At 47.1% G+C, this 144179-nt stretch overlaps 1 protein-coding gene and 1 pseudogene across 1 annotated transcript; one reads left to right on the plus strand and one right to left on the minus strand.

The window, feature by feature from the left end:
* The first annotated feature begins 10654 nt into the window (after positions 1-10654).
* LOC144128691 (uncharacterized) lies at positions 10655-15332 on the plus strand. The gene is made up of 4 exons (XM_077662298.1): positions 10655-10894; positions 11276-11339; positions 12610-12772; positions 15215-15332. Exons 1-4 carry the CDS (start codon positions 10655-10657, stop codon positions 15330-15332), a joined length of 585 nt encoding a protein of 194 aa, XP_077518424.1.
* A 9500-nt stretch (positions 15333-24832) lies between these two features.
* LOC144128693 (uncharacterized) lies at positions 24833-113239 on the minus strand (annotated as a pseudogene).
* Between the last annotated feature and the right edge of the window lie 30940 nt (positions 113240-144179).

A 144179-nucleotide genomic window follows, 5' to 3' on the forward strand; every position in this document is an offset into this window, starting at 1 on the left:
AATTTGAAATAGCGAATCCACTGGGCTCAGCAAAAGGAAAATTCAAGCTTCTAGGTGTATACATGACATTAGGCAATTTGCCTTTGCATTGCAGGTCACGGGTGGAAAGCATGCAACTAGTGATGCTTTGTCGCCAGAAAGACGTGAAAGAGTTTGGATTGTTTGCAGTGTTGCAGCCATTGATAAATGACTTGGTCCATCTAGAGAGACATGGAACGCTGATCAGTGGAGTAAATTACACAGTACGCTTGAAATTCATTATAGGCGACAATCCTGGAAGCCATACAATTGGTGGCTTCACCCAAAATTTCAGTTCATCAGCTTACTTCTGCCGGTTCTGCCTGGTCACACGCACGGAATTTGACAAACAACCTTATGTAGTCGGGGAAAGAAGGACTCCAGAAAACTACAGTAAATCCATTGAATGCCTTGCAGAGGATAGTGCAGGAACAAGTGATCATGGTGTGGTCACTGATTCACCATTCCACTCTCTACAGCACTTTCACGTGTGCAGCTGTGGCTTGCCACCTTGCATAGGCCATGACCTTTTCGAAGGGGTAGTTCGCCATGATCTGGCTTTGTACATAAGGTACTTTGTCAAGAAAAAAGCATGGTTCACATACGAACACTTGAACACAAGGATTCTGACTCTGAAATATGCTACTCATGATTTGCGCAATAAGCCAGCAAAGGTGCCTATACAGGGTGACAAGCTCGCAGGTCATGCAGTCCAGAATTGGACATTGTTGAGGCTGCTACCTGTATACTTGGGCACTAAAGTCTTTGACTCAGAGGACCCAGTCTGGCAGCTTGCACTCTTGTTGATGCAAATTGTTGACCTTCTAATGGCGCCCAGGATAACGCCTGCCCAAGTATCGTACCTGAAGGTCTTAATTGAGGAGTATATTGAATGTCGAAGTTCACTGTTCCCGGCCCACAAACTGAGACCAAAGCATCATTTCATGCTTCACTACAGCGAGCTCATACAAGAGTTCGGGCCACTTTGCCATGTGTGGACACTGCGATTTGAATGCAAACATCAGTACTTCAAGAGGTGCATTTGCTCTATTGGAAACTACAAAAATGTCACCAAGACATTGGCCGAGAAGCACCAGCTTTGCCAGGCCTTTCTTGACGCACGAGGCCTGTTCTACACACCCAGGGAGCTCGTAGATATGAGCCAACATGAGCAGTCAGAATTGCAGAATAAGCTACCGGAACAAGTTTTTGAGGGTGTTGTGTTGTTAAAGAAAGCCTCTCTGGAAGGTTTCACTTACACAGTTCATGATTATGTCCTTGTGTCAGGAACGCGATTTGATGTTGTGTTTGGTTTTGTGGTTGCCATTCTGAAAAAGAACTGTGGTCAAATGCAGTTAATGATGCACTGCACTCCTGCAGAGCTTGTGCCGGGCCATTTGTTTTATATTTTGCAAAATTCGACTGAAGAAACAGTATGCCTCAGCCCGAGCAACCTGGTTGACAGAATGCCATACCAGCCATACTGCTTTAATGGCGATTCTGTGATACGGTTGAATTATTCATTTCCTGAAAAGCTATGAGTGGCAGTAGTTGTACTTTCCAGCGGTGCTTTTCTTACTCTGGACAAAGAGATAGGCTGTGTTTCTTTTCATTTTGTTTTTAGGCTGTCTACTCTCATGAACCTTTGTGCTTTGTTGATATGTTAGAGATATTTTAGCAATTGAGTTCTAGAAACTGAAAATGAGTCACATTATGTGTTCATAATTTTGTCTGCTGTATGTTCATCTGCGCTAGAAAGGGCAGCTTCAAATGTAAGACTAAAATGTGTAAAATCACTCTGTATATTGCCATTGTACCTTTCATTGTTGATAACATTTCATACTACCTTTCTGTACAATAAACTAAGTTCACTTGTTTAGCATTAAGCTGCAGTGGTTTGGTACTTGTTGCCTATTTTTCATCATACTGTTGCTTCCACAGTTTCACGTGTGATGGCGATAGGACAGAAAATGGGCTCGTGTGTTGTTAACCTTCATAAAACAAATTGGCTGACTGCATTCCCAGCAGACATTTCATAAAAGCCATTGCAGTGGCTCCATGGTTATGGTGTTCAGCTGTTACCCGAAAGACACGGGTTCGATCCCGGCCGCGCCATTCGAATTTAGATGGAGGCGAAATTCTAGAGGCCCGTGTACCGTGCGATATCAATGTGCATGCTAAAGAACCCCACGTGGTCAAAATTTCTGGAGCCCTCCACTACAGCGTCCCTCATAGCCGGAGCCGCTTTGGGATGTTAAATGCCACAAAACCAAACCAAACCATTTTATAAAAGTTCGACCTCAGCCAAGCCAGTTCATTTGTATGATATGAGACATGGGCCTCAAGATTGTGTTTTGAGATTCTCTAATTTAAAGGTGGCTATACTGCACAAGAGTTTAATCTTAAAAGCAATCTTTTGTCCATGGTTTTAAATGCAATCTTGTGTTCATGGTTATGCTAATCGTAGGCTCTCTAATGCTGCTGTTATCAGGTAACGAGTTATATTGACAATGAACTGTGGTGAGTGTGAGGTTAAACACTTATTTTCTGCAGCGCAGAAGTTTCATCATCAGCGGCCTAACTACATCCACTACAGTACAAAGGCGTCTCCCATATCCCTGCAATTTACCCTGCCATGAGCCAGTTGTGGCCACATTACACCTGCAAACTTCCTAATTTCATCCACCTATCTGATACTCTCCCACCCCCTACTATACTTGCCCTCTCTTAGATCTACTTTTAAAGGACCAGTGGTTGGCTTGCCTTCGCATCACGTCCCGGGCCATGCCGATTTCTTAATCTTGATTTCGACTAGGATGTCATTAACCCGCGTTTGTTCCCTCACCCACTCTGCTCTCTTCCTTTACCTCAACGCTAGACCTATCATTTTCCTTTCAATGGCCCACTGCGTTGTGCTCAATTTAAGTTGAACCCTTTTTGATAGCCTCGAAGTTTCTGCCCAGTAGGTTCGTACAGCTGTTGTCTACTTTCCTCTTGGAGGATACTGATGAACTACCATTCATGACCTGAGAGTACATGCCAAATCAGTGATGTTCCTTTGTGGGAAATGTCACATTTTTCGGGAGTTCGAGGAGTAAAATATGGTGAAAAGGGAATTTTCACAGAGATTCAAGGAATTTTAAGAACCAAAATTGTCTCGCTTTTTCCAATTTGACGGGGCTTTCAAGTTGCTGCAGGGAAAAATGGCCTGAAAGGAGGAATTTTGAGTCTGAGGGAAATTTCGATTATGGCATGCAGTATCACTATGCCAGATTCACCCTACCCCATTCTTATTCTCCTAGTTAATTCACCCTAGTGGTCCGGATCTGCAGTCACTACCTGTCCTTAGTAGACGCAACCCCTTGCCACTTCCAATGCTTTGCTGCCTACCGTAAACTGTAGTTTCTTCCTGAGACAGTGGAACATTATTTTAGATTTCTTCATGTTAATTTTTAAACCCACCGTTCTACTTTGCCTGTCTGGGTTGCTGACCGTGATTTGCAATTTGTGTCCTGCTTATAATGGCATGAGGTGAGCTTTTTCACAGGATGTGCTGTTGGCCCATTTAGGGTACTGAAAGTTTGGTAGATAACTGGTAATCATACTGTGACAGCAAATGCATAATCTTGCTTAGACTTCAGCCCCCTGTCATTTCACATGCATTTAAAAGCATTCACACCAGTATGTTCAATAATGTGCTTGCAACAGTTCTGCCTAGAAGCTGATTACTACTGCACATACTGAGACGCCAGCAGGTGTAAATTAGATTTAATATGATATAGGAAGCCAGTGGTCAGTAATGTGATCATGGCAACTGGTTACTGCCTGAGTGGGCTATATTTCTTTCAGTGTCATCCATCTGTTTTTTTGTGATTCTAGGAACATAACAACAATGCCACCATTAAAAACTTGGGAGTGGTGACCACACCGTGAAAAAAATTGATAATGCAAGCACACTTTCTGAAGTTGTGAAACAGGCTCAAGAAAAAGGCGTCTGTACCTCGGAAAATGCAAAGGCAAGTTTTCACTGTTAAGTAGTACTTTGCATAGAAGAAGTGCTAGTAATGAAGAAATAAGTAATTGCCGCTTGCTGAAGTGCAGTACGTGAGCTATGCTGCCATTTTGTACCTGAATTTTAAAGTTTAGTTGTTCAGTTTTTTTTTTGAACGGGGCTATATGTCTGCATCTGTTGGGAATCTTAAATACAGCACTGAAGACCCATGGAAGACAATATAGGCACCAGGGTTGGACATCAATTAGTAATTTAATAATCCTCACCATTTGAGTGGTTATAAAATTTCAGTTAAGCAGTTGCATTGCTATACTGGTTTAGCATCTGAAAGGGGGCAAAACTACACAATTTGCATTTCAAATTTTTTTTTTCAGTATGAGTTCAGTGTAACGCACATTTGCCTATTCCAGCTGTAGGCACAAAGAATAAGTTTTCCATTGAAGCACCAACTAGCCGAGGCAGCATGCTCCCCTTAGCAGTGACATTGCTTGTGATAAGTGTGCTTAGGGTAACAAGAAACATCTTCCATCACCACTTAAGAGCCAAGCTGCCAACCTTCTAGTGTGGAATGAGAGGAAGGTGCTGTCAAGCATGAGCTAATTATTGTCATTACTGATAGATCTGCACTGAAACGTAAAAGGGATTACAAAGTGAACAAGGGAGGGGAAAGCTTCGGGGTGCTTGTCAATGTTTCGACAAGAGGATTTGTCTTCATCTAGGCAAAGCGTTCTCATTCGTGGGGTTTAAATAGGACCTTCACTCCAATGAGGAAGGCCCAGTGAGGGGGACGAGGGTGGTGAGGCTTGTCCTGGCTTTATGGCTGCTAAAGAGGATTGGCCGAAACTGTGGAAAGAGAAGGGCCAGCTCAGGAGAAAGTCATCTGGGGGTGTGGAGCATGAAGAGATAGCAAGCCTGGGCTTGAAAGTCTGTGTATCCGGCTGTGACAGGTGGCTTGGTATGAATGGCTGTGTTGACCTGACAAACTCAAATAAAAGAAATACACAGCCTGATGGAAGAGAAGACCGAAGGGCTAAAAAAACGGAATTGAAGAACGAAGAAAATGCTGGAGAGTTCAGAGAATGCACGAAATACAGGGGAGGGGTAAAGGAATATGGAAGCCAAGGGTTCCTGAGAAATGACAGAAGGAGGTGCAGGGCATAAGTTTAAAAGTAGGATAATAAATTGAACAAAGAGAGAAAAAAGGGGTGAAGAAAAACAGGTGACTGGGGTGAAAAAGAGAAGTCTGGGCAGAGGAGTAGGATGAAAGATACGATAAAGCGGCGTTATATATGAAGTACTGAGAAATGCTCTGACCATGTGCAAGACCTGTTTAAAGAATTATGCCAGTGCCGGAATGTACCTGAGAAATTTTAAGTTTTCTCTGGATATGTTGGTCCCTGCTGGTTGTCAAGTTTTAAATTCGTTGATTAGGAATGCCACTGTATTTTATATTCCTTGCATATTTGAAGCCTGACTGAAGAATGAACAGTTATGTTCATCGAAGTTGTGACCATGTTGATCAAAATGTTCCGACACTGCCTTCTATACATTCCTTGCTGTGTAAGCTCAGTAACTTGGGCATAACTTCGATGAACTGTTCAATCTTCAGTCCAGCTTCAAATCTTCAAGGGATATAAAATACAGAGAAGCATTCCTGATCCATAAATTGCAAACCCTACAACTAGCAGGTATCAACAAATCCAGAGGAAACTTAGAATCTCTCAGGTACATTCCGGCACTGGCATAATTCTTAAAGCAGGTCTTGCACATGGTCAGAGCGTTTCCCAGTACTTCATAATGCCACTTCATCGTTTCTTTCACCCTACCCCTCTGTCCCTCCTTGTCCTTTCCCACATCAGTCACCTTTCTATCCCCCTCCTTTTCTCTTTGTTCAATTTATCCATCAACTTTTAACTTATGCCCTGCACCTCCTGCTATCATTTCTCAGGAACCTTTGGATTTTGCATTCCTTCTCCCCACCCCCCCATCCTTTAGAGCATTCTCTGAACTCACCCCCATTTTCTTTTTTCCTTCAATTCCCCCTTTTTTTGCCCTTCAGTATTTCGTTCCGCCATGCTGACTAATTTCTTATCTGAGTTATTCAGGTCAACACAGCCAGTCATACCAAGCCACCTGTCGCAGCTCGACACACAGCCTTTCAAGCCCAGCCCATGTTCGCTATCTCTCCACGCTCCAGGCTCCTGGATTCATTTCTACTGAGCTGGCCTTTCTTTTTGCTTTCTACAGTTTTGCAGGTCAACCGGTTAATCCTCTTTAGAAGCCATCATATCTGGACAAATTCATCCTCCCCATCCTAACACCCTTCCCACTTCACACCATCCTCCGCCTCATCAGGCCTTCCTCCTCGGAGTAAAAACCCAGACGAAAACAAGTCCTCTAGTCAAAATGTTGCCAAGCATCCTGAGGCTTTCCCCTCCCTTGTTTACATTGTAATTCCCTAAGAGTCATCTGCCCACCCTCTCTCTACCATGTAAAACGGATTAGGCAGCTGTCCAATGAGATTGGTTGTTTTCAGAATACGAAGTTTTTATTCCGTCAGGTTTTCTTTCGAGACTGGACGGAAGTTGAAGAAGACTTTTTTCAAGAAGTCATTGAACATCTTCTTTTGAAAGAAAGGATTTTTATTGTCACCGACACTGCACCCACAACTGAACCTACACTGCAAGGTGCAACAATTTTTGTGTTCTTAATTTCTGTGCATTAATATGCAGCTCTCTTTCATCTGCATAATCTTAATATTATTCGCATGCTTTCAGGTGTATGAGGTATACAGGGTGTTTCACCTAAGGCTTTAAACAATTTTAAAAAATAGGCTTTTTGAGTTAAGAGAACCACTGTTTTCAGCATAATATTGTCAGCTATATAGCACATCAGAATACAGGTAAGATGTGCTCTAGCAGACTTGTTATTTACTACTGAATAGTTGACTTTTAAACTCTTACCATTAGGCTTGTTAATTACTGTGGGGTGTGTAGCCCACCATAATATCCATTAAGATTTTACAATTTTCAAAATGCGGTTACCCTCGGCGCTGTGGCCCAACAAATTTTGGCTATTTCGACAAGTTACGTGCACTGGAGAGGTTGCTTTGCCTGCAAGCTTCTCGAAAGCGCAGGTATTTTGGTGCGATACAGGCAAAATTCCTTTAGCAACAGCGCTGAGGGTAACCGTGTTTTCGAAATTTAAAAAAATGACATGGATGTTAATTACGGTGGGTTACATGGTTATAAATAATTAAGGAATCTGGCAGTAATAGTTAAAAAGTTAACTATTCAATATTAGTTGAGACCGCAGCGGTGGCCAAGTGGTTGAGCATCCGCCTCGCATGTGGGAAATGCAGGGTTCGATCCCCAGTGCTACCGGGTACCCACTGGTGATACAATGGGTACAAGCTTTTTGTCCTGGTGCTTGGCTTATCTGGGGTGAAATGCTTGGGAAATGGGCCTTTGACCCCACCTTGAGTAGAAGACAAAATACCTTGTGCCATGGAGCTCTTTGGCCAGAGATGCCCTTGCGCCATAAAAATCCATAATTATCATCAATATTGGTTAATCAGCCTGCTAGTTAACACGCCTTAGCTGCATTCAGATGTACTACACCACTGACAATGCTACACCGGAAAAAGCGGTCCTCTAACTCAAAAAGCCTATTTTTAAATATTGTGTACATTCTTGGGTGAAACACCCTTTATCTGTATATACTACAAGGCTATGTTATAGCCAACATTCATTGTTGAAACATATGTGCCTGATTTGATGTTGAGTGTCCTTGAATGGAGCTAAAGCATCTGAATCTGATAAGAAAATTGAACCGGCACTGAGGCATCTGTTGATCGAGCGATTATGAGCCGCAGCTGCTGCAGGAGTAGCGGGAATGTCAGTTTTATTCTAAGCCAGTGGACCTTCATGTTACTGCTCAGCTTGTGCATATTTGAAGAGGTACAGCTATCAAGTTTCAGAGTTTAAGTACACAAATGATGGTTTCCTGTTCATGCAGTGTTGTCTTCCAGCAAGTTTCAGTAGCCACTGTTGGCCACAATATTTTTCCAGGCAACACCGGCTCCAACTATGCATGATGGCTGTTACAATGCAAAGTACATTTGTAGCATTGCCAAAAATTGCTTAGATGACAATTGGTAACTGTAGTGGTACCTAAATTCTAGTGTATTTAGCTACTAGTATAGCAGAGCAGCTTTCGTGTTGCTTGCTTCCAAGTTTCTAGTGTCACTATAGTGAGCCGACAAAAGTAATCTTGGTGTTCCATGTGCTGAGAATGACCTTATGCTGAAGTTTGCACTCCCATTTGCCAGATAGATACATGAAAAGAATTAACTTCATTCTTTTTTGTGATACTGAAGTATTTTAGTTATGTGATTCATGAGTTAAGAAGTAATAGAGTAAAAATAAACCCTGAGCATGGATATTTTGTGGTACTTGCACAATTACTTGATAAACAATGGACACGAAACATTCATCATGATGTGCCACTGCTATCATGTTGGCTCTTTAGAGCGCAGGGAAGTGAGATTGTGGTATCAAGTCATTAAATTTGGTTATTTCTGTGCGTGAATATATTCGCTACAGAAGTAGACCAGGCATGTTATTGGAAATTGTTTGAGTCATTCTAATAGTTTCGGTGCCCATAGCTATCCACATGCAAGTCACATCATATGAATGACTGCACTCCAATGCATTGTCAAGGGCACCAGACAGGCTCTTTATATATGACAGTAAATTGCTGACAAGTACGAAAGTGCCCGACTGCTGCTGAAAACCCAACGAGACAGGAGTGCAAGTCTTGCATAGTAACCAGAACAAATACTTTTTGAGATATAAGTACCTTACTTTACATGCAGGACACAGTGGTCAACCAGTAAATATAGTGTTTGAATTTTACGATAAATGTGTTATACTATTTCAGAATTATAAGTTTGTGTATTTATGTGTCTACTCCTAGCCAGCAATTCTAGCATCTTCATTTTGCTGGATTGTTTAGTTACTTATAGCCAGTGTACTATGCCATGCTTGAGTTATCCTCCAAATTTAATGTGCTGCCAAATACTTGTTTCACTTGCAGGTCACTCAGGCACACACAATATGAGTAGTTCAAATCCTGAAGGGGAGACTGCTGCACTTCAGGTTGACTTCACCTTTAAGGTTGACACCGGCAGCTTTCCAGAAACTGTGCTAGCCTGCCTGAGGCCAGGCGGTCCCCTTCTTCGCCCAAAAGACAGACGGGACCTTGTGCAATGTATTGTTGGGCAAATGGTTGCAAAATGCTCACGACCCAGGAGAGAATTCATACGAAGCGTGGCTGAGAAGGTTGTAGAAGAATTCCCCATACTAAAGGACAGGGGTGTGGATGGGCACCTGCTAGGCCGTGGTTATGATTCGCTGTTCCAGCAAATGGAAAACAGAGTTGAGAATATGACCCGGGGCAAAAGGCAACCATCCCAAGTACCGGACCGAAAATCAAAGAAGCGTGCCAATGTTTCCTATGGGTGCCTAAATTGGCAGCCAACCTTGAATTCAGGTGGCGATGCCGCTGAAGAGAAAGTAAGATTTTTGAGGCAGGAGGGACTCAAGAGTGCCAGAGAAATCAACTTGCCATTGGCACTGCAATATATGCAAGAAACGTATGGTGACCAAAGAGACTACATTAATTCGGATAATCCGGTGCCCCAGACCAGTGAAATCAAAGCACAGTGGCCTCTGCTTTTCCATGCCCGCTTTTTTTATGGACATGCAGACCAGCTGCTCGGAAAAGATGTAAAGGTGAATGTTGCTAATACTGTATTATTCAGCAATGTTTTTCGTTATTCTGATGATGAATTTTTATGGCACAAGGGCAGCTTTAGCCGAAGAGCGCTATGGCACAAGGTAGTTTTTCATTGCACAAGGTGGGGTCATAGACCAATTTCCCAAGCATTTCACCCTAAAGAAGCTGAGTGCCAGGCAGGGGAAAGCTTTATTGTACCCATTGTATCACCTGTGAGTACCCGGCGGCACTGGGGATCGAACCCTGCTCCTCCCGCATGCGAGGCATTTTCATTATTGTGATGCTTATAACGTGACAGGATTATTGAAACATATTATAATTTAGTAAGGGTAGAGTGCTTTTTCACATCATGGTACAGTCATTGCTCTAAATCGCTTTGGCAGCAATGCTTCAGAGAACAGTAATTTCATTTGACGCGAAATTCTGTGAGCTCTTCATTGTGGGCAGGCACGTGTTGCAGAATGAGAGAATAGCTGTGACTTAGTCTCTTGCAGTAATCAATACTACACATTTGCTTCAGCTGTCTCCTGCTAAAATGGCAGCAGCCTGTGTAAAAACAGACTTAAATTTTCATGGAAGCCAAGAAAACTTGTGCTGAACTCTTGCAAACTCTTCAGATGGGCTGCATTTATGCTGTACTTCTATACATATAAATCAAAGCACCGTGGTAAAGCTATCCGACAATCATGCCAGCCATTTATGAAGCTTTTGAGTCATTTGCAATGCTAGCGCCCATCACCGTCAAGAGAGTTGAAGAGTTCTCTTTTTGTACAATTTTTCACCACTTGAGAAAGATGTTGCTGGGACCTTTCATATTGAATGTGAATGCAGTTTTACTCATCTGCTGAGTTTTTCCAGGCCATATCTGAAGAAAAACCAGCACTCTGTGCTTCTGCACTGGCCAACTTTCTCAGAGACAGTAACAAAAAGGAGGTGCTGTACTACTATGTACAAATGGAGCTTGAGGAAAGTAGGGGCAACAGAGGAGCAAAAGAAGCCGCTTTTTTGCCACTTCTCGCAGCCCTTTTCATGGACGATGTCGGCCAACTCTTTCGAGTTTTTGAAGTGAGTTCTTTGCTCTTTCTGACCTCAGAACTGTATTAGGATGCGAATTAAATTAAGAGAAGCTGGCTGCAGTTACCCATGTATAGCATACTGCTATGTTAGTCTTCCAACCAGTCGGTATAGTGAAAGAAGTTGACGTCATATGATTTTCAAACTGATGCCACATGCTTCTCTTAATATTTCAATTAATCAGTGCCATAAAATGTGATTTTGTATTGATTGAAACTGTCTAGAAGGCAGCAATTTAATTATGTCAATAGGACACGCTAATATGTTACGTGCTGCTGTCATCCCGTGGATGGATAGGACACGGAGCAGTACTAATGCCTATTATCTTGTGTTTCAGTTAGAATGCATTGTGTTGTCTTTGTTGGTTTTCAGGAAGGAACAAGCATCACGGAGAGGCTGCATGAGTTGCCATGCACTCCAACTGTTGTGGCACTTGGTAAGCTTCTCTATACATCGTAATTATTTCTTCAGTGCTACACTAAATCCAAGGGATGTCATTGTTGTATTCACTTTTGGAGATGTCGTTATGTAACAATTTCTTTATGTCAAACGTGACACAATGAGCTCCATTACCTAGAAGTCAGACTACATGCTTTATGCTGAAAAAAGTTGGATTGATTTCGTATGGGAACATTGAAAAGTGGTCCTATGAGCATTATACAGGGGGAAATGAACGGCTACGCAAATCAGGACACAGACAAGAAAGAGACACCACATGCGAGTGCGCATGTGGTGTCTCTTTCTTGTCTGTGTCCTGATTTGCGCAGCCGTTCATTTCATCATGCACCAACTCGCCCCTCAGGCCGTTATTCTGATTATACAAGGTGTTTCACCTAAGACTTTACAAAGTTTTTAAAAATAGGATTTATTTAGTTAGAAGAGCACTGTTTTCGACATAGCATTGCCAGTGGTATAGCGCATCACAATACAGCTAATATGTGCTAACTAGCACACTTGTTAATATTGAATGGTTACCTTTTTAACTATTATGGTCAGGCTCCCTAATTACTGAGAGGCGTGTAGCGCACTGTGAGTAATGTCCATATCAGTTTTTAGAACTTCAAAAAAGCGGCTACCCTCGGCTCTGTGCCCCAATTTTTTGCTATTTCAACGGTTGATGTGCACTGGAGAGGTAGCTTTTCCTGCAAGCTCCTCGAAAACGCATGTATTTCGGCACAATGCAGCCAAAAATTGTTAGGCCACACTGCTGAGGGTAACCACATTTTTGAAATTTTAAAAACTGATATGGATATTTATTATGGTGAGCTACATGCCTCTTAATAATCAGGGAGCCTAACATTAATAGATAAAAAGTTAATTATTCAATATTGATTGATAAGCTTGCTAGTTAGCATATATGTCTTAGTTGTATTCTGATGTACTACAGTATTGACAGTGCTATGCCGAAAAAAGCGCTCTTCTAACTGAATCATCCCATTTTTAAAAATTGTGTGAAGTCATAGGGGAACAGAAGAACACTGTACGTTGCGTGCAAAGTAAAAAGCCTACTCTAAGCTAGTTGTGCTGACATTGAGTATATTTTTTTAGAGCTCGTACAGGAAAATATCTGCAGGAGAAAAATTTCTTGCATAAAAAACTTCGAATTGCCACTCATTCGATCACTGAAAGCATAATTTGCACAAGTGACTTTACCTGGGTTGCAATTTAATTGTAGTACTCCTAATTGTCATACTACATTCTTACAGGCAGCTTTTTTCAGAACCAATGCTATATTATATGTGAGCAACAAGTGCTCTTTTCTGAGCCAACTGGCTTTGGCGAGGCGACACGGCTTGCTTTCCTTGCCTACTATGTCTTCAACATGTCCTACCCTGTGAAAGCTGCAACAACTCTTGAATTTCTCCAGAGGTGAGTTTCCCGTTTATACTTTCGAAACATGCCAGATTTACTCAGCACTTGAAGCTGATACATTGTACTGGTACAATAACTCTTTAGGCACTGACATTAAGGAGTGCATAATGCTCATGTCTTAGCACTGCTTCACAGCTTCAAACTACCAACGTGCCACTGCTTATGCTAGTGAATAAAAGTGTCTAATTCACATCTTGCCATTTGGCGCTTGCATTAAGCTGTTAGTGCCCAACATTTCGAATTCACGAGATGCTGTCTGTATGCTGTGTGCTCATTACTACATAAAGCGTGCATTCAAAGTATGATGTTAATGTTCTCAGCAGCCAGCACTATATGATCAATATGTTTGGCGTTACTGTGAGCAAGCTAGATGATGAGGAGGGCATGCATGTGCAGACTCCAGCCAACATCGAACAATTCTTCATCTCTCATTCAACAAAAATTGCAGGGGAAAAAAAGGAACCGATTTGTCAGATAAAAAAACATATTTTTACTGTGCGTGAGCCTTCGAGTTGGCTCGAGTTCTTTGGTTTGATCCTTCACACTACTCAGTCCAGATGCACAAAATGGACCAAATTCTAATTGTTACCATTCGGTGACATGCTAATTTCTCAACTTTTGGAGGCAGTGCAAAAGTTTTAACTTTGGCTTTCAAATCTAGGTATGTTATGGCGAATTCCACTTCTAGATCCGGTCGACTGATGCAAATGTCCCCAGAATTATGCATGTAATATGCTTCCATTATTTTTCTAGCCAATTGGTCGTTGTACCTAAAAATAATGGCTGTAGCACAAAATACCTGGATGCAGCCACACAAACGACGGTGCAGAGTGAGGTCAATGTATGACTTTGCTGAGTTATCGCAGGAATTTTAGTGTTCCTGAAGCCTGTTATTAACACATCGTCCGGTCTGTCCAATGTACGGCACAGCAAGAAAGCGGAAACCTTAAACAACTCCAAAACTGCACGAAATGAAGTTTGGGCGATGCTTCACCTGACACCCATCTGTTTTACCATGCACTTCAGAATGTCATTCGCACTAGATTCGGAAGCAAGGCATGAATACAGCGTGAATTCTTTTTTTTTCCCCCGAGGTTTACTACGTAGTTAAAGTAACCTTCACCGCACGGCTTCACAGCCGTAGGAAGAAGCCAGCTTTACTGTGTTCAGAGCAAAGCGTGCAAGTGCAAAGCAGAAGTTGGCTGTGGATATGGAAAGGTGACGGTGCAGGTCGCTGAGAAATAGAAGGCACTGAAAGAGTAGACTGGAGTAGAGAAAGCAAAAAAGGGCAGAGTTGAGCAGGCCTAGGCAGCTGGAAACGCCAAGTAGCGGCAGCAGGGCAGTGACGGCGGCCGCTGCTGCTTGTAAGGCTGCGCTCCTTAATTGCGCCATTGGAGGTGTGGCTTCACCCGATCGCGGCGCACATCTGAAGGTTTGCCTCTTAAATAACATGGATTTATCCGCTACTTTCGCATTTTAACCAGCCATCTGCCTTTTTATGGGGCCCTCAGCTATGGTTGGCCTAAACGCCTTGGGATTGCATTATAATTATATTTCTTTTAATATTCTCCCGAGTTCTCAAACTGCCCCTTGCATATTTATGCAAATAAGATAAAACTCATTTTTTCATCGTATTGTAGGCCATACTGTTGTCTGTATAGCTAAAAAGCATTAAAAAAGGATAATGTTGCCGGTAACACAGTTCGGTGAAAAATGCTTAAGTCCTCGGTCTTTGGCGGATTTTTCGCAGGCCACAAACCAGAAAAAGCTAGTCAGCAGATTCTTCAGGTCCCATCAATGGTCCTCTCAGTACATCTTGTGACATTTTATTCCATATGCTTTCATATCTGGGGAATGCAAAATGCAGTACTTGTTCCAGCAAACCCTGAAGTAATGTCTCAGTCTGAGACCATTCAGGATATAAACAAATAAATAAAGCATTGTGCTTTCCTCACTTGTCATTGGGCCAAAAAGGTATTCTAGGCACCATATCCTTAAAAGCACATTTAGAAAGACAGTCTTTAGCTTGCAGGCAATGACATATGGTGTAACTAAAAGTTTGTGATCACCTGCCAAGCTAGTGCACATGGATATGCAGTTAAACGTGATTAAAGATGTGATGTGAGTAAAGTGAAGTACTATTACTTGCTAGAAATAACTGGTAATTATGGCAACTTGTCTTTGCGTATGACTGTGTCTGCATGTTTCAGCAGTTGTAGCATGCGGAGTATCCTCTGCAATTGCTCATACTACAGAATGAGTTTCTGGAAAGAAAATGGCTGTTTCTTTAAAAACATTTATTCAATAGAAGTTGCCTGTACCTTTTTTCTACATCTTCTTTGTTTTAGAAAAAATGATGCATGCTGATGTGCTAAGCATTACGCATCTGGTCTCTAAAGCTGACAGGAGAATTTGAAAATGCTTCTGTTCTTCTTACAGAGAAATCTTTGACATCAACCCCACCAAAGGGACCAAATGGAATGGGAAGCAGAAGTGCCGGACAATCGTTCATGCCAGAATTATGAAACTGGCGGCAAATCTTCGACTCAACACCTGAAAGTCTAAGTAGGCAAGTCATGCATTTTTTTTCAAGGCTTTAAGGCATTTAGATTGTAAGCTTCAGTTTCTGAGCTCTCTCGTGGAGCACAGACTCCATGTTGCGCCTTGCTTTCTTTTTTGACTAGCAGAAGTTCCATGCATCTTGTTCTTCCATGCAACACACAAAACAGAAAGGTGTTTCATTCTTTCAGATTGTGAAATAATGCTAGGTTCTTGCAAATTTCAGAGTCGAACTAATGTTTTCGAAATTCTGATGTGCCACGAGCAGGTTTTTGCCTCTTTTTCTATGAAACGCTAAGAACAAAGCTGCTGCTTTAACAAAAACGCAGGTATTTGAAGCTCGAAATTTTTATCCTGTTATAAATATTATGCAATGTCGATATTTGATGTCAAACCATGCTCAACCAAGTACCTGAAGGTTTTAATTAAAGTTGCATGTAAACATGACTTAATGCTGAGAACCCCTTTATGTCTGGCTAGTGCATAATATGTGTTAGCTACTTAGTGCGGCTGCACATAAATGATTACACTATTTTATTACAATGCATTTATTAAACGGTCCAACTAATCCTGCACCTGACTTTTTTCCTCCTTTTCAGCCAGGCCACACGGAACCACATTATTTTCACATAAAAATATCTGCAGCTCATTAATGTACAGCATTTTTCAAGAATAAATACATTTGCTATTTCATCATGTTATTCTCTGTTATTGCATGTAAGCCAATATGTGCATGCTCTCTAGAATGCTACATGACACTTTCCTCAGACAAACAGACATGAAAAAGCTACAAGTAAACAAACTGCGTATCTGCAGCAGAAGCTATATGAAAAAAGTACATTAAAACAATACAGATTATTTCGTTTAAGGTCAAATGACTTCCGTGTGAACGGAGGAAGTATGCATGCACATGACGAAACCTTCGTTAAGAGTGAACAGAGGAAGTATGCATGCACATTATGAAACCTTCGTTAAGAGTGAACGGAGAAAGTATACATGCATGTTACGAAATAATTGTTAAGAGCGAACGTAGGAAGTATGCATGCACATTATGAGACCTCTGTTAAAAGTCAACGGAGGAACTATGAATGCATGTTACGGAACCTTCCTTACGAACACAGCAGAGGAATCTGTTGCCAAAAAACGATTTCATTTCTGTGCAAGCATGACGGAACTTTTCATCACCAAGAATATGACAACCGTCATACGGAACCTCTGTCTCTGGCATTTAGGCCGTAGCTCATGTTGCGGAAAACCCTCCGGCAACGCATTACCAGCGGGTTTCTCTGTATAGCGGAGCATATTTTTTTACAGTGTAGTCGCTTTATTCCAGGACAAATTTAGCGAAACAATTTATTTTTTCTTTTCGAAATATGAACAGATATCATTAAAAGCAACTGATTCACAAAGAGACCTCACAAAATCAACCTCTGCTGACTACTTATTTTTGATTCCCCTGTCCCCGCATGGCTGAATTAACAAAGAGCATCCGGAGCAGCACAGGCTGCCTTAGACGCTTCCGCGCAACCGTCTGCTCCAGTTTCTAAGAGACGCTGGCTTTCTATATCACTCGATAGTCGTCGGGCAGGGCAATAGATCTCTGAATACTAAATGGGTCTGGGCTATGAGGAAAACCACGTTTGAGGTAAAGCGCGCAGGAAGACGTAGGCTAGTGAACATGACCGACAAGCTCTCATCCCTGCTGCTGTCATCAAAAGAGGCAAAAAAAGCTATCTATAAGACATGGTTGCTCAGAAACACGCGTGACGCATTTTCTTAATGTGGCTGAGTGACGGTAAAGAAAAGAGCTATTTTTCCCCAGTTGTGTTTTCTTTAAAAAAGATGCGAAAAGGAAGGAAAATGAACGAATACTGGAGAAAAAGGCACCTTTCGTTGGCGTCACGCAGCCACGAATTCCTTGCTTGCTGACGCACAAAAGATTGGCGCCGGGATATTCGTACTGATCTGACGCAAAAAGAAGTAGAGAGAGGGGAGGTATTATAATGCCTTCGTGGCATTAAGGTAAAACAAATAATGAACTGAAAAAACGCTGCGACGGGAGTTTCACATACTCGCTTCACCACAAGAGCGCCTAAATAATGCGACTGCCTTATTGAGAAACGTCTTTGTGGTCAGATTCTGAAGAAGCCACTCTGAAAATTTTGATGCTGCCTGGCAGGTTTAACACTCCACCTTCAACTTGCCTTGCCTACGTCATCGGCGCCAGTGCTTTTGGTCTGGTGGACGAAACATGCACTTCTGACCACGTGGTGCAGAAGGCGCGATGTGTACTGAGACAGCCGTAATCGGAAGAAGGAAGGTCGCGACGGGCAGCGACAACGGAGCGCCTCTAATCGGGAGAAGAAAGGCGGCGGATTACGCACGAAACTTGCAAAATGGAGGATAAAACAGGCAATTTCCCCTATCGGACCAGGCCCTTTTGTTTGAAGTGCGCTCGTGCTGTGTGGGTGATGCAGCAGTATGAAATCAAGCTAAAAGGGGATGTTGTGTACACGGGTGTTCTGGCCATATTATTAAACGGTACCGGCTATATCGTCTTCCTGGTGATAGCTCGCGCCGAAAAAATTGGCAATCGCAGGCAAAAGAGACGACTGGGCCATTTCATTAAACTCCAAAATATGCGAAGTAAGGCATGCGAAACGATTGTTTTGCAGAGCAGCTTCTGCTGTGGTACACTCGTCGCCTCGTTTAATTCACCACTTAACTTTTCACCCTGATAACTATTGAAATTAGGAGGCGTAACAGGCGCCCTCTGGCTTTGATTTCATAGAAAACGACAAGCTTTTTTTTTTTGGTGTGGGGGGGGGGGGGGCTTTGGCGAATATGCAACTGCAGCTGCAAGTTAGTTATCCTGATTGTTGCAAAAGCAATTAAAATGTAGACTATCCAGGTCAAGAGATTGCAATGGAATATGCTACGCACGTTGTAATATTGCATTATGAAAAAACACAGCGCAAAATGAACGGGACAGAACAGAACCAAGACAAATGATTGTATAATGATTGTATAGACTATTGATAAGGCACCGACTTTCTCGGCAGAATGCCTGCAAAATGTGGTATACTATACAGTAACTAACTCAGATTCACTGTTTAAACAATCTCTGGTACCACCCTGTCTCGAAAAAATAAAAAAACATTTCTGAGTTCCACGCAGCAGCTGCAGTTTTTTCATCAAAACGGAGCGCCGCCACAATGCGCTGCATGCAGCCGAATGGGAGTGTGGGACACAACATGCCCCCTTTGAGATAGCGGTGTCTTCACCCTGAAACTGGCGCTGGCCATCGAGCCACCCTACTGGGCTTTCCTCCAGCTCCTCCTCTAGCGTCCACGCGTGGTTCGCTTTCTCGACCCTTGGGGTAGCGGCGATATCTGCCCGAAAGAAAACGGGATTATATAAACGCTGTCGGGTCGGGATGGGCCATACCAACATCTGGCGCGCCCCGATTCGACCCGCAACGTCGGGCAAATGTAAACAAGGGTATTGTTTGGGTGGAGATGTTGAGATAAGTGTTGGTGCTTTCTCGACCCGCTGTGCGTAAAGGCTTTTCTTTTGTTTCTGCGCGGGCTTTCAAAGAGGATTTTAAAACCCGGCTCCTTTTCCCAGTCGTGCGTGGGGTTCCCGGAAGCGTTCGTATAGGGCGGCTTCCACCACTTTCTCGGCCTCCTCCTTGCCTCCAAAATCACTCTCGATAGCTGGCTTCCAGTACTGTAAGTTGCCTAACGCACGTGGCACGAATGAAGAAAAGACGCCGATTGTCAATTACTCTTCTCTGTTTTCCACTGTTCACGGAGCGAAAGCTTGAGCGAGTTGGTGTTACACTCTTTACATGACTACAACCGGGCAAATTTAGGATAAGTTAAAAGGGAAAGCGGATGCCAAAAAAGGGGAAGCTGCGATATCATGCCAATTATTTATCTTTATGTCCCATGTCTATCTATAGTTGTGGCTGTTTCCTCAGTGAACCTTAGTTCAAGTCGGCACCTGGCTTGTGTCCTTCCTTTTATTCTGGTCTTTTGCGTTGTGCAGTGACGACCTCACGGTTGCATCTATAGTAATTGCAATAGGAATACGAGCTTTCCTGCACTCTAGTGTAAACTGCCATCTCTGGCGCTCAACAAAAAATTAGTTCTTTTATGAAACTTATTACATATATGACCATACAACTATAATAAACATCACTTCAGTCAACATCTTTCCTTGAAACTGAAGTTGGTAGGTTACAAAGTGAGAACTGAATGATTGCCAAGTTCTTTTTACCTTTGAGAAGAATGGACAGATCGAAAGAGACGTGCAATCGCTGTGAACAGGGTAAGCACCGCGCAGGACACTCGAATGCATTCATATACACTTCAAAAAAAGATATTCGCCATACATGCGGCGGCATTCTGTTCACGCTTACCTCCATTGCAAAGATAGAGGGGGGGGGGGGGGGGGGGGTAGGAGGCGACTGTGTATAAATGTTGCAAGAACAAGGGTCAGAAGAAGGAGGTGGGTAGATTTTTAGGGCGTCTCCTTCCCCTCACTCATTTGAATCCTCCACTGCGTCCTCTTAATATGTTAGACGTAGGATTTTCTTGCATCCAGGTTGCATTTCTAGGCTGCTTATTGCTTCTAGAATTTTTCATTACGTGTTAGTGGACGTATATATTCTCGCCCTGCTTTCAGTTGGAATGATTTTCGCATACTGACCAACATGATGAGTTCTGTTAGTCTGATCAAAAATGAAGAAAGTGCGTGCGTGTGACTGCAATTAAAGGAACAGCCCTTGTTACTTTTACAACGTGCGTTTCCAGGCAACTAAATAACTTTTATTAAACTAATCATTTTCCTAGAAACAATGTTCTCCGGCGGTATTTCATTCGACACTGAAGCCGGTGTGAACAGAAGCACTGTGTGTTGTAAGGTTTCGTTTTTTTTTTGTCTATTTACTTTTTTGAGCGGGGGTTAGGGGTGTGCCTGCAAACGCCGATTCTTCCTCACCGTTTGGTGCGCGAGCTGTTTCAAATGGCGTTTCGCATTTACCCGTTCATCGAAAGCGCCCTCGAGAGACACTGCGGCAAATTAGCTTTAGTATCGGCAATGAAACACAGAACTTGAAATGAAAAAAAAACGATTGAAACGCACTACACTAGCGCTGACCATCATCTAAAACCTCTTGTTCTTTTTTTAAGTGTTGACTGTTTGTGCTATATAAAACTTTAGTTGGAGAAAATAGAAAACAAACGCACCAGCGCTGCCAGTCCAAGTAAACTAATTTTTTTCTGATGAAATAATGGTGATAGTAAGATACTAAACACGGTTAGCTCTAGTTGAACTTCAGTGCTCGTCACTGTAGCATTCGTTTTAGCTCGCTTGATGTCAGCCACAAAAACTTTAGTTGGAGGATACGTTGAGAAACCAGACTGCTACTAACAGCACCCGAGATCGGATCGTAGCAGGGTATACCGATTTGCCGAGATTTAGGCTGTTAGCAACCAGGAAAATGACAGACGCCACAATCATTTATCAGTTTCTGCTATTAGGGTGCTATTTGTAAACATATTTCTTGATAATGATTCCACGAATTCAATATATCTAGCCCTGAAATGCTCTTTACACGTGCGGGAATCGTACAACAGGAGATCCGGCTTGGTTCATTGGGGTTCGAAGGAAGATGGGCAAAGGTGTGAGGCCCACCGTCTAACCCAAGCACTTTTTCAACTACCACTGCCAAGCCAACCGCACCTGCAAATACTGCACCCCACTAAGGTTGAAATTGGTTTATACTGATAAAAAAGAAAAGAAACAGGTCACAGAAGCTGGACAAAGTAGAAGAGCTGACAAACAGGGGTGCTCCCTCCACGCACTCTCTTCTTCTGACTATGCCGTAACTAAGTCGTCTCCACCCACTTCCATCCAACGGGGTATCTCGAAATACCAGGTGACGCACATGTCTTGTTCGAGGTAGTGGCACCTTCCCTTTCGCGACGCACCCTGACTGACGGCTTTGTTGTTTTGTCGGTGCTGGCACTTTCAGAGGATTAGAACCGAACTATGGCATAGCGAATGGCTTCTAACCTTCTTGTGTTCGAAAGGAAAATTCATTCTCAAGCCACCATTAAATACCGAAGTTTGTTTGGTTTCAGAATAAGCACCTTGATGCCCGCCTCAACGACTGCAAACCAGACAAAACGAGCTGTGCCCACCTTTCGCTCCCAGGTGGCCAGCTTCGAAACTCCCCAACTGAGGTATCTTCGCAGACACACGGCCGGGGTTAATCACTAATAAACACTAAAGACACTGTCCAAAGCGAGGTTGAGGGAGGGGGCAGTGCACCCCATTGCTTCAATAGGCGCGTAGAAGGGCGCTGACAAAAGCTCTTTCTAACACGCCTCGCCTCATGGTGGGGGTCACTATGGGATTGGCTGGACAATAGTATTGTCTAGCTCGTGTGGGCCCGAGGCGACTGTCATCTGGTTGTTCACCTCGGTTCCCAGCATAGGCGCGCCGCACTGGTGACGCCACGTAGACGGCAAATTGTAAACGTCTTAGAAACACATACCCTGTCGTAAATATCTCTTGATTTTGGGTTGTTTGTAGCGCTGTTCTGGTAAATTTTCTGAAGTGTGGCCTTTTTATTGCATTGTATTATGTAGATGGCGCTCCCTACTACAATTATCGCACATTGCTCTGTTATTGGGATTTTTGTTTGGAAATTGTATTTGATAGTCGTTACACATTGACGAAAAGAATCAAAGCCCGAGATTTCAAGGTACATTCAAGAGAAAGAAACAACCGGTGAAACACTCCAACCGTGCTTAAAATATTTCAAGGAGAGCTTAGGTCCTTCAGAAGCACTACAAAAAATAGCTTAAATCACCATGAGCGTGCTCATTCTCCGAAAGTCGTAGAGTAAAGGCGATACTTAGCCATATATAGACAAGTGTTAGGCTTTTGAACGCGAAACCCGCGCATTGCTAAGAGCATTTTATTGTCAGCTGTTTTAGAAGAAACACTAACTTTGATCAGGATCAACTTTAAAAATAATTGAGGCAGAGCACTAATATTTCTTGGAAAAAAGAAAGATTGTGCCATCTCCAAGTGTGCAAAAATCGCCGCAGGACAGTGAATATCGTAAACATTATTGCTGAATATAATTTCCTGTTTTCACAGACTTTTCACAGACGCGTGGCTAGTAAATCAAGCTATATAAACACTTCTAAATGCTTAACCGCACTCATTAGCGCCTCAACTCGAAGCGACTTGAAGGTTTTCGCTCTAGATTCAAGAGATTTTTCATAACTTTCCATTTCCTGAGACAAGTTGAGCTTGAAATGCGTATTTTACCTTTGCGATTTCTTTTGCAGTTTAAAAACATTTTCAGCTATTGATAAGAGAAATGCATCTTTTAAAAGCAGGAAAAATAGGCTTTCTGAATATGATTCAAGCATATTACAAACCAAACGAACAAAGTAGAGTTTATGTACAAATATTACGAATAATGTCGTCTGTTCTCCCCCGGAGACATAATTACGCTAGGCTCCTTTGTTTCCTTCCCGCCATGAACACCCCCCCCCCCCCCGCACTGCCTTCCTCTGTGTGGATGAAAAAACAGGAGAAAAAGTCCTGGCTCTCCGCTTGCCCTCGACCAGCGCCAGTCGTGGGGCTCCGAGTGAGGGCATAGGGCTACAACGGCCCTTCGCCGACGTCATGGTCGCCGACCACAGGTGACTCCGGCCACTGCTGCCATTCTGTTAACAGAAATACATGAGTGTAGACAGAAAGTGCGCGCACTCCCTCCTATAAGACATAGTGCGTTAGAGAACAGCATACTTCCCTTTCTGTTCACTCTTCCTCGACCGTATGGCAACCAACCAGGAGTGAGCGAGGGTCGACCTCGGAGTACCTGGCATGCCCCGTGATTCACGAGATGCCATTGAGGCGAAACATTCCCGCCAATACCAGGGTCGCAGAACAGACCGGCGGTTCTTGCTCCTGACGCGGGAATCCCATTGGCGGCGCTATCTGTACCTACTGCGATGGTGGCGTGGAAATACTTCTTCCCACAGCAGAACTTCCGGTTGAAGAGTCTAATAGTGTCGCGGCAGTCGTTGCTGTTTTGACAGAAGTTCTACTCGAGGCATCAGCGGTTCCTGTTGTGCGAGCCGCTGTCGCCACTGCGCCTATGGTACTTACTCGAGTAGTTGCAAATAACTGCGCCGCAGCCCATGTTCTTGCTGCGACAGTAGTGACTGCTACGGTAGAGGCAATGTCTCCTGCTGAGTTCACAGTTCTTGGTGTAGAGGTTGTCTTTCCGGTCGTGAAAGCAGTTCCCGCAGAAGCAATTGAGGATCCTGTTTTGGCAGCAGCTCCTCTCGTGAAGCTGGCTTTTGTGGTCGTGATTGCAGTTCCTCTCATTACAGCGGTTCCTGCTGTGGTGGCAGTGGTTCTTAGTTCCCGCCCGTCTGTGCTTCTTGCGTCTTTTTGCCTCATCCGCACGGAGCGACCAGTGGGCGGCGGGGTCAGCGGCCCTTGCGTGCTGTATCGAAGGACTGAATTGAAAGTTCTCCTCGAATAATACGCGCCGCGTTTCTAATTCCCGAGTCGGGCGACATCTCAGGTTGTAGGAGGTGGCAGGCCCTGTAGTGCGGCACTACAGAAGTGGAGGAAACATTTTATGGCAACTTAAATGGTATATAACTTTACAGAGCGATTTAAAGAAAACAACAATAAAATTGCGCGCCTTGATACATAGGTAATTTAGAACGATATGAAAAAAATCGTCGAAGGAGAAAATCCACAGCGATTTCGAAAGCTGGTGCACAAACTCATTTCTCGGCATAAATTTAGTGCTATAATGAACGAGAACGAATATTAACCCCATTTGGCAGAGATTCACATGTCCTGCATATTTACGTTGAATAATTTAATATATCACGCAACAAGAGCACAGCAGCACTTTTGAAGCAAGCGAATTCTCCTTGCCCCCCCCCCCCCCCCCGCTTCCCTCAACTATATGCACTAAAGAAGCAACCTTATTTTTTAGTAATGACGTTGCGACTGGAAGCTTGCTGCTATCCTCACAGACACGCCAACATTACGCTTCTCGTCATTTATTGCAACGAATCTTTGTGATGTCTACAGTCAAAGTAGCCGGCACGCGGCTATATCATTTGCTTATGACGCAACGAAACCTATCTGTAATGATCGCAGCAACAAGCAACGGCTGCCACTTTCCTCGATTGCAGCAGTTTTTTTGTATCTCTATGGTTCCTTGCCACCTTGAAACTGAGCGTAGCAGAGAGCATCAGTCATTCTGTTCGGCGGCCGCCGAGTGCGCAACTTATCGGCACCAATTCTGCGTTGGCGCCAGTCAGCCCAATAAAGCGTTTCTTTTGGAAGCCTTTTCCCTGTTTTCTGAAGTTCTGTCACTAAGTCATACTTGCAGAAAGCGGGCGTTGCAAGTACACGCCATGTTTCCTGCACCTACATGTACTACGCGAGGACATGTTCCACTTCCGTGTGCGGCCGCCCCGAAAACTGCAGCTGCAGCATGTGCGTCTCCGTCTCCACGTGAGGCGGTTCTTCCTGAACACCAAGCATCGATGGCAGTGCCTTGTGCGGCGGCGAAAGACCAGTGTCGTTTTTGGACCTCGCGCCGGTTCCTGCACGCAGCGAACGGCAGACGACACCCGGTGAGGTGCTTACTAAACGTGGCTGGTACAGCGGGCGGGTTTGGCGCCGCCAACAGCGACCTGAGACAAGTGAAGTCGAGGGGCTTCAAACCCATTACTAAACGTAGTCATGGCGTTGGGAATCGCGTGTAAATATAGAGTTGTTAGGGGAGGACAGCCATATAGAAAAGGTGATGTGAGAGAAAAAGGCCTGGAGATATAACACTTTTCCTTGAACGGTACGGCGTCTTATTTGTAAAATAACATCATAAGGCAAATAAGTACGTCAATGATCTTTATTTATTTATATATCAATTTAATGAATACTGCTTGCCTTGCGGTCCAAGCAGGAGGGACATAAGAGTATTGCAAATAGAATTTAGAAATACAAATGGCAATTATACATGACAAATAGAGTTGTTCCAGGGACAGAATAAAGCGACAGCAGTAACACAACTCTGGTCGTATTAGAGAAAAGGACGTGGAAATGCTTAAAAGAAGAATTGAAAACGTACGCAACAGTTACATGTAGAATATTGCCAGACACAAAAAGTGCAGCAAATGAGATGTAATAAAATGCAGATGTGATGTTATCAATTTAAAGCATCAATGAAATCAATGCTGCTTAGTTGCGATTGTGGTAGGCTGTTATATTCGTTTATTGTTCGCGAGAAAAGGAATATTGAAAAACGTTTGGTCTGGTGCTATGTGAAGTGAGATAGTCATGGTGTCGAAGACGTGTTCTGCGTGATGTAAATGGTGTTATACACGGGCATGGAGATAGAACGAGAAGGTTATTTTAACGCGACAGCGTTAAGGAGCTGGTGTCGCAGAAAAGCCGGTTTCGTCGGTGGCGTTGGCCGTGACGGAAAAATGGCGCATCTCGGTGGACAACTGAGCCGCGCCGTAAGGGAAGCGATTTTCCTTCCCTTACGGCGCACTACGGGTATCCAGCGAGAATTTTGAGGCAGGCGTCATTTATTTTCCTTAAAACCAATTTTATTTCACTTTCCTTCCCTGAAGGCCCAGTTCGGGTGTCCACCGAGATATATGAGACAGGCATCCTCTCCTTAAATTGTTAATCGGGCCACGCGCCGCGCTGAACGGGCGATGGCGTTCCGTGCACTCCTTGGCAACGCTGCAACCCGGTGTCGCGTCTCACTCTTAAAGACGAAGCTTAAGCGTCCTCCAAATTTTTTTACAAGGAAGATATATTTTGTACGCAGAATGGTTCCCTTTTCAAGTGCGTGGATTCCATGCTACCTCATTAGAGCTGTTGGAAGTCAGTTGCACGGTACTTCTAAAAATAAACCTAACTGCCCTACGCTGTATTTTTTCTAGGGCGTTGACGTTAGCTTCAATATAGGGTTCCCATACAATGTATGCACATTCGAGCTTTGGCCTAATTATTGATTTATAAACGAAAAGCTTAGTTTTAGCAGGAGCATCCTTTAGTTTATGGCGTAGAAAGGAAAGCTGCTTGAAGGCATCGTCGCATACATTAGTTATGTGAGTATTCCACATGAGACTACTCGTTAACGTGACACCAAGGTACTTACACTCATTCACTTCGGTCTGCGGTTCTGTGCCTAGGGTGTTCGGAAAGGAAGGTTATTTATAAAGGAAGGTGGTTGTTACCATCCAAAGAATTTGGTTAACGTTCAATTTCATGTCCCGAAGGTTGCACCAGGGAAGAATATTTTGAAGATTATTGCTTAGATCCACCTGATCATCCTAGCTGGACACTTCCCTGAAGAGGACACAGTCATCTGCGAACAATCTAATTTATAAGAGTTCTATAATTACACCTACAATATCATTAATCTAACTCAAAACTACCTAAGGTCCTAAGATGCTGCCCTGAAGTACACCGGAAGTTACTTGAAACTCACGGCAGCAATAAGTTCCGATATAAACACACTGTCTACAATCAGTAAGGTAAGCAGCGAAACAGTTAATGATGAAGGAGGAAAGATTAATCATTTTAAGCTTATCAATAAGCTTAGAGTGAGAGACAATATCAATGGCTTTCCTGAAGTCTATAAAAATAACGTTCATTTTGCTAGATTTGCCTATAGATTGAGCAAAAGAATGAATTATAGTTGCTAACTGTGTGACCGTAGAGAAACCTTCCTGAAAACCGTGATTGAAAACTAGACATTTTGACAAATTTGCAATACTTATAATAAACTGCACAACTCCAACCAAAATTTTTAACTTTAACCCAAAGTTTAGAAGCCGGCTCGGCTCCTTCATCAGGGGTGACTGAGGGCAGTAGCTAAGCGTCTTTAAGTATGGAGGGGAAGAGGGGGGTCAAAGAAACGACAGCTGTGACGCGAAAGGCTCGGGGGAGGGAGGTTTAGGCTGTTAGTCACGCTGGCGCACTGCAGGGAGGAGGTGAATGGCGACTTTCTTTCGTTGAGTTGAAGAGCGCAGTCGCTGGGCATATAATAATAATAATAATAATACTGGGGGCAGGTTTCCTTTTGTGCGGCTGATATTGTTCGGGGTGGTTTGGATAAGCCAGGATCCCAGAAGGAGCCTTTTGTGGTAATTTGTTTCGGTTGCGAGCATGCGGGTTTCTTCGAAGCTGATTCTATGGTAGGAGTCCTCGGAATGTTCGGCTACTGGATTGCGTTCTCTTTGCGAATTTGCGGGCGTCGTTGTTACGTTGCCGTATTCTTTCTTCGAAATTTTTGGTTTCGCCAATGTAGCTTGCGTCGCAGTCGGCGCATGGAATTTTGTAGACAATGTCTTGGACTCTTTCTCTCGGCAGCCGGTCTTTGGGAAAAGGTAGGCAAAGCGCAACAGTGTTTGTGGGCGTGTGCGCAACCTGGAGACCAGATTTTGTCAGGATTCGGGCTATGGTCTCGCTGACAGCTCCGACATAAGTTAAAGTGAGGTATTTTGGTGACGGCGTTGGTCTTTGTGCGTTGAATATGTGACGAATGTTGTGTTTTTGACGTCGAATTGTTTTTTGAATAAAGTCTTTTGGGTAGCCATTCATGATGAGTTCTTTGAATATCATGCGCTGTTCTCTTCTTCTGTCAAGTTCTGTGCTACAGCACACACTGCAGCACAGAACTTGATAGAAGAAAAGAGTGCGTCTCGCAAGCCATGGGTGACCAAGGGACTGAGAAGATCTCAGGCGACCCTTCTACATCGAATTCGCACGACCTCAGCTCTCACTCCTGCATTGATGCATAAGACCGGCATAGCACCGTCTCCGCTCTGCTCTTTATGTGGTGTGTGCGGGGATATCGAGCATTATATTATGTACTGCCCAGAGTACAATGCGGAAAGGCATGCGATGTTCGCTTGCTTCAAGAAGACAGTAATTAATCTGTCACAGCACAGTTCAGGACATTGTCTACCCGAGTGGAAACTAGACATGCACAAGGGAGGCTGCACGCCTTCTTTTAACATTTCTGCAGGACACGGATCTTGTTTCTAAATGGAGACAGCAGGAACGGACTATTGCCTACTGTGATTGAATGTGTGCGTAGATGGTGTCTTCCGGAGTGGACTACGTTATACTGTGAGTGAATGTGTGTATGGATTGGGGCACTACAATGGCCTATGTTCAACTGTGACTGAATATGTGCATAGATTGTGACCTCTGGAGTGGACTGTGATGTGGACTGTGTGGATTGATTGTGTGCATTGATGGTGACTGCGGGAGAGAATGTGTGCTATTATAAGAGACTGTGCGCATAGCGGGGTAGATGCGACATTGTTAATATAGAAGGGACGCTGCGGTGGAGCAATTGCCGGAGGATAAAGCAAGGCTAACCCCACTTGTAGCATTCAACACCTCAACTCAACTCAACTCTTCTCCAAATCTCAATACACTGTGAAAAGAAATGAATTGAATTGCTCTGCAATACTTTGCGCTTCAACAACAAGAATACCTTCATTGATTGCCGATTTCACTGCATTCTTTTTTTTCCTCAGAAACTTCCAAAACATTTATGGTGCCGTGGGAATAAATTGCTGTAGGGTGTTCGTAGGGTAATGTTGTTTGGCGTGTCCAATAGACGCGCTCAACGTAGTTTGCAAATACTGTACTGCATCTTTGGAGCCATTCTGTCGTCTTAAGCGCTTTATTTTACTTTTCAAGTGGATGACTTCACGAGTTACCCAAGGGTTTTATTTCAGATTTTTTTTGTTTTGGTTGGAACAAATTTTTGAATGCAATAATTGCAAAATTTATTTAATGTGTCCCAAAAATTCCACCGTGTTATTTCCGGCGAAGTTGCTGACGTTTAAATCCAGATAATCTAAAACACTTTCATCTCTGTCATGCGAGAAGTCCTTCACTTGTGCAGTTTCTTTTTGTATTAAGAGTGCTATTTGTAAGACAGAACATGAAGTGCAATAGCTCATGATCTGATACTCCATTTTCAATTGGCGCTGTAATAGTATTTTAATACTATTATATAAAAGTACTTTACTAATAGTAATTTAATAGTATTTTATTAGTATTCTAATAGTATTTTACTTTATATATAACACTAGTTTTGTCATTTATATAATTCGATGATTTGTGTTTTGAATTGTTCTGTATGCTATTAGGTGTGCAATCATTTTTCATTCAAATAAGGGTTTGCATTATTTCTCGCATTCACTCACTGCTCATTTATGATGCCAACAACTGTATTTTTTTGCATCTGCTGTCCGTAATTCTTTTTTACAATTGTTCTTACAGGAGGTCCCGTCCACAGTCTCTGACTTTGAAACCTCCTTCGGTATTCCAGTGTTTTTTTCCTTTGTTCACGAAAATAAGATCAAGCATTGCTGGTGAATAACTATGTACTCTCATTGATAAAGTTAGAGCTTGTTTTAAATTATGGCACAGCATTATGTCTCGCATATAGTTAACGAGTGAGGTAAGTGCGTGACAATAACAACTATTGCCGTGCTGCGACTTCAACTACGCTTGACAGAAAGCCACAATGCAAATAAGTGCCATAAAAATAGGCAGCGGCAAGTACTACTGCGCTCAGTATAGATTATAACGCGTCAAAGGGGAACAAACTGAGGGTTCCGCGTTATGGTAAAATAACGCCCGATTTTACAAACCACGCGACTTACACAAACATTAATTGTACCTTGTTGTTTGTATCGACAGCTAACTCCAACGATTTCTATCTGGCATTGCTTCAGGAACTGAGCTCCATTCACGTCTTGTGCAATGTACTTCATACTGAGCATGATAGTATGTGTTCTGCAGTGAAGACTCAGTACGGCAGTATCTAGCATGGAGGCGGGTTGTAGACTTCAAAAATTTTCTGGCCTAAAAAAAAATTTGCTCGGGTTAAAATTTTTAAATTACAAGCAACAAAGTTCGTCTTTATTATGAGCCATCTCACATATTCTTAATTGGACCGCCTTGTTCCTTAATTTACATTTTAATATTACGAAAAACATCAAATTTTACAAACTTTGGAATAAATTTTCAAAAAGTACCCTGTTAACAATTTAACTTTATTTTTAGCATAAGCTTCAGCAATGGGTGAAAGCAGGAAAATATTATTTTGGTCGAAATGTGTTAAGAAACGTTTAAAAATTCCTTAAGCGCAACATTTCTTGCTTTTCTTTTACTGAAGCAAGAAAACGTTGAAAATTCCTGCAGGGCTTCATTAATAAAGTGAGATTAAAGAACAATGAAAGTGAAATATTCTAAACTCAGATGTCTTTTTGAACTCCGTTTAACATTTGTTTTAAAAATTTCACTTAGAAACGTCTGAGAGTGCTAACAAAAACAAAATATTTTTCTAGAAAAATACTTGATTGAAACTGTATTCACCTAAACGCCGCTAGCCCAATTTTTTTTCAAGAGAATCAGCGGTGGTCGTATTTGCACTCTGGGATGTTACGCGTGCATTCACCCTTTATGGTCGGGCTAGCGCTTATGTCACACGTAGAACAGGGCACGTTTTATAAATGCGAGGCATCATTATGCTCATCAGGCAGTTAGCCTTACGTGACAGTGCGATTTCTCTACTTAGCAAGGCTGTCGGGAGAGTAGGCCGCTCCAGTTCACGCCTGTGGATAACCACTTGCGCGCCACGAGGAAGCCGAGCTGGTAGGGGTGCTATGCTGACTGGGGTACGTTTGTGAAGTCACCGTCGGTTTACCTGGCGAGCGGCAGCCTTCTGTGCGATAGGTGCGGGATCCGGTGACGCTAGAGGAACTGAGACATCCGGTTCCGAGTGGATATCTTCCTGCTCGCTCGCCCACGAGTGGGTACGATCGCCCTCGCAGCCTCCCATCCCGACTATGAATTCATCCCCACAGACTCTTGCGGAGCCTGTCGTAACTTTGAGTTCGGTTGGATCACTCCACTTGCTCACCAAATTCTTCGCCCCAGTACTCGCGACTGCAATACAACTCATCGCTCAATCATATGATCCCCGGCCACTAGGCAAGCCAGGTAACGAAGCCGCCCATAAGGCAGCCCGCGCACTCACTCACCGTGCACCAAGCGTTCCTTGGGAGGACTTTAGCCCAGATCACAGCCCCCTTTCTTTTAAAGTTATTGTTATGGCTGTAGGCTTGGACAAAGATAATGACGAAGCATGGTGCTTGTGTGTGTGGTGGACGACGAGGACAAGGTGTATTCGAGCGCTGGCCCTTATTCTATACATGACCGTCTGCTGTCTCTTTCTCTATATATTAATCGCCTTCTGTAAATATATCGGGTGTGCATAAGCGAACGCTTTCAAACATTTTCAGAAATAGGCACTTTTCGGTAAAAATACGGCTTTTGTGTCATATTATTACCAGTGAATCAGGTGAATCGTCTGAGGTAGTAAGGTGGTCAACTAAATTTTAATAATAAATTTTTGTAGGGGTTTCAAGCGCACTTTAGGCCCTACATTCAGGACCAACACCACATCGCTAGCTCGAACCACAGCTGTGGCCTCGAAGAGTAACACCACCGAGAATTAGGCCGCAGGCAAAGCTGTTTATTAGAATCTTCCAGTTCGGTTGTCCTCTCGGTTGCACGCAAGGAGCAGCGCCGCAGTAGCAGGCAGGCAGCGGCAGGCAGCAGGCACGGCAAACAGTTACCTGATCCGCGCAAGTGTCGTCGACTCAGTCCGCTCAATCCAGCTTCTCGCTCTCGACTCCCTGCTGCCCGTCGCGTGCCCGCCCGCGCGGCCGCCGCCAACCGATGGAGAGGAGGGTAAAGGAGGCCTGCTCACGTGACAATAAGGGGCCCCCATCTCCACCCCCGTCGTAGCTGCGGTGTAGTCGAGTAGGGAAGGCCACTTGCGAGCACCTAAAGAGAGAAGAGGAGCAGTAGCTTACGGCGGGTGAGGGAAATGCGGTTTCCCAAACCCTCCCTCCCTCAATCGGGACCCCACCTTGGGCACGCTTTCGTGCTGGCTGGCCGCTCCATCCTATAAATCGATCAGCAGGTCCAGGTCGCCTAACTGCAGGCAGTTTGGGGGCCGGGTCAGCCGGCTTAGGCTCGGGTGTGGCAGCCACGGTAAGGACGGCGGCCGTGTAGGCAGGGGGGACCCGCCCAGGGCACGCATCAGCCACCGTTCTAGACTCGAAGGTCGCGCTGTGCGCTGGAGGACCGCCTACCTGGAGTAGAGTAGAAGCCCGGTGACGTTTCTCTTTGCTAACCAGCCCTCCGCAGTGGGTGCAGTACTTTGCGCCGGGGTCCGGAACCATTACCCCGGATGGGAACGCAGCATTGCAGTCACGGGGGGTACGGCCGCGGAAGAGACGGGGCACGTAGAAAAGTGGTAGTTCCGCCTCCACCTGCAGGTGGGTCTTCCACGGTGCATCGCTGTGGTAACAACGCTGGGAGGATCCGCCTTCCTCGGAAGTCCAAGTATCCACCGTGCGGTGCTTACGCCCTTTTCCACTGCTCCCTCCTGAAGCCTCCGGGCACATTCCTTTATCACGCCGAAACCGACAAAGCTTGCCTGATTTGGCTCAGCTCTTTTCCTGCGGCCTACGTGGTCCTCCGCCAGTCTTCCCGGCACAGCGAGATTGCTGGGACTACCGTGGCTTGCGCCGGCCCTCGGCTCGTTCCTTCGCCTTAATGCTCCCCCGATGGCCGCCGATGCCCGTGGCGCCGCCCCTTCCGCGACGAGACGGATGCATTCTCGGTCGCCGGTGCTTCTCAAACTAACTGGCCCTCCATGGTCCAGGCGCCTCCGGAGTTCACCACCAAATTCGCTTCTGCGCGCTCTCGCACTACCGGGAAAAATTCTTAGAACGCAGCCCAACCAGCGTGGGCGCTTCGTGACGTAAGTCAGCAGCCATCACAAACAGAGCAGTTAGGTTGCGTGCACGCGTTCAAGTGCCGTACGTCCAGTATTCCATTCCGCTCGATCGTGGCCTCAGCGCGCCGAATTCGTTTACTGCGAAGCCGGCGGCAAGAAACTTCGCGCATTGGGGCTTACCAGTGCGTGAATTCGCGCGCGGCGGCGCGGCCTTTCCACTGCTCTCGGTGACTTCCACCGGGCCTGCATAGTGTGACACCTGTAGCGTTCGGGCCCTCGTCCGTCGTCAGCTCGGCCGCGCGCAGCTTCAGGAACCGCCGTCGTGTGCGATAGTGCGGGAGCGAAGTTCGATGGTTCGCTCCCTCGGACGCGGGCCGCTGGTAAGATCCGCCGCGCGCCACTCTCCGTTGCCATCGCTGAAGCCGGGGCCGTAAATCAGGGCAGCCAGCGGGGACTCGACTCCTCCGAGCGGGCGTCTTGATGTGCTCCGGGTAGAGGAACTATGCCGGCTTGTGTATCTACACAGGCGTGGTGGGAACGAGACCTCTCGCACCAGGTGTCTCAGTGGTGTTCATGGGTCACATTCGGCGATCTCACCGAGTTCGGATATTGTGACTCGGGGCAAGGAGCTCCTTGCATTAGCTCCGCCGTGCGAGAACTCATGCGTCTGGCGTTACTTCGTCGCTTGCTCGATCTCGAGCTGTTTAGGCAACCTACGCCGCCGTGCACGTGATCTCACGCGTTCGTTCTGCATTCTTCCTTTCCCCCGACAACCTCGCTGGTTTTGGGTATTATAGCGATGCCTGTAGAGATCTCACTGCGCATTGCTCGCCTCAGCTCAATCCTGCGCGGGTGGCGCTTCCGCTTCTACATCAGCTTTGCTCTGGAAGTACTGTTTCAGCTCTCTCACGTGAATGGGTCCGCTGGTTTGGCCCAACCTCGGGTCTTTCAGCCGGTAGTTCAGCCGCGAAAACTTCTCAGCAAGCTGAGAAAGGGTCCCACGCATTTGGGCGCTAGACTGGCCGCGAAATCCGCGGTGGCGTCGCTGAGTGCGTGATTGCGCTTGTGAACGAGGTCTCCCCCTTGAAAGTCTACGTCTCTGTGCGCGCGATCATATGAGGCCTTTTTACTTGCCCTGGCCTTCTCGCGGCTGCGGTTCGCCTCCTTAATGGTGTGCGTAATTCTGAACTGTACCACCCGTCATGGGGGCGCCGCCTGACGATGCGCTCCAGGTGTCGAGAAGAGGCGTCGTATTGTTCGCAATTTACGTAATCAGTGCCTGCTCTATGCAACTGCTGATGACAGTGTCAGAGATTAGGACCATGTTTCAGAGAGCCGACAGCGCTGCATAGCGTGGTTATGCATAAGACGCCTGTCACTTAACACCCACTGAGGTCGGTGCTTTCCTGTTTAGCTCTACAAAGCACTCCACCATTACCGCCTTTTTTCAACATTTACGAAATTCTGTACATCTTCAGCATATTCTGCATATTCCACACAGTAGTGAGACTAATGTGCTTTGCTAATAGGTTTAACTTTTCTTCGCACGCAGTTTCCATTCGAAAAAAAAGTTTCTTTTTGTCGCTTTGTTGAAACTAATATGTTTCGAACTCAGGTTTTTAGTTTTAGTTGTTTGCATGCTTGCGTTTTTAATGAATAATGGAAAAGAATATCAAGGTATCTCTGATGAGCATGATGAGCTGAGCATTGGAAATAATTTTTTATTGTTTGTTTACGCACCAATATTCTTGTCGCCTCTTGCACTCAGGCTTTGTTCGTCTATTGTAATCAGCGCAATCAAGAAGCGTTTTGTAAAAAAACGTTGCTTTCTTCCACAGTCTTTCCTCCGCACCAACTTTTCTTCCACTAGGTTGCTACTAACAGCGTGTCGCGGCATGCAAAGTCGGTAGAGCCAGAAGAAAAAAAAGTGCGATCTCCTGAAACCTAGACATTCCTATAAGAAAAAAAAAAGGAATTAAGACACCACCTTCTGATGTGCGGGCGCGTGAGCAACAACCTGGTCTTGTCGTTGAATATTTCCTGCTGTGAACGTTCGCGCAGTGCTTGCATTCTGCTGCTCTGCAGACAGTTGGATCTTTGCATAGTCCGCGCTTTTCATTTTGCACACTAATCTGCTTCGGTTACCTGTGTCCACCACAGAAAGCACGCAGCAATACGCGAAGCAGTTTTGTTGTTTTCGCAAACTTGATGAACACAACTATCTCGGCACGTCTCGACGGCTTTGTTCTGAATAGCCGGGAACCTGCAATTTTTGGGGGTCTCGATGTAACCCTGTGGTGATGTTCTCCAACTGCATCTTAGTTCTATCCATAGTTCCGCCAGTGGCACTACAATTAGTCTGGATTCATAATGGCAGTCACTACAGGACGATTTCTGTTTCGGTATTATTACAGAGGTGAGCGATGAATTTTACAGCGAGCGCAAGCAGTCTTGAAAATAATAGCCGTTTAGGGCTGTAAAATATGAATGATATTGAGTAGAAATCAAACTCAAGTGACTCTGTTGGTGATCGCCTGTAGCGAGACAAAATATTTTACTTCATTTCGTGCTAAATTATTGTAGTAGAAATAAAGCTCAAGTGATTCAGTTGGTGATCGCCTCTAGCAAGACCAAATATTTCACTTCACTTCAAGACAATAGAGCTAGAAGAAAGCATTTTTTTGCCTCTAAAAGCTCGTACAGTGCAAGAAAAATAATGCAAAGTGTGCTCGGTACTATTAACGCGAATTGCATTGACAGCGAAGAGCGGTGTGTTAAGATATTGGGAAGAGAAGACACGACTGATAATGCTGTAAACTGCTTTATGTATCTGAGGCTCGCTTTGTTGCCACTGAACAGCGTTTCAAGGTGCCAGCTCTCATGAATGCCAGCTCTCACAGAATGCGGTGCTAGGTCTCTCAGTTTCTGATATTTCACCTTAGTAGACCTGGCACGCTCTGCTGGATGTTGTGGAGTCGACGCTACAGTTTGAGAAATCATTCCAGTTCGAAACGTGCGCTCGTGAAGCCCTGGTATCGACATGACCTCTGCAACAATGACTTAAGGGTTTTATTAGGCAAGAAATGATTGTTGTCCCGATTCCCGAAAACTTAAGGTGAATATCGTTCGCGAATGAAGTCCGAGATGAGGGTAAACCTTAACACAAACATTATTGCGAACTTATCCAAACTATTCTGAAACTCTTAGTCCGAATTATCACCAGCGGAAATGAACGTCGTCCCCTTGCACGTGATTCGAACAGGTGGTGGCGTAACCAGATAAGCTGTGGTTGCCGCTGACTAAGACCCAACAGGGATCGCTGAAGTAACTCGCGCCACACTTTTATATGTTTGCCTGCCGAGTTGGCGTTTGCAATTTGTTGCTTTTATTTTCTTCGGACCCTCCCTTCTGCTATGAAAATGTTTTCCAAGGTTTGAAATTCACAGAGCACAGGCATCCTTAATTTCTGCACCATTTAAATGCAGTCTGAGCGATCGGGATTGAGACCGCGTCCTTGGCTTCATCAGTCTGAATTCAGGGGCGCACAGCAATAATTATAAAGCTGTGTGCCGACCTAAAAAAAAATTTAGCATAGTGGCACCACAATACCTCTCCCGTAGACACCTCGTCAGAGGCTACAGAGGAAGACGCCATTGCGGTTGCCATCAACCACACAGAAGACTGGGGCATTTCAACAAACTAAAATACGGCGATTGTGCATTCTGGACGAGGTCGAGTCATGCCCCTCCTATTGGCATACTGGGCTCGCCCGTTGTACCCCAACACCATGATGAGTAACCGATATGGGTCCTTGCGCACTCAGGAAATCCCAGAAGCAATGCTACGAAACTTTTAGACCAAGGTTTTTAAACTCAGCTCAGGCGACCTCTGATTCGGGATTCATGAAGAAGCGCACGCCATGGTCCTCCATAAAGTGAGCAACAAAATTCCAATAAGAAAGGGTGTCGGGCAGAGAGACACGATCCGGCGAATCCTATTCAACGCCTGTTAACAGGAAGTATTCCGAGGCCTGAATTGGGAACAGTCCGGGGTTGGAGTTATTGGAGAATACCTAAACAGTCTGCGATTCGCTGATGAGATTGCCTTGATGAGACACTCTTGAGGTGAGCTGCAAATAATGATCAATAAGTGAGACAGGCAGAGGAGAAAGGTGTGCCTAAAAATTAACATGCAGAAATCCACAATAACGCGCAGAAAAAATTGGGCGGGACATTCACGATCTAAACTGCTTGAGGTGAAAGCCTTTTCGACCGATTTTGGCTGCTACTGTTGCTGCCTCGGTGAATTATCATTAATCTCCAATTACTAAATCCGGCGTTTCTTTCGTCCATTCTGTGTTTTTTACTGTGCTGAAATGACTCCGGTGGATGTGACGGACACAGTTTTTCGACGCAATGTTTTGACATTTTTTACTATAAATAAATGACTAACTAATCTACAGTAATCAAACGTAGCTTCTAGGTTTATTTTTTCCTGCACTATTATATGAAACCATTCCTTCTTAGCCGCCGCGGTGGCTGAGTTGTTATGCCGCTCGGCTGCTGACCCGAAAGACGCGGGTTCGATCCCGGCCGCGGCGGTTGAATTTCGATGGAGGCTAAATTATAGAGTCCCGTGTAGTGTGCGATGTCAGTGCACGTTAAAGAACCCCAGGTGGTCGAAATTTCCGGAGCCCTTCACTACGGCGTCCCTCATAGCCTGAGTCGCTTTGGGACGTTAAACCCCTCTAAACCGAACTATACTGTGATGACTTCCGGTGGATGTGAGATCCCACCGTTCCCTTGGCGATATCGACGACGGCGCTATTTCAACGCCATTTTTACATTCATAAACTAATTACTCTGCAGTCGTCAAACTGTTTTCAGGGTAATTTTTCTTCTTCTATCTGAAGCAACAATATTTTTAACCTATCCTTAATATTTCCCACTGAACGAAGCGTCACAGACGGACAAGATTGGTTGCCTCGAGCATGAACCATTAAAGGCTTTCGACTTAACAGTCCAGCAAGGGAAGAGCAATTCAGAATTGGCAGCGAGGTTCTGGAAGTGGTAAAGGAATACGTCTACTTAGGGCAGGTAGGAACAGCTGATCCAAATATTGAGAGGGGAACAACTAGAATGGTAAGAATGAGGTGGAGCGCATATTGCGGCTTCACTCAAGTAATGAATGGCAGTTTGCCAATATCCCCCAAGAGAAACGTGTACAACAGCTGTATCTTAACTGTGCTAGCCAATGGGGGTAGAAACGTGGAGGCTAACGGAAAGCGTTCTTCTTAAGTCAAGAACAACGCAGCGAGCCATGGAAATTTAAATGATAGGTGTAACGTTAAGAGACCGGAAGCGGACAGAGTGGGTGCGGGAACACACGCGGGTTAATGAAACCTTGTCGAAACCAAGAGGAAAGAATAGGCTTGGGCAGGGCATGTGATGCGCAGGCAAGATAACCGCTGGTCCTTAAGTGAATTCCATGAGAAGGCAGGCGTAGCAAGGGGTGGCAGATCGTTAGGTGGGAGGATAAGGTTAAGAAGTTTGTAGGCATAGGGTGGGCGCAGCTGGCAAATGAGGGAGTTAATTGGAGAGACACGGCAGAGGATTTCGCCCTTCAGTAGGTGCAGTCAGGCTAATGATGATGATGATCATGATGATATGCACTCATTCAGCAAGCTGACGCAGGCCTATAGAGCCTAGCGCCAGCTCTACCTCCAGTCCACCGCACCTTAGACAACGAAGACGATACAGAGTTGCGGAGACTAGAAAAACACTGTCCTCCAGCATTATACTATTCCACTGTCACTCCTCCCTCCCCACACCTGCCTGCATTATATGCCCTGTGCCCTTTGCCTCTTCCCAGCACATCCTCTGCTCGGCGGAATCTCCCCCCGTTGCCTGAAGTACTGCATGACTTGGGAGGACTGGAAGACGCTGCTACACCCGGAGGACCCCGCCGTGCAAGCAATCGAAACCGGCTGGGCTGCCAGTCTTATGCACCATGGGAACATATACACTTGAGTGCACAGGGGGCGTGCGGCCACCCATGGACATGCGTGCCCCGAATTCCTTCGTTACAATAGAGTTCGTCTTTGTGGAAGGAACGAGATAATTTGGAGTAATGAATATCGCTGTGGTTGACTCATACAAGTATTTGACGACGTACCTCCCTCTACTAATAAATTCTACGAAGCTGACACGTCACCTTGCGTGCTCGCTTCAATTTAAGTCGGCGGCAATTGTTTGGGCACGCTTCTGGTTTTTTGTTCAGCACTTTCAGTAGCCTTAGCAACATTCCAAAGGGGTGACGAAAGAAATAAGGTACCACTACTAAAAAGGTTATCGCGAGACACTTCTGCTGCGTTTACTGTATACTCTCGAAGGATCGGCTTAATGGTCCCATTAGGAGCGCGTCAGTTGTAGACACTATACTCTAATTCACTGATAAATCTGCTAACGAGCCACATATTGCGCGTAAGGTTTCCACTTTGTGCAAGCCTGTTGAACTAGATGTAAGAAATTATTTACCAGAAGACAGAAAAAGAAAAAAATATTATTCTTGTATTTCTACATTGTGTATATTGCATCCTACCCCTGTCCTTTCATACATCTCCCCCTTCCACTCCTTCTCCCCATCCTCTTTCTCTCTCTTTATTCCCGCTAGCTCCAGCGGAGGTACTTCAGGTTTCGACAGCAGATTTTAAATGTCAGTGGCCACTAACAAATATGCTGTCTGCGGCAGTGCAGGGCAATAATAATATACGTAACTCTCTGGCACTCGTTGAATGGCTGCATCACACCTTCAGAGAAATGAAAATTTGTTTTTGAGGAAAGCAATTGGAGAAGTGATTATTTCTCATTTTATTTATACCCAAATACTGCAGGCAGCAGTGCTGCCTAGGCAGGAGAGGGTTACAAAACGGAAGTTTGCAAAGAACGCTCGAGGGATCTTCTGTTGGCGCATACAACCGCCGAAGCCGGCAGGCGATTCTGTTGTTCGATTGTGCATGGGAAAAAAGAGTTTTGGAACTGCTTAGACCTGGAATTGCATGGCCTTATAACTTTTGTGTGGTTCAGCCTTGATGATCTGTGTGGTGCAGGAAGTAAATACGATTGACGTGGCGATCTTGCTCTGTTATGAAATAGTATGTGCAAATATTTTAACCAGGAAATATGCCTGCACAAATGAAGCGGCTCCAACTTATGGTTCCTCAGCATATTAGTAATGAATTAACGTTTCTGTAATGGATCAGATGAACATGTCTGCATGCCTTTGGAAGCGCTCCGCCTGCTCGATGTTTTTTACATGGTATGGACCACACACAGCAGAGGTGTACTCCAGGACTGGTCGAATCATAATGCGATATGCTGCAAGTTTTCCGCTGGATGGGGAATCTTTTAATTTCTTGCGTAGGAAGCATAATCTCTTGAATGGTTTCCAGCATATATAATTAGGACGCATAACCCAATTAAGAGGGTAGTAATTGTCAGGCCTAGTTATTGAATGGATGTGACTGTATTTATGCATTGATATCTAATTTTATAAAAATATTGTAAGGTATATTTATTAAGTGTAATTGTCACAGAGATGGTTTTAGAAAAATTCATTTTCATCGCCCTTTGTTCACACCAGTCCACGAGTTTACATGAATTGGCTGACAGGAAGAATTCTTGATGACAGAATAAATGACAATCATCGGCACACAATTTTACAGTGATACCTTCATCAGCATCTTAGCATTATCATTATTATAAATTAGGAACAAAAGCGGTCTCAGCACTGATCCCTGCTGTACACCGGACAGAACATGTAGACACGCAGACCTCATTCCACCAAAATCAAGAAACTGTCTGTGATTCTGTAGGTACGCTTGCAAACAACTGATAATATTGTCTGGCATTCAAATTTCTTTTAACCTCTGAATAAGCAAGCTGTGCGGCACACAGTGAAATGCCTTTGATAAATCAACGAAATTTATCTCAATTTGTTCCTGATTATCCACGGCCAGAGAAGAGTCATGAATTACAGATAATAGCTGTGTTGTAGTGGACACGTTTTGATGGAACCCATGCTGAATTGACAAACAAGTTGGCAGATTCATGATAGTTGATTTTAAAATTGGCTATTATGTGCTCAAGCAACTTGCGACACGTACATATAAGTGACATAGGTTGGTAGTTTCCAACATTTCACTTTTCACCAGACTTAGAGACTGATACTATTCTGGCAACTAACCAATCACTAGGCAGGCAACTATGATCAAGCGAGGCATTAAAATCACTTGAATGTAGAAGGAAGTAATCTCATAGTACCGATAGAGAGAATCATTAGGAATCCAACGGCGCCTTTTGGCTTATTTGGTTTTATATTTAGTAAAAGTGCATGTATACCCTCGCCGCTTAAATCTAAAATCGGCACGTTAAGAGAGCGAGGAAATGCGTTAATCCTGAGACAATATGCCGAGGTAGAAACTTGATTAAGGCCTCTTTAGGACATAATATTGAATTCATAATCAAGGTCTTTTGAATTAACATTACCAATAATGAGTAGCTGATCGACAGTCTGCTTAGCACAGGACAGAAAGCGCCAAAATTTGCGAGGAGAATATTTCATAAAAGAAGCAAGGGCATTTTCATAGAAGTTTTTGCGCGCAGTTAGCTGTTTGGAAACCAGATCTTCTTTGAGAGCAGCAAGTCAGCCTCACAACCCTTTCATTTACGCTTCCTGGCTAAGCACCGTTTTAGGTGGATGATATTGTTGCGGTACAAAGTCGCCAAGTGAAGACGACGTTGTGTCGCTGGGCAGTCGACGAAGACGAGGACGCTGCCGCTAGTGCTTCAGTGACCCGTTTTTTGCTGTGTCTTCTGTGTACGGCCTATCGTTCCTGCTGCTGAACTAACCTCGTAATATTTGGTGGAGGTTGTGCTGGGTACTACACCACGCCCTGGACCTCCGCAGCGGTCGTCACGTTGAATCCATCGCTATGCTGTCCAACGCACCTCCGGCCACAGCGTCAGCTCCAGCGCCGACCGTTGTCGTGGCACAGCCTTGCGGCCCGGGCACCTTTTTTGGCACCGATGACGTCGATGTTGAAGACTGGCTAGCCATGTATGAGCGTGTGAGTATGCACAACCGATGGGACGCGACCCTCATGCTTGCTAATGTCCTCTTCTACTTGGCGGGCACGGCGCGCGCATGGTTTGAGTCGCATGAGGAACAACTTACCTCTTTGGACACCTGTAAGCAGAAGCTCCGCGACTTATATGGCAAGCCGTTTGGGCGCAAGCTCGGCGCTGAAAAAGACCTTGCTTCTCGAGCTCAGTCGTCTACCGAGTCTTACATCTCTTACTTCCAGGACGTCCGCGCTCTGCCGTAAGTTAGACAGCGCCATATCAGAGACCGACAAGGTGAGCCACATACTCAAGGGGATCGCTGACGATGCTTTTAACTTGCTCCTCCGTAAAGACTGCGCAACGGTCGACTCTGTCCTCCAGGTATGCCGGCAGTTTGAGCAAGCGAAACACCGCCGCATAGCTCCCCGTTTCGACCGCCTTCCGAACACGGCGGCGACATCCTCCTGCGAAGACCTGCCAACACTGCAACAGCCGTCCCATCCCGCCAATTTAACCAGAACTGTACGGAGGGAACTGGAGGCTATGACTCACATCTTCTTCTCCCCTCAGCCGCCTGACGCTACGATTGCTCTGATCCAGGCCGTTATTCGCCAGGAATTCGTGAACGTGGGTCTCAATTCTGGCCTGCCCTCTGCGTAGCCCTGTACACCAACCACCGCTGCATTGATTACTGCTGTTACACCGAATCCGGCCATCCCGCCGCGTTACGGCTGCCAGAATCCCGTGGACTGGCGAACCTCAGACGACCTGCCTATCTGCTTCATCTGCTAGCGTGCCGGCCACATTTCCCGCCACGGCCGCAGCAGTTGGTTTTCCCCACCTCACCCAAACTCTAACTATGATCATCGCATGGACTACGGACCTGGTTCTGATTACGATCGTCGTGCTGACTACGGACCACGCCAGATGTCTCCCCGTCCCGCGTTCTCATAGGCCAACAACTCTACGAACCCGCGTAGGTACAGCCGCTCGCCTTCACCTCAGATCCGTCGCTCCCGTTCGCAGCAACTTCAACGCCCGTCCACTCCGCCCTTACCTGGCTCTCATTCAGAAAACTAACCAATGCAGCTCCCGGAGGTGACGCTGTATTGAATATCCGGCCCGAAAATCCTCTCCTGTTCCCCGCTCCTCGCCACAGCCTTCTCGATATCTGCGCGGATGGTGCACCAGTTAAGGCTCTGATTGACACTGGCGCTCAAATTTCTGTCTTGAGCTCTTCATTTCGCCGTCGTTTGAAGAAGGTTGTGACACCTGCCGTTTCCTCGGCCGGTCGTGTCGCCGACGGTGGTGCTGATGCCGTTATTGGCATGTGCACTGCGCGTGTTTGCTTTGCCGGGCGTACTACAGCCGTCCTGTTCACTGTGCTCGACCATTCCCCCCCGATGTGATCCTCGGCATCTACTTTTTAACAACCCACGCGGCGCTAATTGATTGCTCCACTGGCCATCTTCGTTTGGACCTGCCGCTTTGCTCTGAAAGCGCCAATTCCAAGCCACCCCCCTTACGCGCGCTGAATTTACTCGCTTGCCACGCGATGCTGCAGTCCATGTCCGATGTCCCCGGTTCCCCCGTTCCTGATGGTGCCTACGTAACTTACCGAAATCAAGGGCGTTGTCCTTCAGCGAAATGTAATCCTTCCACACACCGTCCTGACCGTCATCGGTAACCGCACCTGCCTTCCGATTCTCAACTTCAGCCTCTCTACTCACGGAATCGCACTCGCTGAACGATTTCTTTTGGCCGAATGCACAGTTTCTGCTCTCGCAGCTGAGCCTCAGACTGGTCTCCCTAATCCCTGCTGGGCAGCTTCCCGTCCGGACCTTATTTTTGCAATGATCACGGCGGATTTTCCACCTTACCACACCCACGCGCTCTCCACCATGTTTGTTTCCTACAGTAACGTCTCCGATTTTGGGAATCGTCCTCTCGGCCAAACTACCGTCGTGACCCATCACATAAATACGGACGATGCCAGCCCCACACACAGAAGGCCCTATCGTGTCTCCCTTACTGAGCGCCATGTCATCCAGACGGAGGTAGACAAGGTGCTTGTGAACAACATTATCGAGCCTTCTAGCAATCCGTGGGCGTCGCCTGTTGTGTTGGTCATAAAGAAAGATGGCAGTGTGCGCTTCTGTGTTGACTATCTCGCCATCTTAATCAAATAACAAAGAAAGGCATCTATCCTCTTCCGAGAATTGATGACGGCCTCGACTGCCTACACGATGCCAGCTATTACTCTTCTATTGATCTCCGTTCAGGCTACTTGAAAAGTGCTGTTGACGAAGGGGATCGTAAGAAGATAGCCTTTGCCACCCTCAAAGGCCTGTAACAATTCAAAGTCATGCCTTTCGACCTCTGCAACGCTTCTGTGACCTTTTAGCGTATGATGGACTCGCTCCTGCGTAGGTTCAAATGGACGACGTGCTTGTGCTACCTGGATGACGTAATTTCCTCCCCCATTTTCGAAAGCCACCTACACCGTCTTTCTACTATCCCTTCCATCTTCCAACGCGCCAGCCTCCAACTCAACTCCAAGAAGTGCAGCTTCGGCCAGCGCCAAATCAAGGTCCTCGGTTACTTGGTCGATGCTTCTGGTGTCAAGCCCGACCCTGAAAAAGTTCGTGCCGTACGCGCGTTCCCCACCCCCCGTTCCTCGAGCGATGTGCGCAGTTTCCTCGGGCTCTGTTTTCGTATTTCCGCCGGTTTATTCCGAACTTCGCCGACACGGCCCGTCCCCTTACCTCCCTCCTGAAGAAAGATGTGGCTTTCTCCTGGGGCCTTGACCAAGCTAGCGCCTTCACCGCACACGTTGCGGCCCTCACTGCTCCACCTGTGCTGATACATTTCCACCGTTCTGTGCCTACGCAACTTTGCACCGACGCCAGTGGCCATCGTATTGGGGCGACCCTTGCGCAGCACCAGCACGACCACTATCGTGTCATTGCTTACGCCATCCGCCGGCTATCTTCCTTTGAACATAACTATTCCATCACTGAGCGGGAGTGCCTTGCCCTTGTTTGGGAGTTAACAAAATTATGCCCTTATCTGTTTGGGCGGCCATTCTGTGTCGTTACGGACCACCATGCCTTGTGTTGGCTCTCCTTTCTTAAAGACTACAAAGGCCGACTGGGTCGCTGGGCCTTGCGCTTGCAGGAATACACATTTACTGTTGATTACAAGTGTGGCCAGTTGTACCAAGACGCTGACTGCTTGTCCCGCCATCCTGTCGATCTTCCTGACCCCTGTTGCAAAACCCAGTACCACTGGTAACCAGTGCCCCAGTGCCATGCCTCATTATGGGCCCAGTGACACTGCACACTGGGACACTTGCACACTGGGACACTCGCACACTGGGGCACTCGCACACTGGGACGCTCGCACACTGGGACGCTCGCACACTGGGACGCTCGCACACTGGGACACACCGGGGCGAGCCCTCCAGACTGGACCACCATAATGCAGATCATGCATATGGTAGGTCTGGGTGCTCAAAAGATGACTATTCATAACTAGTTAAAATTGTTTATTCATACAACCTTCATCTGCTTCCCCTGCCTCGCAACCTCCGCAAACAGGTCCCGCACTGCCTTCCGCGCATGAGACTTGCGCTTGTGCGAAGGCTTCTCAGTTTCAATTTCTTTAATTGCTCTGTCAATAACAGCTGAAATAAAATCCAGAGCATCTCCCAGTTAAAACTTCTGAAGAAAGAGAACAAACGCAGCAATGCAGATAAGTGCAATAATTGCTGCACTTTCCGAAGTGCGCGCCTGCTTCAATATTCTCTGCTGAACTTGACCCAGCAGTGTTAAGTCCAAGACCAAGCAGTACTATCAATTTTCTTGATATCAACTGTAAACCAAACAGTATATATGACTTGCCCATCAAGACTTCAACTTTGGCCGGTGTTGCCTGCCGCTTTGCAACGCTGTCCGGAGTACGCCTGCAGGGCTGGCCGGTCAGGCACCTCTCTTTCATTTCAGCAGGCGTCCATAGGTACCGTGCAACTTTGACTTCACTTTTTGTCTTCATTATGTAATTAAATTTCTTTTCCGTAATCTTTATGCCATTTGCGAGATGAACCTAGAAGTAGAATGCAGATACAGTACTGAGAAAATGTGAAAGGTGGGTGTTGTTGCCAATGAGCCATTTAGTTCTTTGTGGGTGGAGGGTAGCGTAATAAAAAGGCTATAGTTCATGGGTTTTATACCCCAGAATGACTCAGGCTATAAGATACTGCAGTGGGGGGCTCTGGATAATATCGACCACTTGAGGGTATTTAAGAGGCACTGACATATCACAGTACACCTCCCTCTAGCATTCTGCCTCCACCAAAATGCGACCACCACAGTCGTATTCAAACCCGCGTCTTTCAGGTCAGCGCCGGGCGCCATAACCATGAGCCACCGTGGCGGCTAACCGAATAAAAAGTTTCTTCTATTGTCACACTAGCTTGTTCGTCTTTTTCCTAGAGCATTACCAAGTTAAAATTTTTCTACCACATTACGCTTGTATTCCATTGTAATGCTAGCATGCTTTCCACAGTTGGGTGCCACATGAAGCTGTGCATGAGGTTTACTGCTCAAGAAGAGATGAAGATTTGTTTGCAATGGGGAATGGGAAAAGCACAGGACAATGACCTTGCATAGCTGGCACCAGAAGCCGTAATTACACGCGTTCTCGCCACCAGAAAGTTTTTCTTTCACAACTCTACTCTAAGCGATGGAGGCTGGATTCAGTGCAGCAGTAACCCAATAACATGGGGGGGTTAACATCCTAACGGTGCTCAATAACGGTCCATCCACAATGGCAATGCAAGCACACAGCATGTTAGCAGCCTGTGCAGCTTTAATGCTGCTATGCGGAGGACACCGTTTTCTTCTCGTGCAATAGTTTCAGATGAGCAATTCGGCGATACACTAGTACCTAAAGCCGTACAACAATATTTAAAAATGCAGGAAACGGTTCCAATAAGTGTTGGACTAAGTATCCGGACTTAAAACTGGCGCAAGAGGTAACATTCAAGCCCCTTATTTACTACAGTAAGAGGCCTCCCCTCTCGTTATCAACGGAGTCTGCAAAAAAGCAAGCAAGGCACCAATGGGGGCTTGCTTTTTTGCATATTGATGAAAAAAAAACATGCTACACTAGGATAGAGATGACACAACAAAACGAGGTACGCAGGACAAGCGCGTCTTTCCTAGTCTTGCAAGTTTTTTCCACTAATGTGCAAAAAGAACCAATATTCAAAAATACATGCACACTGCACAATAAATCACATCACAGCAAAGACTTCAACGCCTAGCTGCAACTTACGTTTCTATCCAACAATTCAATAGGTTGTGGAGCATGCTGCTCCTGAACAGAATTGGAGGCCACGGAAGCATGGTTCAAATCTGCAAAACTAACAATAAGTGCCATTAGTAAAGGCACTGATTGAAGCACTTCAGAAAATACAGTTTGTTTTCCGATGTACAACTAACAGTCCCTCATTATGTAGCAGTGGACGGTTTGAAAACTGTGCTTCAGGATATTCCACTCCCTCATTGCTGTAACAATACAGACTTCCCTCAAAGTGTTAAAAAAGTGGACACTATAGGTGCACAAAAACTTCCAATCACCTCGAATAAACGTGCTGCTGTTAATGCACCCATTATGCTGTCTTTTTGAAAATAAGCAATGTTCCCAAATTAATAAACAAACATAGCATAATCATGCAAAATTTGGTGACACGGGCACTCTAAGTTACAAACATGGAAGAAATCGATAGAGCTGCCGTTTCTTATCAGTATAATCAATGCAATGGGGAACATAACAGCCGCCATTACATCTCAATCACTGTGCAGTCGCCGCAGATCTATCATTCATAAAGCAACCAGCCTGAAACTTAGTGCCAAGATCGAAAAAATATCTGCTGCCTGCTCCTTAACCCTGTCCTGTACCAGCTGCGGCCACCCTATTCCAGCAAAATTCAACATCTCATCCACCCATCTAATCTTCTGCCCTTCTCTCCTATGCCTGTCGTTTCTTGGAATCCAGTCTGTTACTGTTAACGACCATCAGTTATATTGTTTTCACATTACATGCTTTGCCCATGCTCATTTCTTCTTGACTTTGAATAGGGTACCATTAAACCGCATTAGTTCTATGACCCTCTCTGCTGCCTTCCTCTCTCTTAACGTTGCACCTACCATAGCCGGTCCTTTCTAATTGGTGCATTCGTACAGGAAGTTGTGGCCAAGTACTACACCAGTGTGGCCAAATCCTAATCTGATGAGGTAGTGAGTTATTGGTTCTGGTTAATAAGATCAGACCACACCCTAGGTCTGGCTATACAATTGCATCGATAAGTGAATTTTTTTATTCAGTGGGGAATTGTGCACCACCACGATTCGAACCCTGGTACTTTTGCACATGAGGCAGATGCACTACGTCTATGCCATCGCTTTGTAATTATTTTAAACAACGTATGCATCTAAAATCAAACAAGATTGCGCGTTATACTGAACTATAGCTGGCAACCTTCCCCTTTCAAGTTGATACCTTATGGGTTCATGCTAAATGCACATTCATCCATCCCTTAAACACCACTTCCACTGCACACACGTTTGTTCACATTCGAATCCACGTGAGCAGTATATTCTTGAAGATGCTGGACATAACTCCTCCTTAAAATCGGTGTCCTGGACACTTCACTGCAAAAGGACATTTCAATAAATGGATGGGTCTAAGTCAACCTGAGGAAAACTGGCTAGAAAAGTTGTTTTAAGGAATTAATGTTTAATGGGGCAGAAACGTAGGCGCTAACAAAGAGGGTTCAGCTTAATCTACAGAGAACGCAGCAAGCTATGGAAAAATTATAGGTTTAACGTTAAGAGAGTAGCATTGGTATGTAAGGGAGTGATGAATGTGTACATTGCATGAACCCATGAAGTATCAAATTGAAGGAGGCAGGCTGCTAGCTATAGTTCAGTATAACATTTAATCTTGTTTGATTTTGGATGCGTCCTTCGTTTAGAGTAAATGTGCAGCGATGGCATAGAGGCGGTGCATCTGGCTCGCATGCAAGAGTGTCAGGGTTAGAATGCTGGTGCCACACAATTCTCCCCCGGATTAAAAAAAAGATCACTTATTAATGGAATCGTACAACTAGGCCTAGGGTGCGGCCTGATCTTAGTAACCAGAAACAACGCACTCCTTCACGAGAATAAGATTTGGCCGCCCTGGTGTTTGGCCACAACCTCCTGTATGAATCCACCAATTGGAAAGGGCTATGATAGGCATAACATTTAAAGATAAGGAAGCAGGCAGAGTAGGTCAAAGAACAAATGCGGGTTTAATGGCATCCTAGTCGAAATAAAGAAGAAATGAGCATGGGCAGGGCATGTAATGCGAAGGAAAGATAACCGATGGTCCTTAAGGGTGACAGACTGGCTTCAAAGAGAAGGCAAGCGAAGCAGGGGGCAGCAGAAAGTTAGATGGGCAGATGAGATTAAGAAGCGTGCGGGGATACGGTGGCCGCAGCTGGGAACGTTTGGTTCGTGGTTTGTGCGGGTTAAACGTCCCAAAGCGACTCAGGCTATGAGGGACGCCGTAGTGAATGGATCCGGAAATTTAGACCACCTGGAGTTCTTTTACGTGCGCTGGCATTGTACTGTACATGGTGTCTAGAATTTCGCCTACATCGAAATCCGACCGCCGAGGCCGGGATCGAGCCCGTGTCTTCCAGGCCAGCAGCCGAACGCCACAACCACTCAGCCGCCACTCAGCCACCACGGCGGCTGAGTGGACAGGGTTAATTAAAGAGACATGGACTTTGCCGAGCAGTGGGCATAGTCATGCTGATGATGATGATTAATTGCATGTTGCTGCAAAAATACAAAAAAGCCATTCAACACAGCCTTGCACACAATGAGGTGCAAACACAACCACAAAATATCAAAATAATTTGCAGTATTTACCAGTTTCTGCCATGTTGCCCATGATATACTGTGCATTGATATACAGATCTTTGAAGATAACGTCTTGACCTGAAAAATTTACATTCAGGACTTTCTTAACAAAAGCACTCGGTTGGCAAAACTCACACAATGCATGTGCATGACATGCAGTTTCTTTAGCTGCACCAAACTTTGGTAAGAAGGCTGCCCATGTAAACACACTTTCCATTTCGCAGTTCACTATACAACCACCATTTCGGGTGGTTCTCATGCCCTGCAAGATAACTGCGAAATAGTAACTGGTTTTTATTAAAATAATAAATTAAAGGAAGGGAAAGATTTGCTATCCCCGGCATCTTCCATCGATACCGAAGCACCTGAGCCGGGGCAGCGGAAATAATGGATAGCAGGCAGAATGGAGAAATGAAATAAAAGAGGTGAGGGGACAAGAAGAAAGGAGAGGGGTAGAGGTAATATTCAAAGACTATTTATACAATAACAAATGTGTCCAGGATGTGCGCGTGATTAGCTGATGATTGATACTGATGAAGAAAACATACACTCGCCAAGGTTCAAAGAAAATAAGAATGAATTGACGTTTCGGCGCCCGTACGGGTGCCTTGATCACAAAGAAGCGAAGGACGGGCAGGTGAGCTATATATGGGCAGTTTTTTGAAAGGTGCGCAGGTATATCTCTGGGAGATTGCCACGGGTCCGGTTAATCGTGTTTGGCGTGGATTGAATGCACAATGATTCTATGAGAAGGCGTTTTGATAATGATTTTTCCTTTGCAATTACACGTGCTGCGTCCCAGTCGATGGTATGGCCAGTTTCTTGATGATGTTGCGCCAAAGCGTTTGAGATAGATTTTCCTTTGGTGACGTCATTTTGGTGCTGTTTGAGCCTTGTCTTGAATTTGCCTGTTTCTCCGATATAGGAAGCGTCGCAATCATGACAGGGGATTTTGTAGATCACGCCTGGAAAGATATCGATGTCAAGAGGGTCCTTGACTCGCAAGAGTCGTTGCCGAAGTTTGCACGACGGGACGTGGGCCACATTAATGTTATAATCTGAAAAGATGCGAGCAAGGTTCTCACTCACACCGTGGGCATACGGAATCGGCACAAAATACCGTGGGCATACGGAATCGGAACAAAAACGCGCGCAGCACTACGTTGGCTACAACTGGAGTGGGGCATTCAGTTGTAAATCGTCCAAGGTAGAACTCGCGGGGTGTTCGGTCACCGCGAGTTCTACCTTGGACGACTAACAACTGGACGCCCCACTCCAGTTGTAGCCAACGCAGTGCTGTGCGAGTGTTTTATGAGTTGCATATTGCAATCACTCAGTTCAGCCCTTGGGCGCGGCCGGGCAGCCACCAAACCACGTGACGCGACGTCACAACAGCCGGAGGAAAAGCTGGGCCCCAATTCGCGCGGTCGCGCGCGGCCGCAGCCACCACCTGACTCCCGCTCCTCCCGCTAGGGGCGCTGCGCTATGATTGACGTCACGGCATAAGTATAAAAGAGCTGCGCTCCTTCGCCGGGACAGTCTTATACCCCTGTCACACGGGCATTTCGAGGGCCCTCGAACCGATAGTCTATCGACTCAAAGGCGATCGAGCGCTTCTACACGGGCTGTTTCAATGGCGATCGAGTCAATAGCCTATCGAGTCAACGAAGCAGCACGGAACTCCATCGAGATATGCAACGCATTCTTGGCTTAACCAAGCTAAGCCTGGCCATTTCTTGTTGCTCAGTCATGAGCTAATCTCGCGCACAACCTGGACACATTTGTTTTTGTATAAATAGCCTTTGAATATTACCTCTACCCCTCTCCTTTCTTCTTGTCCCCTCACCTCTTTCATTTCATTTCTCCATTCTGCCTGCTATCCATTATTTCCGCTGCTCCAGCTCAGGTGCTTCAGTATCGATGGCAGATGCCGGGGTTAGCTAATCTTTTCCTTCCTTTTTATCATTATTTTAATAAAAACCACTTACTATTTTGCAGTTATCTTGCAGGCATGAGAACCACCTGAAACGGTGGTTGTACAGCGACGTGGCTAATTAACAAATATTTCAATTCAACTTTTAAATTACTGAATTGATAGTGTATGCTTCAACAGCAAAATGGACAAATTGCCTGCATATTCCATATACACTCAAGTTATTTTCACACTTTTTTTTTAAATTCTGGCTTCAAAAAGGGGACACACGAATGAGACAGATCTCACAAACGCATCTTAAGAAACTCTACAAAGGTCATAATGTTCTCTCTCTCTCTCTCTCTCTCTCTCTCTCTCTCTATATATATATATATATATATATATATATATATATACTCTGTATATAAAGCTAACTCCAAAAATAAGTGAATGCATAACCCCTGCTCACCTACAGCCCCACATTAACTATGCAGTTTCCCGTGAGATGGCACGATGAATAGTGCACAGCTTAAAGCAATAAACACGTAATGATACAATCGCAAAGCCGGCTGTCAAGGGCAAATGCAGAACGCGATAAAATGGTGCCCTCATATGCAACCGAGCTCATCAGTGTTTGGTAGTTTCGGCTTCAGGCGTGCACCGGAGGTTACCTGAAGTTTTCTCTCGCAACTGCTCGTCCGGGAAAGCGACTACCACAGCAGGCAAGCCTGGTAAACAGCGCAAGCCAATATACAACCAAATAAGCTACTTTTCTTTAAATATGGAGCTTCATGTACATAACTGGGCATGGGCACCAGCACAGGATACGTGCTACCGACAGCTCGGACGAAACTACGTCAGGCCCCGCATATAGTTGGGTGCCGCGTATACGTCAACTGGTATGATGAGCCCATAAAAGAAATTCCTTTTTGGGCACCTTCGTTTTTAACCCAATATAGAAATCTTTAGAAACCCTAAAATTTAACAATTTAAGGTATGACTCGAGAGGCACTACAAGAGTCTATTGAAGCAAAGTTGCCAAAGGCTGAGCAATGCAGTCATGGAAAAGTCAGTGTGGGCTAACTTACCATCTTGATTGGCCTCAGCAACCACTTCATAGGGCTGGTCACCTTCTGGTTGATTTGGGGCCTCCCCATCCCCAAGTCGAAGCGGGTCCAGCCCACCCGCTAGTGAAGGTGGGTCCAGCCCATTCATTAGTGATGAAGGTGGGGCCTGCCCACCCGCTAGTGAAAGTAGGGCCTGCCCACTAACAACTGGAAGTGAGGCCTGACCACTCGCAACTGTCAATGAAAAGCAAAGAAAAAATAACACAAATGCACCGAAGGATTTCATGTAAAATAAAAATCTCACTCTCTGTTATGTTTATGTGCTTGCTGTAGAACATAAAACTGACAAACTGCTGCAGTCAAAGTGCATTTGTCATCCTGATTGCTAATTTAGTTTCTTCTTGCTCTTTAAAGGACAATAGACACCCAGTTTTATTGCACGTTTTCTTATTTAAATTGAGAGACATTCGAATACAGTGGAAAGTTGTTAATATGATGCCCATTAATTTGTAAAGTTGGCAAATTTGACCTGCAAGTCTGGTCCCTACAAAAGTGTTAAGGAGTCTATGGGGCAAAACTCATTAATTCGAACAAATTTTAGCGCGCATCGGCTAATTCGACATGGCTTCGTAGCCCGGCCGCCAAGTTGCTGTGGAGGAAGCAGGGGAAAAAAACTGCCAAGAGTGGCACTAGTGTAAAGCTAAAAAAAATAGAGTGTAGGCCATCCGCACGGTCATCGTCATCAGCAGTGAGAGAGAAGGCGAGAGTATAGAGTAGGTGATGGCGATGAAAGCGGGGTTGGCAGCAGGTGAATGTTTTGTTGTCTTTGCTAACCCTACCTAACTCTAAGTAATCTTTCTTGTTTATTGCGCATTTCGTCAGCGTCTACTATGTTGCTTTTGAGTGTGTAGTGCTGTGCCTGTGCGTCTTGCCACCACGTTACGTGCTGCTGCGATGGCGCCACTAGCAAAGCAGCCGAAGTACCAAGTGAAAGACCTAGCCAAGGAAGTGAAAATATTGAATGAGCTCAAGAACAATTTTTCATGCCGCAATGTGATGGACAAATACAAAGAAAAAGGACAACCTTGGCCAAGTACGTCAAAAAAGAAAAAAGTACCTGGAGACATTTGACAGTGAAATCTTCAATGCCAAAAAAAACGACTGTAGACTGTGGCCCACACGGAACTCTGAAGAAGCCTTACTGCGATGGACCGCTAATGCACACGAGGCCTAACTCCCTGTGAATGGACCACTAAGTTGTGCCCAGGCTGGAAGGTTCGGCGCGAAAATTAACACTAAAGACTCTAAAGTTTCCGAAGGTTGGCTCGCTCGTTTCAGACGCCGGCACAATCTAACTTTTCAGAATGTGTGCGACAAAAGATCCATGACAAAGTGATCGAGGAGTGGCGGACAATCAGGCTTTGTGAACACACGGCTGCGTATGCTGCTAGTAATACAATCAATGCCAATGAAAGAGCACTTTTTAAAGCACTCTCGGACTAAACGATCACATTCAAAGGTGACCCTTGAACAGCAGGAAAACGCAGCAAGGTAAGAGTTACCGTGCTACTTGCCACCAACATAATGGGAACATCAAATGCTGTACAATAATTGTAAATACAGAAAGCACAAGCTACAGTGCATGCTTTTGTGTATGGAAGCTGAGAAGAAGTATGACCTTACACTCCTCAGTGCTTTGAACGTTCTTGCAGATGAATGGCCCAACACGCCTGCAGCAATCACAGCAAACTGCTTCCAGCACAGCGGTTTTATGCTACTAGACTGCTGCGCAGAGGAAATGCCATCTGAAACAGCTGATGCAGCTGCAACCACATAGGACGACAGTTGTTTCGACGTCTTGCCTCCCATGCAGCTCAACGATTACATGACTATCAATGATTGAGTCACAGTCGCTGGGCAGCTGACTGAGGATGAAATAATTCAGGAGACCACAGGTGCCGGCAGCGATGGTTCATTGGAAGCCGACGATCGTGAACAACTACCTCAAAAACCGAAGCGCACGGTAAAGAAGCCGCAAAAGCCCTGTACGTGCTGGAAGACTTCTGTGAACATATTCCTATTGGTGCGTGTGCCATATGCAGCATCTGACAGTGAATAGCGCTATTGTCGCACCCAAATATTTCTGGAAAAAACATGATTACAAACTTATATGGCAAATAAAGGTATGCCATAAATAAAGGTATGCCACAAAAGGGGCAAATAATTTTTTATGGAAAGGCCAGTATCAATAAATACAATTATTTTGGTGTGCTTAAAACTTTTTACCTGGTACCAGATCAATTTATGTATTAAGGAACTGCATGATTTCAACAAATGTCAAATTTTATGTGACAACCCATCAGAGAAAAATGAATTATTACTCTTTATTAGGGGGTGCGAATAGTATTTTTTCTAAACCAAATCAAATGCAAATTGAGTAGAGAACGCATATTTCAATACAAATTGAATGTTCATAAGATTATTCACTACTTGAGGAACAGTCGCAGCAGATGAATAATCATGCAGAACAGCAGAGCTCAAGTGGGACATTCTAAAATATAGAGCGGAATCTGTAGCCGCCGAAAAAGCAACTCTGGCCTCTGTTAGGAGGCACACAACACAGTATATATGCTCTATGATCATCATGGTGACGATAGAAAACGACTAGCACAAAATCTAAGCTGATGAAAAAGATCAGTTTGAGCCATGACTTCTGACATAGCACATGAATCCACAGTTGATAAACTGGCTGAACCCTGTAGTATTGCACAATATTGAAGGCCATATGTACTAGTATGAACTGTGTCACTGCACCGAACCCTCCTTCCAGCAAAGGCCGATCGCAACAGAATGTTGTGGGCCGTTCTTGAAACAGTTGCTAAAATACCATGGTGGTACAAATTCGAACTCTGTTCCAGTTATTTGTAAGCTATTTGAGAACTGAAGAACAGATTAGGTTCCTTAAGAATAATTTTGAATACAAGAACTATTATGAATTCTGATACTAGACTCGCTATTCAAAAATTTCAAATATTCGCACACCCCCTAGTAACTATTATTAGCCCAGCATAACAGTTAACTAACCAATTCACATAATTTGGGCTTTGCATTGCCAATTGCAAGTTACACTGATATCAAAACAGTGCTGCCAGCATACCTTGTATGGTAATAGCTGCTTTCATTAGTCACTATTTTTGCATGCTGTGCTTTTGAGTGACAAGAATAATTTGATAATATAGAAGCTACAACCACCAAAAATAAAATGTCATCAGTACACTGCATATTTAATCTTCTAAAAATTAGCCTCCTATTTTTATTATGTCAACTGTTCACAAGGAACAAAAAGATCAGCCTCTTCAAAAGAGAGCATTAAGGGTCCCGTTCAGCAAAAACGGCAGTGGCGACCAGTCAGGACCGCAATACGACTCAGATGTCATTATGACATGACATCTGTATGAACTGTATACAGTAAAAAATTGAGGTGAAAAGAAAATTGGGGTAATTGGCGGGGAATAGAACCCCTGACTATGGGATTTTGCGTCAGACACGCTACCCCTAGGCAAAGCTTAGGTGTTCCTTCAATTATTTTTTTTGCACCGGAATGATGTAACAAGCATCAAGCTATGTGCAACTGTTACTTCAAGGAGTCCAAATTGAAGAGATTGTTGTTGTATGGGGTTTTATGGCGCATAAGCAACTATGGCTATCATGCGCCAAACACAAGGTTAGATGATGCTATGTCAAGTGTACAGAGGTTACATTATAATAGATTTAAAACACTGGCTTTCTTTAGAAACTTACAAAGAAGTGAAAATTCGACGAGTGTTTGCTCGCCTAAAAGCAATGCGGGATGAAATGGAATGTGTTCATTGTAAAATACCGTAAAAACTTTTTGTCTAAGTTCTTCGAGATGCGAACAAGAAATTAAAATGTGATTTACTGTGAGCTCTTCACCACACATTTCACACACAGGTTTGTCTTTTTTTGTTAATAAGAAGTTATGGGTGATGTGTGTGTGACCTATGCGTAAACGACATAAAATTACTTCGATAAAACGCTCTTTATGGTGGCATGATTTCCATTCTTTTATAATGGGCTTTATGGTATGCAGCTTGTTGTGTCCTTCATTTTCCCAAGAAGCTTGCCACTTGTCTCTTAGTCTGCTATGCACTAACTTCATGTAATCCCTAGGAGGCAAATTCACATGTTTTATTTCCATGGTTCTGGTTTGTGCAGCACACATGTCGGCTCTCTCATTGTCCTGAATGCCAACGTGACTGGGAACCCAGCACAATTTTATAACATGTTTTTGTGTTGTGACCTTTACTATATTATGTATGATGCTTCCAATCAGTGGCTCCGTGGCATTTTTAGAGTTTAATGCTGTAAGGACGCTCAGTGAATCTGTATAGATGATGCTGTTTTTGATGTTTTCATTTGTTATTTTCTGCACCGCAACACTAATAGCATAACACTCCGCGGTGAAAACTGTAGCACATGAGGGAAGTCGTACTGCATTTTCATTTTTTCCTTGTATTACTGCGCTTCCTACATGAGCATGAGTTTTTGACCCGTCAGTATAAAATGGAATGTAATTTCTGTATTTTTCCTGTAGTGCTAGATATTCTTGTATTATCTGGTCGTGTGGTGTACAAGTTTTCCTGAGGCGTGTTAGTGTGACGTCACACACTGTGGGAAGAGTGTACCACGGTGGTAGCGCTTCGCATCTTGGGGCAATATTTTTAATTTCATTTAGTATGTTTAGTGCTTGGCATTTTTCTTCGAAGCGCAAGAGAAACGGTTTAATTGCGTGAGGCTTGTTGAAGAGTATTCTGGATGGGCATTTCGTGACGATTGAGTAACAGAGATGTTTGGGGTGAGAAAGGATTTTGAGGATGTATGTACAAGTTAGTGCAGTTCTTCGATCTTCTAAGGAAGGTTCATTCGTTTCCACATACAGACTTGCTATTGGTGAAGTTCTGTAAGCACCAGAAGACAACCTTAAACCAAGATTGTGGATAGGATCTAGTCGTTTTATGTAGGACGGTCTTGCTGAGCCATATACTATGCACCCATAGTCTAACTTAGAGAGAAGCAGAGAACGATATATATGTAATAGGCATGCCCTATCAGATCCCCAGCGTTTTCTTGACAGTAGTTTTAGCACATTGAGGGCTTGGGAAGCTTTTTTCTTTAAGGTGTTTATATGTGGCAAGAAAGTGAGCTTTTTATCGAAAGTTATCCCTAGAAATCTATGCTCTTGTTTGACAGGTAATTGGGTTTGGTTTAGATATATTGTGGGGTTGGCCTGTAGGCCTCGTCTCAAAGAGAACAGAACCGCTACTGTTTTCTGAGGGGAAAATCTAAATCCGTTTCTATCTGCCCAGGTAGTCAGTTTATTTATTGTTATTTGTATCTGTCGCTCACAGGTGGGTATGCTGGATGACGTGCATGTTATTTGGAGGTCGTCTACGTAAACAGAGTACATTATGGATTTTGGGATTACTTTTCTTATTGAGTTCATTTTGATGATGAATAAGGTCGTGCTGAGGATGCACCCCTGGGTTACGCCAGTTTCTTGTGTAAAAGTGTTGGAGAAGGTTGCACCTAGGCGGACTCGGAACGTGCGGTTGGTTAGGAAGTCATTCAAACAGCTCAGCATCCTGCCGCGGATACCTAGGTCCGCTAGGTCACGGAGGATACCGAACCTCCACGTGGTATCGTAAGCCTTCTCCATGTCGAAGAAGACCCCGATACAGTGCTGGTTGTGGATGAACGCTTCCCGAACTGTGTTCTCAAAGCGAACGATGTGATCGGTTGTGGAACATGTCTTTTTAAAACCGCACTGGTGTATATCTAAAAGTAGCCGGGACTGAAGTATGAAGGTTAGTCTGATGTTTAGAATGCTTTCGAATGATTTTGCTATACAGCTAGTGAGTGCTATTGGCCTCTAACTGGTGGGAGTAGTTGGTGGCTTGCCAGGTTTTAGGAAGGGTACTATGATTGCTTCTTTCCATGCTTGGGGGATTTCTCCACTCATCCATATTTTATTGAAAAATTTTAGGAGAGCCTCTATGGCAGTCTCAGAGAGGTGAGCAAGCATGGCATAATGTATATTGTCTGGGCCTGGTGCTGTCATTTTACCGGATGTTAGTACTGTGTTAAGTTCCTGCATTGTAACAACCTGATTGTAGTCTTCGTGTATGCATGTTCCAAATGGAAGTTTTTGTTTTTCTACTATTGTTTTGTGCTTTTGAAATGTTTGTGTATAGTTGGATGAGCTTGAAACTGTGGAAAAATGCTCACCCAATATGTTGGCCTGTTCTTCTAATGTTGTTTGAGTACCGGGTGTTGTCAAAAGCGGAAGTGTGAAGGAAGTATGGTCACCAGTGAATTTACGAACTTTGTCCCACATTTTCTTTGATGGTATTGAACTATTTATAGAGGACACATATTTCTGCCAGGAGGTTTTCTCAGCATTCCTGCGCACGTACCGCGATCTCGCCTTGGCCCTTTTAAAAATGAGTAAGTTCTCTGCAGTGGGGTACCGGCGCAAGGTGCCCCATGCTTTATTTTGCTGTTTTTTTGCAAATGTACATTCTTCTGTCCACCATACTTTGTGTTTCTTCTGTACGAGTCCTGTTGTTTGTGGTATAGCGAGTGTTGCAGCAGATATTATGCATGTAGTAAATCTTTCATTAATTTCATCTATGCTGAGGTCTTCAGAAAATTCTTTATCTAGAGTGGCACTTTCTGTAAAAAGTGACCAGTCGGCGAGGTGAAATTTCCAGCGCCGTGGTCTTGTGGGGATGAGTGGAGTGGAAGACGAGAGCCTGATGACAGTGGGTAGGTGATCACTTCCCAGAGGATCATTTAAAACATCCCATTTAAAATCGGTAAAAAGAGACGGTGATGTGAAAGCTAAATCAAGGAAGCTCATTTTTGCTGAGCTTGGGCAACAATATGTGGCCTTTCCTGTGTTTAAAAGACAGACATTATTTGAGAGTAGAAAATCTTCGATTATTTTGCCCCTAGAGTCACAGCGTTCGCTTCCCCAAAACGGGGAGTGAGCGTTAAAATCGCCAACTACCAGATATGGCTCCGGCTATTCATTGATCAGGCCATCTAAATCTTGTATTGTTAATGTGATGTGTGGGGGGAGATATAAAGAGCAAATTGTTATTGTTTTGTAGGCAACGACGCTAACTGCAACTGCCTCAAGTTTTGTGTAAAGTTTGATTTCTTGAGCAGGGACGCCGCTTTGAAGGACAATCGCGACGCCTCCCGAGAGTCGATTTGCCTGCTCGCGATCGTGTCTAAAAATGGTATAATGTTTAAGGATATGCACATGTTGTGGACCTAGATTGGTCTCCTGAAGACATAAAACTGTGGGTAGCATTGACCCTAAAATATGTGTTACGTCGCTGTAGTTCCGCATAATTCCTCTACAATTCCACTGAATTAAGAAAGCCATGTTAATTTTTGGGGTGAGAACGCTAAGGCGTTTACTTATGCTCAGGGCCCGTTATGAGGGGTCTGTCTTTTTTTCGCTCAAGAGAGCTGTTCCGCCGCTGCAAAGCGGGCGGACTGGGAGTTGTATCCATCACCTCGCCAGAGGTGCTGGAGGACCGCGCAGCCGCGGTTGTGTTAGTTTCAGGCCTCCCCTGACGGGGGGAAGTCCTGCGGGATGCCGACCCATGGACCGGCGCTCCCTGCTGTGAAAATGGCAGGGCAGCTTTCGCTGACCCTGCCTGGGGCGTGGATGGCCCTGCCATAGGCTCGGTGGAAGTGGCCTCGGCAGGTGCCGGAGTGCTGTGTGGTGCTACGCCCCAGCGCACCACATCAGCGAAGTTTGGTTTCGCTGTGAACGAGAATGTGTTGTTTAGTGCAAAATGCCTCCTGGCTTCTTTAAATGAAATGTTTTCTTTGGTCTTTATGGTGATAATTTCTTTCTTCTTTTTCCATGACGAACACGCCCTGGAGTACGCAGCGTGGTCTCCTTCGCAATTTGCGCAGCGCAGTGCTGCGTCACATTCCTCTGAATTGTGGTCCTTAGAAGCGCATTTCGCACAGGCTTTGCGGCCGCGGCAACTCTGAGAGCCGTGCCCGAATCTCTGACAGTTGAAGCATCTGCGTGGGTTAGGAATGTAGTGCCTGACATTAACTTTAAGGTATCCGACTTCGATGGTTTCAGGTAATGTGCTTGTGCTGAATGTGAGTACCAGGTGTTTAGTATCTATTTCTTTGTTGTCTTTGCGGATTTTAATTCGATAGACATCTGTGACATTTTGGTCGCTGAGACCTTCTAGCATTTCTTTTTCTGTTAGATGAATGAAGTCGTTTTCTGAAATGACCCCACGGACGGTATTGAGGGATCTGTGGGCTGTTATGGAGACTGGGATGTCTCCAATAGAGAGAATGTCTGGGATCTTGGAGTTTTGGGTATGGTCACGGATTTCTAGTAATAAGTCGCCACTGGCCATTTTCGATAGCTTATATCCGGGGCCCAGTGCATCTGTTAGGCACTTTGACACAAGAAAGGGTGATAGTATTCTTGCCTGTTTTCCTTCTACTGTACTATGTATGACATGGAACTTTGGGAAGGTTGTTTTCTTTTTCGGGAAAAAGTCTGTTGCTTCGTTCCGCCCTCTTTTCAGAGAGCGATCAGGTTTTGAAAGGGGGGGAGCCATAAAGAAAATTTAGTTATTCGGTCATGGTGCCAGCCACCCACCACGGAGTCCAACAAGGGGACGGGACAGGAACTTGAAAGCAAGTCCTGCCCACGCCAGCTGTACACCTCAACTATAACCACATATGACGCAACTCAGGGTAGTTGGTCACACAGGGCTAACCCTCGCCGCCAGGAAAAAAGGAAAAACTAAGAAGTGAGTAGGATATAGGAGAGTTGTGAGACAGAGATAGGAAAGTGAAAGATGGAGAGGAGGATAGGAAAAGGCGACTGCCGATTCCCCCCGGTCGGGTCAGGCCGGAGGTGCCGTCTGCAGGAAGCTGGGGCCAAAGTGGTGTGTTGCCTTTGCCAAGGGGCCTTAAGGGTCCAAACGCTCGGCATCGGCTCAACCACCAGGATCCCCTTTTCCCCGGACACGGCGATGCCACGCACGGCGAGGCGCGGGTGCTCGGGTCCGTGGTGATGCACAGTTCACCATCATCCCCTTGCGGGGATGTCCCTGCGGATGCTCAGGAACCCGCGGTGTCGCCACTCACCGTCGCGACGCCTGCAAGCTGCAGGCGCCCCCCTCCGGGGAAAAATTGAAGAGAGTACCCCCACTTATACTACACAGTTATTTATCATGCCATTTACGAAAGCAAAACAGTTGCCATCAACTGGTATCAGTACAATGAAAAAAAGGTGCAAGAAACAAACCTGTGTGCACTTCACGTCCCAATCCACTTTGGCTCTGGGCGCTGCAAGCTATTTCTGCACAAAAAGCAAACCACAAGACTTAGAAGTCAGCAACTAAAATAAATAATGGCGCTTTGAATATGCATAGCGTAACTCAGATGAATTGGTACTGCAAGATGCAAATGGGCGAGCAAAAGTCAATTAAATTAACACTATGGGCAAGCACACCTGCCAGCTATAAGCTTTCAAAGAAGGGAAGATGTGCAAGCATCGACTCTAAGGTAAGCCGACTTTCGTTGTCTGCAACAGTGCAACAGTATTTTGGATACACGCTAAACTCATCCTAAAATTTTCCTGTGGTAAGTCTGTCTCATACAGATGATTATCCTCTGCTGTCCATCTATGAAGCTGCAAATACATGCTTGCATGCATGTAAACGTACCTAGTTAAAGCTGTATACGACTTTCACATGTTTTAACCATAGAGCACACACACAAAGCTTAACACCAATAAAATTAATGCATTTACATTAATATATCAAGGAGGTGGAACCAAGCACTGAAGTAGCTAGAAAGCCAAAATACAGAAAGGGAGGTCACGTCGCAGTAAACAAAGCATTTCAAGGGATACAAGGTGAACATTTATAGTTTATGGAGGTTTAACGTCCCAAAGCGACTCAGGCTATGAGGGACGCCGTAGTGTGAAGGGCTGCGGAAATTTCGACCACCTGGGGTTCTTTAACGTGCACTAACATTGCACAGTACACGAGCATCTAGAATTTCGCCTCCATCAAAATTCGACCACCGCAGCCGGGATCTAACCCGCGTCTTTCAGGTCAGCAGCCGAGTGCCATAACCACCGAGCCACCGCGGAGGAGAATACAAGGTGAAAGTAGCATAAGTACAACACAAGTAAAAGCATTAGGCTATGGCAAAGGTAACTGGGCATTACATGTTGACACAAACCAATTTTGTCCAGCTGCACTTCTGTCAATCTTCTGCTATGCGCTCTTTCTTCACTCTGAAGAGTCTCAAGGTTTTTTATTTTCTCCAGCAGCTCTTTCTCATGTTCTACAAATGCAGCCTTCTCGGCTGCTGCCAGGCCTGCACAACAAATCCTGCGTTCAGGGCTTTCCCTGGCCTCCTCAGCTGCTGTCATTTCCATGCCCCTTCCTTCTGTCTCCGAAAGGCTTTCGGCCGGGCTCTCTGGGTCCTTGCGCTGAAAGGTCATCGTAAAAAAGAGCAACTGAATATTTTTGTAGCGATAGCTACACTACGCCAGCCACTTCGCGAGGTCAGCGTGGCTACACGCTGAGCCGTGGCATCATCGCCAGGTATGCGCATAAGGGAGGAGTGCACAGGGGGGGTGAATCCACGTCCCGGGACAAAGATGAAGGAACGCCCAGCGAAACGCAGCGGCGAAAGACTGACTTTGCAATTCAACTGAGCAAGTTCCACTCGGCTAGCTGTAGCTGTCGCGTCCCTCCAGGTTTAACCAGAGCTAAATCACAGCCATTTTTTATTGGCAAGTCGCAAAAAGAACATGAATCTCCATTAGCCTGAAAACGAAGGTCGGCTGCATACCAGAAAGTTTGCACGAGAGCTGCCCAGAGATCAAACAGTAAAAGTTAACATGATGGAGGATATCGCAGTAACTACATTTTGAAGAATTTCGCTGTTTTTGTGTTTCCAGTTTTAATTTGGTAGCCCGACTATGTTGTACACATGGTCAGGCTGCCAAAACCAAATTGGCTACACATGTATAACTATGCAATTTCATGGTGAAGATTACACAAAATGGAACTGAATTGTGTAAGTCCTGATTTTCAAAATAAATTATCAAATAATTTGCACTCTACCCACCAGGCAGTGCCAAATGCTATCTTTAACCTGTCCCCGACTTCCAGCGAGTGCAGTGATTACGAACACCCTTCTTGTAATGCACTTGATGAGAAGATGCAGTCCAGCACACCACTTCTGCTACAGCATCATGTTCTAAGCAGCACAGAGCTCGTACCATACAGTAAAATCTCGTTAATTTGGCCCGTATTAATTTGGAAATTTGCATGATCCAACTGCTGCTGGAGTCCCGCCAAATGCTCATGCAAGTCTAAGGCGTCGAAAGCTCACTTATTCGGACGGCGCAGGGCTGACATCAGTTACTTCCGACAGGCCCCGGAAGGGGCGCCGTGTTTGGATATGACATGCTTGACAGGTAATCATCCAGATATTCATCCACAGGCCTGAATTGCATATTAGGTTGTCTCCTGCCCCCCTGCGATGTGTGCGCATAGGCAGGCATGTTGACGGTTGGCAGGATCCCGTCAACAGACCGAGAGTCCGACTGCATAGTTTCGTTTTCAGAGCTTTGTCGCCAGTTCACAGCAACCGCAACTATCTGCGGCGCACATTAGCAGGCCAGCCAAGCCACACACTGTTTGGTACCACGGCTGCCTTATTACTAAACTTCTTTGTGTTTGTTTTTCAAAGGAGTCTCGCCTCCCCGGCGTCAATGTGCACTTCCGTCACTTCCATCCGTGTGGTATTTATTTTTCCAGCTCACCGAAACTCCGCGCTTGTCATTTGCTGTTCGTAGTTTGTGCGCTGAAGCCTCCCCACATGTGGTGCCACATGCAGAGAAGCTCCACCGTTGCCATTTTAGACTCTGAAAAAGCCATGGTGAAGCTCACCATTGTGAAGCAGTTCTGCTTCTGCCACTCCTGATGGCTTGCATGTATTAAAACATTTGACAGAACTATGAGAAATCGCTGCTGTCAGGCAGTTGTAGCCTCGAAAGGAGGTTAACAATTGTCCAGGTTCCCTCAAAATAAATTTTGCTTTCACGCAAATTGTTTTTGGCAGTTTTGGAAGGAGCAGTCAATAATTAAACATCCGGATAATTCAGGTATTTTTTCCACTACTCTGAAGTCTGCATTAACGAGGTTTACTGTGCAAACATGCATGCGTCTTGCATACTGGGCAGGTATTCACTCCCTCCCTCCTTGCACTCAAGGCAAACTAAAGTAGTCATTTCAAAGCACTCTAGAGCGCTATAAAAAGAGACTGCACATTCATCTGGTTGAAGACGGACACTTGGAACAGATTCGGTTGGCTTTCCCAGAGCGGTCACTTATCTCTTAGGAGCGCCTCAAGGCATGCATACTTTCTTAACCTTTTATAAGGATCAAACTATGTAAGAATTATATTACATCACTTTTAAGCCGTTTTTGACTATTAAATTTACAGAAAAATGGGGACAACTTCGTAAAAACACCTCAAATGTGGCACATATCCTTACCTTAGTCTTTCGGAAGTAATAGACAACTTTTATTAGAATTTAAAATTGCTTCGATATGTATTACGAGGCAGCTGACTATGGAAAAAGCTCACAAGCTCAACAAGTTTTCTTTCCCTCACGACTGATGCCGTCGAACTGCATACCCGCACTTGTAAAAACACAGAACCAAGCAGGCCTCTTAGCGGAATATAAAAACACACTGAATATCTAGTTTGGCGCTGGTAGTAATCTGCACTCAAAAATATGAAACGCAGGTGCGTTTTGTTCCATTTCCTGGCACCTGAAGTAAGTGGGACAAATATCCTGCTGCTGAACAAAAGGTTAAAGTGATTTGGGTGTTCTGGATTCCATGAGTACTCCCACCAATCCAAGCACGGTGCTGACAACATTGGCAAAGCTATGATGGCTGCAAGGTGAATACGTGACAGTGTCATGTTTTATGTTAAATTATATGAAATATGGTGATCACCGCGTAGCGACGACAGGTAGGAAGCAACCACAGCCAGTCGTGACAGGAAGTAGATGCAAGGGAACGGAAAACGTCAAGCGGGATTCCAGTCAAATCTGCAGATTTTGGCGGAGCAAATATCGCTGCTCCATGGAGCGATTCATGATCAATGCCTGATCCTGAACTGCCACTAGAACATACAACTCTCGCTCCCATTCTGCCACTGGAACACAATTGCTCCAAACAGAGCAAAAAAACTTGACCCGGATCTCCCACTGGAATTCAACATTAGTGTTTGAGTTCTGCACAAATTTCAAGCAAACGAAATTCATCAGTATGTGCTGCAGCCTAAAAATCTTTCTTTGTTGTGCAGATAAAAGAATCTACTCACTGCTTCAGTACCCCCCGAATTACCAAAGGTTTTCATAATTTCGGTGAGCTCATTCCTGCAAGCCTGGCGCATCAGTTTCCTCTTCTCTCTCTCAGATTCCCCTTCAAGTGGCTTGATCACACAAAGAAAAAAACAACTATAAAATGCGCAAAATACTTATTGTAGATAAGTTGTTTGAAGTCAGAAAAGAGCTGGTCTAGACCCGCAGGGCAAAGATATCTTAATCATGTATGTAAATATCCAAATACTGCTTCCTTGGATGCACACTCAACAATTTATCAACGTCCACCCTATGACAGCAGATTCTCGTGAGCTTCAAGAGACACTGAGGATTAACTGAAGTAGGCCCTTTCATTACATGCCCTGCTCTAATAACAAAGGGGCTAGGATCCTGAAAAACCGAGATTTTGTTACCTAAAGAAAGCCAAAATTCGGGTAACACCATCACACGCCGGTTTTGTAGGCAAGCTGCAGTATTAGTACAGAGATTTAGCATACCAGAGACGTACTAGAAGATACCGATACCAGTTTGGCATACGTGCAGTGGTCCCACCTGGCCATGCATGCGCCGCAGCACATGCGCAGCTCCCGTAGGTAAAACCAGTATACACCACTGCTAGTATGTCTCTCGGACGCTACATATCCCTACTAATACTGAATTTTGTCATGGCTTGCCAAGTCCAGGCTACGCTAGCATACACTTTCATGGAGTCCTTTTCAGAGTTGATACAAGCGTATCAGCTCACAGGAAAAGAAATTTCATTTTTATTTGCATTTAACGCATAAATTAAAACGTTGTGATGTGAACAAAAATCAACTTTGCCAAAAAGAGCAAAGATAAAGAATTATCAAGGACAAATTGGGTGAAGTTAAGTGTCCTCGGTGTCCCTTCAAGGTGCTCATCTTTGGGACTACACCAGTAATGCTAATATTCCAGACAACAAATTGCAATGCCAAAATGCAATTCAAACCCAGCTGAAAAAGTCCATTGGTTCTAGTTGATGATGATGGTAGATTTTTATGGCGCAAGGGCATCTATAGCCAAAGAGCGCCATGGCACAAGGTACTTTCCATTTCTCAAGGTGGGGTCGAAGACTCATTTCCTAAGCATTTCACCCCTTACTAGCCGAGCACCAGGCCAGGGGAAAGCTTGTACCAATTGTATCACCGGTGGGTACCCGGCGGCACTGGGGATCGAACACCGCACCTCCCGCATGCGAGGCGGATGTTCAACCACTCCGCCACCGCTGCGGTCCCATTGGCGCTAGTTCTAATTCCAACTGGTATTAAGTGGAACCAATTGGAGTTACTGGGTTCTAATTGGCAACAGCTTGTCCTGCTGGTTTTGCCAACTGATGTTAACTGGAATCAGTTGGAGTCACTGCGTTCTAATTGGTTGGCTTGTCCAACTAGATAAATCCAATTGGTTCTTGAGATTTCAGTGGGTTACAGAGGTTTCAGGTGGTCGATGTCACAGCTACACATTGCTTAATATTGACACACAACAGTGAACTAAAGAGGTTTCTGTTAAGAGGTACTAGGAGCTTTACCTGCTGAACTGCTTTTATCATTTCCACCACCACCACCACACGCTTGAGTAAATGAAATAATTTTGCCCAACGGACAAGGGTCGCTAGCTCCAGTAGGAGGGTCCCATTAATGGAGTGTATAAGTGGAAGCAAAAGTGTGTTCTGTGGATATGTATTGAGCTTATGTTCCTTGTGTGCGATGCTTTTGTGATGGTTTGTTTGGCTTCGCTTCCCTAACAGTGCAATTCTCATAATTTCATTTCCCTAAAATTACGGCACAAGGCAGAATGCTCTCTAGTGGTCCTCGAAGAAAATATAATTGGTTCTAGTTTGAACAAATTGATTTTCGACGGCACTAAAGCCAACTGGAACCATTTGGAAGCATGCCCGATTGGTGTCCGAAAACCTAACTGGGCTGAATTGGGAAAAACTCCAATTAGAACCAATGGAGATTTTCAGCTTTGAATGGCTGCATGCAGCTTCTTCCATAAGGTTTAATGTGAACACAAGTTACATATACTATCAAAGGCATCAACACATTTATGGCACTGGATAACAATGCTAACAAAAATTCATTCCAGAAATTGCTTGCTTAAGTAAATAAAGTTATGCATTTTTTTTCAGCAAGAAGCGCTCAGCGAATTCAAAAAAGTGCTGTGGAAAATGAACCACGAGAAATACTCACCAAAATGTTTTTCTTCACCTTTTCCAAAATGACTCGTGGAACTGCGGCCCTTGATGTTCTGAATTGGCTTATTAGCCCTTCAAGCGAATCTAGTAAGAAACATTATGCAGAAGGTTTGAAATGCGGGCCAGTTGGTTCACAGTAACTTGAAAAAACCAGTCACAAAAGACAAGGGGACAAGAGAAGGAGTGCACACGCCACAACGACTGCACTGTCAACTTGTCAAGTTGACAGTCCAGTCGTTGTGGCGTGTACACTCCTTCTCTTGACCCTTGTCTTTTGTGACTGGTTTATCAAAGTAATAAGAAACAATACACAAGAAGGGAGAAAAAGGGGGGGGGGGAGGTGATATGAAAGGCAGCTAGGGAAACCAGCGCGCTGGCACATACAAAATATAATAGGCAGAAACGAACTTCTCGTCCATAGTGAGATTCTACACGTGGGATTTTTTTTACACATCTCTTGTGAACTGAACGGTACCTGCATACTTCAATGATCTAGCCGAATAGCTGTCTCCGTAGCTGCTACTTCAGCAACACGTGGCGAGCATTCAGGTTCCAGATGTGGAGCCATTGTCGATAGTACACCTCAGAATTTGCCCTTTACTCTCTACCTGAACATTAAGCGTGTGAAAAATCTCAAGCCATCTTTGAATTTACTACGTCAAGAGCGTGGAATACAATGCAAACGTACTGAAATGACACTTACCTGCCAACAAAACCACTGTTGCAGTGTAAAAGTTTTTACCGCTCCCGTCACAGTCCTACCCAATACGCGGAAGTTTTATCTTTCCTGAAATCCTGCGCGTTGGACGGATGGAACTGTTTTACAAGTTCCACCGCCACGACTTCGCGTTCGCTGTCTTCGGTGTAATGCACGCATGCGAAAAGATTTAGTTGCTAAATGATGAGTCAGAAAAAGCACTACTTGCTGCTGTTGCCGCCAAAAAAAAAATGCCGTTCTAGCCTCGAGGCCTGCATCGTTTTTTTCTACTGGATGTGAGTTTCCTGCAGAACACTGCGTGAGACGTTATTATACGTGAATCACCAAGTGGAATTTGCCTGTGAATTGTAAATAACAGATGACAAAATTTTATTTATTTCCTATTGTTTCGGTTTCGGAAGCAAAAATTGAACATTTATATGCACACTTTTTGCTGTTAGCTAGCTGCCGTGATCTAGCTACAGCTGAAAATTTTCAACTTCAAGGAATAGCAATGGCAGTTTCAGCCTCTCCAGCTAGGAATTGACTGGAAAATGCTTTCTGACCTGTAATTGCAGTGTGTACATTTTCGTTTTAGCGTAGCCGGACAGCTACCGTTGCCAGGCTTGCCAAGCCACATTTGCCGAACGGTAGCAATTGCCGTAGTTACCGTACGGTAGAGCTAAAGCACACGGGTACACAAGCAACACGTTTCCTTGGGTTTGCATCTATAGTTTCTTATAAGCTGAAACCATGTCCCGCAGATAGCTGCAGGTTCTTACAGAGCTTGGCGTTTGACCTAGCCTTTAGCGGGACTGCGATGTGGTGCCACACGATTATTCTGGATTATTGCCGCTGGCTCAGCCCGCTGGAGGGATGCAGAAGAATACACTCGCAACAGGTCACACATGCTGTGTCTTGATCACAAATTAAAAAGCGGTAGGGGGTGGGGAGTTGAACAGGCAGAAGATATGTAAATCTGTCTTCACCTTTAATTGTGTCAGAGCGTATATGTGCCAGAAGCTACGCACAGAAGCTGTCAAATTAATTGCGCGTGCATCGCTCGATGCGCATTGCAGATGACATCACGAGAGTCGCAAGAGAAAAAAGGCAGGACAAGCACAATCCTGCTTATTTAGTGGTCAGCTAAAATGTGCCCGGCCGTCTCTAAGATTCAGATAGGCCAACTTAATTTACTCAAGAAAAACGCATTCTGCAGATCAGCTTTTTGCCGCCGCGGTGGCTCAGTGGTTATGGAGCACGGCTGCTGACCCGAAAGACGTACGCGGGTTCAACCCCGGCAGCGGCAGTCGAATTTCGATGCACGTGAAATTCCAGAGGCCCATGTACTGTGCGATGTCAGTGCACGTTAAAGAACCCCTGGAGGTCGAAATTATCCGGAGCCCTCCACTACGGCGTCCCTCACAGCTTTAGTCGCTTATGGGACGTTAAACCCCAGAAAACTAAACCAAACCTGATTTGAACAAGATGAAAGACACGATATGTGGACAAGGGGGACAACCTATATAGCTCTTCTTTCTTACTCTGGAAAACAGCGACTGTGACATTGATCAGGTAATATATTTGCAATCCATCGGTTGCATTGCTCGGTGCCCGGCCACTGAATCAATCTGCCTTGAGGAAAAGACGCACGGGTGCACGTGCATGTTTTATCTACGGCAGAAATCCTTTTTTGCCAGTTTACCATGATTCCTGTCTTGCGGCCCTACGAGCGTATAACAGGCCGATGGAATAACGTGCGAAAACATGGGACACCTGAATTCTTCTGTAAAGAACATCGACAAAACTATTGGCACTGTTGTACTTGCGAAAAAAAGTTTTTCGTTCACACTGAAGTATTAGTATACTATGTTGCTACAGAGCGGCATAATGGCGTGTTAGTCAGCCACGTCGCCTTGTCATCTAAGAAAACAAGCCTGCTCATGCAATTAGAGGGTATGGATCAGCGATAACAGCTAGCACACGCGCTCTCGAAGTGACTTTTACAAATGACGTGCATCTGCATGTGTTGGAAATGCGCATGTGTATACGTACATGCTTGTGGTGTACATAGGTAAAACTGTGACACGTGCTCTTCCAAAACCGCGCCGTCTGTTCATTTTACTGATGAAGGAGCGTTGTTTGAACATGACGGGACGCTATCCAATTCGCCCAGTTTGAGATTCTTGTGCACCTGTCCATGGTTTTGAAAGACGTCTGTACAGTAGTAATAACCATAAAAAGCGTAATATACGGTGGTAATAAGCAACCGATGATAAATTTAGCAATACACCGATATCAACGTCTACAGTGCCGATAAGTCCTGATACGCGCGATAGTGTACAGCTCATTCGGTCGAAGAGCCTTTACCGCATGTCGGAAATCGGGGTCTGCGTAAAAAAATTATATCATGGTAATTTGCGGTTCAAGTAATTTATGATTGATTGGTATGTGATAGGCGGTGACGAGTTAATGAAGTCATTGTAATTAATTTAATAATGAAAGTAATGAAAAAATTGGAAAAAGCTAGGGAATTCAAAGGTGTCAAAATGATCAGAATGAAAAGCCAATGATGCTAATTAAGAAAACTTAGATTGTGTAATTTATCAATGAATTAATTAAACAATTGGAAAAATGAAAATTGCGTACAACGTTTTCAAAATGCTCATAATGGAAAACCCAATGCACTCTGCTATATCGTCATACCTTTGACGCGGAGCCGAAGTGTCCTCTCCAATTGTTTTTTGTTGAACATATCGTGATTCTATGTTATTTCCAATTATTTTAACTCTGTATTTGATTAGGCTATAGTGCGCATACAGCTAAAGTCTCGACACAAGCCTCTGCTAGGGTGTTCTAGGCACTCTACCTATACCGCACCTATATACTGTAACCACATATATGGTTTTGTTGCTTATTTAAAGGAGCTAATATAGTATAGATACCTTAATTTTGGGTGCGTGTTTTCTTGTTTGTAATGACGCGTAAGGCATTACTTTACATGGATTACCACCTGGTATTTTCCTACGATGGATAAATAATTTATAATCCAATTTTTTTTATCATGTTTCAGTTTCAACAGCCCAATGAGGACTTAGACGTCAACGTGTATTTACAGGTCACATGAGACACGAAAAGACTGCAATATAATCGCTGCTTCCTCCTTCGGCGTCATTCTGGCTCTTGAGAAAGGCTGTTTTCAGCACTGCAGTAAGTTAAAACGATGAAGGAGCGATTATATGGACGTTTTTTTCATGCCTTACGTGACATAAAAGTACTCTTTGACATCACAGCCATCGTTCGGCTGTTCAAACCGAAACCGAAACAGAACGGCAGAAAAAATTTCATTATAAATTATTTAGCGGTCACATGCGAATATCTTATGGTGATTCATGCGTAGAAGCGTCTTCTGCTTCATTACAGAGAAGAAAACATGACACCAAAATTAGGTGCCTATACTCTTTTAACCTGTATTGTGATTATTAGAATTTTTATTATCAATATAACTGCTAACAAACAATTTACCACGCCTTCCATTACGTCTGTTACAATATCTGCGATGACAGCTGTTTGCAGTGACAAGTCAACGAAGACGTGATTATCGTGACTGCATGCAACTTCGTAGCTACAAGCAGGGTTACCAGTAGTTTGAGCAGTTTTATCGCGCCGCTGTTTATTCTTCATCCTGCTGACTAGTCGCTGGTGAAAGGGGGCCGCAGCCGTACGTTATGGCAACCGGCGACAGGAAAAAGCGGCGCAAGGAATATTTGCACTGCAGTAATGACTGCGAGCAGTTCGATGTACCGAAGACTACTTTTTACAGGCGTGAAAAAAAGGTAATACAAGCTACGCACAGGGTCAGCTCAGTCCTTCGTGGGCCTCTGCATTGCCCGGTCCTAGCAATGCTTCAGATACTGGCGGCACTCCCGCGTATGCTGCGACGGGCGATACTCTCACTGACTGCACTGACCCGGCCACTGGCTCAGCGAACGATCCGTTTGGCGATGACGACGTCGAAGCGCCCCGCTTTTCGGACTATGAGGCCAACAACGCCAACAAGAACAATTATGCAGCAGGCAGCGCCGCGGATGATGGTGATGGTCCAGTTTTGGACAACTTCGAGCAATGAGACGCAACAGCACGCAAAGCAGCAGAGGGCACTCGCCTTCTGTGATCCATGGACTGGTTTTGCGCCATGATTGCCACCGGGCTGGTTCTGGCGGCGACCAGTTCACGTGAGCATAATGCACCTTCCTGTCAGGAGTGAATTTTCTGGCAGCGAACAAGCTCTCTGAGCGTGGCAATTTGAAAATCCCAATGATAATTTAAAGATGTATTGACACCTAATTTTGGTGGCATGTTTTCTTCTCTACAATGAGGTAGAAGACACTACTATGAATAAATCATCATGTGGTGTTTGCCTTGGGCCTATAAATAATTTATAATCGAATTTTTCTGTCATGCTGTCACGGTTTCAACAGCCGAGTGAAGACTGTGACATCAGAGAGGGTATATGTAACGTGAAGCATGTAAAAATGCGATATAATTGCTGCTTGATCGTTTGAATTTACTACAGTGCTGAAGGCAGACTTCCTCAATAGTCAGAATGAGAAATGTAGCAGCACCGATTATATTGCAGTTTTTTATGCCTCGCGTGACCTATAAGGTCACTTTGACGTCATAGTCCCCGTTCGGCTCTTGGAACTAAAACAGCGCGAGAAAGAAATTCAATTTTAAATTATTTAGCAGTCGTGGGAGAATCATCATCATTATCAGCCAGATTACACCCACTTCAGGGTGAAGGCCTCCCCATGTCTCTCCAATTAACCATGTCTTGCCAGCTGCGCCCACCTTATGCCTGCAAACTTCTTAATTTCATGGGCCCACCTAACCTTCTGCCGCCCCCTGCTATGCTTGCTTTCTCTTGGAATCCCTTAAGGACCAGCAGATATCTGACCTTCGCATTACATGACCCGCTCAAGCCAATTTCTTCCTCTTGATTGTGGCTAGCATGTCATTAACCCGCGTTTGTTCCCTAAACCACTCTTCCTGCTTCCGGTCTCTTAAAGGAGTATAGACATCTAATTTTGGTGGCATGTTTTCTTTTCTTCAATGATGCAGAAGACGCTACTATGCATGAATCACCATGTGATGTTTGCCTACGACCGCTAAATAATTTATAATTATTTTTTCCTGTCATGCTGTTTCAGTTTCGGTTTCAACAGCCGGACGAAGGCTTTGACGTCAGTGGGCATTTCCTTCACATGAGCCATGGAAAAATGTGCATAGAATCGCTGCTTCATTGCTCTAATTTACTGCAGTGCTAAAATCAACCTTCCTCTATTGTCGGAATGACAATTAATGTGCAAGCAGCGATTCTATTGCTGTTTTTCTATGTCTCATGTTATGTGTAAGCACACGTTAACGTCACTGTCCTCGTTCAAGTGTTGAAGCCGAAACTGGACGAAAAAGAAATGTGATTCTAGCTGGTACTCAATGTATAATAATGTCTTACGCATCATTAAAAACAAGAAAACACGGACCAAAAGGTAGGTGTTATAGTCCTTCCACGTTGCGCCTGTCATTTTTCTTTCCATGGCTCACTGCGTTGTCCTCAAGTTAAGCTGAATCCTTTTCGTTAGCCTCCATGTTTCTGCCCAATAGTTGGGTACTGGTAAGATACAGCTGTTGTACACTTTTCTCTTGAGGGGTAATCGTAAACTGCCATTCATGACCTGAGAGACCCTGCCATATGCGCTCCATCGCTATCTTATCCTTGTTGTTATTGCCTCATGATCCGGATCAGTTGTCACTATAGATACCTGCCTTAAATAGACGTATTCCTTAACTACTTCCCTTACCTCGCTAGCAATTGTGAACTGCGGTTCCCTTGCTAGACTGTTGAGAATAGGAGAATACCACAAGGTAATCCATGTGTAATAATGCCTGATGCCTCATTTGAAAGCAAAAAACACACCCAATATATAGGTGTTTATACTGTTTAAAGCTTGTTGGTGCATTACAGAATGTGACAGCCACCAGTCACCAGTGTTACCAATCAAACCCTTTAACATCATGTTTTGATCGATTGATTGAAATCGTTTTTTTGTGTTCTAGTTAATAGTGTTTCATTATTTCTTTGCTCCTTATTTGGAACAATTATTTCTCGGGACTCTGACCAGGCTCAAGAAGTGTAATTTGATATAAACTCAATATGTTTGAAAATCCTCTGAAGTTGTTCTTTAATTTACCTTGTACATTAGTCTTTTGTAACAAATGTGAACACTTCTCATACTTTGCAGTCTTCCACTAGCATGGATCCTGCTGCACCACAGAACCCGGATATCTTGCTGAGGTCAGCAGCCAGGTATGAAGGTGTCGCATATTTAGAATGTAAGGAAGACAATTGGGCTTTGATGCCCCATCGGCCAGTGCTGACGAAGGACCAAACCACAGGCGGAAGACGAGGCTAACAAAGTTCAGTTTGGCGCTCAGGAACGCTTGGCTACCGGGGTGCGCCGTGCTAACAAAGATTGTGGCCGTCCACACTTCTTGTTTGATTTGCGTATTTACACTTGGTTTAGAGGCTGGGTGCGCTATGCTATAAAGAAGTGTCGACGGTCACAATTTTTGCTAGTACAGCGCACCTCGGTAGCCAAGCGTTCCTGAGCGCCAAACTGAAATTTGTCAGCCTCGTCTTCCATCTGTGTTGTTTTTGCTCCTTCTTCAGCATTGGGGCATCAAAGCCCAATTGTCGGTCTTACAAGAATGATTTTGTAAGCTTGAGTTGCTTATAGCTCTCATCCTTGATAAATGCAGGCAAACAATTTAGAAACTCGAAACATGGGGATGAGCATCACTGCACACCTCTCGGAAAGGAAAATTTTCCGTCCGAATAATATGAAGCAGAAAAAAATTGCCTGCAGAGCAGCCCTACGCACAATTTTGTCCTGTGCCAGCTCAGAGCAGCTTTGCTTAGCAATGGCTTTGTGGTCGAAATCCAGTTTTTCTTTGTGTTCTAGTTGTTGATGTTTCATTATTTTGCAGAATTATTTCTTGCAACTGAGACAAGGTTCAAGAACTGTAATTTGATATTAAACTCAAAGCGCTTTAAAATCCCTTGAAGATGCCAATTAAATGATCTCTGAGGAAAAATTGAAGTTGGCTTGTATCGATAGAATACCAGCTCCTGATCACAAAAACGCCACTCTTACTGAAAAACAAAGCTCTTGTAAGGTAGAAAATAGCAAGAATCATAATACAGGTATCGCCGCCACAGGCCAATCTCGCAAGTACGAGCGCGATGACGTCATAGTACAAGAGACGCCACCTTAGAGGAATTTTCCTTCCTACATGAAACCGCGAATCTCTGAGGCTGACAAAGGAAGGTTGCGCGGTTCAATATTGAAGTAAGTTTTCTTCTAAAACCGATAGTGCACTTTTATCACACAAGAAAGACAGACAAAAGACCACCTGAATGTTGGAAGCAAAGAAAGCCGATGCTTGGCAGCGCCACAGGCGGCCAGGAGAGTTTCGACTTGTTATTGCGCTTCGCGTCTATGAGCTTTGTGTGCCTCGTGGTTTTGTTTTTGACGCGCCTTGATTTACAAGCACCAAACAGCAGAGGAACTCCAAGTGCCGCTTCAAGTGCTAGTTAACCTTTGAAGGAGCCTGTTAAGGCTGGTCAGATGATTGCCGCGGTCGATGAAAAACCATGATGGCACGATGGTCGGTGATCGTACAAGGCAGTGCGCAGTACAAAGAGCACTTGTGTCTTCGCACGTTCGCCCAGCGAAACATTCCTGGCTGTGCCAGTTAACTTCAAACTACTTAACGAAAATGTTTTGTTAGAGACAGGAGACAGGGTACAAAGCAGTTAAGCAAAATATGCTGATGGTCTAGCTCTGTTAGGCCAGCATATACGTAGCGAAAGCGTGGAGACTTCTGCATCGGAAGAGTGCATTCACTAGAAGCGCATTTATCCGTCCGAAAACCTTGAGCCGTTGTGGCGGAGTGGTAGCGTCTCCGCCTCCAATGCCAATGGCACAGGTTCGGTTCCGTTCTGCGGCACAGGTGTTTTTTCATTCAGTGAGTGGGCATGGGGTTTCAGTGGCGCGCGTACATGCCGCCACCGAATACGTTTGTTAAAGTTTAAGCGCAAGCTCTGTTAAAGGGGCAGTGAGGAGAACTCTATCAAACGTTTTTGTTAGTAAAATTTGATAGTTCGGCATTTCACGGCTTTGTTGCCGCCTGTCCGGGAGCGAAAGATGCATTTATTTCAAAGAAATTTGGATTCGAAGTTGAAAAAATTTTTCTCGCCACTCCGATTCAAACTCCGGAACTCTTATGACATCACGGCGCACTCTTATGACGTTACAGGACGCAGTGACGTGAAACATGACTTAAACGCAGATTCTGTGATTTCTTGTGGCTAGCGGTTTTGGTCTAGAAGCAGCCGAAATGAAAGCTACTGCCGCCGCACGTTGAAGGCATCTATCGGGGTTCGCTGCCGTCGCTTCGATACGTTTGCACGGGCGGCTTGCCAGTGTTACGATGGATCCCACTCCCGAACCTGATGACGAAGTTCTCGCAAAAACTCCGGCCTGCATTTCAGCGACCTCAGCCCGACAGAGCGTGCGATGCTTTTGAGGGAGCACGGTTAGGTTAGGCGCCTGCGGGTCGTTTCCCCATTCTGCCGTTATCAGCCGTTGCAAATTAAATATCATAACCCCAGTCGGGGAGTTGCGAGGTGCCAGGACAAGGTCGGCGCGTCGCGCCCATCGGAGGCTGGCCGGGGCTTTGGAGCCAACGGATTGCGATTCCTTGAACGATGCGGCTGCACGGTGCAGCAGGCGGCGTCGTGGTCTCCCACGATTGAAAGGGCCAGTAATTTATTTTATTTTTTGCCACAAAAACGGATGGGTGCCCAAGCGCACTCCTGTTTAAAGTTGGCGGCTTGAAAGTAAAGCCGACGCATCAACGGCTCCCGCGCGTTTCCGGATGTACAGGGTCCACTGGATCGGGCTCTCTTTTCCACTTGCATGCACCTTCTGATGCGTACTGTGAATGGATTAAATTAGCTGAGAGTTCGAAAAGAACAGGTCCGCCAAGTACTGAAGCTATTGAATGATGTCACAGCACGCACTTCGCTGCGGAGCCGAATCGGTCTGGCCGGGCCGGCGGCGGTTGACGCCCTCTTCGCGAAATAGAGACATGCTCCAAGTCTTCACCAGTGCGGTCAGAGTTCGCCGGAACCGCCGAACGCGCCGGCAATCAAGCACAGTTGGAGTTTAGAGGGTCTCACTTTGGCCGACGTGACGTCGCCGTGAAGCGCGCGCGCGCAAATTACTCCGGAGTGTAAACGCGCCTTAACAAATCCTGCGCTTACTCGCTAACCAAAGTATACAGTGGCGGCATCTATGGGAGCCACTGAAACCCCCCGCGCACTCACTGAATAAAAAACAACCTGTGCCGAGGCTCGGAATCGAGCCAGGGCTTTTTGCAGTTTGAGGCAGAGACTACCACTCCGCTACGACGGCTCAAGATTTAACCACGAATAAAGGCGCATCTAGTGAATGCACTCTTCCGGTGCAGAAGTCTCCGCACTTTCGCTACGTATATCCTGGCCTAACACAGCCAGGCCATGAACAATTTTTCTTAACTGCCTTGTACCTTGTCTTCCATCCCTAATAAACGAATTCCGTTAAGTAGTTTGAAGTTGACTGGCACAGCCGGGAAGGTTTCGCCGGGCGAGCGTGCGAAGACACAAGTGCTCATTATACTGCGAACTGCCTTGTACGATCACCGACCATCGTGCCATCGTAGTTTTTCATCGACCGTGGTGATCATTTGACCAGCCTTAACAGACTCCTTCAAAGGTCAACTTCCACTGGAAGCGGCACTTGGAGTTCCTGTGCTGTTCGGAACTTGTAAATCGAGGCAGGTCAAAAACAAAACCACAGGGCACGCAAAGCTCATAGATGCGAAGCGCCATAACAAATTGAAACTCTTCTGGCTGCCTGTGGCGCCGCCAAGCATCGGTTTTCTTTGGTTCCAACATTCAGGTTGTGTTTTGTCTGTCTTTCTGGTGTGATAAAAGTGCACAATCGGTTTTAAAACAAAACTTACTTCAATATTGAACCGCGCAATCTTCTTTTGTCAGCCTCAGAGAATCGTGGCTTCCATGAAAAAAAGAACATTCCTCTAAGGTATCGTCTCTTGTCCTGTGACGTCATCACGCTTGTACTTGCAAGATTGCCCTGTGGCGGCGAGACCTGTATTTTGGTCTTTGCAATTTTCTACCTTACAAGAGCGTTGTTTTCAGTAAGAGTGGCGTTTTTGTGATCAGGCGGTGGTATTCTATCGATACAAGACAACTTCAAATTCTCCTCAGTGTCCCTTTAATGCGCGTTTATACTCCGGCGTAACGCATGCACGCGCTGCACCCAACGTCACGTCCGCCAAAGCGAGACCCTCTATACTCCAACTGCGCTTGACCGGCGGTGCGTTCGGCGGCTTAGACGCACTCTGGCCGCACTGGCGGATACTTGGAGCATGTCTCTATTTCGCGCCGATTGCGCCAACCGCGCCGGCCCAGCCAGACCGATTCGGTTCGCGGCGAGGTCGTGTTGTGACATCATTTAATAACTTCGGTAGTTCGGCGCTGCAGTTCTTTTCGAGCTCTCGGCTAATTTAATCCATTCGCAGTACACATCTGAAGGTACATGCAAGTCGGCGAAAGAGCCCGATCCAGTGGACCCTTTATCTCCTAAACGCGCGAAAGCCGTTGAAGCATCGGCTTTACTTCCAAACCGCCAACTTTAAATGCGAGCGCCCTTGAGTACCCATCTGTTTTTGTGGCAAAAAATAAATAAATAACCTGGCCCTTGCAACCGTGGGAGACCTCGATGCCCCCTGCTGCACGGTGCAGCTGCGCCGTTCAAGGAATAACAATCCGTTGACCCAAAAGCCTCAGCCAGCCTCCGATGGGCTCGACACGCCGACTGTCCTGACCCCTCGCGACTCCCCGCACTGGGGTTATGATATTTATTTTGCAATGGCTGCTTATGGCGGAAGGGGGAAACGACCCGCCGGCGCCTAACCTAACCATGCTCGCTCAAAAGCATCGCACGCTCTGTGGGGCTGAGGTCGCTGAAATGCAGGCCGGAGTTTTTGCAAAAACTTTGTCATCGGGCTCGAGAACGGGATCCATCGTAACGCGGGCAAGAATCAGGTGCAAACGTAAACGAAGCAACGGTAGCGATCCCCGATGCTGCTAGACCGCACCGCTAGCCGCGAGAAATCACGGAGTCGGCGTTTACGTTACGTTTCATGTCACTGCGTCCTGTAACGCCATAAGACTGAGCCGTGATCTCATGAGAGTTCCCGAGTTTGAACCGGAGTGGCGAGAAAAACTTTGTCAACTTCGAATCCAAATTTCATTGAAATAAATGTATCTTTCACTCTCGGACAGGCGGCAACAAAGCGATGAATTGCTGCACTATCAGATTTTGCTTACATAGTAAATATGAGAGTTCTCCTCACGGTCCCTTTAATGTACCATGCACAGTCTTGGTCAAAAGTGTTAAGGCTACAGCATTCAGCTGCCGTGAAATCAATGTTCCTAGAATGATTCATTAGCGGATCATTCAAAACTGTAGTCAAACAGGAAGCTTCTGTATCGCAAGAAGAAACCTTCTGCTAGCATTTCAAGGTCACTCGGTATTTAATATTGCTGTAATGACTTTGTTATGCGGCTGAAGCGAAAAGCCTTTGGCCTTAAGACTTCACCGACACTGTACATTTCTCTTGTTGCAAATGCGAACACTTTTCACTTTCCAGGCTTCCACTAGCATGGGTCCTGCGGCACCAAGGAATCCATATTTTCTTGCTGAGGTCAATGAATAGGTACGATGGCTTCTCATATTTAGAACTAGTTTGTAAGCTTGAAATGCTTTTACCTCTCGTTCTTGGTAACTGCAGGTGAACAATCTAGAAACTGTGGAAACGTATAGGGCTGAGGATCAGTGCACACCTCTCGGAAACTTCAAATTTTTCATCCAAATGGCATGGCTCGGAAAAAATTGCCTGCACAGGAGCCCAAGGCACAATTGGAACCTGTCACTGCTCAGGGCAGCTTTGCTTAATGAGGACAGATCACTAGACCATGACAATCTCTCACCTTTCATGTTCTAATTGAAACAGCCTCTTATGCTAAGATTTAATTGCTGTGTTTTAAATATTCATAATCTTTCGTCTGTTACTTCTGTGCTTCCGAATATCTGGCAGCATTACTGTTGCCAGGGTGCAGTGGAGCCTGAAGTAGAGATAAAAAGTCTCATCTATGTTGTCAAAGGCAGCTTTATATGATTGCCCACAAACATGACATGGTGGTCCATCGCGCTGCTCTCTCTAAAGAAGAGAGCGATGTGTCATATTTTGTCATTGGTAGCGTTTGGAAGGAAAATTGCCGATTTCGTAATGTTACATATCGCAGTCCTGAGGAACGGGAGTTTAGCAGTTTTAATGTGGCAAATAATAACTCTCTCCCCAATCTGTTATGGGGCTTTATACAAACCATATGCGCAGCTGTTTTGTTGCAGGTACACCTCGGGAGCGGAAATTGTCAGTGCAGAGCGGTGGCGCAGGCTTCTTTCCCGATGTCGAGACTCCTTTTTTGCAAGGACGCCACAAAAGTTTTTTGGGGTCCCCACAAAATTGACGCTCCTTCCTGGTGATGCTCCTTCCCTGAAGAGCGTTCGAGGAAGGAGCATCACCGGCTCAGTATGCCGGCAATTCCTTAAGGCTGGTGCCATGAAGAAGCCTCGGATGAGCTCAGAAAAACTATCAGCTGTTGGCAGTAAGCAGTAAGCCTCTTTTATTTAGGTACACTTCCTGGCTGACAAAGGCATTCGTTTATTTAAATGTGCAAGACTTAAATACCTTTTTTTACAGCACCTGCATGTCTTCAATTTTGTCATGAATAATACTCTTTCAGATGCATTTGATGCATACATCAAAGCCGCACGAGCTGCTGTGGATGAGAAAATGCGGAGAGCAGTTGAATTCTTACCTGGTAGACATGCTGAGGGACATCTAGTAATCATCGCCTGCACCCGGCCTGTAGTCAATGACTGTAGTCAGATAAAAATGATTGAATAAAGGCTTAAAAAATATTTCATTGACTGCAGCCGGGTTTTAGTGCAGGGATGCAGCATTTGCTGCACTGAAGGGTTGCAAGTTCATTCAGGCAGCCTACATGTTCAGAGCTATTAGCTGTATACCAGAGTACATGTTGCAAGGCCATTCTATCCCCATGACGCGGCCCTCGAATCTGTACGAAGGTTACGTGGCCTTAGTATATGCGAGGGACGGGTGTGACAGGTATCGAATAATTGCGTATATATGAGGCACGTATCACACGTATATATGTGTTTCGCCATACGTGGCTAGGAACGCGTATGCCATACGGGCACATATACATACGAGCATATATGTGGATGCATATCAAATAATTGCGTATATATGGGACACATATAACAGATATATACAAGATTTTTCAATAGAGAGGAAGCCTACCGAATGATTGAAAAGTGGGGAAGATCGCTCAAGTGAACAAATCAGGTGACAGCAATCTCCCCTTAATTATCCCCCATTTCTCTAACCAGTGTACCCTGTAAAATCATGGAACATGTCTTTTACTCCCCAATTATAGACCATCTTGATAATAACAAGTTTTTTCTTCCTTCACAGCATGGCTTCCGCAAGGGATTTTCTTGCGAAACTCAGCTCGCATTTTTCTTTCATGATCTGCATAGTAATCTCGGTTGTAATATCCAAAATGATTTCATTTTCTTAGATTTTGCTAAATCTATTGACACCGTACCTCACGCACTTTTGCTAATAAAGCTAGAACAGCAAAATTTACATCCTAACATTTTTGCCTACATCAAGAGATTTCGAACAAACCGCCCCAGTTTGTTTTTGTTAACAACCAAAATAATACCTCCTTTACCGTATCATTAGGCCTTCCATAAGGCCCCTGTCCTCGGTCCACTGCTGTTTCTAATCTACAATGACTATTTAAAAACGCATCTAACATGTAACGTTCGTATATTTATAGACGTCACGCGCACTTGGGATACACCTCGGATACCCCCTAAGATAACCTCTTGTCTACCGCAATGGCTGATTACAACCTTGGCCTGATCACAAACCCCACCGTGCCCACTCGCATTAGCACAAGTGTCACCCGGGACAGCATACCCGATATCATATGGGCCAAGCCACACCGAACATAATCAATAATCTCACACAGGCCTCCAAGACAGCCTTGGGAGTGACCACTTTCGAGTCTCCACTACTATTGCTTACGGTTCCAAGATTTTCAGCCCTCGTTCACAGCTCCTCACTGACTGGGATAAATTGCGCTCATACTTGGCAGCTGATTCTACCGAACTTACTACACAGGCCATCTTGTCGAGGCTATACAGGCGAACAGCAAACGCATTAAAACACCCCTGCGGCACCGCAGGTTGATCCGCGTCTGGCTCATCTATGGTAGGCCCAACAGGTACTTCTCAAGCACTGGCGTCACCAGTGGCACAATCGTACATTGAAACTGCGCATAGCCGCTTTCACTCGTGAGGCAGAAGAATACGCGAACACGCTAGCCCGCGCAAACTGGGCAACCTTTTGTAACGATCTCAAGGATACATTGAGCTCTAAACGCACGTGGTCCCTCCTTCTCGCTCTCTTAGATCCAAAAACCACTAAATCTGAGCAACAAGTAAGCACACAACGTCTAATACAACTAGAGCTTCAAGAGGGCAGAGACGTAATTGGCCAACTAGGGGACACTTATATACCCCCATGCCTTCAGTAAGCAGATCGACCAAAACTACGTCCACCTAACCCGGAACTTGATGCCGACATTACCTTAACCCAAGTCCGCCGAGAACTCTGTAGTATTCACCGCTCTACGGCGCCGGGGCCGGATGGCACAACGTACAAGGCAGTGCTCAATCTGTATAAAGGTCTCACTTCAGGAACTCACGGAGCTCTTTATTAACCACACGCACGCTGGGATGTTCCCGTCCGTCTGGACACATGCCAGCATGCGATTTATACCCAAACCGGGAAAATCCCTCACCCTTCAAAAATTGCGCCCCATCTCCTTAACGAGCTGTGTCGGCAAGCTCTTCGAACACGTTATTCTCAATCGCCTGCAACCGTTCCTAGAAACAACATGCTTCCTCTCCAACGTTCAGTTTGGCTTCCGTCCAAACATCTCGGCGCACGATGTATTTCTTGCCCTTAAAGAGTCTCTCAAGCGACGTACAGCCGCTACGAGAGCCATACTGGCCCTGGATATTCATAAGGCTTTCGACGCAATATTCATGACTATATCCTGAAGACATTACCCACCATCAGCTGTGGCACCCGCGTATGGCAATATGTTCGGGCCTTCTTTCAGGGACGCACGGCAGAACTTTATCTTAGGGATGTCGCCTCCCAGTCTGTCCCCTTGTCCAACCGGGGAAAACCACAAGGGGAGGTCCTATGACCTTTACTTTTTAACATTACCCTAGCGCCACTGGCAAAGGCCCTTGATGCTATCCCAGGGCTCCACACAGCCAAATACGGAGATGATACAGCCCCCTGGACATCGGGTGGATAAATTGGAACAGCGCAGGTATATCTTGCAATCTGCCGTAGGAATCACCACCACCCAATTAGCAAACACTGGCCTCCGTTGCTCTCCAAATAAATCGGAACTGTTGGAGCTGAAACCGTTCACATTGACCCCCGGATTGAACTGCACATGTATGGAATCCAGTGCCAATTGTGTCTCAGGTGAAGATTCTTGGTCTTCTCATTACAACCCACTCGATTCTACTTCCACCCTTTACCTCTTGCAAAGACAGACCCAACACGTGGCTGCATTAATCAAGCGGGTGGCAGCACGCAATCATAGGCTCTGTGAACGCGAGACCATCAATATTACAAATGCATTAATCATCAGCCGCATTGCATACCACCTCCCATGCCACATACTCACTCAGCGCCAAACATAACAGGCAGACATCCAAATACGCACGGCTGTCACCTCCGCGCTACATCTTCCACGGACGGTTAGCACAAATCACCTCCTGGCCACTGGTACGCACAATATAGTGATCGAATTAATAGAAACTCAACGCACCAACCAATTAGTCCACCTCAGTCGCACGTAAACTGGACAATGCCTACTGCGACAGCTCCGTCTCAATAAACCCATTCCAACCCTAACAACCCATATACCTTACGTGATTTCTCTATGGAAGCAGGATCACATAATGTCATCGACAAACGGGCGAAGCACTCAAACCAGATTTACTTAGACGTGCTGGGAGCGCAAGACAGCAGGGAGATCGAGCGAGGAAGTAGACGATTCCCCTAGACCCTCGTGTGCGCAAGCCTTGGCAAGTCCCATCTAAAACAGTTCGGCCGCGGTATGGGGCCACTGGATTGCTTGGTACTGTGTCATTACTCCCCATCTCTGAAGGGCAATGACTCGGTGCCGCAACAATGAGAAGGATGAAGGCACGGGACGGCGAATGTTCTGGCGGCTGGTGTAGACACGCCTGAAAACTAGCGGGCGTGGTAAGGCTGCATTCGTGCGACATGGATGAGTTCGGGGGTCAGCCGTCTATAGGAGCAAACTGCTTCCTGGGGGAGAACTTCATAGTTCATCTCACTCACTTGGCGGAGTACCTCGTAGGGGCAAAAATATCGGCGTAGAAGCTTTTCAGAGCACCCACGAATGCGAATTGGCCTCCAAACCCAGACTTGTTCCCCAGGATGGTAACTAACAGCTCGGTGGCGGGGGTTATAGCGGCGAGCGTTGAGGGGTTGCTGGTGTCGGACGCGCGCTGTCGGGCGAGTTGGCGGGCGGCCTCGGCGTGAAGAACGAATTGGGCAGCACCCATAAGATATAAGGTACTACTAGTCGTAAGCAACATGGCGTCCAGCATGGTTGTGGCTTCGCGATCATGCACTAAACGAAATTGAGTGAATGATGTCGTTTGTTGTAGAGCAGTGTTGTAGGCAAATGTGACGTAAGAGAGTATGGTGTCCCAATTGCGGTGGCATGCGTCAACATATATGAAAATCATCTCGGCGATCGTCTTGTTGAACCGTGCGGTGAGTCCGTTCGTTTGAGGGTGGTAAGCTGTTGTTTTGCGATGACTTGTGCCGCTCAGGCGCATAACGTCCTGCGTAAGGGCCGAGGTGAGCGCCGCTCCCCTGTGAGTTACAAGGATGATGGGTGCACCTTGACGAAGCACAATATTTTGAACGAAAAAGTTCGCAATTTCGTGAGCGGTACTACGAGGGAGAGTTTTAGATTCACAGTACCGTCTGAGGTAGTCAGTGGTGACCTCAATGTAGCGGTTACCCGGCGAGGACTCCGGAAATGGGCTGAGTAAGTCCATGCTGACATTGTGGAAGGGGACTTGTTGCGGATCAATAGGCTGCAGTAGCCCGGCCGGCTCAGTCGGCGGCGTCTTGCGACGTTGGCACTCGCGGCAAGTTGTGACGTAACGCTGGGAAATTGAAGCAACCCTGGGCCAGTAGTACTTTTGGCGTATCCGCGCCAAAGTGCGGGAAAAACTCAGGTGAACAGAAGATGGGTCATCATGGCACGCCTGCAGGACTTTGTCGCGCAAGGCCGTAGGTACGAGGAGCAGGTAGGCAGCTTCCGTCGGGTTGTAGTTTTTCTTATACAGAACGCAATCGCGCAAACAGAACGATGACAGTCCACGTGAGAAGATTCGCGGGGGCGACGCAGCGCTTTCTTCAAGATACTCAATGAGAGGCCGTAAGTCACTGTCGTCCTTTTGGTGATGAGTGAGGACGGACGTAGAGATGGCGCCGAGAAAAATAGAATCGTCGTCGGGATCAGCTCGGTTATCCTATTTAGGTGCACGAGACAGACAGTCGGCATCACTGTGCTTCCTACCGGACTTTTAAATGATGGTGACATCGAACTTTAGAAGGCGAAGGCTATAGCGTGCCAGCCGTCTTAAGAGATCTTTGAGGTTTGCCAGCCAACAAAGCGAATGGTGATCACTGCCGACTCTAAAAGAACGGCCGTGTAATTAGGGGGGAAATTTCGTCACTGCCCACAGAGTTGCCGGGCATTCTTTTTCAGTAGTAGAATAGTTCGCCTCCGAGCGTGACAAGGTGCCACTTGCGTATGCGATGACACGTTCGATACCATCCTGTCACTGCACAAGGACCGCACCGAGGCCGATGTTGCTGGCGTCGGTGTGCAGTTTAGTGTCGGCTGACTCGTCGAAGTGGCCAAGGATGGGCGTACTCTGGAGACGAGTGCGCAGGTCTTCGAAGGCCGGTTGTTTCTCCTGGCCCCAGAGGAACGGTTCGGCATCTTTCGTGAGGCGGGTGTGGGGCTCAGCGATTTGGGAGAAGTTCGGCAGAAAACGCCGATAATAGGCGAAGAGACCCCGAAAGCGGCGCACACTGCGCTTATCGGTTGGCACGGAAAAAGCAGCGACGGCGGCTGTCTTTTTGGGGTGAGGGCGGAGTCCCTTATCGCTCACGATGTGGCCGAGAAACTTCAACTCCTGGAAGGCAAAGTGACACTTTTCGGGCTTGAGGGAAAGACCGGCCGAACGAATTGCTGCGAACACAGCGCGCAGGCGCCTCAGGTGCTCTTCGAACGTGGCGGAGAAGATCACTACGTCTTCTAGGTACACTAGGCAGGACTGCCATTTTAGATCTGCAAGCGCCGTGTCCATCATCCGCTGAAAGGTAGCAAGAGCCGAGTACAGGCCGAAAGGAAGCACCCGGAATACGTACAGACCATCCCGTGTAATAAAGGCGGTCTTTTCCTGGTCACGTTCGTCCACCTCGATTTGCCAATAGCCACTGCGTAAATCTACTGACGAGAAGTACGTGGAGTGGCGTAACCGGTCCAGGGAGTGATCAATGCGTGGCAGAGCATGAACGTCTTTTTTGTTGACTTTGTTTGTAATCAACACACGTTTGTAATCAACACATAACCGTAGGGTTCCGCTTTTCTTCGGCTCTAGAAGAACAGGCGATGCCCACGGGCTCGTCGACGGTGGTATGAAGTCGTCTTGAAGCATTTCTTGAACTTTTCGGCGAATAGCATTCCGTTCCATCGAAGAGATCCGATAAGGCGGCTGGCATAACGGTCGCTGGTTTGCGTCAACTATAATGCTGTGCTTTATGAGCGGAGTCGGCCCAAACTTGGAGGTCGAGACAAAACAGTCATAGGAAGATTCCATAATGCTCTCGAGGCAGCGTTTCTGATTAGGCGGGAGGTTCGAGTTCACGTCGGTTTTTATGGGAGTGGCCGGTGCCTCCACTGATGCCGGGATTTCGGACAGCTAGTGCTGTCCCGTGAATTCGCTAAGTTCTTCGAAATACACTATAGCTGTTTCGCCAGGCAAACACTGCAGTAAAGAACCAAAATTGTTCACTAGAAGTTCGGTTCGCACACTGTTCAATTCAATAATTCAGCGAGCTACACAGACTTCCCAACACAGGAGCAGTGAGATGTTGGTTTCAGCGATGCCACGCGTGTTGGGGCTGTTATTACACTCGACGGTGACAAACATGCTTGCTCTGCACGGAATCAATATGTGGTCGTCACAGACGCATAACTTAGCCCTGCTTAGCTCGGTATCGTCGTCGACAGGGCCTTGGGTGGAAAACGACACAAATAGCTCCTGGAGGTTAATAACCGCACCGTACTCCTGAAGGAAATCCAAACCGAGTATGAGGTCTTTGTAGCACTCGGGTAACACAGCAAAGCAGCCAGAGAAAGTAACACCGCGGATCTGGATTCGCGAAGTGCAGACACCGATCGGAGTTACCACGTGGTCACCAGCTGTCCGGATCTGCTGCCCAGACCAAGGGGTGAGAACCTTCCTCAAGGCCGTGGCAACCGTCTGCTCAATACAGAAAATCGACGACGGTATCCACGAGTGCGGTAACGTCGTGGTTGTCGGCGGATACCGGTATTTCGGCGAAGACCAGTCGGTCGCAGCGCGTCGTCGAGGTCGTCGGTTCAGGTCGTCGTCGGTATGAGCGTCGCGGCGAATCGTCGTGTGGAGGCTCTTGACTCGGTCCTGTAGCGGCAGCCCTACCACCGGAGGACGCCGTCTTGAGTTTTCCCGACGTGGGGACGTGCCTCTGAACTTGCCAGAGGATGCCGGGCGGCCGGGCGAAAAGAACCGCTTTGGGGATGGCGATCGAAACTAGCGTCACTGCGAGGTCGAAGATTCCACGTTATTAGCCAAGTACTGTTCGATATATCGTGGTCTTTCACCGTAGCGTGGTCGAGGTGCGTCAGGTGATAACTCCCTTAAACCCATTCTGCGGTAGGGGCAGTGGCGGAGGATGTGGCTGGGCTCTCCGCAGTGGTGACAGAGCGGCCGATTGTTTGGCGTACGCCAAACGTGCGCTTTGCTCACTGATGGCCAGAACTCGTGCGGCACGGAGAGTACAGTTACGACTGGCTCCTGCAGGTATGGCAAGAGCGACGGGGGAAAAGGCTCGCGTCGCTGCCCTGGGACTTCGTAGCGCGTCGCTGTACATCATAACGTAGGGCGCCGGGTGTGGAGCTGGAGGTGGCTGCGCAACTCGTCGGATTTCTTCCGGACCACGTCCGTTACGGCAGCGACGCTGACCTATGGAGCTTCAAAGCGAAGTTGAAGTCGGACACTTTTCGTGGCGGGTCGCGAACGAGTCCGGCAAATAGCTGCTCTTTTACGCCGCGCATTAAGTGGAGTACCTTTTGGGCTTCGGGCATAGCAGGGTCGGCCTGATTGAACAGTCGCGTCATGTCCTCTATGAACATTGCGACGCTCTCATTCGGCTTCTGTGATCTTGAGCGCAGGGCGATTTCAGCCTTCTCTTTTCATTCGCAGCTGGAAAATGTAGAATTATTAGAGGCTCAACGCACCAACCAATTAGTCCGCGTGAGTCGCACGGAAACAGTACTATGCCTACTGTGACAGCTCCGTCTCAATCCACCCATTCCAACACCAACAATTCTACACCTTACGTTATTTCTCTACGCACGCAGTATCACATATATCAGAAGCCCCTACCGCGCAATATGAGCGCTAGCCTACATCAAGGTAGGCGGCAGGCTCTAGCGAGCTGTTACACAAAAAACTCATTAACCGCTCCGATATCGTTTATGTCGACGTGGCAGAAAATTCTAAGGTAGGATTCTTCACGGCAGTCGCAGCTTATGAAGACGGCACTGGGGGGGCGCCACTATCCGTACTAATTCTCCTGCAGGGGCAGAATGAGCCGCAATCTCACTTGCGCTGGCCCACTCCACCATTGACAAAACATAACCGAAATTTGCACACATTCCCTATCCGCATACAGCCAATACCTAAAGGGCGTGACGACGCAGGCCAGACACCGTACTCTTGCCACAGCCACCTCTCTCGACCGAACGGTTACTCTGTCGTGGATCCCTGGGCATGCCTCTGTCCCCGGTAATGAGCGCGTTTATGCGCTGGCCCGAGAACTTTCCTCGGGACCTCGGACGATCAGGCACCCGACCCTGCACAAGAGGCTCCATTAGTCCTTTATACATATCATCAAATCACCGCATTCTGCAAAATCAGCCGCATGACATTACCATCACCCCACAGTACTTTGTCGCCCTTATCCAGCGCCACACGGCGACAATTACAGACGGGCTGCTTTATTTGACCCTACCATCTCCCATGCTTTCACGCAAACCTTTCCTCCTCATTGTAACACCTGTGGCGTGCCCAGATCTACAATTTTCCACTACCTTTGGGAATATCCTTCCCCACAGGCAGTACCCCCCATCCTCAATCCCTGTGCGATGTCAGTGCACGTTAAAGAACCCCAGGTGGCCGAAATTTCTGGAGCCCTTCACTACGGCGTCTCTCATAGCCAGTGTCGCTTTCGGACGTTAACCCCCCATAAACCAAACCAAACCATCCTAAATCCCCCTCATTCTTCCTGGAAGGCAGCTTTACGGACCGCTCAGCCCGCCCGCCAGAAATAGCTGGTGGATCGGGCCTTATGTGAGGCACAAGCCCGTGGACTCCTGGATTATTAGGAGACCACCCTGAACGATTTTTTTTCCTTTTCTTTCTGTTGAAAGTTGTTTCCATCCATCCATCCACACGACGTCCAAATACGAGGAATGGCCACTGTAAGTGGCAACGCACTATATCTGCAATATAATGTTAGTCATAAGGCAAAGAAATCCCGCAAGGTGGAGTAGATTGGTAACAAGAAAGCAATTACTCATTATCATCTCCAACAGCCGAAATACACGGCTACACAGACTCTTTAGTTCAAGAGGAGAAGGAGGAATTTGTGCAAGTGGAATATTTAAAAATAATAAAAAAAGAAGCAGACAATTTTTCGCTAGTGCCGTCAGCTGCCATCAATTCTGAGGAGGAGGAGGAACGAAATTTAATTTCCAGCACAGCTGGTATTCCTCCACCTTCCAGAGCAATGGGCCGACGAGGTAGACGGCACCGCTTTAGGTCTTGTGCCCTGGCGGCCACTTAAGCCAGTCAGGCGAGGCGGAGCTAGAGCTCAGCATGCAAACCACGCAGCAGGTTCTCCCAGGATTCTTTAGAATTGATATTCAGCGCCCTCAAGTACAATTTTGGCATTCCCAGAATATATCCTCGAGGGACCCTCTCAACCCGCAGTTTGTACACTCCTCTGATTTTACTTCCGAGAAAACATGGTTCGCCAGTATTGGGAATGGGTAAGAGTACGTTTCGAGTCGTCTCAACGCGACTGCCTGCGTGTTATTTAAAGACGGGTCTGGTGGGGGCACCAGCCTTCCTTTTGATCTGCAATGTTGAGTAATTTTCGCATATTTTGCCATGAGTAGACCGCTCTTGCCCGAGGGAGTCCTCACTTTCCCTGTGGTATGAACCTCAGGCTAGCTCGTGCGCCACCTCGTTTCTGGAGACGGCGCCATGTGCCGTTGTCCAGTTCATCATAATTCTAGTCGCAATTTGTCGCTGGCTGCGAAGCTTCGCTGCTGCTTACAATATTCTGCCTGCACTAAAATTTTGAATGGCAGTTTAACTGTCGCTTGAAAATTGAAAATTCGTTTTAGGAAAAACAAAAGTCGCAGTATCTGTCTCCCATGTGGGCGGACACCTGAACCGCGTAGTATGAGAAGAGATAATGGAGGTAGTGAAAGAAGGAATAAAAGAAGAGGTGCCGTACACTACCGCTCTGGAATAATTTAGAGAACCTGGGAATCTTTAACATTCACTGACATAGCACAGCCCACGGGCGCCTTAGCGTCTAGCCTTCATCAAAACCAAGTCGCTGTGGTCGGTTTTGGAAAACACCGCGGCGGCTGCGTTTTGATGGCGGCATATGAAGAATTTTCCTTCCACTCTGACGCAACGCAGTGAACGCTTCGGCCTATTCCTGCAGCGCCGCGTCTCTGCCGCAACGTTGTCAGCGGTAATGCATGCCGCCCACATCTCTCCCTCACCACGGCCACCTACCTCAAAGCGAGGATGAGGCATCCACGGACCCAAGGAGCCAGTTATCCGCTCTTCCTTTCCTCAAAATAATTATAGAACGTTGTCAACGCCATTGCCAATGAACGCAATATACGCATACGGCCCGAACCTTCAGTGCCGCGTTTCTGCCACAACGTTGTCAATGCTAACGCATGCAGCGCATATGTGTCACTACTACCCCGCCTCGTAGCTTAAAGCTCAACTAAGCTGCCCACTTTCCCAGGAGGTGCCGCCCTGTTTTGGTACGCGTAATTCTCGAAAATTACCATATCCAACCGGTAGAAGAGGTATGTGATTGTAATCGTTTCTTTGGAAAGGAAATGGCGCAGTATCTGTCTCATATATCGTAGGATACCTCAACCGCGCCCTCAGGGAAGGAATAAAGGAGGAAGAGAAAGAAGAATGCAAGAGTGAGGTGCCGTAATAGAGGGCTTAGGAATTATTTCGACCACCCCGTGATCTTTAACCTGCCCCTGGTTACCTGCGTTCGAACCCGACGGTGGCGGCTTCGTTTTTATGGTGGTGGTATTAGTGGTTGTTTATTAAAATAATAGTAAAAAGGAAGGTAAAGATTTTTGCTAGCCCCGGCATCTGCCATCAATACTGAAGCACCTGAGCTGGGGCGGCGGAAATAAAGGATAGCAGGCAGAATGGAGAAATGAAATGAAAGAGGTGAGGGGACAGGAAGAGAGGATAAGGGAGAACTAATATGTACAAACTACTTTTACAATAAGAAATGTGTCCATGTTGTGCGCGTGAGTAGTTCATTTTAGAGGAATTAATAACACACGCGCACAGCACTGTGTGGGCTACAACTGGAGTGGGGCGTCCAGTTTTTAATCGTTCAAGGTAGAACTCGCGGGGCGTTCGGTCACTGCGTGTAACTACCTGACGGAGAACAGATGGGACGTCAAGCCCGTGTGTTCGGGGAATGCACAGAGGTCACCAATGTTCGCTATCAAGTGCGCGCACTGCCCTGCGGCCACAATAGCGTCTTGATGGAGTCTGGTAGTATGCCCTGCGCCCTATAGACCGCGAGCATATCGCGACGAGCATCGGCTAACGCGGCACAGTGAAGGAGCAGGTGTTCTAGTGTTTCCACTGAACCGCATTCGTCCCACACATCACTCGTCGCGATTCTGTGACGCACCCTGCCGTTCGCCGGGTCACACGCAGCCAAAGCGCGCGCGGAGAATCATTGCACGTTGTGACCGTGTAATTCCGCGACAGCCAGTGAAACTGTCGATGCGCTCACCTACTGCGATGCGTGGGTCGGGGTGCTGCTTTCGGAGATGGTCGCGGATGGCTGCACGCACGTCCTCCAGCGCAAGGGGCGGATCGCTGGCAGGTAGTTGGTGTTGTTGGGGATGAGGGGTCCTTGAGTGAGCTGACTCTTTAAGCGTCGCAGGTCCCTTCTCTGAATGACGTTGTCGGACTTCGTTATAAAGGAAACGGTACAAAGGGTTTATTTTACATTATTTACAAGATTTTGGAACCCATTGGAGCGTGATGGGGGAAGGTCGGAGGATCTGAGAAGTACTGAGGATGATCGAGGATTCCTTCCTCACGGCACTCGTCGTCCGGTTTAAAAAGGGTCCGGTCCCTAGGATTCCCCAGGTTCGAGGAGGTCTTCGCCAGGTTGGGTGTGGCCTAACTTGCGTTGTCGTACACAAACACGCACACACACACACACCACTTCACATAGGAACTCGCCCCCGTCACATGTCTCGACGGAGAGAGAGGGTGCCGCTGGAGAATCGCCCCACCAGAGAGAGCGCTGGCTTCGCGTCCGAACGACAGTTCTCACGCTGTCAAGCTGAACACGTCTTCCGGGAAGTCCGAATGGGCGAGGCGGCGGCGAGCAGGCACAGATGAAGGGGTGAACCACCCCTGCTTGGTTCTGGAGGTCACTAACTGCCTCCGTGCCGCACGGTCGATATTCCGGGAACAATGTTGTTTACAAACGGCAGAAGAATCCTCCGTCTCGAATCCAGTAAACCAGGCGAGGACCGGCTGTGGGAACCAAGATGCCTATCGCTGTGCAGTGACCCCGGTTGCAGGTGTCCGGGCCGAATACGCAGCTGAATCAGGCCACCGGCTGTCCCCAGAAACCTTACAGCTTCTCCGCGACCCGAAAATGCTCGAATGTCCAGCGTTGACGACCGCTGGGCAGGAAGAGATGAGATGGCGTCCGTGTTGGTCCCCTGGATTGCATTATCATTGCCCCCAAGGTAGAACCCAAAGCACCCCAACAAATGAAAGCGCAGGTGGGACGTTCCAAACAGCAAAGCACTGCCCCACCTCACAGCGCTCGGAATTCGCGAAAGAATCACCAGGCTTCTTCCATCGACAACGAAACACTTTTAAACAATTGTGTTTAAATGTGGGTTAATTTTATGCCGACTGAGCGCGAAACATCCCCTTTTGAAACTGCCACAGCCGGAATACTCGAAACAAAGTAAAAAAAAACACTCACACAGGAGGAGATTCCTCTTAGTTCTCCCGCTTTCATTAGTCTGCTCAAGCCATCAGCATTTCCGTGCAGTTTCCCCTTCTAATAACGCACCGAGAAATTGTACTGTTGGAGAGCAAGACTCCATCTGAGCAAGCGACCATTTTTGGGTGACATCTGTCGCAGCCACGTTAAAGGACAACGGTCAGTCTCAAATACAAACTTTGCTCCGTACAGGTAACACGACAACTTCTGCGCTGCCCAAACTAAACACGCGCACTATTCTGGTCAGTTTGCGGCTGATGTACAGAACTGGGTGTTCTTCATGGTCGTAGCCAAGTTGGCTTAAAACAGCACCCAGCCCTCTATCACTGGCATTACACTGGACTACGAACTCTTTCCCATAGTCAGGGGTCCTGTGCAAGGGTCGGGACACGAGTGCTTCTTTCAGGCTTTTGAAGGCGTTTCTTTGCTTATCCCAACTTACGTTAGTTTGTGCTCCCTTTCGCAAGGCGTAAGTTAAGGGACTAACCCGCTGTGAGTAGTTAGGAATATATCGCTGGTAGTACCCAAGTAGTCCCAAAAAGGAGCGAATGTCCGTTTTCGGCTGTGGTTGCGCAAATGCTGCGATCGGGGAAATCTTTAACTCGGATGGGCTCCTAGTTCTCTGGCCTACAACGTGGCCCAAGTACTTCACCTGTGCGCAACCAAATCTACACTTTTCTGCCTTCAGTGTCAGTCCAGCCTGTCGTAAACTGGGAAACACGGTCCTTAGGTTTTCTAGATGCTCTTGCCAGGTTTCCGAAAAAATAGCCACATCCGCCTTGTCTTCTTTTTATTTTATATTTTTTTGTACTTCAGCGCACATTTTCCAGTGTTGTCTGTTTCTTTTTCTAGCGGTGCTGTTATTTATGCTCAAATTTTGCTGTTATGTGCATTGTCGCGACCGTTTCTGTGAATGCCTATTTATGATTAATATTTTGTGATTTCTATTTTATTTTAGTGCAATATCTTTAACCTTATAACAATGCTTTGTACTTACCCCCCCCCCCCATGTAATACCCTCAAATGAGGGCCTTTGGGGGTATTTTGAATAAATAAATAAATAAATCTTCTAAATAAGGGAGTGCAAAGCACTGCATGTCCTCAGTACGATGTCCATGAGTTTCTAGAAGCTGTAGGGGGCATTCTTCAACCGAAAACTAAGCATTAAGGGTTGAAAGGTTCCCGCTGGGGAGATGAAAGCGGCATACCTGCTCGCGCTTTCTGAGAGGGGAAGTTGCCAATATCCTCGTACGAGATCGAGGGTAGAAATGAAGTTCGCGCCGCTCACCCTTTCTATCCTTTCCTCTATGTGAGGAATCGGCTATAGCTGATCCCTGGTAATTGCATTAAGCTTTCTATAATCCACGCAGGGAAGAGGATTTTTCCCTGGGGCCTCAACAAGAGTTAGCGTTGAGGTATAATCACTTTCCGCTGGCTCTACAACCCCTAACTCAAACATGCGCTGAATTTTCGCTTCCATTATTTCTTTTTGCCGCGGTGATACTCTGTAGGGTTTCGACCGTACAGGCTCATCAGAGGTGAGCTCGATTTCGTGTGTCAGGAGGTGTGTCTTTCCCGGGCGACTGCTAAATAGGTAACCGAATTCGCTCAAAAACTGCTTTAGCGTGTCGACCTGGTTCCCGCTTAGGAAATCTGCATTCACGGAGTGAGCCTGAATGTTCTCCACGTTGTCACTAGCGTCCGCACCTCCCTTCCAACCCTGACTCTCGCTCTCCAGCTCTTCTGGTTCATTTAGAGTCAGATTGACGATCCTGCTGCGTTCCACGAACGGCTTCATCAGATTACAACGATAGGTTCTCACCTGCTTTCCCCTGCTTGGAACCCTTAGCGCGTAATTCGTCTCCGAAAGTTTTTGCAACACTTCTACTGGACCATCCCGGTGAACTTCCAGCTTGTTTTTTCTCCATGGCCGGAGGATCATCACACGATCGGCCGCGGTGAAGCCTCGAAGGCGCGCGTTTTTTTCATAATAGACCTTGGCGGCCTCCTCGGCAGCTTTCATATTTAGATTTACTAACTCCCTCATGTTGTTAAGGCGGTCCAGTAGCTGAGGCACGTACTCAACCACTGTCTGGTTCTCTCCTGTCCCTTCCCACATTTCTCTCAGAATTCGGTGGGGAGAGCGGAGGGCTCTTCCGTACACGAGTTCTGCTGGCGTAAACCCCGTAGCTTCGTGGGGGACTGTTCGTAAAGCGAAAAGTGTGGCCGGCAGACAATCCTCCCAGTCTGCTTTATGCTCATAACAAAGAGCGCGTAGCACCCGCTTCAGCACCGAATGCCATTTCTCTACACTGTTGGACTGCGGATGGTACACCGAGCTGTGTAACAATTTTTTTCGCATCTTTCTAGGAATGTGGTCGTCAAGGCGCTTGTAAAGACTGTCGCCTGATCGGCTTGGATTTCGGCCGGAAATCCTATTTTCGCGAACACTGACAAAAGGCCGTCAAATATTTCTGTGGAGCTCAAGTCCATCAACGGAATTGCTTCGGGAAATTTTGTGCCGGGATATAGCATAGTAAGCAAGTACTTATGCTTGATTTCGTTTTAGGCAAAGGGCCTACTGTGTCTATTACAAGCCGGCGGAAGGGTTCCGACATCAATGGAACAATTTTCAGTTTAGCCTTCCATGTCTCTCACGGCTTGCCCACGCGCTGGCACGCATCGCATGATTTTACGTAGCGTTCTGCATCTTTGAAACAACCCGGCCAATAATATTCCATTAATAGCCGCTCCTTTGTTTTATTGATTTCCAGATGTCCTGCCCAGCCATTTACATGGCAGAGACTCAGAATGTCCGCTCTGTATTTTTCGGGCACGACCAGTTGATCAAATGTTTTGCCTTTTCGGTCCTGGTAGTGTCGGTATAGTAAGCCTCCCTTCTCATGCATCGTTATGTTGCGTCTCGTGATGCCCTCTTTAGCTGTAAGGTGCAGTCTTTCCAAAGTGGGATCCTGCTTCTGTTTTTTTATTAGGGACTCCCTGTCCACCTGCAGAAGGCGTCAAAACTACGCGATGTTGGAGATAAAACGGATCCTTCCGCGTTTTCTGCCTCCTCTACCGACTAAGTGGTTGAAGTCCCTGGTCGCTCAACGGCTCGGTTAGCTGTCTGGCTTTCATTCCTCGTTGTTTCCCTTCCCTCCTCTTTTGTTTGCAACGATATGCTGGCTGGTGCGTCTCTGGTTGTCTGAGGTTCGGGAACCCCACTGCGTTGAGATGCGAGCTGACGAGTTTTCGACCTTGTCAAAGCTTGTATCACCCCACTTCCGAACTTCTGGCCTCTCTCGCGTAGCAATTGGTCTGATCGATTCGAGAAGAGGTAAGGATATTGAAGTGGCACGGCCTTCGAAACTGCGGCCTCAGTGACAAGCTCTCCAAACGGTCCACTAATTCTTACTCTAGCTATTGGAAGGCATACACTGTGTTCTTCTGCTGCCTGTTTTATCCACGAGACTTCTCCCGTAAAATCGTCCACTGAAACGTAAGACGGCTGGACAACGTCCATCGTCGCGGCTCTATCACGAAGCACCCTGCACGGTTTCCTGTTAACGTGCAGCTCGTGCAGGTATGGCTTAAGTACCTCTAAATTCTCGGCGTTATCCTCGACGCACAAGAACGCCAAACGTTGATTTGTACAATTGGCTGCAAAGTGCCCGACACCATTGCAGTTGCAGCAACAAAATGGCCTACTAGCCTCAAACTCTTTTTTTCGCGGCTTTGTCTGCTCACTGTCTCTTCGCCTGTTCTTCACGCTTTTCAGGCGCTACCTTCGGTGCCTCCGATTGCTCCGAACTTCTAGCACTTCGCGTCTTTCTGCTAGGCCCTTTATCTCGCATCGCGTTTCGAGCGTGTGACGCACCCTCTTCAGTGCTCAACCTTCTGCGCGAAACGTACTCCTCTGCTACCCAGCGGCCCTTTCAACTGTGTCGACTTTTTCCCTGTCTTGAACCCACAGTTTCACCACTTGGGGAATGCTTCTGCAAAATTGCTCAAGGCAAAAACACTCGTTGATTTTGTCTCAGCTTTCATAAACCTCCGCTCCTTTTAGCCACTCTAGCAGATTCGTCCTTATGCTGTACGCGGAATCTGGATAGCCCTCGCTATCGTTTTTCATTGTGTTCCTGAAGCGCTGTCGGAAAGCTTCTGCTGACAGCCGGTACCTTTTTAGCAGGCTGGCTTTGACTTTCTCGTAGTCAGCTGCGTCTTGTGTGCTAAGTCTCGCTTTGACTTCAGCTACTTCACATGGCAAGAGTGTCAGAAGCCGTTGCGGCCATGTACTGCGAGCAAAGTTCTCCCTTTTGCAAGTTCTCTCAAAGTTTCCCAGGTACAATCCTATGTCCCTTCCACTTTCATAGGGCTGCATGAATCTGTTCATTCTCTATGATTGTACATCGCTTGCTCTTTCAGCAGACCCGGCTCTCATACTGTCGCCTTTTTTCGACTTTCGTTTTAAGCTGGAATCGCTTTAGATTTCTTTCTTCTTCTTCAGCTTCCCACTTTTGCCGTTCTTTCTCTTTTTTCCATTCCGCTTCCTTTTTCTTTTTCTTCCTGTACCAAACGCCACGTATCTACCAGCTGATCGTCATCTACGTGTTTTTCAATTGTCTTGCATATTTCAAGTTTTGTAATTTTAACCTGTACTTTTATTGACAATTCCTCGCATAACAACAGCAAGTCCGACATTGACAATTTCATAAGGTCCATGACAACGCTTTCTCTGCTTTGGCAATGCTATCTTCAAAATGTCGTGAGATTACCCTTTCTCAATTGACATACACTTCCCAGTGATTCTAGATTATTCTCTCAAAATCTGAAGCCTCGCGAATCGTATAGCAAAATGCCGAAACGCTTACCGGTTGAGAAAGTACGATGTCGCACGGTCCATCCCAGCTGCTGCCAACCAGTTGTGGGAGGTGAGGGGTCCTTGAGTGAGCTGACTCTTTCAGCGCCGCAGGTCCCTTCTCCGAATGACGTTGTCGGACTGGGTTATGAAGGAAACTGTACAGGGGGTTTATTTTACATTATTTACAAGATTTTGGAACCCATTGGAGGGTGATGGGGGAAGGTCGGAGGATCTGAGAAGACCTGAGGATGATCGAGGATTCCTTCCTCACGGCACTCGTCGTTCGGTTTAAAAAGGGTCCGGTCCCTAGGATTCCCCAGGTTCGAGGAGGTCTTCGCCAGGTTGGGCGTGGCCTAACTTGCGTTGTCTTACACACACACACACACACACACACACACACACACACACACACACACACACACACACACACACACACACACACACACACACACACACACACACACACACACACACACACACACACACACACACACACACACACACACACACACACACACACACACACACACACACACACACACACACACACACACACACACACACACACACACACACACACACACACACACACACACACCACTTCTCATAGCGACACGCACCCGTCACAAGCCTCGCCGGAGAGAGAGGGTGTCGCTGGACAATCGCCCCACCAGAGAGAGCGTTGTCTTCGCGTCCGAACGACTGTTCTCACGCTGTCAAGCCGAACACGTCTTCCGGGAAGTCCGAATGGGCGAGGCGCCGGCGAGCAGGCACAGATGAAGGGGTGAGCCACCCCTGCATAGTTCAGGCGGTCGCTAACTGCCTCCGTCCCGCACGGTCGATTTTCCGGGAACAATGTTGTTTACAAACGGCAGCATAATCCTCCGTCTGGAATCCAATAAACCAGGCGAGCACCGGCCGGGGGAACCAAGATGCCTATCGCTGTGCAGTGACCCCGGTTCCAGGTGTCCGGGCCGAATACGCAGCTAAATCAGGCCACGGGCTGTCGCCAGAAACCTTACAGTGTGCAGCGGTCGCGAGGTCGTCAGCTTCTTCGTTGCCGGCGATGCCGCAGTGACCGGGCACCCACTGTGCACGCACGGCACAACCTCACTGCGCGACGCCCTCGATGCGCGAGCTAATGTCCCGCACTAGTAAAATATCGCGGCCGATAGATTGCAGGCGGCTGAGGGCGGCGCGGGAGTCGCACAGCAGAGCACTCCTGGGCCGCGGAGGGCCGAGGGTGAGCAGCAGGTCCAGCCCGAGCCGGATCCCCATCAACTCCGCCGTGGTGGAGGAGCCCAGGAAGGTTGCGTGTTGCTGGCTGTGCAGTCGCAGGGCGGGGATGGTAGCCGCCACAGAAAGGCAGCAGCTGTCGCTGGCCACTGAGCCGTCGGTATACACAAGGAGATGGTCCTGCAGCTCCTCGTGTATGAGGGCTCTGGCCAGCTGTTGCACAGGACAGAGGGGTGTGCTCCGCTTTCCCGTAATGCCGACGATCTCTCGCTGTACCTCCGAGGCAGCAGAACAGGGCGCACAGGACCCGTAGGGGGTGGGCCTTGTGTGAATTGCTCATACTCGAGCAGCACCGCGCCCATTCGTGAGCGCGGGTGCGATCGCATACGCTGCAGCAGCGAGCCGCCGTCCGGTGCCCGGTGAAGCCGGTCGATGTGATTCAGTGCCCTGCGCGCTGCTTGGAGCTCAAACGGCCACGCTCCTGCCTCGGCCAATGTTGCGGCGCACTGCGAGTTTTTTAGCAGGCCTAGGCACACGCGCCGGGATTTGCGGTGCGGGAGCTCGAGTTTCTTCCAGCGCGGCTTGCGCACCGTGACGAGCGGCAGCGCATAGAGCACCGCCTCCAAAGCTGCGGCATTGTATAGCCGCAGCGCGGCTTGCTGGGAGATGCCCTGGCCTCGAGCAGTGAGCTTGTGCAGCGCGGCGGTGATCCTCTTCATCTGCAGACAGGCCTTGGTCGCCGCGGGGCGGAAGGAAAGGCGCCAGTCGATGTCTAGACCAAGGTACCGCACCGATTTACGCCGAAGAATTGGAGTCCCGTCCAGTGACAGTGGCGCAAGGTGCGCGCGAAACTGAGGCCATGGCCACCGATTTGCCCGCCCTCAGCGACAGACCAAGGCCGCGCAAGGTGGCATCGATTGCGGTCAGGGCTCCCTGAAGGCACCCCCGCACGCGGAACGCCTCGCCCGGTGGTCCCCGTAACCACAGAGCTATGTCGTCTGCATATGGGGACGAAAATTGGTTTGTTTTTTTTGGGGGGGGGGGAAAGAAATGGCGCAGTATTTGTCTCATATATCGCTGGACACCTGAACTGCGCCGTAAGGGAAGGGATAAGGGAGGGAGTGAAAGACGCAAGGAAGAAATGGGTGCCGTAGTGGAGAGCTCCGGAATAATTTCGACCACCTGGTGATCTTTAACGTGCACTGACATCGCACAGCACACGGGCGCGTTAGCGTTTTTCCTCCATAAGGACGAAAAAGAGAAAACTGAAAATTGAAGTTGGATTTTGAGGAAAGGTGCTGCGCTGCGCCGCGGCGGAACGCCTCTGGCTCGGGTAAATAAGAGAGAACTGAAAATTGAGACTTAACTTTTGAGGAAATGCGCGGCTTTGCTCATAGGGTAACACCTGTGGCTCGGTACTAGTAGTGGCGCATGCGCAGTAAATAGAGAGCGAGAGAGAGAGAGAGAATTGGCAGCGGCTTAGCTCAACTACGCCTGGATATACGTAGCGAAAGATAAGGCACAGCATGGTTGGCCTTGGTTAATCTTTATTGCAAGTCCAGGCTAGTCTGGCTATCTCGCTATGTTTGTGTTGCATTGAAGACGACACATCTGTGGTTGCGGCACACGCGAGCTCTTCTCAATTCGACATATATACGATATATGAGACAGAATCTGCGCCATTTCCTTTCCTCAAAAAGCAATAGTTATTATTATTAATATTAATATTGTCCATCCTCTAGCTAACACCCCTGGAAGTGTCTGCGACATTTCTTTTTAACTACTTGTGCTCTTTTAGATCCGATGTAAAGGTTTTAACGGTGAAATTTAAGAATGCGTGCGTGCAACATTATTAAAATGTCTGCACAGACAGCACTATACAAGATAATGTTTGCGTTCGCATGACCCTTGACGCACAAGTAAACCGCTCTTTCACAGACGACTTGTAAACTACCTAGTGCCGGTCTTCGTGTTTAAGAAAATGTCATATCGGCAGCTCCCCCAAACAGAACGCTTGACGCCAACAGTCTGGTGGGATGCCTATCACGTTGCAACTCTATGTTGTCAGTTTAGCAACGGTGTGCCAATAATGATGTTTTGCGGTGGGGATACTGTAGTGGAGGCCAGCGGGCGCAATTTTCATAAAAAATCGAGAACTGCACCACCAGTGCGGCCGTGTGGTGTGCAGTGCCAGTGCACATTAAATTTCCCCAAGTGGTCGAAAACATTTAACAGCAGAAGAACCAAAAGACTGAGAAGAAGCAAAAGAGTGCGCCGAAGCACAAGACTGGACAGGAGCACAAGACCGAGCATCGACCCAGTAATGAGCATTGCCGCAAATTGAACCAAACCAGTATACAAGCCGGGAGAACAGCAAAGATGTAGAAGATATAGCAACAGCACAACACTGCCCATGAAAGTGAATGAAACCAACGGTCCAAGCAAGGCACCCGCCGTCCACCCAAAGAAACCTTTGAACCAAAGCACAAAAGAATGACCACCCCTCCCACCGCAGAGGAAGAACCCAGTGGTCACCACGGCCGCCAAGGCATCTTTGGAGCAGGCTATGGAGACCGAGAACCCGGAACTGTCGCACGAACAAGGTAACAAAAACCAGACGGAAAAGCATAGTGTGGACACAGTGAACGCCGGACATAAAACTTTGGAACCTAGTGGTACCAAGACGGACGTCATCGAGCCGCGGGACTCTACCTCTAAAGCCAGTGAATCCGCAGCCCGCATCCAGGAGACGTGGGAGGCGTTGTCATCCCGGAACGCTACTCCTCAGAAAGGAGCCGGCGCAGCTAAAAAAGGCGAGTGGCCCGTCCAAGCAGCCTCCCCTGGTACCCCTTATCCAACCCCTGAACCCCTATTACACCTCAAGAGGCGGTAAAGCAATACATACGTTCCGTTGAATTTCGTTCAGAAATTATTGGTATAATCAGCACTATAGCTGCTGAACAACTACACCAAAAGAAACAAATATATGGCATTGGAACGGTCGTAGCATACAAGCGCAACTAGCAGCATATATCTCAAACTCCCCTAATACCCTCATGTCATCGCTCTGCAAGAGCCGTAAACAAATTTCCTACATATACCCGTTTATCACACGGCAGCCCTTACGCCACGTACGGCAATCTTGACACTCGCATCCATGTCGGTGCTAGACCGCACATTGACAAAATCGCCCGCAAGCATGGACACTCAGTATACCGCGATAGAAAGCTCACCCTGGCACACATATGGTCTCATTATTAACAGATACATCAATCTCAAAGATAAAGGCTGAGTTATTCTGGGCATCCTGGGCGCCTTTCTTTCCTCAAAGCTCCTTGTGCTGGGGCATTTTTATAGACGTCACGCGCACTTGGGATACACCACGGATACCCCCTAAGATAACCTCTTGTCTACCGCAATGGCTGATTACAACCTTGGCCTGATCACAAACCCCACCGTGCTCACTCGCATTAGCACACGTGTCACCCGGGACAGCACACCCGATCTCACATGGGCCAAGCCACACCGAACATCATCAATAATCTCACACAGTCCTCCAAGACAGCCTTCGGAGTGACCACTTTCGAGTCTCCACTACTCCTGCTTACGAGTCCAAGATTTTCAGCCCTCGTTCACAGCTCCTCACTGACTGGGATAAATTGCGCTCATACTTGGCAGCTGATTCTACCGAACCCCGTACTCTCACTTACTAGACAGACATCTTGTTAGCAGCCGCGGTGGCTGAGTGGTTATGGCGCTCCGCTGCTGGTCCGAAAGACGCGGGTTCGATCCCTGCCGCGGCGGTCGAATTTCGATGGAGGCGAAATTCTAGAGGCCTGTGTGGTGTGCAATGCCAGTGCACGTAAAAGAACCCCAAGTGGTCGAAATTTCCGGAGTCCTTCACTAAGGCGTCCCTCATAGCCTGAGTCGCTTTGGGACGTTAAACCCCGATAAACTATAAAGCATAAAACCATCTTCTGGAGGCTATCCAGACGAACAGGAAACGCATTAAAACACCCCTGCGGCACCGCAGGTTGATGCGCGTCTGGCTCATTTATGGTAGGCCCAACAGGTACTGCTCAAGCTCTGGCGTCGCCAGCGACACAATCGTAAATTGAGACTCCGCATAGCCGCTCTCACTCGTGAGGCTGAGGAATACCCGAACACTCTAGCCCGCGCAAACTGGGCAACCTTTTGTAACGACCTCAAGGGTACATTAAGCACTAAACGCACGTGTTCCCTCCTACTTGCTCTCTTAAATCCAAAAACCACTAAATCTGAGAAACAAGTAAGCACACAACATCTAATGAAACTAGAGCTTCAAGAGAGCTCACATGTAATTGGCCAACTACGGGGCACTTATATACCCCTACCTTTCAGTCAGCAGATCCACTTAATCCACCTCCACCTAACCCGGAACTTGATGCCGACATTACCTTAACCCAAGTCCGCCGAGCACTCTTTAGTATTCACCGCTTCACGGCGCCGGGGCCGGATAGCATAACGCACAATGCACTACTCAATCTGTATGAAGTCTCACTTCTGGAACTCACGGAGCTCATTAATTACCACTCGCACGCTGGGACGCTCCCGTCAGCCTGGACCTATGCCAGTATGTGATTTATACCCAAACCGGGCGAACCCCTCACCCTTCAAAATTTACGCCCCCTCTCCTTAACGAGCTGTGTCGGCAAGCTCTTCGAGCACGTTATTCTCTATTGCCTGCAACCGTTCCTAGAAACAACATGCTTCCTCTCCAACGTTCAGTTTAGCTTCCGTCCAAACATCTCAACGCACGACGCACTTCTCGGCCTTAAAGAGTCTCTAGCCCTTAAAAAGTCTCTCTAAGCGTAGTACAGCCGCTACTCGAGCCATACTGGCCTTGGATATTAGTAGAATTTCAAACGTTCGTTCGTTTCTTCGAGGATGGTTCACAACCCTTCCTCTAGTGTCGTTCGGCTTGGAAGATGAACAGGAGGCGAGCTTGTAGATGATGACAGCAGAGCATATATTTACAACATACATAAACCGAGAGTTAAACTGGAAACCGCAGAATTGAATTTACAAAAGAACAAACTTTGCGCTACTTTACTCATCGACCGGGCAGGTTAGAGCCTAAGTAGCATCACGTTACATGCTAAGCATGGAGCCCCAGCTCACACTGGACTGGGCTGCATCCGTTTACATGCACTTTTGAGCACTTGATTAACAAAGGACTAAGGGCGGTCATTTTCAGTGGCCCGCCCAAAGCATCAATTCTGCAATCAAAAATAACATGCGAGATGGGGACAACCCCTTGGGTTGGGCTTAGCCTCGAACCCAGAGTCTGGTAACAATACAAACTGAATAAACAACCAAAAACGCCACCACTCTCTCAAGTGAGAGTATCCACAGGCTCTCCCTTCGGAGCTAATCCTTGCCTCAGGCATGCATACCGCCACCCACCATCGGTCCGCGTCGCTCGTCAGCAACAGAGGAGGGGGCGAAAGGGCCCACGATGCTGCCGCGCTACCGACGGCGGGACACAGCTAACAAGCATGAAGGGGTTCGTCTGTCGCTCCGGGAAACCAGATTAAGGGTCGCCCCTGTCTTCCCACATTTTTGGCGAGTCTTGCCTGTCCGCCATGACAGGTGTCCGTCACGGCCTTCCTGGGAATGCGCTTTTGTTCACTAGTACCTGTTTTCCCACATTCTTGGCGAGTACTGCCTGTCCGCCATGACAGGTGTCCGTCACGGCCCTCCTGGGAATGCGCTTTTGTTCACGAGGCACGGCGGGAAGCTGTGGGTGCCTTCCCGGCGATAGCCCACGTCGTTAGGGGGGGGGGAGTCCGTGCGTCAAGCGACCATTTTCGTTCCCCGTATGTATTCGGAGGCTCTCGCTTATACTGGGGAGCGGTTTCCACGTGTGCCGGCGTCCGACTTCCTGCAAAGGTATGCAGCTGGAAAAGAGGGGCGGCCTTACACGCCCCCTCTAAGAGTATAAACCGAGCTTGCTTTCAGCTCGTTTATGCTTACTAACAAAAAGGCCGCAACACTTTCACAATACAAGTGTCAGCTCTCCAGGGTGTTGCGTTGTGTCTGCTCCGTTAGCGGACCCAACGGGTAGCGAAGAGCCGATCGTCAGAAGTCGGGCAGCAGGCACTCGGGCATCGCGTTTGACGACGATGCAGAGACGAGTCGAGCAATAGAGAAAACTAACAGAGATTTATTTACATGGTGATCGAAGCGATTTTTGGTCCACAATGAGCACTACGGCTCGTTTTAAAGGGTCCCGTGTCCCCAGGTCCCTAGTTGGGGAACTTGGTTTAATCAAAAGCGTCCAATCACTACCCTTTTGGGTCACGTGCACTTTCTTCGGGAACCACCCACCGAGACGTCCCCGACACACCCTCGCCACTTCCGGCGCCTGGCCGTTCCTGCAGCAGCGATGACAAACACGAAAGGCGACCCAGGTGGAAGGAGCGAAAACAAGGCACAAGTCGAAGCAGCACTTGCGAACAGAGTTCCGCACAATGGAAGAGGAGGCGTCTTCAGAACGGCTGGTACACAGGCGGTGGGGCTCGCTGTAAACAACAGCAGCCGCGTCCGCCGCCGGGCACGGGCCACCCAACAGGACACCCAGACACACTCTCGCCGCCTCCGGCAACTGGTTGTAATGGGCTTTGCCACTTAGCGCACGACCCTCTCGGCGCCGCTCTCCCTATGCACACAATTGAAAACATACGCGCGCCGTGAACCCGAGGAAGCAGCTTGGAGCAGTTTGGTCAGACCAGCGGATGTCCGTCCGAAACCCACTGTCCCGAGGCTCGGGATATTTCGAAACGTAACAGCTTCTCCGGCGGCGTCCGAGATCCCGATGGACAAAGGTCAACAATCATTGTTCAGAGGGATAACTGGGGCGGATGGTGTTCACCATGTGCTTCACTGATGCTGGTACTCTGTTTCTTCAGGAAGTCTCTGCAGCTCCTTTTTTTTCTCTCAAAATGACGGCTTCTTGTTCTCTGCAGGCCAGTTTACTTCCTAGGAAGGCAGCATCAGTTGAACAACACAGAAACCACAACTGCAAAGCAAGCAAGTGCCATGACTCTCTCCCTGAAATTTACCAGGCTTCTTTTCAACCAAAACGGTTTTAATCCTTGCACAATTACGGCAGCAATTGAAGCAACCTGAGCATTCTTCAAACATACAAACAAAAGTTGAAGATGCCCGATAAAAAGAAAGTGATAGTACGCATAAGTCAGGAAAAAAAATGCACACAAGCCAGAATCTCCGAGGCTATCAGTTACACTAAAAGCAGCGACTTAAGCCATCGGCATTGCCGTTCAATTTACCTCTTTTGTACCGAACGTCAAAAGAGTATTGCTGCAGTGCGAGGCTCCAGCGGAGCAGTCGGCCGTTTTTAGGGGACATACTCTGCAACCACGTGAGAGGACAATGATCGGTTTCAATGGTGAACCTGGAACCGGCGAGGTAGCATGCAAGTTTCTGCACAGCCCACACAAGACAGGCGCATTCCTTCTCCGAGGCGCTATATGCTTCTTCTCGTAACGTAAGCTTGCGGCTAGCGTAGAGCACCGGATGCTCTTCCTCCTCCTCGGCTCCTTGGCACAATACCACGCCCATGCCGCGGTCGCTGGCATCGCACTGTACCACAAATGGCCTTGAATAGTCGGGTGCCTGCAGCACAGGTTGGCCCATTGGCGCGCTTTTCAAGGCTAAGAAAGCCTTTTCCTTTTTTTCGTCCCAGCGGAGGATCTGCGGCTCGCATTTTCTGAGAGCATCAGTGAGAGGACTGGCAAGCTCTGAATAACGTGGGATATAGCGCTGGTAGTATCCGACTACTCCCAAAAATGACCACACATCCGTTTTAGTACGCGGCTGCGGGAAATTACTGATAGCTGTCACCTTCACCTCAGATGGTCGACGGTGGCCTCGCCCCACTATGTGACCCAAGTAGGTCACCTCTGCACGTCCAAGCTGGCATTTCTGAGCTTTCACTGTCAGACCCGCGTCGCGAAAACGTTCAAGAACCGTTCGCAGGTGCGTGATATGCTCGGACCACGATCCCGAAAACACTGCCACGTCATCTAAATAGGGCAGGGCAAAATCGTGCAATCCCCTCAAAACCTTATCCATCAGGGACGAGAAGCAGTAGGGAGCGTTCTTTAAGCCGAAGCTTAATACTTTAGGACCGAATGTCCCTACGGGCGAGATAAATGCCGCATATCTGCTTGCCTGTTCGGTAAGTGGCACCTGCCAATAGCCCCGAACGAGATCGAACGTAGAGATATACTGAGCGCTGCTAACTTTCTCAATTCTCTCCTCGATGTTGGGTATGGGGTAGGTCTGATCCTTGGTTATGAGGTTTAGCCTCCTATAATCAATACAAGGACGTGGTTCCTTGCCAGGGACTTCCACCAAAATGAGCGGCGAGGTGTAGTCACTCTCGCAAGCCTCAATGATGTCGAGGTCAAGCATTCTTTTAATTTCAGCCTCCATAATCTCCCTTTGCCGCGGCGATACCCGGTAAGCTTTCGAACGTACGGGCTGAGAGGAAGTAAGCTCGATGTCGTGAACTATCATAGTAGTTCTGCCTGGCTTGTCCGAGAACATGTCTTTGAATTCGCGCACGAGTTCTGTTAAATCTCTATTTTGATCAACACTGAGCTCAGTAGCCTCTACCATGGCCTTGATCGCTAGGTCAGTGCTGCCCTCGTTTTTCGGAGCGCCTAGTTCCGGGAAATCAAACGGCGTTTCTTCAGGAACATTCAGCGACATGTTTACTATCTTTTCTCTTTCTCGGTACGGTTTGAGCAGGTTGGTGTGGTATATGTGCTGTACCTTTCGCTTTCCAGGCATGTTTATTATATAGTTCGTGTCCGACAGTCTCTGAATGACTTTCGCTGGGCCCTCCCATTGAACTTCTAGTTTGTTTTTCTTCGAAGGCCTCAGTAGCATTACCTCGTCTCCGGCTTCAAAACAGCGTGATCTCGCCGTCCGGTCATAATAGTGCTTGGCCTTTACTTGCGCTTTACTCATCTCGCGTCCCACCTGCTCCTGCGCTTTGTGCAGTCATTCAAGCAGCGCGAGCACATATTCAACCACCGTGGGGTCATCTCCTCGGCCTTCCCACGATTCCCGAAGGATGCGGAGTGGAGATCGCAGGGAACGGCCGTAGACCAGTTCCGCTGGTGTGAATCCCGTGGCCTCATGAGAAGCGGTTCTGAGGGCAAACATTGTGGCCGGCAAGCAGGCATCCCAGTCGACTTTGCGTTCGAAGCACAGTGCCCTCAGCACGCGTTTCATAACCGAATGCATCTTTTCCACTGGATTGGACTGCGGGTGGTACACTGAACTATTTATTAGTTTAATCCCGCATCTCTCCAGGAAGGTTGTAGTTAGCGCGCTGGTAAAAACGGTCCCCTGATCCGACTGTATTTCCGCGGGAAACCCGACCCGCGCGAAAATGGACAGGAGTGCGTTTACGACCTCTATTGAGCTTAATTCTTTCAGCGGCACTGCCTCAGGAAACTTAGTAGCGGGACAGACTACAATCAATATGTGACAGTAACCAGACCCTGTTTTGGGAAGGGGGCCAACCGTGTCAATCACGAGCCGTCGAAATGGCTCTGTGATCACCGGAACGAGCTTCATTGGGGCTTTCGCCTTATCTCCTGGCTTGCCCACCCGTTGATATGTGTCGCAGGTCTTTACAAAATTCTCTACCTCCCGAAAGCATCCCGGCCAGTAGAATTCCTGCAGCAAGCGGTCCTTCGTTTCCCTGAGCCCTAAATGACCCGACCACGAACTACCATGAACCAAGTGCAAAAGATCGTGACGGTAGCGTTTAGGCACGACTAACTGGTCGAACTGTACCCCTCTGCGATCATGATACCTACGATAGAGTACCCCGGACCTTTCTTGAAATAGCACATTTTTCTTTGCAACACCTTCTTCATCCCGGCACCTAAGATTCTGCAGTGTGGAGTCTGCCCTTTGTTCAGCTATCAAGGACGATCGGTCAACCCCTAGCAATCTTTGCAGGCTATCAGATGCCGGTGTTATCAGAAGCTCACCAGAGGTCTCTTTAAGCTCCATACAATTTTTGCTTCTTTCAGGCCTGCCCAGAATGTTTACTTCTTCAGTCGCCGTTGCGGGGACCTCTCCTGACGCGTCAGGAGGCTCACTTTCCACCGTACCAACGCTACTTGACGCTTCCAGCGGCATGGCCTTAGCGGCAATTTTTCGTGCTTTCGAGCGAGTTAGCGCGTAGACAGTCCCCTCACCGAACACGAGGTCCTTCTGCCGCAGCAGTTGATCTGATCTGTTTGAAAACAGATAGGGGTACTGCATCGGCAGGCTGGCTGACACGGCAGCCTCCGTATGAAGTACTCCAAAGGGGCCTTCAATGCTTATGTTAGCAATAGGAAGGCACACGCTATTGGCTTCCACCGCCTGTTTAATCCAGGCACACTCCCCGGTGAATTGCCCTGGCTCTACATACGATGGGTGGACTACGTCCATTGTAGCTGCCGAATCTCGCAGCACGCGACACGGCTTTCCATTCACTACAAGATCTCGGACGTAGGGCTCTAGAAGCTTCAAATTTTCCTCGTTGCTGTCCACTGACAAGCAAACAAATTTTGGGTTTTTGCACACCGCCGCCATATGTCCCGGCTTTTGTCAGTTATAGCACACCGGCGCCCGTCTCTTTTCAAATGCTTTCTTTTGGCGCTCTTCTGCTTCAGGTGCTTCCTCTTTTATCCCCGCGCCCTTTTCTGAAGATTCTACACTCCGTGCCTGCTCCTTCACTTTGAAAAGTTGCCCCCTCTCTCCAGATGCTTTCCTGTTCTGGCATTCTTTTTTGGGGCTTTCCTTTCTGTCGAGTGCACGGCGTGAGACGAACTCTTCTGCCAGGTCAGCTGCCTTCGAGACAGTCGTAACGTCTTGCCTGTCTTGCACCCAGTGCCTTATGTCTTCAGGCAACCGACGGTAGAACTGCTCGAGGCCGAAGCATTGCATCATTTTCTCGCTTTCGTCATACGCCTTAGCTTCTTTTAGCCATTCTCCCAGGTTAGCCATCAGCTTGTACGCGAAGTCTGGGTATGACTCATCCCTCTGCTTCTCGGCGTTGCGAAATTTTTGACGGAATGCCTCAGCTGACATTCTGTACTTTTTCAGCAGACTAGACTTCACTTTGTCGTAGTTGTCTGAATCTTCCTTACACAAGCGGGCAATCACATTGGCAGCCTCACCTGACAATAGAGTCAGCAAGCACTGTGGCCACGTTGCCCTGGTAAACCCTGCCTTCTCACACGTGCGCTCGAAGTTTACCAGAAACAGACCTATGTCCTCTCCTTTCCTATAAGGTTGCATGAGGTCTTTCATTCTAACCGACTTTTGCTCTCCTACGCTAGGTGCTATGCTCTCACCGCTTTCGTTTCGAGCCTTTAGCACCTCCAGTTCAAGACGCTTAAGCTCAAGCGTTTTCTCTAAGCGTTTATCATTTCTCTGTTCTGCTTCCCGCTCTGATTTCTCTCTTTCCGCTATTAGCTCCAGACATTCTGAGAGCTCATCGTCGTCTGCCTGAAGTGCCTCCATAGCCGCGATGATGGCTGGCTTTCTTGTTTGGTCCGGGACATCCAAACCCAAATTTTTGGCCAACTCCAGCAAAAGCGGCTTTTTTAATGCTTTCAGATCCATGGCTGCCTCTAGAGCTGCAAGATTTTCACTTTACCAGGAAATATTTCAACTTACTTTGAAACAACATGTCAAAGATAGCCACAATATACAAAACCTTTGTAAGCTAACTAAGTACAAAGCCTGGTGAAACCTCAGTGAAGAAAATCCCAGCACTCACCGAACTGTGCAACCATGATCCCAGCGGAGTCGATCCCGACGCTGCCAACCAGTTGTTGCGTTGTGTCTGCTCCGTTAGCAGACCAAACGGGTAGCGAAGAGCCGATCGTCAGAAGTCGGGCAGCAGGCACTCGGGCATCGCGTTTGACGACGATGCAGAGACGAGTCGAGCAATAGAGAAAACTAACAGAGATTTATTTACATGGTGATCGAAGCGATTTTTGGTCCACAATGAGCACTACGGCTCGTTTTAAAGGGTCCCGTGTCCCCAGGTCCCTAGTTGGGGAACTTGGTTTAATCAAAAGCGTCCAATCACTACCCTTTTGGGTCACGTGCACTTTCTTCGGGAACCACCCACCGAGACGTCCCCGACACACCCTCGCCACTTCCGGCGCCTGGCCGTTCCTGCAGCAGCGATGACAAACACGAAAGGCGACCCAGGTGGAAGGAGCGAAAACAAGGCACAAGTCGAAGCAGCACTTGCGAACAGAGTTCCGCACAATGGAAGAGGAGGCGTCTTCAGAACGGCTGGTACACAGGTGGTGGGGCTCGCTGTAAACAACAGCAGCCGCGTCCGCCGCCGGGCACGGGCCACCCAACAGGACACCCAGACACACTCTCGCCGCCTCCGGCAACTGGTTGTAATGGGCTTTGCCACTTAGCGCACGACCCTCTCGGCGCCGCTCTCCCTATGCACACAATTGAAAACATACGCGCGCCGTGAACCCGAGGAAGCAGCTTGGAGCAGTTTGGCCAGACCAGCGGATGTCCGTCCGAAACCCACTGTCCCGAGGCTCGGGATATTTCGAAACGTAACAAGGGGCACAGTTTCTCGTGGGTACTCGACACTTCGAGAACCAATCAAAGCAACACTCCATAAAATAAACTAAAGCTCAACATTGGTGCACGCTGCTATACAGTTCACTGAATGGGCAGCAACATCATGCACTGCGCATAGTCCACATTCGAAGCACACATAAAGCCGCATTGTTCATCACTGCTCACAGGTATGCGGACAACACTCACGGGCACAGGCTGAGTGTACTCATATAGTCTCCTCGTAAGTGCCCGTCTTCAACACACGGCATCCCGCTCACCGAGCGTCGGTTGAGTGGGAACATTCACGCCTTGTCCAGGCCAGCATGGTTGCGCCGCTCGACCTGCCACAAAAGCTGATCAATGGGCTCTCGCTGCAACAATATCGGGCCATGGAACTTCCATGGCGGCTTAGGAGGCGGAGATGGCACAAAGCCCATTCGATCCAATTTGGCGGTGATTGGCAGACTGCCATCTTTGATCCTCAAATGATCCTGATTACCACCGAAAAACGCCCTGCGACTGCAGTATTGCTGTATGGCGCATTTCAGGATTCGTGCTGAGACACTATGCGTTACAAACTCTGTCGCCGAATCAGCCCACTCTTCAAGGACATTGCGTCTGACTGTGGAATCGTTACCGTTGTACTTCAGAACAAACGCTCCGTAGGCGGGCAATAACTGACCCAAGCTCTCCATGAGGATCTCATCTTGAGCACACCTGGTCTCACTCCCTTGGTGAACATTTTCTGTCCCCAGTGCTAGCTCAAAATTAGCTCTGTCCGGAAACGACTGCTGCAACTGTGTTTTTAGCGGCTCTGAAAGTGCACTGGATCTACCGTTCGTGTTATCGTAAATTTTCCCTCTCCTCATTTCACTCTCAGCACCCTTCAATAGATCAATCTGGATCGCTGCGTTCCCTGACAGTTGTTTTTCAATCTGACTTGATAGAGCCTCTTAGGGTTCTGCTACCTTGATCCCAGTGACCTCCTTGTTATTCTGGCCTAGGGCCTCTGTCACATTTTCAGGGAAATCGTTGGGAACCTCTCCAGTGCTCTGAGCATCAGGGCCTAGGTCTGCATGGTCTCTGTCCTTGAACTCGGACGTAGTGCCATCCTGCCTGCCGCCCATATACCTCAGCTCAAGCTTTCTTAGCTCTTCTTTCTCATTCCGCTCAATCTGTCGCATTCGGTCCCGGAAATTCAATTCAAGGCGACAAATAGTATCCCGCCCTGCTTCTGATAGGGTAACACCTCGATGAGCTTTCCATTCGGGGACAAACTCATTACTGGAGGGAATTTCATGAATGAAATGTCCGTTCACGGCAGTCGATATAACCTGCACCTGTGAATGCGTTCCTTTTTCTTCTTTCTGACTCACTGCATCCGCCAAATTTTTAGGTAGCTCGTTAGTAATCTCACTAACACTCTGAGCTTCAGGGCCTAGGTCTGCATGGTCTCTGCGCTTACCGTCGGACGCATTGCCATGCTGCCCGCCGCCCAAATAAATCAGCTCGAGAATTTTTAGCTGCTCCTTCTCCTGCCTTTCAATCTGTCTCATCCGCTCCTGAAATTTCAACTCAAGGCGGCGAATAGTCGTTTGTCCTGCCTCTGAGAGAACACCTTGATGCGTTTTAAATTCTAGGCCGAATTTAGAACGGAAGGAGATCTTAAGACTGAAATTTTTCTCCATGCTGGTCACGTGTTCCACACCTGCACCCTAAGCCTTCAGAGTAGCAACCATGCCAAATTCGACAAAACGCAAGAAATCCCACTCAGCCGGCGCAGATCTTCTGCTGTCTGCCGCCCAGAGCCCGGATGATGCGTCCGCTCTACCAGCTTCGGTAGCAGCCGAGGTGTAGTCGTCCATTGACAGCTCCTCGCTGCTCCGTGTCGGATGGCCTGTGGTTGTCACTGCGATGCCTGGCCTTGAGATGAAACGTGCCGAATCCTGTCGACTGCGCCAGTAGAATTTCAAGAGGTCGTTCGTTTCTTCGAGGATGGTTCACAAAGCCTTCCTCTAGTGTCGTTCGGCTTGGAAGATGAACAGGAGGCGAGCTTGTAGATGATCACAGCAGAGCATATATTTACAACATACATATACAGAGAGTTAAACTGGAAAACACAGAATTGAATTTACAAAAGAACAAACTTTGCGCTACTTTATTCATCGACCGGGCAGGTTAGAGCCTAAGTAGCATCACGTTACATGCTAAACATGGAGCCCCAGCTCAGACTGGACTGGACTGCATCCGTTTACATGCGATTTTAAGCACTTGATTTACAAAGGACTAAGGGCGGTTATTCTCAGTGGCCCGCCCAAAGCATCACTTCTCCAATCAAAAATAACATGCGAGATGGGGACAACCCCTTGGGTTGGGCTTAGCCTCGAACCCAGAGTCTGTTAACAATACAAACTAAATAAAGAACCAAAAACGCCACCACTCTCTCTCAAGTGAGAGTATCCACAGGCTCTCCCTTCGGAGCTAATCCTTGCCTCAGGCATGCATACCGCCACCCACCATCGGTCCGCGTCGCTCGTCAGCAACAGAGGAGGGGGCGAAAGGGCCCACGATGCTGCCGCGCTACCGACGGCGGGACACAGCTAACAAGCATGAAGGGGTTCGTCTGTCGCTCCGGGAAACCAGATTAAGGGTCGCCCCTGTCTTCCCAATTTCTTGGCGAGTACTGCCTGTCCGCCATGACAGGTGTCCGTCACGGCCCTCCTGGGAATGCGCTTTTGTTCACGAGGCACGGCGGGAAGCTGTGGGTGCCTTCCCGGCGATAGCCCACGTCGTTAGGGGGGGGGGGGTCCGTGCGTCAAGCGACCATTTTCGTTCCCCGTATGTATTCGGGGGCTCTCGCTTATACTGGGGAGCGGTTTCCACGTGTGCCGGCGTCCGACTTCCTGCAAAGGTATGCAGCTGGAAAAGAGGGTCGGCCTTACAATATTCATAAGGCTTTCGACGCAATAATCCATGGCCATATCCTGACGACATTAGCCACCACCGGGTGTGGCACCCGCAGATGGCAAGATGTTCGGGCCTTAATTCAGGGACGCACGGAAAAACTCTATCTTAGGGATGTCGCCTCCCAGTCTTTCCCACTGCCCAACCGGGAACCCACAAGGGGCGGTCGTATCACCTTTACTTTTTAACATTGCCTAGCGCGACTTGCAAATGCCCTTGATGCTATCCCAGGGCTACACACAGCCAAATACGCACATGATACAACCCCCTGAAGAACGGGTGGATAAATTGGAACAGCGCAGGATATCCCTCTTGCAAAGACAGACCCAACAGGTGGCTGCATTAATCAAGTGGGTGGCAGCAAGCATTCATAGGCTGTGTGAACGCGAGACCATCAATATGACAAATGCATTGATCATCAGACGCATTGCATACCACATGCCATGCCACATACTCACTCAGCGCCAAACACAACAGGCACACATCCAGATACGCAAGGCTGCCACCTCCGCCCTACTTCTTCCACAGACGGTTAGCACGAAACGCCTCCTGGCCACTGGTACCCACAATACCTGATCGAATTAATAGAGGCTCAAAGCACCAACCAATTAGTCTGCCTGAGTCGCACGGAAACAGGACAATGCCTACTGCGACAGCTCCGTCTCAATAAACCCATTCCAACCCCAAGAAGCCCTACACCTTACATGATTTCTGTACGCACGGAGGATCACATATTTTCACCGACAAACGGGCGAAGCACTCAAACCTGATTTAATTAGACGTGCTGGGAGTGCAAGACAGCAGGGAGGTCGATCGAGGAAGAAGACGATTCTCCTAGCCCCTCGAGTGCTCAAGGCTTGGCAAGTCCCATCTGAAACAGTTCGGCCGCGGTATGGCGCCACTGGATTGATTGGTACTGTGTCAATACCCCCCTCTCTGAAGGCCAACGACTCTATGCCGCAACAATGAGAAGGAGGAAGTCAAGGGACGGCGAATGTTCCGGCGGCTGGTGTAGACACGCCTGAAGAGCTTGCGGGTGTGGTAAGGCTTCATTCGTCGACATGGATGACTTCGGGGGTCAGCCGTCTATAGGAGCAAACTGTTCCCTGGGGAAGAACATAGTTCAAATCACTGACTTGGCGGAGTACCTCGTAGGGGCCAAAATATCGGCGCAGAAGTTTTTCGGAGCGCCCACGCATGCGGATTTTGCTCCAAGCCCAGAATTGTTCGCCGGGCTGGTAACTAACAGCTCGGTGGCGGAGGTTATAGCGGCCAGCGTCGAGGGCTCGCTGGTGCCGGATGCGCTGTCGGGGGAGTTGGCAGGCGGCCTCGGCATGACGAACGAATTGGGCAGCCCCCATAACAGATGACATACTACTTACTAGTCGGAAGCAACATGGCGTCTAGCATGGTAGTGGCTTCGCGACCATGCACTAAACGAAATGGAATGAATCATGTCGTTTCTTGTGGAGTAGTGTTGTAGCCAAATGTGACGTAAGGGAGTGTGGTGTTCCAGTTGCGGTGGTCTGCGTCAACATACATGGAAATTATGTCGGCGATCGTCTTGTTGAGCCGTGCGGTGAGTCTGTTCGTTTGGGGATGGTAAGCTGTTCTTTTGCGGTGACTTGTGCCGCTCAGGCGCATAAATTCCTGCGTAAGGGCCGAGAGAGAGAGAGAGAAAAAAACTTTATTTGGGTGCTTTCAAGGGCTTGGCGTCTCTAGGCCTCCGTCGTCTTCACTGCGTTCGCGACTTGAGGCCTCTTCTAAAGCGAGGTTAGGCTCCTATTCCAGGGCTCCACTGAGCCTAGCTACCTCACTTGCGTGCTGCACAAAAGCCCTTTGGGCCGTGAGCTCGCAGCTGGGGAGCCGACTCTCCCATTTCTCCGCGCTCGGGTTATTGTGTTAGTGGAATGTTTGGTTGCGTTTATATTCCCATGTGATGTGGTAGAGTGTCGGTGTGGCCCCGCACCAGGGCCAGGTATCTCTGTACTGCAAGGCGGAAATTTGGGCGAGTTGGTAAGTGTTCATTTTCGCTCTCAGCGCAACATGAACGGGACACAAGACGAAGGACTAGCACAAACTGTACTGTACTTTTTGTACATTTTGTTTAGGATGTATAAATTTGGGAAGTAGTTTCTTTGCAGTCTGCGCCAAAATGTTGCTTCCTCTTTCGTCCGGGCTTTATGCGGTGGGGGGTATTTATCTCTCGTCCCCTTGTGCAGGTTTATGATGTCTGTATATCCTCCCTCACACTCGTGTGGGCGATACTGCGGGGCATGCCACTGCCCGGCTCGGAACGTGGTTTCTCGTGCTAGGCTGTCCGCCCTTTCGTTGCCCTCTATTCCTGCATGGGCCTGAATACAGCTTAACTTGTGTGTAATGTCTCTCCTGGCGAGCTTGACCCCGCCGAGGATTTTTAGGGTGGTTCTGCTTATCCTGCGCCTTGTGTAATTCCTGCACGCCTCCTTTGAGTCTGATAGGATGCTTAGAGGCCTGCCTGTTCTGTATCCTTCTGCTGCCGCCAGCGCCACGGCGGCTGTGGCCGCTGTGGTCGCGCAGGCCTCTCCTAGCGGGTATGTGGCGGCATCCGTGTATACCGCATTGCTCAGTCGCGCTAGTGTGTTTTCCACATGTTCGACCCGCGCCTGTCTCCTGCGATCGTGGAAGTTAGGGTCCATGTTCTTGGGTAGCGGCCTAACGTTTCTTGTTTTTCTTAGGTTGTCGGGTACGTCTGCGTATCTGTCTGCGTATCCGCTCGTATCCCTTCCCAACCTAATCAGGAGCGCTCTACCTGCAGCAGTGCTTCAGAGTCTGATCTTCTGCGTTTCGAGCAAGGCTTCCGCCAGTTCGCTGAAGGTGTTGCTGATGCCCAGTTGGAGGAACTTCTCGCTCGACGTGTTTTTTGCCAGGTGAAGGGCCGTCTTGTAGGCTTTCCTGAGTATCGTACCCGCCTGTTCCCTCTCTCCCTTGGTCATCGGGTGGTATGGTAGTTAGTAGATGACTCGGCTGACGGCCAGGCTGCCGATGAGTTTGAGTGTATCTTCTTTTTTCATGCCGTATCTTTTTTTGGGAAACCCTGTTGGTCATCCGGCCCACTTGCTCCGTCGCTTTACTCAGCAGGCTGATGGGGGGGCTGCACTTCCTGCTGCCTTGTAGCCACATGCCCAGTATTGTGATCATGTTCTTTTCGAGAATGTTGTGACCTTCGAGTTTAACCTCCAGTGTTGCTTGGGTGGGGTGTCTTCCGACTCTCACGAGTTCGGATTTCTCCGTAGAACAAATTAGTCCCCTTTCTCTGGTGTATTTTTCGATGCAGCTCGCCGCCTCTTGGAGTCTCTCTTGCTTTTCTCCTAGCGATCCTCGGGTGACCCATTCAATGACATCGTCCGCGTACTTCGCGTGTTGGATGCCCTGGATCTCACCGAGTCTTTTTGCCATTCCGATCATCGCCACGTTAAACAGCACGGGGGATATTACGGAGTCTTGGGATGTGACTTTGCACGGGGTGGTGAAGGTGTCGCTTCTCAGCTCCCCCAGGCCTACCGTAGGCGTTCTATTGGTTAGGATGTCCTTGACATAGTCGTGTACTTTCCTTCCACAGTTGGTGTTGTTGAGGCTTTTCTATTATGGCCGCGTGGCTGACGTTGTCGAAGGCGCCTTCGATGTCGAGCGCCATCACAACGTTTTCGCCCGCCTTAGGCATTGTGTCGAGTACCTCTTCTTTTAATTGTAGGAGGACGTCCTGCGTCGAGAGGTTCGCCCTGAAGCTGTACATGCTGTCGGGGTACCATCTTCTGTTCTCCAGGTGTTGCCGGATTCTTTTGGTCACTACTCTCTCGTACAGTTTTCCCAGGCATGACGTGAGCGAAATTGTACTCAGGTTCTCGATTTGTAGTTTCTTGCCCAGCTTGGGTATCATGACCGCAACGGCGTGTTTCCATCCCGCCGGGACCTTCCCCTCTTGCCAAAGTGTGTTGTACGATGTCAGCTTATCGATTGCCTCGTCGCTTAAATTTCTTATGAGCGAGTTTCGAATCTTGTCCGCTCCCGCCGCCGTGTTCCTTGTGGCCGCTTTCACGGTCTCGGCAACTTCCTCTCTCGTGATGGGTTTGTCCATGTTCGGATTTCCCTCGCCGAGGTAATCCCCTTCGTAACCTTCGATTTGATCTCTCCCGTAGCACTTTTCTCGGACTTCTTTCAGGAGCTGCTCGTCAGAGCCTTCGTACTGGTGGACCAGTCTTTGGATCGATTTGCCGCTCCCCGATTTGTTCTTGCTGGGGTCCATTAGGACCTTGAGGATGCGCCATGTTTTGGACGTGCTGAGGGTACCGTTTAGCGAGTTGATAAACTGTTGGCACCCATGTCTGGCCAGCTGCGTCGTGTATTCCTCCGTTTGTTTAGTGATGTCCGCTATTTTCTTTTGGAGTTTCTTGTTTAGCTTTTGTCTCTTCCGTCTTTTGGTGAGCCCGCGTCTAGCCTCCCATAGCTTGAGGAGTCGCTTGTCCACCTTCGGTGTTTGTTCGGTACTGTCCACTTCTTTCATGTACATTTCCTGGATCTGTCTGAGTTGTTAGCTCCACTCTTCTATCGAAGTGATGTCGCCCTTCATTTGCCGGCAGTGCGCTCTAAAGGCGTCCCAAACCGTTAGCCGACCTGTGCCAATCTTCCTCTTGACGTTGTCTGCCCCCGCGCTGACTCTTGTAATGTGGTGGTCGCTGCCTAGGTTCTCGAGCAGGTTTTCCCACTCTGTCTGCTTGGCGCCCCTGATAAAGGTTAGGTCGGGACACGTGTCTGGACTGACGCTGTTTCCCTGTCTGGTCGGTTGGTTTTAGTCTGTTAGTAGCTCGCACCCGGTATTCTCTGTCGACGTGCAGATGCGCCTACCCTTCATATCTTCATTTTTATAGCCCCAGCGCGGGCTTTTTGCGTTAAAATCTCCCGCGAAAATTAGAGTGTTTTGCCCCGCTAGTCTCTTGGCTTCCGCAAAGAGTTTTATAAAGTTACCTTTTGTCTGCTTAGGCGGCCTGCATAGGTTTATTATGTAGGTGCTTCTAGCCTTCCTTTTCTTTTTGGGAATTACTTCCGTTATTACATGTTCTATCTGGGTGTCCAATTTCTGTATGCGCTATGGCTACGTCATTGTTGCTAACAAGGGTCGCAGTGCGACCGCTCTCCTGAAACGTGTAGCCCCTGAGTGTGGGGGTGTTATTTGTTTCCTGTAGCGTTATTATGTCCGGTGGTCTGTCTCGCGTGTATATGAACTGTTGCAGGAGCCCCTGCTTGCGTGTGTAGCCCCTACAGTTCCACTGTCATACTTCTAGTTGGTTTTGTCCTGCCATGTTAGGTTGTTATTTGAGTTTGCATTCTGAGTTTCTGATCCGAATCTTCGTTCGTTATATAGCCAGTCTCTGGCATCGTTGGTGGTCGTTTGCGTGTTTTGATTTTTATTATAGTTGCGAAAGCTTTGAGCCTGCAAAACTATTTTTGTTGTGTTTGTTGCATCTGGTTTTGCAGCTGCTGCATCTGATTTTGCATGCTAGTCATAAAGCTTCTGATCTCGTCGTTGAAGCTTTTCTCCCCTGTATTTTGTTGTACTGGTGCCCCGACCTGCGGTGGTGGTGTTGGCCTCCTGACTGGCGAGTACCCCGCCCACCTTTCTTCCTGCATTTCTCTGATTAGGTCGTCTATCCACTTTTTGAGTTGGCACGTTTCCTCTCGGTATAGCGCGAGTTCGCGTTTAAGACTACTTGTTTTCCTCAGTGAGTTGCCAGTCGGCCGCTGTTTGTGTGTTGTTATTGTTTGGTTCCGAGTGCGGAGCAAGAAGCGTTTTGGGAGGGCCAGCCCCCAGCATACCTTAACGCCGCCGCCGCTCTTCTTTTGCTGTTTATGCTGCTGCTGGCCCGGGCCGCCCAGGGGTGGATAGGACCCGTCCCGGTTGGACCCTCGACTCTGGCTCCTGCCCCGGTTGCGGCTCCAATCCGCGACCCGCTCCGGTTGCCATTGAAGCTTTGTTGACCTTGGTCCTGGCCCTCGTCTCGGAACCACCGTGGTCTTCTCCCGCCGCCTCTGCTTAGGCTGCTGCTGCGCCTTTGCTGCTGCTGTCCTTGGGGACGTCCTCGCAGTTCGCTGGCCGTCTTGAGTCGCTGCTTGCAGTCCCGCTTTCCCGCCACGTCGTTGCCCCCGCAGATCAGGCATTTAGGAGTGCATTGTTGTTGCTCAGCTGGGTTTTGGTAGCCGCATTGCTTGCAGGCCTTGGCCCTCGTGGTCGGCCAGACGTCCGACCGGTGGCCTTGCTGGCAGCATACGTAGCATACTTGTCTCGTCGGGCGGTACGGGTAGCACCCCACCTCTCCACCGTAGTAGAGTACTTGTTTCGGAATTATGGGGCCGTCAAAGGTGATGACCGCCGTGCTTGATCTTCCCATCATCTTGGCTGCCAAGATCTTGTCTACTTGTGTTCGGACCCTAAGGTTCGCGTTGAGTTACTTCGGCGAGGTGAACGCCATTCCCCTGTCGGTTACAACTATGATGGGTTCACCGTGACGAAGCACAATATTTTGAACGAAAAAGTTCGCAATTTCGTGAACGGTACTGCGAGGGAGAGCTTTAGCTTCACAGTACCGGCTTAGGTAGTCGGAGGCGACCACAATGTTGCGATTACACAGCGAGGATTCCTGAACTGAGCTGAGTAAGTCCATGCTGACTTGGTGGAAGGCGACTTGTGGCGGATCAATAGGCTGCAGTAGTCCGGCGTGCTTAGTCGGCGGCGTCTTGTGACGTTGGCACTCGCGGCAAGTTCTGACGTAACGCTGGACAATTGAAGCAATCCTGGGCCAGTAGTACTTATGGCGTATCCGCGCCAAAGTGCGGGAGAAACCCAGGTGACCAGTAGATGGGTCATCATGGCACGCCTGCAGGACTTCGTCGCGCAAGGCCGCAGGTACGACGAGCAGATAGGCAGCTTCCGTCGGGTTGTAGTTTTTCTTATACAGAACGCCATCACGCAATCAGAATGATGACAGTCCACGTTAGATGATTCGCAGAGCGACGCAGCGCTTCCTTCAAGATACTCAATGAGAGGCCGTAGTTCACTGTCGTCCCTTTGGTGTTGAGTGAGGACGGACGTGAAGATGGCGCCGAGAAAAATAGAATCCTCGTCGGGATCAGCTCGGTTATCCTCGATAGGAGCACGAGACAGACAGTCGGCATAACTGCGATTCCTACCGGACTTATAAACGATGGTGATATCGAACTCTTGAAGGCGAAGGCTATAGCGTGCAAGCCGTCTCACGGGATCTTTGAGGTTCGCCAGCCAACAAAGCGAATGGTGATCACTGACGACTCTAAAAGGGCGGCCGTGTAAATACGGGCGAAATTTGGTCACTCCCAGCAGAGTTGCCAGGCATTCTTTTTCATTAATAGAATAGTTCGCCTCCGAGCGTGACAATGTGCGACTTGCGTATGCGATGACACGTTCGATACCATCCTGTCACTTCACAAGGACCGCAAAGAAGCCGATGTTGCTGACGTCGGTGTGTAGTTTCGTCCACATCGATTTGCCCATAGCCACTGCGTAAATCTAGTGACGTGAAGTACGTGGTGTGGTGTAATCGGTCGAGGGAGTAATCAATGCTTGGCAGAGGATAAACGTCTTTTTGGTGACTTTGTTTAGGCGCCTGTAATCAACACAGAACCGTAGGGTTCCGCCTTTCTTCGCCACTAGAACAACAGGCGATGCCGACGGGCTCGTCGACGGTGGTATCAAGTCGTCTTGGATCATTTCTTGAACTTGTCGGCGAATAGCATTACATTCCTTCGAAGAAATTCGATAAGGCGGCTGGAATAACGGTCGCTGAATTGCGTCAACTATAAAGCGGTGGAGTCTGCCCAACCTTGGAGGTGGAGGTAAAACAGTCGCTGAAAGATTCGATAATGCTCTCGAGGCAGCGTTTCTGATTAGCCAGGAGGTTCGGGTTCACGTCGGTTTTTATGGGAATGGTCGGTGCCTCCACTGATGCCGGGATTTCGGACAACGAGTGCTGTCCCATGAATTCGCTAAGTTCTTCGAAATACGCTATAACTGTTCTGCCAGGCAAATACTGGGGTTCACAACCAAAATTGGTAACTAAAAGTTCAGTTCGCCCACTGTTCAATTCAATAATTCAGCGAGCTACACAGACTTGCCGACCCAAGAGCTGTGAGATGTTCGTTTCAGCGATGCCACGATTGTTGGGGCTGTTATTACACTCGACGGTAACAAACATGCTGGCTCTGGACGGGATCAATACGTGGTCGTCACAGACGCATAACCTGGCCCTGCGTGACTCTGTATTGTCGTCGACAATGCCTTGGGTGGAAAACGACCCTATTAGCTCCTGGAGGTTGATAACAGCACCCTACTCCTGAATGAAATCCAAACCGAGTATGAGGTCTTTTGAGCACTTTGGTAACACAGCAAAGCAGCCAGAGAAAGTAACACCGCGGATCTTAATTCGCGAAGTGCAGACACCGATCGGAGTTACCACGTGGCCACCACCTGTCCGGATCTGCGTCCCAGACCAAGGGGCCCAGGGCAGTCGGTCGCAGCGCGTCGTCGAGGTCCTGGGTTCAGGTAATCGTCGGTCTGAGCGTCGCGGCGAATCATCGGGTGGAGGATCTTGACTCGGTCCTGTAGCGGCAGCCCTACCCTCGGAGGACGCCGTCTTCAGTTTCCCCGACGTGGGGACGTGGCTCTGAACTTGCCAGAGGATGCCGGGCGGCCGGGCGAAAATTACCGCCTTGTTGATGGCGATCGGGACTGGCGTCGCTGCGAGGCCGATGATTCCACGTTACCAGCCAAGTACTGTTTGATATATCGTTGTATTTCACTGTAGCGTTGTCGAGGTGCATCAGGTGAAAACGCCCTTAAACCCATTCTGCGGTAGGGGCAGTGGCGGAGGATGTGGCCGGTGTCCACGCAGTGATAACAGAGCGGCCGATTGTTTGGCGGACGCCAAACGTGCGCTTTGCTCACGGATGGCCTGAACTCCTGCGGCATGGAGGGTACAGTTGCGAATGGCTCCTGCAGGTATAGCACAGGAGCTACGGGGGAAAAGGCTCGCATCGGTGGCCCAGGACTTCGTAGCGGCTCGCTTTATGTCATAACGGAGGGCGCCGGGTGTGGAGCTGAAGGTGGCTGCGCAACTCGTCGGATTTCTTCTGGACCACGCAGGTTACGGCAGCGACGCTGACCTGTGCAGTTTCAAAGCGATGTTTTCCCAGTTCCTCGCGCACAAGGCTTCTTACAAGATCCCGAAGATCCTCGGCGTGCAGCGACGTAGGCGTTTACTGGAAAGCGGCAGCTAATGTAGCCTGACGTCCGTAGTGGGCCCCACGTTCTTGCAGAGAGCGCTCGATACCCATTGCCTCCTTTTATGAAATCAGACTCTGTTCGTGGCGGGTCGCGAACCAGTCCGGGAAATAGCTGCTCTTTTACGCCACGCATTAAGTGGCGTAACTTCTGGGCTTCGGGCATAGCAGGGTCGGCCCGACAGAACAGTCGCGTCATGTCCTCTATGAACATCGCGACGCTCTCATTCGGGTGCTGTGCTCTTGAGCGCAGGGCGATTTCAGCCTTCTGTTTTCTTTCACTGCTGGAAAATGTAAAATTAATAGAGGCTCAACGCACCAACCAAATAATCCGCCTGAGTCGCAAGGAAACAGGACTATGATTACTGCGGCAGCTACGTCTCAATCCACCTGTTCCAACCCCAACAAGTCCAACACCTTACACGGTTTCTCTACGCACGCAGGATCACATTTATCAGAAGGCTCTACCGCGCAATATGAGCGCTAGCCTACATCAAGGTAGACGGCAGGCTCTAGCGAGCTATTACACCAAAACATACAGCAACCGCTCCGATATCGTTTAAGTCGACGTGGCAGAAAATTTTAAAGTAGGATTCTTCACGGCAGTCGCAGCCTATGAAGACGGCACTGGGGTGGGGGGGGGGCGCCGCCACTGTCCGAACTAATTCACCTGCAGAGGCAGAAGGAGTCGCAGTCGCACCTGCGCTGGCCCACTCAACCATTGACAAAAGCATAACCGAAATTTGCACAGATTCCCTGGCCGCATACCACCAACACCTAAAAGGCGTGACGACGCAGGCCAGACACCGTACTCTTGCCACACCCACCAGTCTCGACAGAAAGGTTACCCTGTCGTGGATCCCTGTACATGCCTCGGTGCTTAGGGCCAGCGCGTTCATGCGCTGGCCCTAGAACTTTCCTCGGGACCTCGTACGATCAGGCACCGGACCCTGCACAAAAGGCTCCATTAGTCCTTTATACATATCATCAAATCACCGCATTCGACAAACTCAGCCGCGTGACATTACCATCACCCCACAGTAATTTGTCGCCCTTATCCAGCACCATACGGCGACAATTACAGACGGGCTGCTTTATTTGACCCTACCGTCTCCCATGCTTTCACGCCACCTTTCCTCCTCGTTGTAACACCTGTGGCATGCCCAGATCTACAATTTTCCACTACCTTTGGGAATTTTCTTCCCCACAGGCAGTACCTCCCATCCCCAATCCCACTCATTCTTCCTGGAAGGCAGCTTTACGGACCGCTCAGCCCGCCAGAAATGGCTAGTGGAGCGGGCCTTGTCTGAAGCACAAGCCCGTGGACTCCTGGACCAGTAGGAGACCACCTTGAAAGATAATTTTTCCTTATTTTCCAATAAAAGTAGTTTCCATGCATCCAGCCACAGGACGCTCAAATATGAGGAATGGACACTGTAAGTGGCAACGCACTATACCTGCATTATAATGTTAGTCATATGTCAAAAAAATCACGCAAGGTGGAGTAGTTTGGTAAAATGAAAGCAATTACTCATTATCATCCCCCAACAGCCGAAATACATGGCTACACAGAAACTCTTTATTTCAAGAGAAGGAGGAGGAAGTAGTGCAAATGGTATAGATAAAAAAAATAATTAAAAAGAAGGCAAACAATTTTTCGCTAATCCCGTCAGCTGCCATCAATGCTGAGTAGGAGGAGGAAAGAAATTTAATTTGCGGCACAACTGGTATTCTTCCAACTTCCTGGGCAATGGGCCGGCGAGGTAGAAGGCACCGCTATAGGTGCTCGCTGGGAGGTCTTGTGTGCCTGCGGCCACTTCAGCCAGTCAGGGGACGCTAAGCTGGAGCTCAGGGTGCAAACCACGCAGCAGGTTCTCCCATGATTCTTTAGGATTGATATTCAGCTCCGACGGGTCAATTTGGGCATACCCAGATTGTACGCTCGAGGGACCCTCTACCCGCAGTTTGTACACTCCTCTGATCTTGCCTCCGAGAAATTATGGTTCGCCAGTATCGGGAATGGGTAAGAGTACGTTTCTAGGCGTCTCCACGCGACTGCTTGCTTGTTATTTAAAGACGGGTCTGGTGGGTGCACCAGCCTTCCTTTCGATCTGCCATGTTGAGTAATTTTCGGATATTTTGCCATGAGTTCACCGCTCTCTTGCCCGAGGGAGTCAGCACTCGCCCTGTGCTATAAACCTCAGGCTAGCTCGTGCGCCACCTCGTTGCTGGGGACGAGGCCATGTGCCGTTGTCCAATTCACCATAATCCTCCTCGCAATTTGTCGCTGGCTGTGAAGCTTCGCTGCCGCTTACGATATTCTGCCTACACTAAAATTTTGAATGGCAGTTTAACTGTCGCTTGAAAATTGAAAATTGGTTTTAGGAAAAAAACTGTCTCCAATGTGGGCGGAGACCTGAACCGCGTTGTGTGAGAAGAGAAAATGGAGGTAGTGATAGAAGGAAGAAAACAAGAGGTGCCGTACAGGTAGCCGCTGGAATAATTTTCACCGCCTGGGAATCTTTAACATGCACTGACATAGCACACCCCAAGGGCCCTTAGCGTTTCGCCTTCATCGAAGCGAAGCCGCTGTGGTCGGGTTTGAACAAGACCTTGGCGGCTGCGTTTTGATGGCGGTATATGAAGAATTTTCCTTCCACTCTGACGCAACGCAATGAACGCTTCGGCCTATTCCTGCAGCGCCGCGTGTCTGCCGCAACGTTGTCAGCGGTAATGGATGCCGCCCACATCTCTCCCTCACAACGGCCACCTACCTCAAAGCGAGGATGAGGCATCCACTGACCCAGGGAGGCAGTTATCCACTCTTGCTTTCCTCAAAATCATTATAGATCGTTGTCAACACCATCGCCAATGAACGAAATATACGCATACGGCCCGTACCTTTAGTGCCGCGTTTCTGCCACAACGTTGTGAATTCCAACGCATGCAGCGCGCATGTGTCACTAAGACCCCGCCATGTAGCTTAAAGCACAACTAAGCTTCCCACTTTCCCATGAGGTGCCGCCCTGTTTTGGTACGCGTAATTCTCGAAAATTAACCCTATCCAACCGGTAGAAGAGGTATGTGATAATAATATTCGTTTTTTGGGAAAGGAAATGGCGCAGTATCTGTCTCATATATTGTTGGATACCTCAACCGCTCCCTAAGGGAAGGAATAAAGGAGGGAGAGAAAGAAGAATGGAAGAGTGAGGTGTCGTAGTAGAGGGTTTAAAAATTATTTCGACCACCCTGTCACCTTTAACCTGCACCCGGTTACCTGCATTCGAACCAGACGGCGGCGGTTTCGTTTTTATGGAGAAAAAGAGAAAACTGAAAATTGAAATAGGATTTTGAGGAAAGGCGCGGCACTGCGCCGCGGCGGAACACCTCTTGCTCGTGTAAAAAAAGAGAAAACTGAAAATTGAGAGGTAAATTTTGAGAAAACGCGCGGCTTTTCGCAGAGGGGGAACACTTTTGGCTCGGTACTAGTAGTGGCGCATATCAGTAATTAGAGAGCGGGAGAGAGAGAGAAAATTGGCAGCGGCTTAGCTCGACTACGCCTAGATATACGTATCGAAAGCTAAGGCATAGCATGGTTAGCCTTGGTTAATCTTTATTGCAAGTCCAGGTTAGTCTCGTTGTCTAGCTATCCAAAGTAGCACAAAGTAGGCTCCGAATTGCGGCCCCTTGTCGGCGACAAGTGGGCAGCCCATAAGGACCCCATGTGGGATTTTCAGCTCGTGCCCAGGAGGAGCCCAAATGGGCAGCCCACGTTTGCTACCGTAAAGGAGCCAGAAGAAAACCAGCTCTGGGAGCCCATTTCGCTTGCCCCCCAAAAAACAGATCTATGGTGGAACCCTTGTTGGGCCCGAGTGGGCAGCCCACTCTCATGCCCTTAAGCAGCCCTCTTTGATTGCCCATACGAATCCCAGTGTGGGCACAAGTGCGCTGCCCAATTTGGCCCAGACCGGCCTTTATAAGGGCAACCAAACTGGGCTGGCCTGGTGAAGCCCAGTTTGGGCCAATTGGGCAACTCATTTCAGCTCTACAAAATACTGGCTGCACACACATTATTCATGCATAAACAGGTCAAATGATAGAAAATCCGATGTATTCAGAGCAACATCTTATTCAGATCCACCAATATCTTAAGCTTCTCTGCCTTAAATGGGCCAGAGTCAGACTCTGGCATGGCAGTGCAAAGCTGAAGTATCATATATCAAATTGAAAAGTAGTTTTGTTGCACGTTTTATTGGATTATTTCACAAAAGCTTCATCAGTGGTCAGTATGCAGTGCCCGCGTCAAGTTCATCCTGGCCTTCCGGCCACCGTCCCGGTCCCTGGCGCCACACAAAAGGCTTGGAATATGGGAGTTGATGCGGGTCACATCTGCATCAGGCACCCTCAACTCCACAGCAGCTGTAATCAGACAGTTGATTACAAAGTGTGCAAAACGTAATTGTGCAAAATATGAATTCTTAGATATGTGGTCAGACCTTGTAATTACATATAGAAGACTGCAGCAAAAACACATTAAGTGTGTTTGCATTAACCACAAAAATAGGCGCGACATTTGTACAAATCTGTAAAGGTGTGGAAGCTGTACAAACCAGATTGAAGAGCACAGTGTTGCAAGCGACTCACAAAATGGACTGTTTTCTGAGAAAGCAAAAGGAAATGAAAGAAAACTAGAGCATGCTTTATTCAAAATACGTGTCATAATTCATTATTCCCAAAACCAGCGCAAACTGGAACGACCTTCCTCCCTCCATCGCTGCCATTTCTGACATTAACAACTTCAAGACCACTGTATTTTCTGCCGCTTTGTAAAATAATATTGTATATTATGCACTGTTTATGTTAAATATCAATACCACTCCTTTCTGTAATGTCTTCGGGCCTGGAAAGTGTTCGAAATAAACAAATAAATAAATAAATAAATAAATAAATACCTCAAAAACTGAGAGCATTATTCCATTCAAATGTGCACTATACTTTTTCGTTATGTAAACCTAATAAAACACATTTGACCAGCTATTTGTAGCTTCCCAATTATTGGCACATCTTTGTTAACATGACAATAAATTTCAGCAAATGCTGATAAAGAATGAGCAGAAATCAGTAATTAAAATTTGCTGCTCGCAAACTTGTACTTTTACGTTATAACCTGTGTATCATAGCTTTTATTTCGAACAAGAATATTCAACTAGAGTCACATATCATCTATATTATATGTATTTGCTCTACTAAGCCTGTGAAAGAATGTAATTCCAGTTTCCTGTAATGTCATCACTTTGTGTAGAGAAAACTACTGTTAGCCTGTTTGAATAAGTAATGCATGCTAATCACAAAAAAATTCATCCCACTAAAAATATCCTTTGTAAGCTAAAAATAGCCACAAATAAAAATACAGATACCACTGCTGCTCACTAATTGCCCAGCTGAAAGCAGCAGTAACCAATTTTTAGCACATATTCCACATGCTATGTTAAACTTAAACTTGACGATGGTGACAATGGTATCTTTTTTCTTGTTAACATCACAAATTCGGATCAAGAGGTAGAAAAACTTTAAATGTAATTTGTATATTTTCTGTATTCAATGCATTTTTCATCTGACAGGCAACAACATACCAAAGAGTCCCGCAAACATTTTACTGTTAACAAAAAAAGAACAATGTCCTTAATGGGTCTACTTTTGTGCTCCAATTTAATGCCGTATTATATAACAGTAATTGCTAATAAAAGATGAGGCTCAATGAATGTGCTATTCTAGATTCTCTAGCGGCTGCTCATCATGCATCCACTAGACTATTCACCCATGCGACATCTTGGAACTAGACAATGTTATAAGTACTTTGCTATTAGCAGTTTCCACAAAACCAATGCCATACTGTGGCAGTGCACAGGCGATCAATGAGTCTAGAACTTTTTCTCTGATGCATAAGTAGTTAGCAGCGCACTCGTACATTGACAGGATTCCAGGGCGGAACTATATATAGAAAGTGGTACCTTTCACATCGACATTAGGCAAGCAAGTGACAAGACGAGTGCCGCTGCACAATTTGTCTGGTGCCAGCATCGCATAGCACGGAAAGTTTCTAGGAGGTATTATAACACTGAAACGGTTTTCATTGATAATGTGGCCTGCCACAGATTACCTCAATCTACCGTATTTATTCAAATTTAACGCGAGTTTTTTTACCGAAAGTAGAAAGGAAATGTAACCCCCCGCGTTACCATCGAATACTAGGTTTAAAAACGCTATGAACAGCACCAAACACACACTATTAAAATCATTTCATGTGTCAAACGTGTGCATTGATCGTACTGGTTATTCGAAATCACGCACTGGCTCGCCGTCCAACCATCGCGAACCACAGATCACAACTACTAGGACAAAGCGGCAACCTAATCGCAAACGCAAAAAAAAACGACGCCAGTGGAACAAGCCAACAAGAGTTGACGCCAGCTAGAGTCACTGGCGCTATGAGAGGGTACCACCTCTTGACGAATGCTCGCAAGCTGTAGCAAGGTTGTGTGGCTTCCGTAACCGCAAAGAGAAACAGCCATATCGGAGGCACCGAGCGCTCGCAATCGCCGCCAAGATGCCAGCAAAGGAGCGAGCGATCCCACCGCCACCTGTCTGTTAATCCCTACAACTGATACAAAAACGTGGCCACGTGACTAAGATGCAGCAGGGCATGGAGCAGCGCGCTTTGTTAACTCTTTCTCGTATTTGGTGTCAGTGCGTGTAGTTGTGCGTTCTGTGCTTCGAGTCTTAGGCCTGTACCCATCAAACGGTCAAGCTGTCTTCAAGCGAAATAGCATGCTCTCGTGCTCAGTATACAGCTGGCTTCAAGCGCAACGCTATTCTGCTTGCTGAGAAAGTGGGAAATTCAGCGGCTGCAAGACGTCTGCACGTCAACGAATCGACGATCAGGGGATGGAGGAAACATCGCGAGGAATTGTGTGACTCCAACAGCCTGTGAAAAGGCTTTCGGGGGCCTAAGAGACGCCGCTTTCCGGAGTTGGAGCGTCGCCTTGCAGAGTTCATTAGCGAGCAACGTTCCCAACTACTTGGAGTAAGCATTGAAATGCTTCAGTGCAAAGCACAGGAGCTTGCGCGGGACACCGGTTTGACCCAAAACCAGTTTAAGCCATCACGAGGCGGGGTGCAGAAGTTTATGCGAAGGGCCAGGTTCTCACTTTGACGCACGACTTCTATTTGCCAGAAGCTGCTCGGGGACTTCGAATCAAAACTTCCAGAGTTCCAGCACTACGTCATCGATGTTCGTCGCTCTACCAACATGCCACTTGAACATATCAGCAATGCCGACCAGACCCCCGTGTATCTGGACATGCCTATGTAAAGAACAGTGCACAAGTCTGGTGAGCAGGAAGTTCGCCTTAGAAGCACAGGCAACGAAAAAATCGGATTACCGTTATGCTGTCATGTTTGGCTGATGGCCGCAAGCTCTCTTTCATCATTTTTCGCTGGAAGACGATCCCGAAGGAAACTTTCCCGAAAGACGTTATCTTGCGCTGTTACGAAAAATGTTGGATGGACTCAAATCTTGTCATAGAATGGATCCAACGCGTGTGGGACGGAAAGCCAGGCGCATTGCTGCATCTGGAAGCAATAATGCTTCTGGATTCTTTCCGAGGTCACCTGACACCCGGCGTCAAACAAAAGCTGCGCGTGACTGAGCGCGTCTCGTTGTTATACCGGGTGGAACGACCTCCATTCTTCAGCCTCTTAACGTTTGCTTGAACAAGCCCTTCAAGGATCGCTTGCGACAATTATACTGGGAGTGGACTGAAAGCGGATCCACAACAACACCTGCAGGTAGGCTGAAATGCCCAAGCGCGTCTACCGTTGCCCACTGGCATTCAGTAGCCTGGTACTGGCTGCCTCATGATTTGGGCTACCGCGCATTTAAGATATGCTCGATTTCAAATGCTCTAGACAGAAGCGAGGACGACCTGCTATGGGAGGCAGCTAGAGACAAAGAAGATTCAATCTGTGATGACAGTGACGGCGCCAACTGCCGTGAGGAAGAGGGTGTATTGGAATGCCTGTTTGGCTTGTATTTCAATAAAGTTGTCTTTGACGCTCAGAACTGTGCGATGTCGGTTCCTCGCGCCACGTTCGGGTTCATTCGCTTTTCTGTCGCACGCCCGAAGTCTACCCTCGCGTTATAATTGTAGTTTTTTCCCCTTTTCACACCGAAAAGTCGACCCTCGCGTTGCAATCGTGGTCGCGTTACATTCGAGTAAATTGGTAGAATGCGGCTTCACCCCATGGTTTACTCCTAACCAGATTCATTATTGTCATCAGGCTAAGAGGAACCTTTGTTTTTCACACGACATCTGACAGGCTTACCTCGACCAGAAAAGGCAGGAGCAAAGAACTGAAACGTTATAAAAAACTTTCAAAGCCAATAAAGAGAGGTAGCTGTACTAATACCGGGTCTGATCCCAAAACTGGCCCAGCTATCAGAGGGTTGGGCAATATTAGCTAAGAAATGTCAGTGTCAAAATTCTTGTGTGCGACACTCTCAGCTGCTGTTTGCATTTTGCAGGGTGTTTTGCCAATTTACTTTTGAGGCCTCTAATTTAAGGGTGTCCGTTTGGAATCGAAGGTATCCTAGATAAGAGTAACGATGCACATTAAAGAGCCCAAATTTAAGCTAAAGGGTCGCAAAAGGGGTTAAGAAACTGGGCATGAAGTATGTGAATTATATAGTGGAAATGCCACTGAGCGTGCTTGTCACGTAAAAGTCCTCGAGAGCAGCTCGTAACTTGCAAGACACTTTCGAAAATTCGCGCTCTTGCGCCGACACCACGTCACCAGGCGTTCGCCAGAGATTGCGCGCATTACATTGGCTAGCGCAAGCGACGTCATGATGCAGAGTGCTATCACTGGTTCGCGAGCAATACAGAAAAAAAACGGGTGCTTGCCCGGCCCCGAACGTGACTGCAGCACGTCACCATTTGTATTCCCTCCTCTGTGTGTGCTGTGGCGGCTGGTGTACGAGTTGAGAGGTAAAATATGAAGGCAGTTGTTAATTGCCAATATCTCTGCTTTACATAAGCTATACAGAAAATTTTTGCAGGATGCAGATAGGCAATTCAATATCTACCAGTTTTATTACCTTTTGTTACCCTCATTGGGACCATCCCCTTTCAGTGCCTTTTTAAGGCTCGAACAAGAATGCCACAATTTGTGGCTTGGCTTTGTTCACATGATAGTCATTTCTTGATAACGAAACAAGCTTGTAAATTCAACAGATCATTAAGCTATGATAATTAATATTTTGTGTTTTACAGAAACTGTCAAGAAAAACAGAGTAAAAGTTAAATTACAGTAATAATCGATTTAAAGAGCCCTTTGAATAAACTGCAAGTTGACAGAGCCAAAATATTAGTTCAGAGAAACCAAAATTCAAAGTAAAGAGTTCTTTTACGTTTTGTTGTCCAGTAAAGCTACAGTGGCCCTAAAGGAAGTATCAATCATCTCTTCAAGCAGATTATTCGGAAGGCCAAATGCTTGCTGCCATTAAAATTGAAGCAGCACGACAAGAAAAAAGGTTGTATCTGTGCATCATTTCTTCAAAAAAGATTGCATTTACTGCTTAGCACATAAAATCAAAGCAACAGTGAATCAAGCAACCAGTTAAACACAATGCTAAAAGAGAATTTTCGAGGTACCAGAAACATCACAAAGTGCAAACAAGGGCAAGCAAACATGGCATGCGAAATTTGCCAACAATAACACTATACAGGCGAAGCTGCCTAAGAAGTCGTCTGTGTCTTTCACCTTCCAGCATAAACTGCAAGGCGACGGGCGTCTTTACGAAATTTTTCAGGATGAGGTGTGTAGCCTCGTCCACTGTGTCGCCTCCGATCAAGGCAAGCCGCTTGAAGTGAAAACCATTACAGCACAAATTATAATAAGATGTTGAATAGAAATAAAAAAATGAATTAGCATTTATAAATTGTCATATTTATTGCATACTAGGCCCAGCAAATAAGACCTTTATCTATGCTTGCCACTCAGAAATTGTTTACACCCATTTTTCCCCAATGAATTGATATTTCATGCACATGATGAAAAAAATTCCTGCGCAACCAAAATAAATGCAGCGATTCACCTGTCTTCACTGCATTGATTAGAAAAATGTGCTGGTGCTAAGCTGATTGAAACATGCTCAAGCCATGAGCGACAGCTTTTCAGTGTGATGCGACAAAGCATGCCCTATTAACCCCCCGCCCCCTCCACGAATATTTCTTAACTGTACCAGAAACTCAAGAATAATCTCACCAAATTTCATGCAAGCAAACTGAAAGACATTGATCAAGAGTGACTAAGGTAAAAAAATTGATACAGCTAAATGTTCAATACCATGCTAAAACTTCCAAAAAATTCCAATCTGTGACTGCAATACAAATGAAGTAATTTGCACTCCATATTTCCATGCCTGCAGGTTCCCGGAAAAGTTCAATTTTCTAGGCAGGTACTTTCAATGTTCATTGCTTGGAGCAGCCAACTTAAGTGCAAGCATACTGCAAAACTGCCAACCTGGCGATATCAAAAATCAGGAAATTATATTCGTGCTATCTAGGGAGTGGGGGGAGGCACTGCATCAATCTTTGTCGAGTCCTTCACGGCAGGGACTTTGCTGTCTACACTAGCACCGTGCCATGGCAGCCCCTTCAGAAGGCTCAGAGGAAAAGCTACACCTCATTTAATGCAACCTTCTAGAATGCTGTACTCATGCTGTACCACAAAATAAGCCATAGCTTTGGCTTAATGTTGTAGTCAAGGTGATTTTGAGCTCATCTTTTCACCGCGTGTACTAAAGCACCAAGTAACCACATAATTTTGAATAACCATTAAAACAGAGCTGACACATACAATGCTGATTGCAGAATTTTCATAGTTACGACTCAGATTATAAAACGTGCAATGAGAAAAAAACATTTCTTTACAACGACCGCTGAAAAGCCTGGCTTACGAGAACAGCCCTTCTGTTGGGATCTCCAAGGATTTCTTCTAGCTCCTCAACATCTCCCATGGAACTCAATGGGACCAGCTCTTCGCCAAGGCAATGCTGCAGAGCAGCTGCGTGATTCCCTTTGAGCTCTTTGATGTCAGCTCTGATCTCCACTAGGAGCTGCACTGTCTGACTGTTGAAGCCTGAAATGTTCAAAATCTATGAGAACAGAAAGACTGCAATATCCCTCTGAGTGCTTTCGTATGGCTAAAGGTATCACAATTTGGTTTACACCAAACACTGATTGCATAGCATAGAAATAATGTTTTTAAAAATTCGGTGCCATTTGTAAATATTCAGTATCCCCGAGATTACCGCACTTGTTGCTGCAATACAAAGTACAAGTTGTCGAGAGTTTTGAGGGAAAAAAAGAACAACACGACTGCATTATTTGGTCCCATTCCCAACACGCATTCATTAGGTCTACCTTTATCCAGCTTGAACCCAACAAGCTTCTCAGCTTGATAGAGCAGCTGTGTATTCTGAAAAGGGTCGAGGCTTCTGATATGAGCGAACGTATGTCCACTCCTGATTTTGAGAGCGCACTGCGCAACATAACCTCTTTGTGACCTGTCGGGAACTGTCAAAACAGGCAACAGAGAAAAAGAGAAAGCTTCGTGGCCTGTGGGTAGCGTGCCTGTCTCAAATGATTCAATTCCCACTACCACCTCTCAGAGAAATTTGCTGTATCTGAACATTTCTGAGCTGTTCCTGAATCTTTTTAATTCTCAGCTCTATTAGGATTTTCCACCCCCGGCCAACGCAACTGCAAATTTCTGTGACAAAGGATCGATAAAACTGCTACATTAAAATTCGCAAATAATGTGGGCCCTGGACAGGAGTTAATGTAGTCACTGTGATGAAAGCGTTACATGTTATAGCATTATGCTCCGGGTCCTAGCAGCAGATGTGCCAATCAGTTGTTTAAAAACCATAACTTTTCAATTTTTGAGACTGACAAGTCGTCCCGATATCCACAGTTTATGAAACCTCTGTGGAACTGCAATGCCACGACTAAGGGTGATGTCGTAGGAAACGACAGGCTATCTCACACTGCCATTCACAGCAGTAATAACAATCCTGATAGTTGTCTGGAAATAAAACAGCACTATACAAAATTGAATGTAGTCCACTCATGTTGCGAGCATGGGGTGTCCATATCTCGCCGATATGAAAAATCAATTCTATTATCTAGCACAGAGAACTTCAGTGTTGCATCTAGCACTCAGTCGACAATTGTGAACGGAAGACAGAAGATTGAAGACATTCGTTGACATCCGTTCCAAAGGGGACATGAAGAATGATCCTGTCATCATGTCGACTGGTGCTTCTGAATGTTACTTTAGAGGACTTAGTCTCTGCTCATGACAACTTGGTAGTGGCACCTGAACTGACCGACCAAGAAATCGCTGACGAGGCCGATTCTTGGAAAAGATGAAAGTAGGGATGATGACAGTGAACCTTAAAGTGAAGAGTGAGCTATGAAAAGCGGAGAGGCTGCCGACAGGGCCAGGAAATTGAAGGGCTTGTTGCGGAGAGAGCTCCACATTTATTCAATTTCGTGGAGAATTTTTTCCTATAAAATACTGCTCAGTGGCACCAAGCAAATATTGCATTGTTTCTTAAATAAATATGGGTGAAACCAGCATCCCCATCTAGTGTTCATTTCTGCTCTCCAACACAGAACAGAGAGCGATATTTCGCATGCTTATATTGAGCTCTGAATTCAACAATTCTGCGTTATTATACCTTTCTGTTGTCCCCCTTAGAGCACCCATTGCTTGGGTTTATTTGCAGAGTTTTGGAGATTTCTTGAACGATCGCTGGGCATAACAAATTTTAGGCCAAAATTAGGCTTAGGTATAACGCGATTTGACTCTATTTAAGCTCTTTGAAAAGAAATTATGAGTTTTTCGTACACTTCAACTGGTAGTGAAGCATCGTGTCATTCTCAGACAGCAGTATCTTGCACTTATGAATAGAGCGTGGAGCCATTGACATCAGTGAATGAATAGGGAATTTTTTTATGTTGATCAATGTAAAATAATTGTGTAATCATTGAGATAATTAATTAGAAAGAAAGTGGGATGCAAACCTATGAGCGCTGAATATCATGTTCGGTGCTCTATCAACTCTGATAAGACTACAGCTGTTCAATCTTATTCCGTAGGTATTTGCTGTATGTAACCTATTGTTGAGATGTTGACTAGCACCACCCTTTTCCACAGTGACAGACATATTATGTTCAGTGGCGAGTGTCACATGGAACATGATCCGACGGGAGAGTGGAAGTTGTCCGATAATCCTCTTGCATTACTTATGGCAGCAAGGCTGCTAGAATCGAGGCCCTTTATTCGAACAAGGGTCCTTACTGACGCGAAAGTGTTAGAGGCTTTATTCTCCAGAAAATCCGGTGTTGCCCGCGTTGTCAAAGAAAAAGTACGGCCACGGCTATGGCAGGTGGCCATGTACATGTGACATGGCTGGGACAGATTGGGCGGCAGCTTGTGTGTCTCACAAGGCCACATGACATGGCAGGAGCTGCCAACTCGGGCTTATCAAGGTAAACTTCGAGATGGGAAAGTGAGATGGAAATCAAACCCACAGGAACCTTTTCATCTAAACTAAAACTTGGTACTCATAATCCACACAGGCATAAAAGTGTCGCTTGGTTAAAACGAGTTCTTTATAGGTATCTACTTCAGATGGTATTCCACATGATAGGGCAGCCTACTACTGTATGTGAATGAGTATGTGGGAAATAATTGTGGAACAAAATTAAGAAATAAATAGTGATTAAACAAGAAGCAAACTCTATGTATGTTCACAAGTATCTGGAAGGAGAGCGGCTGGCGGGAGCCACTAGCGCTGTCTGTTATACCCTTAAAGGCAGAGATTTTTTGTCCCCCAAATCTTCTGGCACCCTTAGCCCCATAGGTAGAGGTAGCTCAAAAGGGTGATCACACAAATCCCACTCTTCCATTGGGTCACATTTCATTCGCTGTTATACCGGACATACTACACCCAGCGCTATGGACGAGGGTGGCGCAGGAAAGCACCTCAGGGATAGGTTACACGCAGAAAATACATTTGAAACTTTATCTGCTCGGTTGCTAGAGCATCAAACACGAAATTTGAAGCTAACTTCACACCCTTCTGACTGCATTACGTTATTTTCTTTTATTTTTTAATCAATTACCGCAATCATTACATTATATTATTTCACAATGACCAACACAAAAATATCCCCTATACCTTCCTTGTGTCTGTAAATGTTGGCTTGGTGTCAAGAGGCATACAGGCACACAATACACCTTCTAGAGTCTTGGAAAGCTACAAGCTTCGCTGTTACTGAATAAAACAAATTAACTAGGATTAAAAAAGAGATATGCAAGCAGGTGGGCTAGTTATCACCATGCATGCTATACACTGCTTAGCAGAGTAGAAAGTGGTTGTTTTTAAAAAATACCAAAACTCTAGGTCTGTTTGATTGGTTACTGCACCTGGAAGTTGCTGCTGGAATGTCGTTGATTCTCGTGGTTTCATTTCTGGTGCGCTGCATGGTCATCCTCGTCCAGGGTCACATCGTCGCAAACTTCCGCATGCCTCCAGCTTTCCCGAATGAGGCTGGCCGGTAATCCAGCTGCACTGCTCCTTTTTAATACATCCTTTCATACGTGGAAAAAAATTGGTAAGCTTAACCACATAAACAGCTGGTACACACATACATATACATGCAGTTTAATAGTACACTACTCTTTTCCTACTAGTAACTAGCTGCTGTGGCTTCCTCTGATTGCAGCATATTATTCCATCACTACTCTCTCCTAAGCTTTAAATAAAATGCTATTCTTCATTTTGCTATTAAAACTGCAGCATAGTAAACAAAGACAAAAGAATAGCTTGCACATAGCGGAACCTTCAGAGAGCTTTTAATTCAAAGCTAGAGCCACTATTTACAACATGCGATTAGTGGTATTAGGCAGGGTAGCATATAAATCGTAATGTTGAGTCAACACTGCTGGCAACAAAATAATGCTGCCAAGGTTAGCTAATTTACTAAAACCGCTGTCATTAAGTGCCAACACTTGCACCTTAATGCCAGATATTCTATGTCTGTTGTAATAATAACAATAATTGGTTTTTGAGGGAAAGGAAAGAGAGCAGTATCTGTCTCATATATCGTTGGACACCTGAACCGGGTCGTAAGGTAAATGATAAAGGAGGGAGTGAAAGGAAGAAAGAGGTGCCGTAGTGGAGGGCTCCGGAATAATTTTGACCACCTGGGGATCTTTAAACGTGCACTGACATAGCACAGCACACGGGCGCATTAGCGTTTTTCCTCCATAAAAACGCAGCCGCCGCGGTCGGGCTCGAACCCGGGAACTCCGGATCAGTAGTCGAGCGCCCTAACCACTGAGCCACCGCGGCGGGTATGTCTGTTGTGCAAAGTGCTTTTTCTTACACTATTGTTGATTCTCTTAAAGGGGGCCAAGACAACGTATTTTCGTTTATACCCTTCTAATAGCATTTATTTTCCAACACGTTTAATTACAATTCCCAGAAGTTTCAATTCATTCTGTGTGCTATATATTTTTAAAACGAATGTTCCTGTTTATTCAGTCCGAACTCAATTTAACGAAATATTTATTTAAATTGAGAAATTCGCAAACTAGAAGAAGGAATCTTTCCACCCTTCGAAATTTAAACTAAAATAGTAACGCAGCGCACTGGAACACTACCACATCACTTTTGCAGATAACCCGCCCTTGCGCATATGGGAAGTCTGCCAAGGCAGCCGAATCGCTTGTGCATGAAAGCGACATCTCGTAAAACGGATTAAATGCCAATGTGGAAAGTGCCGCCGATTATTGAGTCCGTTGCTCCATGCAGGGGAGCAGCTTACTGGGCTGTCAAAGCAAAACCAGGGCCATTACTTGGGCACCTAGACATTACTGCAGGTGCGCTGCTAACAAGGTGCGAGGCGTTGTGAGCAAAATAAGAGAGAAATCACTCCTTTTTTCAATTCATTTCTTCTGGAAAAACTTTGTTGAATCGGGTTTACTGATTCATTGTTTCGTTACTTTGGGTTCGCGAGAACAATGAACCGTGTGAGTATTTGCCGGGGAATCAAAATTTGTTCATAAAATGTTAACTTCATAAATCAGGTTTTCTTTAGATCGACTTTCAACTGTATTGCGAAAATATTGCTGCTCTAACAAACATTGATTGCTGACATCACGAGAGCATACCTACTCCGTGTCCTCTGCTGCGTGCTGGCATGCACACCGTGGACGGCGGTTGCTCGAAAGGTCTTTTAGCTGAACGAAACAAAATGCATTTCCCGTGTTTTCTTTCACCAAGGCTTAGTACGCGATCAATGTGGTCTTTGCGAAAGCGGACTTGCTTGTGGCGCCAGTTTTCTGATTGTTAAAAAAACAGTAATATGGGCCCCTGCTTTATTATTTGCACTCGGAAGCCTGTTCGCATGTTATATACGCCGAGAATGCCACCACCATGCCCTGTACGCCGTGAAGGGCATGGTGGTGGCAAACTGTCGCTTGCTACCAAATTCTTGACTGCTATTTGTTGGCTTGACAATTAAACAAATTACAACAAGGTGGCACTACAGAAAGCTTGCGGCATATGGAGCAGACAAAAGTGCCGAATGCGACAGCTTCCCTGCTGCACGCATGTGCCAGTTGAACGTACAATCCTTCCAACTCTTAGAACCCTTTCGCAGAAAGAAGCTGCTGGCAAAGCCAAAACTACTCGAGTGTTTCAATGACTGCACCGATGAATAGTCTACACCGTCTAATTGATTGCATCAAAATAAATAGTACATCATTTAGCATTGACTGCGTGCATGCAAAGTCCCCTAGGAATGCGACGATTGGAACAGATGCGGCCCCGCGCTCTGGTTGTTTACACTGCTGTGAACAAACAGTACTGCTCGTTTGCTCGGCATAACACGCAAGGTGGACTCTTCATAACTTTAATATTTTCTGCTCTTGCCCATAAATTGTAGTTTTATTTGTTTACACACTACAATAACACTGCAATAAGAGACAATGATGATATCACCTGCTTGGAAATTGGTTCGCGTAGGACCGACGCTTCCCGCTAAATGTGTCTTCTGCCTTCAATGTCACCAGTACTTTATTTTAATTGATTTATCTAAAAACACATTCAGAGGCA

Source organism: Amblyomma americanum, chromosome 1, assembly GCF_052857255.1.
Source record: "Amblyomma americanum isolate KBUSLIRL-KWMA chromosome 1, ASM5285725v1, whole genome shotgun sequence".
In the NCBI taxonomy this organism is placed as follows: Eukaryota; Metazoa; Arthropoda; class Arachnida; order Ixodida; family Ixodidae; genus Amblyomma; species Amblyomma americanum.

Coding starts and splice junctions, on each gene's coding strand:
- LOC144128691 (XM_077662298.1), top strand. CDS start 10,655: ATGCAGTTTTACTCATCTGCTGAGTTTTTCCAGGCCATATCTGAAGAA. Junction 10,895..11,275: donor AACTCTTTCGAGTTTTTGAA/GTGAGTTCTTTG, acceptor GTTGGTTTTCAG/GAAGGAACAAGCATCACGGA. Junction 12,773..15,214: donor ACTCTTGAATTTCTCCAGAG/GTGAGTTTCCCG, acceptor TTCTTCTTACAG/AGAAATCTTTGACATCAACC.